Source organism: Panulirus ornatus, chromosome 25 (genome assembly GCF_036320965.1).
Source record: "Panulirus ornatus isolate Po-2019 chromosome 25, ASM3632096v1, whole genome shotgun sequence".
Classification (NCBI taxonomy): Eukaryota; Metazoa; Arthropoda; class Malacostraca; order Decapoda; family Palinuridae; genus Panulirus; species Panulirus ornatus.
In genome coordinates this window covers 25,037,917-25,182,095 of record NC_092248.1, presented here as the reverse complement: position 1 = coordinate 25,182,095, position 144,179 = coordinate 25,037,917, and the positions used below count along the sequence as shown (strand labels likewise).

Here is a 144,179-nt window from a genome sequence, read left to right as displayed (position 1 = left end):
GGTTGACGTGTTGTCGGTGGATTGAATCAGGGCATGTGAAGCGTCTGGGGTAAACCATGGAAAGCTGAGTAGGTATGTATATTTGCGTGTGTGGACGTATGTATATACATGTGTATGGAGTGGGTTGGGCCATTCCTTTCGTCTGTTTCCTTGCGGTACCTCGCAAACGCGGGAGACAGCGGCAAAAAAAAAAAAAAAAAAAAAAAAAAAATATATATATATATATATATATATATATATATATATATATTATTATTATTATTATTATTATACTTTGTCGCTGTCTTATGGATCTGGAGAAGGCATATGATAGAGTTGATAGAGATGCTCTGTAGAAGGTATTAAGAATATATGGTGTGGGAGGAAAGTTGTTAGAAGCAGTGAAAAGTTTTTATCGAGGATGTAAGGCATGTGTACGTGTAGGAAGAGAGGAAAGTGATTGGTTCCCAGCGAATGTAGGTTTGCGGCAGGGGTGTGTGATGTCTCCATGGTTGTTTAATTTGTTTATGGATGGGGTTGTTAGGGAGGTAAATGCAAGAGTTTTGGAAAGAGGGGCAAGTATGAAGTCTGTTGGTGATGAGAGAGCTTGGGAAGTGAGTCAATTGTTGTTCGCTGATGATACAGCGCTGGTGGCTGATTCATGTGAGAATATATATATATATATATATATATATATATATATATATATATATATATATATATATATATATATATATATATATATATATATATATATATATATATATATATATATATATATATATATATATATATATATATATTTATATATATATATATATATATATATATATATATATATATATATATATATATATATATATATATATATATATATATATATATATATATATATATATATATATATATATATATATATATATATATATATATATAGATAACAGACGAAAGAATGGCCCAACCCACCCACATACACATGCAAATATACATACCTATACATCTCTATATACACATATATATACACACACAGACATATACATATATACACATGTACATAATTCATACTGTCTGCCTTTATTTACTCCCATCGCCACCTCGCCACACATGGAATAACAACCCCCTCCCCCCTCATGTGTGCGAGGTAGCGCTAGGAAAAGACAACAAAGGCCCCATTCGTTCACACTGTCTCTCCCTCTTTCTCTCTCTCTCTCTCTCTCTCTCTCTCTCTCTCTCTCTCTCTCTCTCTCTCTCTCTCTCTCTATATATATATATATATATATATATATAGGTATATATATATATATATACATATATATATATATATATATATATATATATATATATATATATATATATATATATATATATATATATATATATATATATATATATATATATATATATATATATATATATATATATTTATATATATATATATATATATATATATATATATATATATATATATATATATATATATATATATATATATATATATATATATATATATATATATATATATATATATATATATATATATATATATATATATATATATATATATATATATATATATATATATATATATATATATATATACAGAGCATCAGATTGGGGAAGAGCAGTGTGGTTTCAGAAGTGGTAGAGGATGTGTGGATCAGGTGTTTGCTTTCAAGAATGTATGTGAGAAATACTTAGAAAAGCAAATGGATTTGTATGTAGCATTTATGGATCTGGAGAAGGCATATGATAGAGTTGATAGAGATGCTCTGTGGAAGGTATTAAGAATATATGGTGTGGGAGGAAAGTTGTTAGAAGCAGTGAAAAGTTTTTATCGAGGATGCAAGGCATGTGTACGTGTAGGAAGAGAGGAAAGTGATTGGTTCTCAGTGAATGTAGGTTTGCGGCAGGGGTGTGTGATGTCTCCATGGTTGTTTAATTTGTTTATGGATGGGGTTGTTAGGGAGGTAAATGCAAGAGTCTTGGAAAGAGGGGCAAGTATGAAGTCTGTTGGGGATGAGAGAGCTTGGGAAGTGAGTCAGTTGTTGTTTGCTGATGATACAGCGCTGGTGGCGGATTCATGTGAGAAACTGCAGAAGCTGGTGACGGAGTTTGGTAAAGTGTGTGGAAGAAGAAAGTTAAGAGTAAATGTGAATAAGAGCAAGGTTATTAGGTACAGTAGGGTTGAGGGTCAAGTCAATTGGGAGGTGAGTTTGAATGGAGAAAAACTGGAGGAAGTGAAGTGTTTTAGATATCTGGGAGTGGATCTGTCAGCGGATGGAACCATGGAAGCGGAAGTGGATCATAGGGTGGGGGAGGGGGCGAAAATTTTGGGAGCCTTGAAAAATGTGTGGAAGTCGAGAACATTATCCCGGAAAGCAAGAATGGGTATGTTTGAAGGAATAGTAGTTCCAACAATGTTGTATGGTTGCGAGGCGTGGGATATGGATAGAGTTGTGCGCAGGAGGATGGATGTGCTGGAAATGAGATGTTTGAGGACAATGTGTGGTGTGAGGTGGTTTGATCGAGTAAGTAACGTAAGGGTAAGAGAGATGTGTGGAAATAAAAAGAGCGTGGTTGAGAGAGCAGAAGAGGGTGTTTTGAAATGGTTTGGGCACATGGAGAGAATGAGTGAGGAAAGATTGACCAAGAGGATATATGTGTCGGAGGTGGAGGGAACGAGGAGAAGAGGGAGACCAAATTGGAGGTGGAAAGATGGAGTGAAAAGGATTTTGTGTGATCGGGGCCTGAACATGCAGGAGGGTGAAAGGAGGGCAAGGAATAGAGTGAATTGGAGCGATGTGGTATACAGGGGTTGACGTGCTGTCAGTGGATTGAATCAAGGCATGTGAAGCGTCCGGGGTAAACCATGGAAAGCTGTGTAGGTATGTATATTTGCGTGTGTGGACGTGTGTATGTACATGTGTATGGGGGGGGGGTTGGGCCATTTCTTTCGTCTGTTTCCTTGCGCTACCTCGCAAACGCGGGAGACAGCGACAAAGTATAAAAAAAAAAAAAAAAAAAATATATATATATATATATATATATATATATATATATATATATATATATATATATATATATATATTCTTTCTTTTCTTTCAAACTAATCGCCATTTCCCGCATTAGCGAGGTAGCATTAAGAACAGAGGACTGGGCCTTTGAGGGAATACCCTCACCTGGCCCAGTTCTCTGTTCCTTCTTTTGGAAAAATAAAAAAAAAAAAAAAAAAAAACCGAGAGGGGAGGATTTCCAGCCCCCCGCTCCCTCCTCTTTTAGTCGCCTTCTACGACACGCAGGGAATACGTGGGAAGTATTCTTAATCCCCTATCCCCAGGGATAATATATATATATATATATATATATATATATATATATATATATATATATATATATATATATATATATATATATGTATATATATATATATATATATATATATATATATATATATATATATATATATATATATATATATATACATATATATATATATATATATATATATATATATATATATATATATATATCTTTTTATTTTTTTTTTTTTTTTTGCCGCTGTCTCCCGCGTTTGCGAGGTACCGCAAGGAAACAGACGAAAGAAATGGCCCCCCCCCCCCATACACATGTATATACATACGTCCACACACGCAAATATACATACCTACACAGCTTTCCATGGTTTACCCCAGACGCTTCACATGCCTTGATTCAATCCACTGACATCACGTCAACCCCGGTATACCACATCGCTCCAATTCACTCTATTCCTTGCCCTCCTTTCACCCTCCTGCATGTTCAGGCCCCGATCACACAAAATCTTTTTCACTCCATCTTTCCACCTCCAATTTGGTCTCCCTCTTCTCCTCGTTCCCTCCACCTCCGACACATATATCCTCTTGGTCAATCTTTCCTCACTCATTCTCTCCATGTGCCCAAACCACTTCAAAACACCCTCTTCTGCTCTCTCAACCACGCTCTTTTTATTTCCACACATCTCTCTTACCCTTACGTTACTCACTCGATCAAACCACCTCACACCACACATTGTCCTCAAACATCTCATTTCCAGCACATCCATCCATCCTCCTGCGCACAACTCTATCCATAGCCCACGCCTCGCAACCATACAACATTGTTGGAACCACTATTCCTTCAAACATACCCATTTTTGCTTTCCGAGATAATGTTCTCGACTTCCACACATTCTTCAAGGCCCCCAGAATTTTCGCCCCCTCCCCCACCCTATGATCCACTTCCGCTTCCATGGATCCCTCTGCTGCCAGATCCACTCCCAGATATCTAAAACACTTCACTTCCTCCAGTTTTTCTCCATTCAAACTCACCTCCCAATTGACTTGACCCTCAACCATACTGTACGTAATAACCTTGCTCTTATTCACATTTACTCTTAACTTTCTTCTTCCACACACTTTACCAAACTCAGTCACCAGCTTCTGCAGTTTCTCACATGAATTAGCCACCAGCGCTGTATCAACAGCGAACAACAACTGACTCACTTCCCAAGCTCTCTCATCCCCAACAGACTTCATACTTGCCCCTCTTTCCAAAACTCTTGCATTTACCTCCCTAACAACCCCATCCATAAACAAATTAAACAACCATGTAGACATCACACACCCCTGCCGCAAACCTACATTCACTGAGAACCAATCACTTTCCTCTCTTCCTACACGTACACATGCCTTACATCCTCGATAAAAACTTTTCACTGCTTCTAACAACTTTCCTCCCACACCATATATTCTTAATACCTTCCACAGAGCATCTCTATCAACTCTATCATATGCCTTCTCCAGATCCATAAATGCTACATACAAATCCATTTGCTTTTCTAAGTATTTCTCACATACATTCTTCAAAGCAAACACCTGATCCACACATCCTCTACCACTTCTGAAACCGTGCTCTGTACATGCCTTCACCTTCTCAATCAATACCCTCCCATATAATTTTATTATACTTTGTCGCTATATCCCGCGTTAGAGAGGTAACGCAATGAAACAGACGAAAGAACGGCCCAACACGCCCACATACACATTATATACATACACGTTCAAACACGCACATATACATACCTATACATCTCAACGTATACATATATATATATAAACACACAGACATATACATACATACAGAGGTACATAATTCATTCTGTCTCCCCTTTTTCATTTTCGTCGGCACCCCGCCACACATGAAATGGCAACCTCATCCACCGACAAGTGCGCGAAGTATCGCAGGGAAAAGACAAAGATTGCCACATTCGTTCACACTCAGTCTCTAGCTGTCATGTATAATGCACCGAAACCACAGCTCCCTTTCCACATCCAGTCCCGACAAAACTTTCCAAGGTTTTTCCTAGACGCTTCACATGCCCTGGCTAGATCCACTGACAGCATGTCAACCCCGATATACCACATCGTTCCAATTCACTCTATTCCTTGCACGCTTTTCACCCTCCTGCATCTTTAGGCCCCGATCACTCAAAATCTTTTTCAGTCAATCTTTCCATCTCCAATTTGGTCTCCCAGTTCTCCTCATTCCCTCCATCTCTGACATATATATCCTCTTTGTCAATATTTCCTCACGCATTCTCTCCATGTGATCAAACCATTTCAAAACGCCCTCTTCTGCTCTCTCAACCACAGTGTCTTTACCACCACGCATCTCTCTTACTCTTTCATTACTTACTCGATCAAACCACCTCACACCATATGTCGTCCTCAAACATCTCATTTCCAGCATATCCACCCTCATCCACACAACTCTATCTACAGCCTATGCCTCACAACTATATAACATTGTTGGAATTACTATTCCTTCAAACATACCCATTTTTGCTTTCCAAGATAACGTTCTCGACTTCCAAACATTTTTCAACGAACCCAGAACTTTCGCCCCCTCCCCCTCCCTATGATTCACTTCCGTGTCCATGGTTCCATACGCTGCCAACTCCAATCTCATATATCTAAAACTCATCACTTCCTCCAGTTTTCCTCCACTGAAACTTACCCCCCAGTTGACTTGTCCCTCAACCCTACTGTACCCAATAACCTTGCTCTTATTCACATTTACTCTCAGCTTTCTTCTTTCACACACTTTACCAAAATCAGTCACCAGCTTCTGCAGCTTCTCACTTGAAACAACCACCAGCTATGTATTATCAGCTAACAGCAACTGACTCACCTCAAAACCTCTCTCATCAACAACAGACTGCATACTTGCCCTTCTTTCCTAAACTCTTGCATTCACCTCCCTAACAACCCCATCCATAAACAAATAGAATAACCATGGAGACATCACGCACCCCGGCCGCCAACCAGCATTTACTGAGAACCAATCGCTTTCCTCTCTTCCTACACGTACACATGCTTTACATCCTCGAAAAAACTTTTCACTGCTTCTAACAACTTCCCTCCCACACCATACATTCTTAATACCTTACACAGAGCATCTCTATCAACTCTATCATATACCTTCTACAGATCCATAAATGCTACATACAAATCCATTTGATTTTCTAAGTATTTCTCAGGTACATTCTTTAAAGGAAACACCTGATCCACACATCCTCTACCACTTATGAAACCACACTGCTCTTCCCCAATCTGATGCTCTGTACATGCCTTCACCCTCTCAGTCAATACCCTCCAATACAATTTCCCAGGAATACTCATCAGAATTATATCTCTATAATTTCAGCACTCACTTTTATCCCCTTTGCCTTTGTACAATGGCACTATGCAAGCATTCCACCAATCCTCATGCACCTCACCATGAGTCATACATACATTAAATATCCTTACCAACCAGTCAATAATACAGTCACTCGCTTTCTTTAATAAATGCTGCCTTGCCGGCTATCCATTTCCGCAAAGATCTTACAACCTCTTCTCGGTTTACCAAATCATTCTCCCTAACCCTTTCACTTTCCACACCACCTCTACAAAATCACCCTATATCTGCCATTCCATTACCAAACACATTCAACAAATCTTCAAGATAATCAATCTATCTCTTTGTCACATCACCATTACTTGTTATAACCTCCCCATTAGCATCCTTCACTGATGTTCCCATTTGTGCCCTAATATTATGCACTATATATATCTCTTTCCAAATCATCTTTTATTCTTCCTAAAATTCAATTATACTCTCTCACCCCAACTCTCATTTGCCCTCTTTATTACCTGTTGGACCTATCTCTTGACCCCCTGCCTCTTTTTTTTTATACATCTCCCATTCATTTGCATTATTTCCCTAGAAAAATTGCCCAAATGCCACTCTCTTTTCTTTCACTACTAATCTTACTTCTTCATCCTCCCACCCATTACCCTTTCTAATGTGCCCACCTCCCACGCTTCTTATGCCACAAGATTCTTATGCGCAAGCCGTCACTGCATCCTTAAATACATCCTATTCCTCCCCCACTCCCCTTACGTTCTTTGTTCTCACTGAAAGTTGATGGAGAGAGATGGGTGATTATTGGTACATATGCACCTGATCATGAAAAGAAAGATCATGAGAGGGAAGTATTTTGGGAGCAGCTGAGTGAGTGTGTTTGTAGTTTTGGTGCACGAGACCGGGTTATAGTCATGGGTGATTTGAATGCAAAGGTGAGTAATATGGCAGCTGAGGGAATAATTGGTGTTAATGGGGTGTTGAGTGTTGTAAATAGAAATAGTGAAGAGCTTGTAATTTTTGTGCTGAAAAAGGACTGGTGATTGGGAATACCTGGTTTAGAAAGAGAGATATATATAAGTATACGTATGTAAGTAGGAGAGATAGCCTGAGAGAGTTATTGGATTACGTGTTAATTGATAGGCGCGGGAAAGAGACACTTTTCGATGTTAAGAGCTGAGAGGTGCAACTGGAGGGATGTCTGATCATTATCTTGTGGAGGTGAAGGTGTACATTTGAAGAGGTTTTTTATAAAAAAAGAGAGAATGTTGGTGTAAAAACGATGGTGAGAGTAAGTGAGCTTGGGAAGGAGACTTATGTGAGGAAGTACCAGGAGAGACTGAGTACAGATGGAAAAAGGTGAGAACAAAGGAGGTAAGGGGAGTGGAGGAGGAATGGGATGTATTTAGGGTAAGAGTGATGGTTTGCGCAAAAGATGTTTGTGGCATGAGAAGACTTGGAGGTGGGCAGATTAGAAAGGGTAGTGAGTGGTGGGATGAAGAATTAAGATTATTAGTGAAAAAGAAGAGAGAGGCATTTGGAAGATTTTTGCAGAGAAATAATGCAAATGACTGGGAGATATGTAAAAGAAACAGGTAGGAGGTCAAGAGAAAGGTGCCAGAGGTGAAAAAGAGGGCAAATGAGAGTTGGGGTGAGAGAGTATCATTAAATTTTAGGGAGAATGAAAAGATGTTTAGGAAGGAAGTAAATAAAGTGCGTAAACCAAGCGAACAAATGTGAACTTCAGTGAAGGGGGCTAATGGGAAAGTGATAATAAGTAGTGGTGATCTGAGAAGGAGATGGAGTTAGTATTTTGAAGCTTTGCTGAATGTGTTTGACAATAGAGTGGCAGATATAGGGTATTTTGGTCGAGGTGGTGTGCAAAGTGAGAGGGTTAGGAAAAATGATTTGGTAAACATAGAAGAGGTAGCAAAGGCTTTGCGGAAGATAGAAGCCGGTAAGGCAGCCGGTTTGGATGGTATTGCAGTAGAATTTATTAAAAAAAGGGATGACTGTATTGTAGACTGGTTGGTAGGCTTATTTAATGTATGTATGACTCATGGTGAGTTGTCTGAGGATTGGCGGAATGCGTGCATAGTGTCATTGTACAAAGGCAAAGGGGATAAAAGTGAGTGCTCAAATTACAGAGATATAAGTTTGTTAAGTGTTTTTGGTAAATTATATGGGAGGGTATTGATTGAGAAAGTGAAGACTTGTACAGAGCTTCAGATTGGGGAAGAGCAGTGTGGTTTCAGAAGCGGTAGAGGATGTGTCAATCAGGTGTTTGCTTTGAAGAATGTATGTGAGAAATACCTAGAAAAGCAAATGGATCTGTATGTAGCATTTATGGATATGGAGAGGGTATATGATGGAGTTGATAGAGATGCCCAGTGTAAGGTATTAAGAATATATGGTGTGGGAGGCAAGTTGTTAGAAGCAGTGAAAAGTTTTTATCTAGGGTGTAAGGCATTTGTACGTGTAGGAAGAGAGGAAAGTGATTCGTTCTCAGTGAATGTAGGTTTGCGGCAGAGATGTGTGATGTCTCCATGGTTGTTTAATTTGTTTATGGATGGGGCTGTTAGGGAGGTGAGTGCAAGAGTTTTGGAAAGAGGGGAAGTATGCCGTCTGGTGTGGATGAGAGAGCTTGGGAAGTGAGTCAGTTGTTGTTCGCTGATGATACAGCGCTGGTGGCTGATTCATGTGAAAAACTGCAGAATCTGGTGACTGATTTTGGTACTACCACTTCTGAAACCACACTGCTCTTCCCCAATCTGATGCTCTGTACATGCCTTCACCCTCTCAATCAATACCCTCCCATATAATTTACCAAGAATACTCAACAAACTTATACGTCTGTAATTTGAGCACTCACTCTTATCCCCTTTGCCTTTGTACAATGGCACTATGCAAGCATTCCACCAATCCTCAGGCACCTCACCATGCATCATACAAACATTAAATAACCTTACCTACCAGTTAACTATACAGTCACCCCCTTTTTTAATAAATTCCACTGCAATACCATCCAAACCTGCTGCCTTGACGGCTTTCATCTTCCGCAAAGCTTTTACTACCTCTTCTCTATTTACCAAATCATTTTCCCTAACCCTCTCACTTTGCACACCACCTCGACCAAAACACCATATATCTGCCACTCTATCATCAAACACATTCAACAGACCTTCAAAATACTCACTCCTTCTCCTGCTCACATCACCACTACTTGTTATCACCTCCCTATTAGCCCCCTTCACTGAAGTTCCCATTTCCTCCCTTGTCTTACGCACTTTATTTACCTAATTCCAAAACATCTTCTTATTCTCCCTGAAATTTAATGATATTCTCTCACCCCAACTCTCATTTGCCCTCTTCTTCACCTCTTGCACCTTTCTCTTGACCTCCTGCCTCTTTCTTTTATACCTCTCCCACTCATTTGCATTTTTTCCCTGCAAAAATCGTCCAAATGCCTCTCTCTTCTCGTTCACTAATAATCTTACCTCTTCATCCCACCACTCACTACCTTTTCTAATCAACCCACCTCCCACGCTTCTCATGCCACAAGCATCTTTTGCGCAAGCCATCACTGCTTCCCTAAATACATCCCTTTCCTCCCCCACTCCCCTTACCTCCTTTGTCCTCACCTTTTTCCATTCTGTACTCAGTCTCTAATGGTACTTCCTCACACAAGTCTCCTTCCCAAGCTCACTTACTCTCACCACTCTCTTCACCCCAACATTCTCTCTTCTTTTCTGAAAACCCCCACAAATCTTCACCTTCGCCTCCACAAGATAATGATCAGACATCCCTCCCTCAGACATGTGCACCTCTCAGCACATTAACATCCAAAAGTCTCTCTTTCATGCGTCTATCAATTAACACGTAATCCAATAACGCTCTCTGGCCATCTCTCCTACTTACATACGTATACTTATGTATATCTCGCTTTTTAAACTAGGTATTCCCAATCACCAGTCCTTTTTCAGCATATAAATCTACAAGCTCTTCACCATTTCCATTTACAACACTGAACACCCCATGTATACCAATTATTCCCTCAACTACCACATTACTCACCTTTGTATTCAAATCACCCATCACTATAACCCGGTCTTTTGCATGAAAACCACTAACACACTCATTCAGCTGCTCCCAAAACTCTTGCCTCTCATGATCTTTCTTCTCATGCCCAGGTGCATATGCACCAATAATCACCCATCTCTCTCCATCAACTTTCAGTTTTACCCATATCACTCTAGAATTTACTTTCTTACACTCTATCACATACTCCCACAACTCCTAATTGAGGAGTGGCGCTACTCCTTGCCTTGCTCTTGTCCTCTCACTAACACCTGACTTTACTCCCAAGACATTCCAAAACCACTCTTCCCCTTTACCCTTGAGCTTCGTTTCACTCAGAGCCAAAACATCAAGGCTCCTTTCCTCAAACATACTACCTATCTCTCCTTTTTTCTCATCTTGTTTAAATCCACACACATTTAGACACCGCAATCTGAGCCTTCCAGGAGGATGAGCACTCCTGGCGTGACTCCTTCTTCTGTTTCCCCTTTTAAAAAGTTAAAATACAAGGAGGGGAGGGTTTCTGGCCCCCCGCTCCCGTCCCCTTTAGTCGCCTTTTACGACACGTGAGGAATGCGTGGGAATTATTCTTTCTTCTCTATCCCCAGGGATAAATATATATATTTATATATATATATATATATATATATATATATATATATATATATATATATATATATATATATATATATATATATATATATATATATATATGTGAATAAATGTGAATAAGAGCAAGGTTATTAGGTACAGTATGGTTGAGGGTGAAGTCAACTGGGAGGTAAGTTTGAATGGAGAAAAATTGGAGGAAGTAAAGTGTTTTAGATATCTGGGAGTGGATCTGGCAGCGGATGGAACCATGGAAGCGGAAGTGAATCATAGGGTGGGGGAGGGGGCGAAAATCCTGGGAGCCTTGAAGAATGTTTGGAAGTCGAGAACATTATCTCGGAAAGCAAAAATGGGTATGTTTGAAGGAATAGTGGTTCCAACAATGTTGTATGGTTGCGAGGCGTGGGCTATGGATAGAGTTGTACGCAGGAGGATGGATGTGCTTGAAATGAGATGTTTGAGGACAATGTGTGGTGTGAGGTGGTTTGATCGAGTAAGTAACGTAAGGGTAAGAGAGATGTGTGGAAATAAAAAGAGCGTGGTTGAGAGAGCAGAAGAGGGTGTTTTGAAATGGTTTGGGCACATGGAGAGATTGAGTGAGGAAAGATTGACCAAGAGAATATATGTGTCATAGGTGGAGGTAACGAGGAGAAGTGGGAGACCAAATTGGAGTTGGAAAGATGGAGTGAAAAATATTTTGTGTGATCATGGCCTGAACATGCAGGAGGGTGAAAGGAGGGCAAGGAATAGAGTGAATTGGATCGATGTGGTATACCGGGGTTGACGTGCTGTCAGTGGATTGAATCAGGGCATGTGAAGCGTCTGGGGTAAACCATGGAAAGCTGTGTAGGTATGTATATTTGCGGGTGTGGACGTATTTATATACATGTGTATGGGGGTGGGTTGGGCCATTTCTTTCGTCTGTTTCCTTGCGCTACCTCGTAAACGCGGGAGACAGCGACAAAGCAAAAAAAGAAAAATATATATATATATATATATCTATATTTAATTATTTATTTATTTATTTTGCTTTGTCGCTGTCTCCCGCGTTTGCAAGGTAGCGCAAGGAAACAGACGAAAGAAATGGCCCAACCCACCCCCATACACATGTATATACATACACGTCCACACACGCAAATATACATACCTACACAGCTTCCCAGGTTTTACCACAGACGCTTCACATGCCCTGATTCAATCCACTGACAGCACGTCAACCTCGGTATACCACATAGATCCAGTTCACTCTATTCTTTGCCCTCCTTTCACCCTCCTGCATGTTCAGGCCCCGATCACTCAAAATCTTTTTCACTCCATCTTTCCAACTCCAATTTGGTCTCCCACTTCTCCTCGTTCCCTCCACCTCCGACACATATATCCTCTTGGTCAATCTTTCCTCACTCATTCTCTCTATGTGCCCAAACCATTTCAAAACACCCTCTTCTGCTCTCTCAACCACGCTCTTTTTATTTCCACACATCTCTCTTACCCTTACGTTACTTACTCGATCAAACCACCTCACACCACACATTGTCCTCAAACATCTCATTTCCAGCACATCCATCCTACTGCGAACAACTCTATCCATAGCCCACGCCTCGCAACCATACAACATTGTTGGAACCACTATACCTTCAAACATACCCATTTTTGCTTTCCGAGATAATGTTCTCGACTTCCACACATTCTTTAAGGCTCCCAGGATTTTCGCCCCCTCCCCCACCCTATGATCCACTTCCGTTTCCATGGTTCCATCCGCTGCCAGATCCACTCCCAGATATCTAAAACACTTTACTTCCTCCAATTTTTCTCCATTCATACTTAACTCCCAATTGACTTGACCCTCAACCCTACTGTACCTAATTACCTTGCTCTTATTCACATTTACTCTTTACTTTATTCTTTCAAACACTACCAAACTCAGTCACCAGCCTCTGCAGTTTCTTACAGGAATCAGCCACCAGCGCTGTATCATCAGCGAACAACAACTGACTCACTTCCCAAGCTCTCTCATCCCCAACAGCCTTCATACTTGTCCCTCTTTCCAAACCTCTTGCATTTACTTCCCTAACAACCCCATCCATAAACAAATTAAACAACCGTGGAGACATCACACACCCCTGCCGCAAGCCTACATTCACTGAGAACCAATCACTTTCCTCTCTTCCTACACGTACACATGCCTTACATCCTCGATAAAAACTTTTCACTGCTTCTAACAACTTGCCTCCCACACCATATATTCTTAATACCTTCCACAGAGCATCTCTATGAACTCTATCATATGCCTTCTCCAGATCCATAAATGCTACATACAAATCCATTTGCTTTTCTAAGTATTTCTCACATACATTCTTCAAAGCAAACACCTGATCCACACATCCTCTACCACTTCTGAAACCACACTGCTCTTCCCCAATCTGATGCTCTGTGCATGCCTTCACCCTCTCAATCAATACCCTCCCATATAATTTACCAGGACTACTCAACAAACTTATACCTCTGTAATTTGAGCACTCACTCTTATCCCCTTTGCCTTTGTACAATGGGACAATGCACGCATTCCGCCAATCCTCAGGCACCTCACCATGAGTCATACATACATTAAATAACCTTACCAACCAATCAATAATACAGTCACCCCCTTTTTTAATAAATTCCACTGCAATACCATCCAAACCTGCTACCTTGCCGGCTTTCATCTTCCGCAAAGCTTTTACTACCTCTTCTCTGTTTACCAAATCATTTTCCCTAACCCTCTCACTTTGCACACCACCTCGACCAAAACACCCTATATATACCACTCTATCAAACACACACACACACACACACATATATATATATATATATATATATATATATATATATATATATATATATATATATATATATATATATATATATATATATATATATATATATATATATATATATATATATATATATATGTGTGTGTGTGTGTGTGTGTGTGTGTGTGTGTGTGTGTGCGTCTATAGATTTAGATTTTAGGGCTACAGTTGCCCACGCTGTCTCAATTGACATGAAAAAGGAAAAACGTGACTTCACGACCGTTCTAGAGGCGAGTACTGGCTTTGGGTTAACCAGGACTGCTTTTGTTGAGGCTCATACAGACGAAGGTTACGATACCTTAGGGGGAAGGTCTTGAGGTACTCTTTTTTGGAGAAAGTTTTAGACGGGAGTTTTCTATTTCCCTATCTGATGATTATACACTTTTCCCAAAGGCATATTTCATTTTTAGGTAGGAGAAGATGACAGGCCCTCATGCCTTAATAGTGAAGATATATATTTAAACGTGTAATGTATGTGGTCATGAATCTTGGGCCCGAGACAGCGAAATGGACAGATCAAGGCAACGCTACCCATGGGAACCGGGAATGAAACGCTTCTCTCCTGAGGGATATTCTATGGAATATTATGAGTGAAATTAGTCCATATCGTTTAATATCTAAGTTATTTATATAATGATACATTCTATGAAGAGAAAAAGAACGAAAATATAATATTATCCCTATTGACAGAACAATCGTCATGGACAGACGAGCTACTCATAATAGGACGATGAAAGTGGACCGTTTGAGGATCATATGGATGTGGCTGGCAGGAATGTCCGCGCGCAGAATATCCAGTGAGACTGGAACTAGTCTTTGTACGGTGTACCGGTGGATCCGGAGGTGGCAGGAAGATGGCAATGTGGACACAAAACCATACCGTGGAAGGCCTCGAACACCATCATGGAAGGAAGACATAGTAACTGCTACCGGAGATGGATCCAAGTGTAGAACTATTGTAGATGGCAGTGGTTACCTCTCGTGCACTGTACCACTCTATTGTTACCTCCACCAGTACCTCAAAGCAACTGCAGCTTATAAATGAAGTGCATTCTAGCTATAATGTCATACGTATCTATACGAAACAAACAGGAGCAACAACCTCCTTAATGTTTATACCAAAGCCATATTGCATATCAAATTACAAGATTTCTTGAATACACAATGAATTCACGTTTCCTGAGAATTATGCAAAAAACAGTGACAATCTTATAATAATAGTGCTCATCCTTTTTGAAGGCTAAGATTTCTGTACCCGAATGTTTGTAGATGTAACCAAGGTGAGAAGAAAGTAGAGATATGTAGGGTGTTTGAGGGAAGAAACCTGGATGTTCTGGCTCTTGGTAAATGAAGCTCAAGGTTTAAGGGGAAGAATGGTTAGAAAATGTCTTAGGAGTAAAGTCAGGGATTGGTGAGAGGACAAGAACTAAGGAAGGAGTAGTACCACTCATGAAACATGAGTCGTTGGGGTATGTGATAGAGTGTAAGAGACTAAATTCTAGATTAATGTGGCTAAAATTAAAAGTAGATGGAGAGAGATGGGTGATTATTGGTGCCCATGCACCTGGTCATGAGAGGAAAGATCATGAGAGGCAAGTGTTTTGGAAGCAGTTGAGTGAGTGTCCTAGTAGTTTTCATGCACGAGACCAAGTTACAGTGATGGGTGATTTGAATGCAAAGGAGTGTAATGTGGCAGTTGAGGGAATAATTGGTGTACATGGGGTGTTCAGTGTTGCAAATGGAAATGGCTAAGAGATTGTAGATTTGTGTGCTGAAAAGGATTGCTGATTGGGAATACCTGGTTTAAAAAGAGAGACATACATAAATATGCATATGTAAGTAGGAGAGATGTCCAGAGAGCGTTATTGGATAACGTGTTAATTGATAGGCGCGTAAAAGAGATACTTTGGATGTTAGTGTTCTAAATGATGCAGCTGGAGGGATGTCTGATCATTATCTTGTGTAGGAGAAGATGAAGATTTGTAGAGGTTTTCAGAAAAGAAGCAAAACTTGCTGGAGTGAAGAGAGTGGAGAGACTATGTGAGCTTAGAAAGAAGACTTTTGAGAGAAATTACCAGGAGAAATTGAGTGCAGAATCGCAAAAGGTGAGAGCAAATGAAGGAAGATAAGTAGGGGAGGCATGGACTGTATTTAGGGAAACAGTGATGGCTTGCGCAAAAGATCCTTGTGGCATGAGAAAAGTGGGAGGTGGGCAGATTAGAAACGGTACTGAGTGGTGGGATGAGGAAGCATGGTTGTTAGTGAAAGAAAAGAGAGAGGAGTTTGGACGATTCATGGCGGGAATTAGATCAAATGACTGGGATAAGTATAAAAGAAAGCGGTAAGAGGTCAAGAGAAAGGTGCAAGAGGTGAAAAACAGGGCAAATAAGAATTGGGTGAAAGAGTATCATAAAATTTTAAAGAGAATTAAAAGATGTTTTGGAAGGAGGTAATAAAATGCGTAAGACAAGAGAACAAATGGGAACATCGGTGAAGGGGAATAATGGGGAGGTAATAACAAGTAGTGGTGATGTGAGAAGATGGACTGAGTATTTTGAAGGTTTGTTGAATGTGTTTGTTGATAGAGTAGCAGATATAGGGTGTTTTGGTCGAGGTGGTGTGCAAAGTGAGAGGGGCCAGGGAGAATGGTTAGGTAAAGAGAGAAAAGGTAGTAAAAGCATTGCGGAAGATGAAAGCCGGCAAGGCGGCGGGTTTGGATAGCATTGCAGTGGAATTTGTTAAAAAAGAGGGTGACTGTGTTGTTGATTCTTTGTATAGATATATATGTCAGACATCCCTTATCCCTAGGGACAGGGGAGAAAGAATACTTCCCACGTATTCCCTGCGTGTCGTAGGAGGCGACTAAAAGGGGAGGGAGCGGGGGACTGGAAATCCTCCCCTCTCGTTTATAGTTTTCCAAAAGAAGGAACAGAGAAAGGGGCCAAGTGAGGATATTCCCTCAAAGGCTCAGTCCTCTGCTCTTAACGCTACCTCACTAATGTGGGAAGGGTCGATTACTATGAAAAAAATAGAAAAATGATTATAATCTTTATAATTGTAATTATAGTTATAATAATTATAATATTAGCATTTGTGATACTCTATACAAATTAGATAACTTTATTGTCGATAGAATTTGTAAAATGGTAAGTTTATGAACGCTCGTTGTCTGCCTTGGACAATCGTATGTTTACCAAATGGCGTCCTAGCTTCATCTCTTCGATGTATATTAACTTACTGTTATATCTCTCTCTCTTGTGTCTCCCCTCATGATGTGATTATTACACGAAAGTGCACTTGGAAACTTATCGTGTTTCATTTTCCCCGTGGATTCACAGGAATTTATGTTCCTTAGGGCATTGCGTATTTGCAGTCCAGAGTTTATTGATGATGAGTTTGAGAAGATATATTCCTATTGGATCTAAGTTAAAGTACCTTAGATCTTTCATTGATATATCCCTTAGGTTAGCAAAGAAATCATTTTATAGAGTTAAGACCAAACCTCCCATTTTCACAAAGAATCTTTTAGTTCTCCCCTTAAATGATAATTCTACTTTACTTCCTATAGCTACAAATGGCACTAAATTGTAAGTTGGACCATCTTATTAAAAACAGCGACTGGACTAAGAACACAAACCCTTCTTTTGCGATAAACCTGTCTAATAAACAAGATAAGGATTCCTTGTGTGCATTAGGCTATGGATTAAGCTTTGTGTGCTCTAACGGGGAAGCCAGTAGTGTTGATGTCTCAAAGTCTTTTTGTAAATTAGAGAAATACAGTAATTTAACTAATGATGAAATTAATATCTGTACGGGTTTAGAGTATGCCAATGTGTCAAAACCAGTGGAACCTAATTGCCCTAAAAGATTTATGAAAGTTATTAATACCTTAAAAAAAAAAGGATATACATATTACTAAAGCAGATAAGGCTAACACAGTTGTGATTTTAGGCAAAAGTAACAATTTTTCTAAAATGAATGATCTTTTAAATAATGACACAACATATTCTAAACTCAGTAAAAATTCCTTAGAAGCAGTTAATTCCCATTTCAATAAAAAAATGAAGTTGTTGTTGAAAGGTAATAGTTCTCTTATCAAAAGTTTGTCATCTTTTTCCCGTTCATTGCCACATATGTATGGACTTATCAAAAGACATGAACACAATTTTCCAGCAAGACCTATAGTGAGTTCAGTAGGCTCCACCACATACAAATTGTCAAAATGGTTAGTTTCTTTATTAAGCCCTTTAGTGGGTAAGGTATGAAATTTCAGTATCATGAACAATGTAGATTTAGTCAACAAGCTAAACAATATCAATGTTAATTTTGATTTCAAACTAGTTAGCTTTGATGTTTCCTCACTTTTCACAAAAGTTCCAGTTGATGACCTTTTAGAATATTTATTTGATGTCTTGGATGATATTCATTTGCCAGTTTCAAAGTCTGCTTTCATTGAACTGATAAAATTGTGTATTTCTTTTCAAAGGAGATTTTTACACGAAAAAATCTGGTATGGCAATGGGTAACCCCTTTTCACCTGTACTAAGTAATCTTTATATGAAAGTTTTTTGTAACAAAATCTCCAAATGATATCTTACCTTCTAGTGCAATTTGGTTTAGATATGTAGATGATGTTCTTTGGGTCTGGTCAACAAATGAAAATTTTAGAATGTTTCTCCTCTTACTTAACAATTTAGTACCCTCCATCAAATTTACTGTAGAAAATAAAAATGGTAATGTATTACCATTTTAAGATTGCATGATCCATAGACAAAGAGTCAATTTTAAGTTAGCATATACAAAAAACCTACTGATGTAGGCTCATATATACGTTATTACTCATCTCAACATGACAGAGTTAAATCATCATCATTTCAATCTATGTTCGTTAGGTCATTATGTATTTGCAGTCCACAGGTTATTGATGATGAGTTTGAGAATATATTTTCTATCGGATCTAAGTTAAAGTACCCTAGAACCTTCATTGATAAATCCCTTAAGTTAGCAAAGAAATCATTTTATAGAGTTGAGCCGTAACCTCCCATTGACACCGAGAATCTTTTACTTCTCCCTTTCCATAATAATTTTACTTTACGTCCCATGTTGCTTAAATCCTTTAATATAAATGTTGCCTTCAGCATCAATAATACTATAAGGAATATCTTAATCTGGAATTCACCAGAAAATTCCCCTGGATGCATCTGTAATGTGCCATGTGGATATTGTGATAGATTTTATGTTGGGCAGACTGGTAAGGATCTTTCTGTTAGACTTAAGCAGCAAAAATATAGTATAGGAAGGGGACAAGAATCAAATGCTTTATTTAATCCCGTTAAAAACTATGATCATTTTATTGATTGGAGTAATGCATTCTCAGTTATTAACTCTAATTTTATTAACACGAGAAATATCATTGAATCTTCTATCATCAAATACACAAAGAATTATAATCTTAATATTAGTGATGGTCTATACAAATTAGATAATTTCATTGTTGATAAAATTTGTAAAATGCTAAGTTTATGAACGCTTGTTGTCTGTCTAGGACAATCGCATGTTTACCAAATGGCGTCCTAGCTTCGTCTCTTCGATGTATATCAACTGACTGTTTCTATTTCTCTCTTGTGTCTCTCCTGATGATGAGATTATTACAAAAAAGTGCACTTAGGAACATATCGTGTTTCATTTTCCCGTGGATAGGAATTATTTTGATCAAGTGCAAAATTGTGATCTTTTCCAACATGGATTCCACACGGTTCTTCTATTACTTCTCTACAAGCTGTCCTGGACTGTCTCCTTTCGTTACTGCTTTCTCCAAATCGTTAATCAAGGCCCACCAACTGAAGCTACGATTTGGATTCCTTAGGAAATGCCTTGATGAACAAGAGATGACAAGATCTGCCATACCTCAACGGTTGTTGCAGCTGTCTGGTCGATCATTTGACCAATTCCAAAACATCGTTTTAAAGAAGCACATTGAATTAAAGAAAGTTGTAATGGAGGAGGCTTTTCGCATTATAAGAGAGAAGAAACGTACCTTTCAAATGGCAAAAGCGACATACTGGAAGAACCGGATGTTGGACTATTGCTATGATTTATTATGGAATGAATGCAATAGGCTAAAAATGACACTGAATTGTAAGTTGGACCATTTTATCAAAAACAGCGACTGGGCTAAGAACACAAACCTTTTGCGATAAACCTGTCTAATAAACAACTAGATAAGGATTCCTTGTGTGCATTAGGCTATGGATTAAGCTTTGTATGATCTAACAGGGAAGCCAGCTGTGTTGATGTCTCAAAGTCTTTTTGTAATTTAGAGAAATACAGTAATCTAACTAAAGATGAAATTAATATCTGTAGAGGTTTAGTGTATGCCAGTATGTCAAAACCAGTGGAACTTTATTTCCCAGAAAGATTTATAAGAGCTATTAACACCTTAAAAAAAAAAAGGATATACATATTACTAAAGCAGATAAGGCTAACACAGTTGTGATTTTAGGCAAAAGTAACTATTTTTCTAAAATGAATGATCTTTTAAATAATGACACAACATATTCTAAACTCAGTAAAAATTCCTTAGAAGCAGTTAATTCCCATTTCAATAAAAAAATGAAGTTGTTGTTGAAAGGTAATAGTTCTCTTATCAAAAGTTTGTCATCTTTTTCCCCTTCATTGCCATATATGTATGGACTCATCAAAAGACATGAACACAATTTTCCAGCAAGACCTATAGCGAGTTCAGTAGGCTCCACCACATACAAATTGTCAAAATGGTTAGTTTCTTTATTAAGCCCTTTAGTGGGTAAGGTATGAAATTTCAGTATCATGAACAATGTAGATTTAGTCAACAAGCTAAACAATATCAATGTTAATTTTGATTTCAAACTAGTTAGCTTTGATGTTTCCTCACTTTTCACAAAAGTTCCAGTTGATGACCTTTTAGAATATTTATTTGATGTCTTGGATGATATTCATTTACCAGTTTCAAAGTCTGCTTTCATTGAACTGATAAAATTGTGTATAAAAGACTGTATTTCTTTTCAAAGGAGATTTTTACACTAAAAAATCTGGTATGGCAATGGGTAACCCCTTTTCACCTGTACTAAGTAATCTTTATATGAAAGTTTTTTGTAACAAAATTTCCAAATGATATCTTACCTTCTAGTGCAATTTGGTTTAGATATGTAGATGATGTTCTTTGGGTCTGGCCAACAAATGAAAATTTTAGAATGTTTCTCCTCTTACTTAACAATTTAGTACCCTCCATCAAATTTACTGTAGAAAATAAAAATGATGATGTATTACCATTTTAAGATTGCATGATCCGTAGACAAAGAGTCAAGTTTATGTTAGCATATACAGAAAACCTACTGATGTAGGCTCATATATCCGTTATTACTCATCTCAACATGACAGAGTTAAATCATCATCATTTCAATCTATGTTCGTTAGGTCATTATGTATTTGCAGTCCACAGGTTATTGATGATGAGTTTGAGAATATATTTTCTATCGGATCTAAGTTAAAGTACCCTAGAACCTTCATTGATAAATCCCTTAAGTTAGCAAAGAAATCATTTTATAGAGTTGAGCCGAAACCTACCATTGACACCGAGAATCTTTTACTTCTCCCTTTCCATAATAATTTTACTTTACGTTCCATGTTGCTTAAATCCTTTAATATAAATGTTGCCTTCAGCATCAATAATACTATAGGGAATATCTTAATCTGGAATTCACCAGAAAATTCCCCTGGATGCATCTGTAATGTGCCATGTGGATATTGTGATAGATTTTATGTTGGGCAGACTGGTAAGGATTTTTCTGTTAGACTTAAGCAGCAAAAATATAGTATAGGAAGGGGACAAGAATCAAATGCCTCAATTAATCCCGTTAAAAACTATGATCATTTTATTGACTGGAGTAATGCATTCTCAGTTATTAACTCTAATTTTATTAACACGAGAAATATCATTGAATCTTCTATCATCAAATACACAAAGAATTATAATCTTAATATTAGTGATAGTCTATACAAATTAGATAATTTCATTGTTGATAAAATTTGTAAAATGCTAAGTTTATGAACGCTTGTTGTCTGTCTGGGACAATCGCATGTTTGCCAAATGGCGTCCTGGCTTCGTCTCTTCGATGTATATCAACTGAGTGTTTTTATTTCTCTCTTGTGTCTCTCCTGATGATGTGATTATTACAAGAAAGTGCACTTAGGAACATATCGTGTTTCATTTTCCCCGTGGATAGGAATTATCTTGATCAAGCGCAAAATTGTGATCTTTTCCAACATGGATTCCACACGGTTCTTCTATTACTTCTCTACAAGCTGTCCTGGACTGTCTCCTTTCGTTACTGCTCTCTCCAAATTATTAATCAATGCCCACCAACTGAAGCTACAATTTGGATTCCTTAGGAAATGCCTTGATGAACAAGAGATGACAAGATCTGCCATACCTTAACGATTGTTGCAGCTGTCTGGTCGATCATTTTACCAATTCCAAAACATCATTTTAAAGAAGCACATTGAATTAAAGAAAGTTGAAATGGAGGAGGCTTTTCGCATTATAAGAGAGAAGAAACGTACCTTTCAAATGGCAAAAGCGACATACTGGAAGAACCGGATGTTGGACTATTGCTATGATTTATTATGGAATGAATGCAATAGGCTAAAAATGACACTAAATTGTAAGTTGGACCATTTTATCAAAAACAGCGACTGGGCTAAGAACACAAACCTTTTGTGATAAACCTGTCTAATAAACAACTAGATAAGGATTCCTTGTGTGCATTAGGCTATGGATTAAGCTTTGTATGATCTAACAGGGAAGCCAGCTGTGTTGATGTCTCAAAGTCTTTTTGTAATTTAGAGAAATACAGTAATCTACCTAAAGATGAAATTGATATCTGTAGAGGTTTAGTGTATGCCAGTATGTCAAAACCAGTAGAACTTTATTTCCCAGAAAGATTTATAAGAGCTATTAACACCTTAATAAAAGACAAGGATATACATATTACTAAAGCAGATAAGGCTAACACAGTTGTGATTTTAGGCAAAAGTAACTATTTATCTAAAATGAAGGATCTTTTAAATGATGACACAACATATTCTAAACTCAGTAAAAATCCCTTAGAAGCAGTTAATTCCCATTTCAATAAAAAAATGAAGTTATTGTTGAAAGTTTGTCATCTTTGTCCTCTTCATTGCCATATATGTATGGACTTATCAAAACACATAAACAGAAATTTTCAGCAAGACCTATGGTGAGTTCAGTAGGCTCCATCACATAAAAATTGTCAAAATGGTTAGTTTCTTTATTAAGCCCTTTAGTGGGTAAGGTATCAAATTTCAATGCCATGAACAATGTAGATTTAGTCAACAAGCTAAACAATATCAATGTTGATTTTGATTTCAAACTAGTTAGCTTTATTGTTTCCTCACTTTTCGCAAAAGTTCCAGTTGATGATAATTTAGAATATTTATTTGATGTCTTGGATGATATTCATTCACCTGTTTTAAACTCTGGTTTCAATGAACAGATAAAATTGTGTATAAAGACTGTGTATTTCAATTCAAAGGAGATTATTATGCTAAAAAATTTAGTATGGCAATGGATAACTCTCTTTAACCTGTACTAAGCAATCTTTATATGGAATTTTTTATAACAAAATTACTAAAGGATATCTTACCTTCTAATGCAATTTAGTTTAGGTATTTAGATGATATTTTTGAGTTTTGCCAACAAATGAAAATTTAGAAATATTTCCAACCTTACTCAACAATTTAGTACCTTCCATCAAATTTGCTGTAGAAAATAAAGATAATGGTATGTTACCATTATTAGATTCAATAATCCATATGCAAGGAAACAAGTTTAAGTTTAGCATACACAGAAAACCTACCAATGTATGCTCATATATTCTTTATCAATCATCTCAACTTGGCAGAGTTAAATTATCATCATTTCTATCTATGTTCCTTATGACATTACGTATTTACAGTCCAGAGTTTATTGATGATGAGTTTCGAAAGATATATTGTATTAGATCTAAGTTAGAGTACCCTAGATCTTTTATTGATAATACCCTTAAGTTACCAAAGAAATCATTTCATAGAGTTGAGCCCAAACCTCCCAATGACACCAAGAATATTTTACTTCTCCCTTTTAATAATGATTTTACTTTACGTCCAATGTTGCTTAAATCCTTTAATGTAAATGGTGCTTTCAGCAAACAATAATACTATAAGGAATTCACAATAAAATTCCCCTGGATGCATCTGAAAGTAACATGTGGAAATTGTGATAAGATTTATATTGGGCAGACTAGTAAGGATCTTTTTTTAGACTTAGGCAGCATAAATTTACCATAAGAACGGGACAAGAAAGAAATGCCTTGTATAATCACGTTAAAAACTATGATCATAGTATTGATTAGATTAATGACATCTTAGTTATTAACTCTATTACCACGAAAAATATCAATGAATCTTCTATTATTGGATACACAAAGAATTATAATCCTAATATTAGTGAGAGTCTATACAAATTAGATAGCTTTATTATTGATAAAATTTTTAACATCATAATTCTATGAACGTTCGTTGTCCGTCTTGGACAATCGCAAGTTTACCAAATGGCGTCCTGGCTTCGTCTCACTGATGTATATCAACTGACTGTTATATTTCTATCTTGTGTCTCCCTTAATGATAATATATATATATATATATATATATATATATATATATATATATATATATATATATATATATATATATATATATATATATATATATATATATATATATATATATATATATATATATATATATATATATATATATATATATATATATATATATATATATATATATATATATATATATAGTGCCATTGTACAAAGGCAAAGGAGATAAAAGAGAGTGCTCAAATTACAAAGGTATAAGTTTGTTGGGTATTCCTGGTAAATTATATGGGAGGGTATTGATTGAGAGGGTGAAGGCATGTGCAGAGCATCAGATTGGGTAAGAGCAGTGTGGTTTCAGAAGTGATAGAGGTTGTGTGGATCAGGTGTTTGCTTTGAACAATGTTTGTGAGAAATACTTAGAAAAGCAAATTGATTTGTATGTAGCATTTATGGATATGGGGAAGGCATATGATAGATTTGATAGTGATGCCCTGTGGAAGGTATTAAGAGTATATGGTGTGGGAAGCAAGTTGTTAGAAGCAGTTTTCATCAAGGATGTAAGGCATGTGTCAGTGTAGGAAGAGAAGAAAGTGATAGGTTCTCAGGGTATTTTGGTTTGCGGCAGGTGCGTGTGATGTCTCGATGATTGTTTGATTTGTTTATGGATGGGGTTGTTTGGGAGGTAAATACAAGAGTTTTGGAAAGAGGAGCAAGTATGCAGTCAGTTGTGGATGAGAGAGCTTGAGAAGTGAGTCAGTTGTTGTTCGCTGATGATACATCGCTGTTGGCTGATTCGAGTGAGAAACTGAAGAAGTTGGTGACTGAGTTTGGTAAGGATTGTGAAAGAAGAAAGCTAAGAGTAAATGTGACTAAGAGCAAGGTTATTACATACAGTATGGTTGAGGGACATGTCAATTGGGAGGTATGTTTGAATAGAGAAAAACTGGGGGAAGTGAAATGTTTTAGATTCTGGGAGTGGATTTGGCAGCGGATGAAACCATGGAAGCGGAAGTGAATGATAGGGTGGGGGAGGGGGCGAAAGTTCTGGGAGCGTTGAAGAATGTGTGGAACTCGAGAGCATCATCTTGGAAAGCAGAAATGAGTATGTTTGAATGAATAGTGGTTCCAACAATGTTATATGGTTGCGAGACATGGGCTACGGATAGAGTTGTGCGGATGAGAGTGGATGTGCTGGAAATGATATGTTTGAGGACAAAATGTGTGAGGTGGATTGATCGAGTAAGGAATAATAGGGTAAGAGAGATGTGTGGTAATAAAAAGAGTGTGGTTGAGAGAACAGAAGACGGGATTTGAAATGGTTTGGTCACATCGAGAGACTGAGTGAGGAAATATTGACCAAGAGGATATATGTGTCAGATGTGGAGGGAACGTGGAGAAGTGGGAGACCAAATTATAAGTGGAGAGATGAAGTGAAAAAGATTTTGAGTGGTTGGGGCCTGAACATGCAGGAGGGTAAAAGACGTGCAAGGAATAGAGTGAATTGGAACGATGTGGTTTACCGTGGTCGACGTGCTGGCAATGGATTGAACGAAGACATGTGAAGCATCTAGTGTAAACCATGGAAAGTTCTGAGGGGCCTAGATTTAGAAAGGGAGCTGTGGTTTCTTTGCATTATTACATGACAGCTAGAGACTGAGTGTAAACGAATGTGGCTTTTGTTGTCTTTTCCTACCGCTACCTCACACACATACCGGGGGATGGGGTTATAATTTCCTGTGTTGCGAGATGGCGATGGAAATGAATAAAGGCAGACAGTATGAATTATGTACAGGTGTATATATATTCATGTCTTTGTGTGTATATATATGTATAACATTGAGATGTATAGGTATATATATTTGCGTGTGTGGGCGTGTATGTATATACATGTGTTTGTGGGAGGTTTGGGCCATTCTTTCGTCTGTTTCCTTGCGCTATCATTCTCTCCATGTGACCAAACCATTTCAAAACACACTCTTCTGCTCTCTCAAGCACACTCTTTTTATTACCACACATCTCTCTTACCCTATTATTATTTATTCGATCAAACCAACTCACACCACATATTGTCCTCAAAGATCTCATTTCCAGTACATCCACCCTCCTCGGCTAAACTCTTTCTATAGCCCGTGCCTCGAATCCATATAACATTGTTGGAACCACTAATCCTTCAAGCATACCCATTTTTGCTTTCGAAGATAATGTTTTCGACTTCAACACATTTTTCAACACTCCCAGAACTTTCGCCCCTTCCCCCATCCTATGATTCACTTCCGCTTCCATGGTTCCATCCGCTGCCAAATCCACCTCCCAGATATCTGAAACTCTTCGCTTCCTCCAGTTTTTCCCCATTCAAACTTACCTCCCAATTGACTTATTCCTCAACACTACAGTATCTAATAACATTTCTCTTATTCACATTTATTCTCAACTTTCTAATTTCACACACTTTACCAAACTCAGTCACTAGCTTCTGCAGTTTCTCACACGAATCAGCCACCAGCGCTGTATCATCAGCGAACAACAACTGACTCACTTCCCAAGCTCTCTCATCCACAACAGACTGCGTATTTGTCCTCTTTCCAAATTTCTTGCATTCACCTCCCTAACAACCCCATCCATCAACAAATTAAACAACCATGGAGACATTAGATACCCCTCCTTCAAACCAATATTTACTGAGAACCAATCACTTTCCTCTCTTCCTACACGTACACATGCCTTACATCCTAGATAAAAACTTTTCATTGCTTCTAACAACTTGCCGCCCATTTCATATATTCTAAATACCTTTCCAGAGAGCATCTCTACCACCTCTATCATATACCTTCTCCACATCCATATATGCTAAATACAAACACATTCACTTTTCTTAGTATTTCTCATATACAGTCCTCAAAGCAAACACCTGATCCACACATCCGCTCCCACTTTTAAAACCACACTGCTCTTCCCCAATCTGATGCACTGTACATGCCTTCACCCTGTCAATCAATACCCTCTCATATGATTTCCCAGGAATACTCAACAAACTTGTAACTGTGATTTGAACACCCAATGTACACCAATTATTCCCTCAACTGCGACATCACTCACATTTGCATTCAAATCACCCATCACTATAACCCAGTCTCGTGCATTAAAACTGCTAACACACTCACTCAGCTGCTCCCAAAACACTTTCCTCTCATGATCTTTCTTCTCATGCCCAGGTTCATATGCACAAATAATTACCCATCTCTCTCTTTCCACTTTCTGTTTTAGCCATATCAATCTAGTGTTTACTTTCTTACACTGTATCACATACTCCGACCACTCCAGTTTCAGGAGTAGTGCTACTCCTTCCTTGCTCTTGTCCTCTCATTAACCCTGACTTAACTCTTAAAACATTCCCAAACCACTCTTCCCCTTTGCTCTAGAGCTTCGTTTCACTCAGAGCCAAAATATCCATGTTCCTTTCCCCAAACATATTAACTATCTCTCCTATTTTTTCTCATCTTGGTTACATCCAGACACATTTAGACACCCCAATCTGAGCCTTCGAGGAGGATGAGTACTCCCCGCGTGACTCCTACTTCTGTTTCATCTTTTAGAATGTTGAAATACAGGGAGGGGAGGGTTTCCAGCCCCCCGCTCCCGTCCCATTTAGTCGCCTTATACGACACGCGAGAAATGCGTGGGACGTATTCTTTCTCCCTTATCCCCAGGAATAATACATATATATAAGTGGAGTGGTAAGTGGCGTGGGGGAAGAATGGGATGTATTTAGGGAAGCAGTGATGGCTTGCGCAAAAGATGCTTGTGGCATGAGAAGCGTGGGAGGTGGGCAGATTACAAAGCGTAGTGAGTGGTGGAATGAAGAAGTAAGATTATTAGTGAAAGAGAAGTGAGAGTCATTTGGACGAGTTTTGCAGGGAAATAACGCAAATGAGTGGGAGATGTATAAAAGAAAAAGGCAGTCATTCAAGGGAAAAATGCAAGAGGTGAAAAAGAGGGCAAATGTGAATTGGGGTGAGAGAGTATCATTAAATTTTAGGGAGAATAAAAAGGTATTTTGGAAGGAGGAAGATAAACTGCGTAAGGCAATAGAACAAATGGGAACATCAGTGAAGGGGGCTAATGGGGAGGTGCTAACAAGCAGTGGTGATGTGAAAAGGAGATGGAGTGAGTATTTTGAAAGTTTGTTGAATGTGTTTGATGATAGAGTGGCAGATATAGGGTGTTTTGGTCGAGGTGGTGTGCGAAGTGAGAGGGTTAGGAAAAATGATTTGGTAAACAGAGAAAAGGTAGTAATAGCTTTGCCGAAGATGAAAGCGGGTAAGGCAGCGGGTTTGGATAGTATTGCAGTGGAATTTATTAAAAAAGGGTGTGACTGTATTGTTGACTGGTTGGTAAGTTTATTTACTGTATGTATGATTCATAGAGAGGTGCCTGAGTATTGGCGGAATGCTTGCATAGTGCCATTGTACAAAGGCAAAGGGGACAAAGGTGAGTCCTCAAATTACAGAGGTATAAGTTTGTTGAGTATTCCTGGGAAATTATATGAAATGGTATTGATTGAGAGGGTGAAGGCATGTACAGAGCATCAGATTGGGGAAGAGCAGTGTGGTTTCAGAAGTGGTAGAGGATGTGTGGATCAGGTGTTTGCTTTAAAAGAATGTATGTGAAAAATACTTAGAAAAGCAAATTTATTCGTATATAGCATTTATGGATCTGGAGACGGCATATGATAGAGTTCATAGAGATGCTCTGTGGAATTTGCTAAGAATATATGGCGTGGGAGGCAAGTTGTTAGAAGCAGTGAAAAGGTTTTATCAAGGTTGTAAGGCATATGTACGTGTAGGAAGAGAGAAAAGTGATTGGTTCTCAGTGAATGTAGGTTTGCGGCAGGGGTGTGTGATGTCTCCATGGTTGTTTAATTTGTTTATGGATGGGGTTGTTAGGGAGGTGAATGCAAGGGTTTTGGAAAGAGGGGCAAGTATGCAGTCTGTTGTGGATGAGAGACCTTGGGAAGTGAATCAGATGTTCGCTGATAAAACAGCGCTGGTGATTGATTGATTTGAGAAACTGCAGAAGCTGGTGACTGAGTTTGGTAAAGTGTATGAAAGAAGAAAGCTGAGAGTAAATGTGAATAAGAGCAAGGTTATTAGGGTTGAGGGTCAAGTCAATTGGGAGGTAAGTTTGAATGGAGAAAACTGGAGGAAGTGAAGTGTTTTAGATATCTGCGGGTGGATTTGGCAGCGGATGGAACCTTGGAAGCGGAAGTGAATCGTAGGTTGGAGGAGGGGTCGAAAATTCTGCCAGCCTTGAAGAATGTCTGGAAGTCGAGAACATTATCTCGGAAAGCATAAATGGGTATTTTTGAAGGAATAGTGGTTCCAATAATGTTAAATGGTTGCGAGATGTGGGCTATGGATAGAGATGTGCGGAGGAGGCTGTATGTGCTGGAAATGAGATGTTTGAGGACAATGTGTGGTGTGAGGTGGTTTGATCGAGTAAGTAACGTAAGGGTAAGAGAGATGTGTGGAAATAAAAAGTGCGTGGTTGAGAGAGCAGAAGAGGGTGTTTTGAAATGGTTTGGGCACATGGAGAGAATGAGTGAGGAAAGATTGACCAAGAGGATATATGTGTCGGAGGTGGAGGGAACGAGGAGAAGAGGGAGACCAAATTGGAGGTGGAAAGATGGAGTGAAAAAGATTTTGTGTGATCGGGGCCTGAACATGCAGGAGGGTGAAAGGAGGGCAAGGAATAGAGTGAATTGGAGCGATGTGGTATACAGGGGTTGACGTGCTGTCAGTGGAGTGAATCAAGGCATGTGAGGCGTCTGGGGTGGACCATGGAAAGCTGTGTAGGTATGTATACACGTGTGTGGACATGTGTATGTACATGTGTATGGGGGGGGGGGGTTGGGCCATTTCTTTCGTCTGTTTCCTTGCGCTACCTCTCAGACGCGGGAGACAGCGACAAAGTATAAAAAAAAAAAAAAAAAAAAATATATATATATATATATATATATATATATATATACATATATATATATATATGCATATATATATATATATATATATATATATATATATATATATATATATATATATATATATATATATATATATATATATATATATATTTATATTAGTTAAGAGTAAATGTGAATAAGAGCAAGGTTATTAGGTACAGTAGGGTTGAGGGTCAAGTCAATTGGGAGGTAAGTTTGAATGGAGAAAAACTGGAGGAAGTAAAGTGTTTTAGATATCTGGGAGTGGATCTGGCAGCGGATGGAACCATGGAAACGGAAGTGGATCATAGGGTGGGGGAGGGGGCGAAAATCCTGGAAGCCTTGAAGAATGTGTGGAAGTCGAGAACATTATCTCGGAAAGCTAAAATGGGTATGTTTGAAGGAATAGTGGTTCCAACAATGTTGTATGGTTGCGAGGCGTGGGCTAGGATAGAGTTGTGCGCAGGAGGATGGATGTGCTGGAAATGAGATGTTTGAGGACAATGTGTGGTGTGAGGTGATTTGATCGAGTAAGTAACGTAAGGGTAAGAGAGATGTGTGGAAATAAAAAGAGCGTGGTTGAGAGAGCAGAAGAGGGTGTTTTGAAATGGTTTGGGCACATGGAGAGAATGAGTGAGGAAAGATTGACCAAGAGGATATATGTGTCGGAGGTGGAGGGAACGAGGAGAAGTGGGAGACCAAATTGGAGGTGGAAAGATTGAGTGAAAAAGATTTTGTGTGATCGGGGCCTGAACATGCAGGAGGGTGAAAGGAGGGCAAGGAATAGAGTGAATTGGATCGATGTGGTATACCGGGGTCGACGTGCTGTCAGTGGATTGAATCAGGGCATGTGAAGCGTCTGGGGTAAACCCTGGGAAGCTGTGTAGGTATGTATATTTGCGTGTGTGGACGTATGTATTTACATGTGTATGGGGGTGGGTTGGGCCATTTCTTTCGTCTGTTTCCTTGCGCTACCTCGCAAACGCGGGAGACAGCGACAAAGTATAATAAAAAAATAAAATAATAATATATATATATATATATATATATATATATATATATATATTTATATATATATATATATATATATATATATATATATATATATATATATATATATATATATATATATATACATATATATATTTTTTTTTTTTTTTTATACTTTGTCGCTGTCTCCCGCGTTTGCGAGGTAGCGCAAGGAAACAGACGAAAGAAATGGCCCAACCCCCCCCCCCATACACATGTACATACACATATATGTATATATATATATATATATATATATCTTGATCACGCGCAAAACTTGTGATCCTTTCCAATATATATATATATTTCGTCTGTTTCCTTGCGCTGCCTCGCTGGTGCGGGGGACGGCGACGGGGCAAAGTGAATAAATAGATAAATATATATAGGGGAGAAAGAATACTTCCCACGTATTCCCTGCATGTCGTAGAAGGCGACTAAAAGGGAAGGGAGCGGGGGGCTGGAAATCCTCCCCTCTCATTTTTTTTTTAAATTTTCCAAAAGAAGGAACAGAGAAGGGGGCCATATGAGGATATTCCCTCAAAGGCCCAGTCCTCTGTTCTTAACGCTACCTCGCTAATGCGGGAAATGGCGAATAGTATGAAAAAAAAAAAAAAAAAAAAAAAAAAAAAATATATATATATATATATATATATATATATATACATATATATATATATGTATATATATATATATATATATATATATATATATATATATATATATATATATATATATATATATATATATATATATAAATATATATATATATATATATATATATATATATATTATTATTTTATTTTTTTATTATACTTTGTCGCTGTCTCCCGCGTTTGCGAGGTAGCGCAAGTTGAAAAATATAATGCAGTAGACTACTTTTATTATCCACTTCCTTGATCATACATATATCACTGGAGAAGCCCCGGTCTATAGCAGCACTGTGGTGTTTGTGTGAGTTTGACTCGGGAATGACTGAAATCGGTGGTGTTTCCTGTGGGTTTAGTGGTGTTGGAGGCAGGTCAAACGGTTCCATTGACTAACACAGTAATTAAGAGTAGACGGCCATGTGCTACGTTGATGGCTCATGTTAAACAAAATAATAATAAACGGACATAGTTATATTTCAGCAAATGTGTATTTGTGTGTGTGTGTGTGTGTGTGTGTGTGTGTGTGTGTGTGTGTGTGTGTGTTTGTGTGTGTGTGTGTGTGTGTGTTTGACGTGTTGGATTCCATAGAATTGATCTGTATAAGTATATGTTTCAAGTATGTGGGTACTACTGTACGAACACATATATTCTTAGGTCTCTATCAATGTTATTTGCCATTTCTGTTATTATTGCCCGTCACTTTAAGTATCACAGAACAAATGTGTATTTAGGTTGAATTTATTTGTATCAGCATTTCTAATGGCCAACATTGTTTTCACAACATATATTTCACCCTTGATAAATGAGTTGTAACCACCTGTCAGCCTAAGCAACCTGAAGGTCAGCAGTTGTCTGTAGAGACGAACACGTCTGCAGTTTGCCTTCACCTTGGCTGTAACCACGTAATGGCTCCCTTTCTACCTCCTCAACTCCTCCCACACATCATAACCACACACACACCACTCCCAGGCATTCAATCTATATTCGATTATCAGGTACTGCAATTATCTAAGATTGATATTCTATGGAGGCCCAGTGTTACCTAGGACTAAAATCAATATTCTATGCAGACCCAGCGCTTGGGCATTATAAGGCTGTCACCTGCTGAACGCGTCTGTATCGTATGTTGCCACTTTGTATGTTTGTACTGGCTACCAGTACGTATTCCACCGAGTTCAATGCCATTTACATGAATTATTGGTCTTTGTAGAATTATGACAGTTTATATTACATATATAACACATTTGAACCGTATATATAACACACTTGAACCGTATGCCTTATTTGTTATGTTTTATGGCTTGGAGAGAGATCTGCTTCATGTCGAAAGAATAGATCATGAAATAAGCAAGATGACCCATCAAATATGATTAGATTATTTTCCTTACAGCTTATTCGAATTATATCTTCTTATGGTCGGTTGCTCGGCGAACGATACCTGCTGTATGCATAGTATGTCTGTTGTCTTAAAATGAAAAAGAAAACAAAAATACGGTGTAGTTGTATATTGTTATTCTATACATTATGTTGTATCAGGCAGTCACTACCGGAGGGTTGTAAGTGGCAGATAACAGCATCAGAGATGGATGCAGGTCAAAGGCATGAGACACACAGGGGAGCGGAGAACCGGTTATTTCAAATATCAGTATAGTTCAATGCAGGTGTCATACTCTCATTAGTAATGACATCTTATAGTTGATGCTTCACCTACATTTAAAATTGACATCAAACTTTGGGATAATTGTAACTCCAGTAAGGTTGATAATCGCTGTGTGAGTCTTCTATCCAAAGTAAAACAATTTCTGTGTAAAAACAGTGACTGTAGTTGATAATGTACTCAGATCCCATGAGATATGGGATGAACAACAGTATTACTGATGGATGATTGTAATTATTGATTACCGTATTTGTTAGACAAAGATGAAGGGAGGGTAGCGGTACATGATAATATGTGGGGACATGTCATGTGCAGTGGGTGAGGACTGTGGTGGAATATATCGTGGGTTTATGAGAATGATAATAGTGATGTTGAACAAACATGATGGAGGATGACGCTGACAGAGGGTAGGATTAGGAAGAAGAGGCGCATAAGATTGTTTGGTTAGTCAGGGTCGTTGTATTCTTCAAGCTGCGATTTTTCACTGACATGCAAAAATACTACCCTTTCTGGGTAGGTTAGAGCCCGTCAGGAACGGCCAGTCCCCCTATTCCATATAAAAGAAGCCATTCCTAGGTGACGTGACAGCTTCTGGCGACTTCGTAGATATTTTTCTATGTGTGCTGGATGAAAAGGTTTTCTCATCAGAGAACATAACCCGTCCCCAAAACTGCTTATTCTCAGGCACGTAACGCTGTGCGAAGCGTTGCCTCTCCATGTGGTGTCGCTCAGTTAGTTTTCCTTTCTTGGCGGGATTCCTATGATGCAGGCCAGCTTTGTGAAGTCGGTTTCGCACTGTACTACAGACTGAAACTTGGAGTCACAGGTTGTCCCGGCAGAGAGCTACAGCATTGGTCTTGGAATCCGCTGTTACTTCTGGAAGGATACGTGGATCTTCCCCAGCTGTAGTTTTCTTGGGTGCACCTGACCTCGGACGATCTCGTAAATTCCCCTCCTCGAGCCATCTCCTCCACCAATTGTAAACTGTGCACCGCCAGACACCAAGTCAACATGTCAGAGGCGGCCCATCCACCTTCCTTCGTGCGGATAACCCTACCTCTCTGAGTTAGTTCATCGTGAAGGCGGTTCATTTCCAATGATGACAAACTTGCTACTGCAGTCGAATGTAAGGACTAGTGCCAAACCACGGAGGTAAACCGCGCTGATACCTTGGTTTCCAAAGTTCGTATGAACAACACTGTTTCAACGATTATTTGAAGCCGAAACGTTGAATGATGATATGGGAGAGAGAGTAGGGATATTGACTGGTATGGTGATAATAGTCACCGTAGTTAAGCACATTACTATTTCTCAATCATTTCTGCTCTGCTCCCATCGTTAACTTTTCCTCACAACCCTTCAACTCTTATTTATTTCATAACATCATACTTCCCCTTCACCACCCATTCTTGTTTGTCCTTCCCCCCACAGAAAACACACACACACATACACACACGCACACACACAGACACACACACACACACACACACACACACACACACACACACACACACATCCTTTGGTCTCTCTCCCCACTTGCGCCTGCAAACAACATCAAAAGTAGTCTGGAAATCGTGTTATATTTACCCTTCATAATCAAGCGTTCAATAATGTCATACAGAAGTAAGAATGGCCTAACACATCCACATACACATGTATATACATACACGTCCACACACCCACATACACATACCTATACATCTCAACGAATACATATATACATACACACACAGACATATACATAAAAACACATGTATATAATTCATATTGTCTGCCCTTATTCATTCCCGTCACCAACCCGCCACTCATGAAATAACAACCCCCTCCCCCCGCATGTGCGCGAGGTAGCGCTCGGAAAAGACAACAAAGACCACATTCATTCACACTCAGTCTCTAGCTGTCATGTATAATGCACCGAAACCACAGCTCACTTTCCACATCCAGGCCCCACAGAACTTTCCATGGTTTACCCCAGACGCTTCACATGCCCTGGTTCAATCCATTGACAGCACGTCGACCCCGGTATACCACATCGTTCCAATTCACTCTATTCCTTGCACGCCTTTCACCCTCTGCATGATCAGGCCCCTATCACTCAAAATCTTTTTCACTCCATCTTTCCACCTCCAATTTGGTCTCCCACTTCACCTCGTTCGTCCACCTCTGACACACATATCCTCTTTGTCAATCTTTCCTCACTCATTCTCTCCATGTGACCAAACCATTTCAAAACACGATCTTCTGCTCTCTTAACCACACTCATTTTATTAACACATATCTCTCTTATCATTTCATTACTTACTCGATCAAACCACCTCACGACACATATTGTCCTCAAACATCTCATCTCCAGCATATCCACCCTCCTCCGCACAACTCTATCTATGGCCCACGCCTCGCAACCATATAACATTTTTGGAACCACTATTCCTTCAAACATACCCATTTTTGCTTTCCAAGATAACGTTCTCGACTTCCACACATTCTTCAACGCTTCCAGAACTTTCGCCCCCTCCCCCACCCTATGATTCACTTTCACTTCCATGGTTCCATCCGCTGCCAGATCCACTCCCAGATATCTAAAACACCTCACTTCCTCCAGTTTTTCTCCATTCAAACTTACCTCCCAATTGACTTGTCCCTCTACCCTGCTGTACCTAATAACCTTGCTCTTATTCACATTTACTCTTAACTTTCTTCTTCCACACACTTTACCAAACTCAGTCACCAGCCTCTGCAGTTTCTCACCCGAATCAACCCCAAGCGCTGTATCATCAGCGAACAACAACTGACTCACTTCCCAAGCTCTCTCATCCACAATAGACTGCATACTTGCCCCGCTTTCCAAAACTCTTGCATTCACCACCTTAACAGCCCCTTCCATAAACAAATTAAACTACCATGGAGACATCACGGACCTCTGCCGCAAACGAACATTCACTGAGAACTAATCACTTTCCTCTCTTCCTACACGTACGCATACCTTACATCCTCGATAAAAACTTTTCACTGCTTCTAACAACTTATCTCCCACACCATATATTCTTAATACCTTCCACAGAGCATCTCTATCAAGTCTATCATATACCTTCTCCAAATCCAAAAATGCTACATTCAAATCCATTTGCTTTTCTAAGTATTTCTCACATACATTATTCAAAGCAAATATCTGATCCACACATCCTCTACCACTTCTGCAACCACACTGCTCTTCCACAGATTGATGTTCTGTACATGCCTTCACCCTCTCAATCAATACCCTCCCATATAATTTCCCAGGAATACTCAACAAACTTATACCTTTGAAATTTAAGCACTTACCTTTATACCCTTTGCCTTTGTACAATGGCACTATGCAAGCATTCCGCCAATCCTCAGGCACCTCACCATGAGTCATACATACACTGAATGACCTTACCAACCAGTAAACAATACAGTCACCCCCTTTTTATAATAAATTCCTCTGCAATACCATTCCAACCCGCTGCCTTGCCGGCTTTCATCTTCCGCAAAGCTTTTACTTCCTCTTCTCTGTTTACCAAATCATTCTCCCTAACCCCTTTACTTGGCACACCACCTCGACCAAAACACCCTATATCTGCCACTCTATCATCAAACACATTCAACAAACCTTGAAAATACTCACTCCATCTCCTTCTCACATCACCACTACTTGTTATCACCTCCCCATTAACCCCCTTTACTTAAGTTACCATTTGCTCTCTTGTCTTACGCACTTTATATACCTCATTCCAAAACATCTTTTTATTTTCCCTAAAATTTAATGATACTCTCTCACCCCAACTATCATTTGCCCTCATTTTCAACTCTTGCACCTGTCTCTTGACCTCCTGCCTCTTTCTTTTATACATCTCCCAGTCATTTGCATTATTTCCCTGCAAAAATCCTCCAAGTGCCTCTCTCTTCTCTTTCACCAACAATCTTACTTCTTCATCCCACCACTCAATACCCTTTCTAATATGCCCAACTCCCACGCTTCTCATGCCACAAGGATCTTTTGCGCAAGCCATCACTGCTTCCTTAAATACATCCCTTTCCTCCCCTACTCCCCTTACGTCCTTTGTTCTCACCTTTTTCCATTCTGTACTCAGTCTCTCTTGGGACTTCCTCACACAAATGTAATTTCGAAGCGCACTTACTCTCACCACTGTCTTCCCCCAACATTCTCTCTTCTTTTCTGATATCATGTATAAATCTTCATATATGTATATATATATATATATATATATATATATATATATATATATATATATATATATATATATATATATATATATATATATATATATATATATATATATATATATATATTTCTTTCTTTTTTCTTTCAAACTATTCACCATTTCCAGCATTAGCGAGGTAGCGTTAAGAACAGAGGACTGGGCCTTTGAGGGAATACCCTCACCTGGCCCAATTCTCTGTTCCTTCTTTTGGAAAAAAAAAAAAAAAAGAGAGGGGAGGATTTCCAGCCCCCCGCTCCCTCCCATTTTAGTCGCCTTTTACGACACGCAGGGAATACGTGGGAAGTATTCTTTCTCCCCTATCCCCAGGGAAAATGTGTATATATATATATATATATATATATATATATATATATATATATATATATATATATATATATATATGTATATATATATATATATATATATATATATATATATATATATATATATATATATATATATATATATATATATATATATATATATATATATATATATATATATATATATATATATATATATATATAGATATATATATATATATATATATATATATATATATATATATATATATATATATATATATATATATATATATATATATATATGTATATTTTTTTTCTTGCTTTGTCGCTGTCTCCCGCGTTTGCGGGGTAGCGCAAGGAAACAGACGAAAGAAATGGCCCAACCCACCCCCATACACATGTATATACATACGTCCACACACGCAAATATACATACCTACACAGCTTTCCATGGTTTACATGCCCTGATTCAATCCACTGACAGCACGTCAACCCCGGTATACCACATCGATCCAATTCACTCTATTCCTTGCCCTCCTTTCACCCTCCTGCATGTTCAGGCCCCGATCACAAAATATCTTTTTCACTCCATCTTTCCACCTCCAATTTGGTCTCCCACTTCTCCTCGTTCCCTCCACCTCCGACACATATATCCTCTTGGTCAATCTTTCCTCACTCTTTCTCTCCATGTGCCCAAACCATTTCAAAACACCCTCTTCTGCTCTCTCAACCACGCTCTTTTTATTTCCACACATCTCTCTTACCCTTACGTTACTTACTCGATCAAACCACCTCACACCACACATTGTCCTCAAACATCTCATTTCCAGCACATCCATCCTCCTGCGCACAACTCTATCCATATCCCACGCCTCGCAACCATACAACATTGTTGGAACCACTATTCCTTCAAACATACCCATTTCTGCTTTCCGAGATAATGCTCTCGATTTCCACACATTCTTCAAGGCTCCCAGGATTTTCGCCCCCTCCCCCACCCTATGATCCACTTCTGCTTCCATGGTTCCATCCGCTGCCAGATCCACTCCCAGTTATATATATATATATATATATATATATATATATATATATATATATATATATATATATATATATATATGTATATTTTTTTTTCTTGCTTTGTCGCTGTCTCCCGCGTTTGCGAGGTAGCGCAAGGAAACAGACGAAAGAAATGGCCCAACGCCCCCCATACACATGTATATACATACGTCCACACACGCAAATATACATACCTACACAGCTTTCCATGGTTTACCCCAGACGCTTCACATGCCTTGATTCAATCCACTGACAGCACGTCAACCCCGGTATACCACATCGCTCCAATTCACTCTATTCCTTGCCCTCCTTTCACCCTCCTACATGTTCAGGCCCCGATCACACAAAATCTTTTTCACTCCATCTTTCCACCTCCAATTTGGTCTCCCTCTTCTCCTCGTTCCCTCCACCTCCGACACATATATCCTCTTGGTCAATCTTTCCTCACTCATTCTCTCCATGTGCCCAAACCACTTCAAAACACCCTCTTCTGCTCTCTCAACCACGCTCTTTTCATTTCCACACATCTCTCTTACCCTTACGTTACTCACTCGATCAAACCACCTCACACCACACATTGTCCTCAAACATCTCATTTCCAGCACATCCATCCTCCTGCGCACAACTCTATCCATAGCCCACGCCTCGCAACCATACAACATTGTTGGAACCACTATTCCTTCAAACATACCCATTTTTGCTTTCCGAGATAATGTTCTCGACTTCCACACATTCTTCAAGGCTCCCAGAATTTTCGCCCCCTCCCCCACACTATGATCCACTTCCGCTTCCATGGTTCCATCCGCTGCCAGATCCACTCCCAGATATCTAAAACACTTCACTTCCTCCAGTTTTTCTCCATTCAAAATCACCTCCCAATTGACTTGACTCTCAACCCTACTGTACCTAATAACCTTGCTCTTATTCACATTTACTCTTAACTTTCTTCTTCCACACACTTTACCAAACTCAGTCACCAGCTTCTGCAGTTTCTCACATGAATCAGCCACCAGCGCTGTATCATCAGCGAACAACAACTGACTCACTTCCCAAGCTCTCTCATCCCCAACAGACTTCATACTTGCCCCTCTTTCCAAAACTTTTGCATTTACCTCCCTAACAACCCCATCCATAAACAAATTAAACAACCATGGAGACATCACACACCCCTGCCGCAAACCTACATTCACTGAGAACCAATCACTTTCCTCTCTTCCTACACGTACACATGCCTTACATCCTCGATAAAAACTTTTCACTGCTTCTAACAACTTTCCTCCCACACCATATATTCTTAATACCTTCCACAGAGCATCTCTATCAACTCTATCATATGCCTATATATATATATATATATATATATATATATATATATATATATATATATATATATATATATATATATATATATATATATATATTTTTTTTTTTTTCTTTTTTATTTATTCATTTTGCTTTGTCGCTGTCTCCCGCGTTAGCGAGGTAGCGCAAGGAAACAGACGAAAGAATGGCCCAACCCACCCACATACACATGTATACACATACAGGTCCATACACGTAAATATACATACCTATACATCTCAATGTATACATATATATACACACACAGACATATACATATATACACATGTACATAATTCATACTGTCTGCCTTTATTCATTCCCATCGCCACCCCACCATACATGGAATAACAACCCCCTCCCCCTCATATGTGCGAGGTAGCGCTAGGAAACGACAACAAAGGCCCCACTCGCTCGCACCCAGACTGTAGCTGTCATGTAATATATACATATACATATATATATATATATATATATATATATATATATATATATATATATATATATATATATATATATATATATATATATATATATATATATATATATATATCCCTGGGGATAGGGGAGAAAGAATACTTCCCACGTATTCCCTGCGTGTCGTAGAAGGCGACTAAAAGGGAAGGGAGCGGGGGGCTGGAAATCCTCCCCTCTCGTTTTTTTTTTTTTTAATTTTCCAAAACAAGGAACAGAGAAGGGGGCCAGGTGAAGATATTCCCTCAAAGGCCCAGTCCTCTGTTCTTAACGCTACCTCGCTATCGCGGGAAATGGCAAATAGTATGAAAAAAAAAATATATATATATATATATATATATATATATATATATATATATATATATATATATATATATATATATTATCCCTGGGGATAGGGGAGAAAGAATACTTCCCACGTATTCCCTGCGTGTCGTAGAAGGCGACTAAAATGGGAGGGAGCGGGGGGCTGGAAATCCTCCCCTCTCAATTTTTTTTTTTAATTTTCCAAAAGAAGGAACAGAGAAGGGGGCCAGGTGAGGATATTCCCTCAGTGGCCCAGTTCTCAGTTCTTAACGCTACCTCGCTAACGCGGCAAATGGCGAATAGTTTGAAAAAAAAAAAAAAAAAAAATATATATATATATATATATATATATATATATATATATATATATATATATATATATATTGATTTCTCCAGTCACTGAACAAAGTCCACATTAAGGACGGCCTTAATTGAAATACAGAGAGCATTATGAAAGGGAAAAAGAAATGTGTATGCCTGTCTTTTTCAATGTACCCGATCACAGTTATTGGGTAAGACATGAGAAGGTAGTGAGTTCCAAGGTTTCGACCTTTAGGGAAAGAAGTAGTTACTGGAACTCGAAAGTGAAGGCGACGATTATATATATATGAGAGAGAGAGAGAGAGAGAGAGAGAGAGAGAGAGAGAGAGAGAGAGAGAGAGAGAGAGAGAGAGAGAGAGAGAGAGAGAGAGAGAGAGAGAGAGAGAGAACAAATGTGTATACTGCTAGGGGGGGTTGTGTTCAAGAGTGCATATCGTTGGTAGATTGTTTATGTTTTTCTGATCAGTTGATGTGTAAGTATAGAGCTATTTCACACGCGCTCAGCATTGATCGTCAGCTGTAGAGTGACTTGGATGGGATGCAGGAACTGAGTACTGAGCAGAATGAAGTAAGACTGTATGGGAAGTAACATTGTTGGATTGTGAAGGATATGAATGTTTGTGGTGTTACGTGTCTACATATTTTCAAATCATTTTGAAACATGATTCATATTTTCCAGGTCAGTATGGCTGCACTACATTGCATTATTACCCTATTAACTTCCACGGTGGCATATGGCGTGGTTATGTCGAGTCAGGAGGTGGTGGGGTCTGAGGATAATACGGTTCTGGGTGTGGAGATGTTGATGAATCAACTGCTGGAGCAGCAGTTGACTGGCTGTCAGACTGTACTCATCACCACATCAACAGAGTCACCAATTCCTTCAGTGATATACAGGTTGATGAATCACCTACTCCTTCCGTGATGGTATACAGGTCGATTACTTTGCCTTGATTACTGCTCATATGTGATATATCGCAAGGAGTAGATATCCTTCTTTTTTCACTCCTGTTCGCCGGTTCCTGCGTGAGCGAGGTAACGCCAGGAACAAATTGAGGAAATGCATAATCCGTTCATCTTCATTTTCTGTAGTGTGTAATGCACCAAAACCACAGCTCTCTATCCATAGCCAGGCCCCACAGACCTTTCCATGGTTTAATCCAGCTGATTCCTACGTCCTGTTAAGTCCACTGATAGCACGTCGCTCACCCCAACTCTTATTGCCTTCTTTTTCCTGCTGTTTTCCCTCGCGTATGTCCTAATCACCTGCACTCCCCTCCAGTAAGTACCATCTATGTTCCTGTCTTTTTCACAAGCAACTTCAAATCGTCATCCCATCGCTCACCACACTTTTTCTCCTGCCACCTTACACTGTCTACACTGTCATATGCTTCCCTAAATACCTACCATTCCCTCCCAATCCCGTAGCTTCGTTTACTCTCTTTTTGCAACCATACAGTCAATCTCTCCTAACATTCTTTAACAAAACCCCTTTTTCCAATCTTACTCCCTCTACTCAACCATATCATTTCTTCTTTTCCGAAGACTTTTCGAATCTTGACCGTTGTCCTCACCAAACACCCAAACCACCCATTCTTCTCAGCACAATCATATCCAAGAGTCTCTCTTTTGGACGCCCATCCGATAATACTATCCAACATTGCTCTCGTACGAGCCATCTTCCCCACTCGCTCACGTACACTTACTTGCGTACCTCCCTCTCTTTGAATAAGGTATTTCCAATCACCAGTTCTTTTTCAGCACTCAACTCCACAAGCTGTTCGTTGTTTCCATTCACCTTTGTACAGAAGATGATCTTTGGAACATCGACACATTTTAGGAGACGAATCTTTCTAAAGTAATTTTTTAATAGTGTAAAGTGTATATAAAGGTTCTGAATTCATGCTAAACTACGTTTGTTCTTCATTATATATATTGTTCATTAAATCAGAGAAACCTCAGTGACAAATAATCAGAAGAAAAAAACAGAAAATACATAATTTCAATCTGTAAATGTAATTTGTGAGTATAATTTGTGTCCGTAGTAAAAGAATAATGTAATCTGTTGGACCACAGAAGTATGAGTACACGCTTGGAGGGAGTCGTGGTGGTAGATGTGGGATCGATCCTCTCCCAGAACCAGCTGGCCCAGGACCACCTCCTCCAGGGTCTGTGGGGAGACACTAGGACCACCTGCCATACCCTCATCCTCGACCTCACCATCAACAACAACAACAACAACAACAACGACGACAACAACAACAACAACAACAACACCAACCTCGCCCTCAGGTAGAGTTTAGAGAGTAACTAATGACTCGCACTTTACAGTGAAGTAACCAACATCGAGAAATATGTCTCGGCCTCTCATGAGAACAGACCCGTCACCTGCAAAAAGAACTTACCACTAAGTTTCTCACCATCTCAGGACACCATACTCTCATATCATCAGTTCTAACGTACATTCAAAAAGACTCTTTATGTCCATCATTACAGCCCTTCAGTACAGGTTACAATGATAGATTTCCACCAGTACAGGGAGCATTAGCGTATACACGGAAAAGGGTAGGCAGCGGGCAGAGCAGAACAGGTCATACCTAAGTTCCCTTAGACAGACCCGTTACTGCTACTGCTGCACAAACACGTACCAGTGAGGAAAAATCCACAGTTATATACCAGAATATCTTACGTTAATTACACGGAGTGTACGTAACTAGGTCTTATAGCTAGACACAGACACTAATGCTTTGGAAAATAAATGATGATATGATTGTAATTCTGAATCTATGTTATATATCGAAAATATAGATGTTCATACCGACTATAAAACTCCTGGGTACATTCCCTTTAGCAGTGATGAGGAAAAGTGAAGTAGTCAGTGGTGTCTTGCTCCTCGCTAAGGCTCGTCTTGATGCTGTATTGAACAAATGTTGTATCTGTAGATAAGATCGACTACATCTTTGTGGTGGTTAAACATAAACTTCGTCAGAAAACAACAGTAAGATACATTTGTAGAAGAGAAGAAAGTGATTCGTTCTCAGTGAATGTAGGTTTGCGGCAGGGGTGTGTGATGTCTCCATGGTTGTTTAATTTGTTTATGGATGGGGTTGTTAGGGAGGTGAATGCAAGAGTTTTGGAAAGAGGGGCAAGTATACAGTCTGTTGTGGATGAGAGAGTTTGGGAAGTGAGTCAGTTGTTGTTCGCTGATGATACAGCGCTGGTGGCTGATTCATGTGAGAAATTGCAGAAGCTGGTGACTGAGTTGATTAAAGTGTTTGAAAGAAGAAAATTATGAGTAAATGTGATTAAGAGTAAGGTTATTAGGTACAATAGGGTTCAGGGTCAAGTCAATTTGGAGGTAAGTTTGAATGGAGAAAACTGGAGGAAGTAAAGTGTTTTAGATATCTTGGAGTGGATTTGACAGCGGATGGAACCATGGAAGCGGAAGTGGATCATAGGGTGGGGGAGGTGGCGAAAATTCTGGGAGCCTTGAAGAATGTGTGGAAGTCGAGAACATTATCTCGGAAAGCAAAAATGGGTATGTTTGAAGGAATAGTGGTTCCATCAATGTTGTATGGTTGCGAGGCGTGGGCTATGGATAGAGTTGTGCGCAGGAGGGTGGATGTGTTGGAAATGAGATGTTTGAGGACAATATGTTGGGTGAGGTGGTTTGATTAAGTAAGTAATGTAAGGGTAAGAGAGATGTGTGGAAATAAAAAGAGTGTGGTTGAAAGAGCAGAAGAGGGTGTTTTGAAATGGTTTGATCACATGGAGAAAATAATTGAGGAAAGATTGACTAAGAGGATATATGTGTCAGAGGTGGAGGAAATGAGAAGTGGGAGACCAAATTGGAGTGAAAGATGGAGTGAAAAAGATTTTGTGTGATCGGGGCCTGAACATGCAGGAGGGTGAAAGGCGTGAAGGAATAGAGTGAATTGGAACGATGTGGTATACCGGGGTCGACGTGCTGTCAATGCATTGAACCAGGGCATGTGAAGCGGCTGGGGTAAACAATGGAAAGTTGTGTGGGGCCTGGATGTGGAAAGGGAGTTGTGGTTTCGGTGCATTATTACATGACAGCTAGAGACTGAGTGTGAACGAATGTGGCATTTGTTGTCTTTTCCTAGCGCTACCTCGCACACATGAGGGGGAGGGGGTTGTTATTCCATGTGTGGCGAGGTGGCGATGGAAATAAATAAAGGTAGACTATGAATTATGTACATGTGTATATATGTATATGTCTGTGTGTGTATATATACATGTGTACATTGAAATGTATAGGTATGTATATTTTCGTGTGTGGACGTGTATGTATATACATATGTATGTCGGTGGGTTGGGCCATTCTTTCGCCTGTTTCCTTGCGCTACCTCGCTGACGCGGGAGACAGCGACATATGTTTAAAATATATATATATATATATATATATATATATATATATATATATATATATATATATATATATATATATATATATATATATATATATCTATCTATATATATATATATATATATATATATATATATATATATATATATATATATATATATATATATATATATATATCTATATCTATATATATATATATATATATATATATATATATATATATATATATATATATATATATATATATATATATATATATATATATATATATATATATATATATATATATATATATATATATATATATATATATATATATATATATATATAGATATATTCATTATACTCATATTCATTTATCATACTTTCTCGTTGTCTCCTGCGTTACCGAGGTAGCGGAAGGAAACAGACGAAAAATGGCCTATCCCACCTACATACATATGTATATACATACTCGTCCACATGTGAACATATGCATACCTATACATTTCAACGTGTATGTATACATACAAAGATATATACATATATACACGTACATAATTCATACTTACGTACTTTATTCATTCCCGTCGCCATCCTGCCACACATGATATGACAACCCCCTCCCCCGCATGAGCGCGAGGTAGCGCTAGGAAAAGACAACAAAGGCCACATTTGTTCACACTCAGTCTCTAGCTGTCATATATACTGCACCGAAACCATAGCTCCTTTTTCCACATCCAGGACCCAAAAAAGTTTCCATGGTTTATCCCACACGCTTCACATGCCCTCGTTCAATCCATTGACAGCACGTCGATTCTGGTATACTACATCGTTCCAATTCACTCAATACCTTGAACGCCTTTCAACTTCATGTTTAGGTATCACTCACTCAAATTCTTTTTCACTCTATCCTTCCACCTCCAATCTGGTCTCCCACTTTTTCTCTTTCCCTCAACCTCTGACACATATATCCTCTTTATCAATCTTTCCTCACTCATTCACTTAATGTGACCAAACCATTTCAAAACCTCCTCTGCTGCTCTCTCAACCTCACTATTTTTGTTACCATACATTCCTCTAGCCCTTTCATTACTTACTTGATCAAACCACATATTGTCCTCAAACATCTCATTTCCAACACATCCATCCCCCTCCACACAACTCTGTAGACTACGACTCACAACCAAATATCTTTATTGGAACCACTATTTCTTCAAACATACCCATTTCTGCTTTCCGAGATAATGTTCTCGACTTCCACATATTTTTCAACACTCCCAGAACCTTCGCCCCCTACCCCACCCTTTGACTCACTTCCGCTTCCATGGTTCCATCCACTGCTAAGTCCACTACCAGATATCTAAAACAATTCACTTCCTCTAGTTTTTCTCCAATCAAATTTACCTCCTAATTAGTTTGTCCCTTAACCCTACTGAACATAATAACCTTGCTCTTATTCACATTTACTTTCAGCTTTCTTCTCTTACACACTTTACCAAGCTCAGTCACCAACTTCTGCAGTTTCTCAGCCGAATCAGCCACAAGCGCTGTATCATCAGTGAACAAGAACTGACTCACTTCCCGAGCCCTCTCATTCACAACAGACTGCATACGTGCCCCTCTCTCGAAAACTCTTGCATTCTAATACCTAACAAACCCAACCCTAAACAAATTAAACAACCATAGAGACATCACGCACCCCTGCCGCAAACCAACATTCACTGCGAACCAATCAGTTTCTTCTCTTCCTACTCGTACACATGCCTTACATCTTCGATAAAAACTTTTCACTGCTTCTAGCAACTTACCTCCCGCATCATATACTCTTCATATCTTCCACAGAGCAATGCTATCAACTCTATCATATGCCAACTCCAGATCCATAAGTACTACATACAAATCCATTTGTTTTTCTAAGGATTTCTCACATACATTCTTCAAAGCAGACACCTGATCCACACTTCCTCTACCACTTCTGAAACTACACTGCTCTTCCCCAATCTGATCCTCTGTACATGCCTTTACCCTCCCATTCAATACCCTCCCATATGATTTCCCAGGAATACACAAGAACCTTATACCTCTGTAATTTGAGCACTAACCTTTATCCCCTTTGCCTTTGTACAATGGCACTATGCAAGCATTCCAGCAATCCTAAAGCACTTCACCATGAAGAATACATCCATTGAAAATCTTCACCAACCAGTCAACAACGCAGTCATCCCTGTTTTAATAAATTCCATTGCAATACCATCCAAACCCGCAGCCTTGCCGGCTTTCATCTTTTGCAAAGCTTTCACTACCTCTTCTCTTTTTACCAAACCATTTTCCCTGACCCTCTCACCTCGCACACCACCTCGACCATAACACCCTGTATCTGCCACTATATCATAAAACACATTCAATAAACTTTCAAAATGCTCACTCCATCTCCATCTCACTTCACCACCACTTGTTATTACCTCCCCATTAGCACCCTTCACCGATATTCCCATTTGTTATCTTGTCTTAATCACTTTATTTACCTCCTTCTAAAACATCTTTTTTTCTTCCCTGAAATTTACCGATACTCTCTCACACCAATTTTCATTTACCCTCTTTCTCACCTCTTGCACCTTTCTCTTGACCTCCTGCCTCTTTCTTTTATACATCTCCGAGTCATTTGCACTATTTTCCTGCAAAACTCGTCCAAATGCCTTTCCCCTCTCTTTCATCAACAATCTTGTTTCTTCATCCCACCCCTCACTACCCTTCTTAATCTGCTCATCTCCCGTCTTTCTCATGCCACAGACATCTTTTGCGCAAGCCATCAATGCTTCCATAAATACATCCCATTCCTCCTCAACTCCCCTTACGTCATTTGCTCTCACTTTTCTCCATTCTGCACTCTATCTCTCTCGGTACTTCCTCACACAAGTGTCCTTTCCAAGCGCACTTACTCTCACCACTCTCTTCTCCCCAACATTCTCTCTTTTTTTCTGAGAATCTCTACAAATCTTCACCTTCGCCTCCACAAGATAATGATCCCTCTGTTTGCCCCTCTTAGCACAGTAACATCCAAAAGTCTCTCTTTCACGCGCTTATCAATTAACATGTAATCTAATAACGCTCTCCCCCCATCTCTCCTACTTCCATACGTATACTTATGTGTATCTCTCTTCTTAAACTATGTATTCGCCATTTCAAGCGTTAGTGGGATAGTGTTAAGTACAGAGGACTAAGCTTCTGAGCTAATATCCTTACGTGACTCCCTTCTCTGTACATGTGGACTTGTATATGGTTAGGTCTGGTAATACTAATCTGTCGAATCTTTCACAGATTCTCGAGTTATCACAGTTGTGGCAGCGGCCAGAGACGGTCGTGGTGGTGGTGGGTGGGAGGACGGGAGTGAAGGACGTCCTCCTCCACCACAGTCTACGTAACACCGTCCGCGCCCTCTACCTGGCAGTCCCAGACCTGAGTATGAACACTTTAGATCATCATATTAAAACGCGCTTTCGGGAAATCATTGCTCATGATGGTTAGTGTGTTGCAAGTACAGATGTTGTTTCTCCAGTTTTGGGCCAAAATAATATGATTGAGACATCTTTGTGTTATATTTTGAGGGCGAAATTTGGTTTCCTTTTCCAGGAGTGATTTTAATCACAGTTATATCGAATCTTCCATTCGCAAGCAGGTAGTCCAACGACACCCACTCATATTCAGATTTTCAATCATCCATCTACACACACACACACACACACACACACACACACACTCACACACACACACACACACACACACACACACACGCACACACACGGGCTGTGAGTGAGCACGGAACAGTCCGAGGTCGGACAGCATGTTTGAATCCTTGGTATGGCAGTCGTCCCGCACCAAACCTAGGTGTTCATCCTTCCTCAATGCTGGTCGATAAGTATCTAATTGGTTAAGGGTGGGATATAATTGTGTGTGTGTGTGTGTGTGTGTGTGTGTGTGTGTGTGTGTGTGTGTGTGTGTGTGTGTGTGTATGTGTGTGTGTGTGTGTGTGTGTGATCTTCATGTGTTTGTATCTGATTTCTTTCATATGACTGATGTACGAGGGCAAGATACTAACTTTACCCGCCAGCAGGAGTGAGTAAAGGCGTACTGATTTACCAGCGGTGTCTCTACTGCAAGGACGGGGAGGCTGATGTGAGGCCCACCCACACACGGAACCTGGTGTCAGCCATTCAACATTCTGGCAATGTTCTCTACGGTACAGTCTCCACTCTCATGTTTAGCCTCGTAATGTTAGTTCATCTCATGATTTATCAAATATCTTGGAAAAAGAGCATTTTGTTTTCACCAGCGCTGACCTTGTGTTGTTAATATCTCATTTAATTTGTGGGACAAAATGGTATTATGAGGCGCTATATTTTTCGACTCATTGAGATGCATATATGCGGAAACGAGGGAAATTGATAGTGTTTTCTCATAATTTACTGAATCATCATTAAAGTTACGGAATTTCCATCCTACTTGTATCACTACTAAATTTCAGAAGATAATGTGTTAAGTATGATACACAGAACTAATAACGGATTATCAGTATTTGAGTAGAGAACTTTATGAGGCAAAGGCTTGTATTCTATTATAACGTCACGAAAGCGATTATGTAATTATCTTGATTATTGACACCAAAGCACTCACTTCGTTGTCATACTGAGGTGAAGGCATTTATCCTTCGTATCAAAGAATGATGGAAGCAATTAAATAATCTTATCAATTGGTGGTATTAAAAGCTCTCGTCTTGTTATATAGTCTTTGTATGATTATATCTTCCTTCTGTAAGTATAATTACACGTAAATCAATTACTAACAATGAAAATCAATTAAGTGGATAAAGTTTGTACATCAATTACATTCATCGATTTCTCCAGTTGTTTCATGTGCTTCTCACTTCTCACGTTCACATTTCGTTCACTAATGCTGAGTCCCCTGTCCACATCCACAAGGTATCTGTATTTGTGTTAAGATAATCATAGATACATTTTGATCAACATAGGAAATTACATAACTTTCCATTGTGTCTTGCGAATGGTGACGAAGAACTCGACATTATTCACTAGAAATTTTCAAGTCTACCATGCTATGAAACTAATGCCTTCTCCACCAGGAAAACACCATGGTTCATATCTGCACAAAACATAATCTGATGCTAAACTAACTCCATGGATGACGTGCGTCTCTAGTAACGTGTTAGCCTTGACATATACCACAGGTGATGTGGTAATGAATGGGACGCTGTGCCCTTGAAGGAAAATACAGACCGCAAAGTTGGGTCTCTTGTCCATTGTAAGAAACACAACTGCTTCTCTAACCACTGGAACATACGTCACGACACTTGGTCTAACCACTGAAACATTCGTCACGACACTTGGTCTAACCACTGGAACATTCGTCACGACACTTGGTCTAACCACTGAAACATTCGTCACGACACTTGGCAATCAAAAGTTATCAATTTTCGACTTACGGTAAAAGTTCGTCTAAAAGAGATGACTCTGCTGAGCCTTACGACACCAACTATCACTTTTGGTGAACGATGAAGGTGAGTGTGTAGATGTCTTGCTGCATAATGGCTCACTGAACAAACTGTGTTGCAAAGTTTCCAGATGTAAATGTCATGATCAAGTTTCCAGAGTCCAAAAGTGAGCATTATACCTTGCTCGGTAACATAGCAGGTTCTGCTTAAGTGACTTTCCTGTACTCACAGAAGTAACTCCAAGACAGAATTCTGGAGCTGGATGTTTATGGTTAGAGAAAACATATTGTCAGCGGAATTAGTTCAGTTGATATGTAGAAGTGAAAACCGAGTATTTGGGAAGAATCTCATGTACACATCTTAAATGAAAAACAAATTTTGTTTCTTCTGTTTTGTAGGAAACATTGAAAAACTCCGCCGCCAGATATTCAGTGGAAGATATTATGATTTGATCATTTTTCTTGTGTGAATTCACTTAACACTTCTCCCAGAACTGGTGATCTACATTGGATGTTATTCCGGGCTAGAAATTGTCAACACAAAGTATGAATTAATTTTGAAATTTCCGGCAAACGAATATAAGCCGGTTGCTGCTAAATGATCACTTCCGACCACATATGTGCAGACCTGTTGAGGGCAGACCTGCCTCTGTGTGACTCTCCTGTCTCAACTACGCAACGCATGAAACTAATATACAGATGAAGACTGAGGGAGGCCCATCAAGATGACTTTGTAAACTACCACCTCATAAATTCTGGGTTGGGATTTGTGGTAAATATCTATTGTGTTAGTTAAACATGGACGTGTTAGTCCACAGAGGTTGTAATGTACAGACGTTTTGATGTCTTAGAAAATATTTTGCTTCTTCCTGCTGACTTGGTGATTTACTTTATTTTTCTTATGTTTTACTTAACTGTTTCTAAAGTGAACTGAAAGTACGCAAGTAACTAAAAAAGATTTTGTTTTCTTGATAATTTGAAGTTTGGTACGTTTATAGATTTTGTATTCTGAATAAAGAAATATTTCAAATGTATCGATCTAAATATTGTTCAAGACTCAATCAAACTCGAATTCCACTCGAATTTAAACTCGAATTCCTTATATATTAACCTCGCCTTAGCTCACATCTCCGTGCAAACAATCACTTACACTCTGATTGTTACACTAATTTGAGAGTCAGATAAAGTGCTTTACTACGAACACGCACACACACACACACACACTGGCAGTAACCTATTAGATTACTGTTCTCAAAGACAAGCGAAATCTCTACTGAAATGTTGGATGTATATGAAAAATAGTCCAACAAAATGGTCAATAAATGCCTTCCTATTAATCCAAGATCTCAAACAGACATGAAATTCATGTGCACTGGCCCTCAATCAGAGCCATATGTCTACGTTGCCACCGATGATATAGTTGTACAGTGTGATATGATCAATCATTCTCAATATTAAGACTCGGAAAGTGGCAACAGGATGGGTTGGGAACATAGATCTTCACATAACTCTATGAGGCAGATTTTAATGATAATAAATCAATATCAGTTAACGTCAATCTTCCATCCCGCGCACTACAAAGCAGTTTCTAGAGATGTGATCACTACGTTAACATGAAGCAGATAAGACTCAACCTAGCGTGGTACACAGCATCATGTGTCACCACTGGCACACGTACGACCACCGTAGCAGCATTGAGAGCATCCTAAGAAAACTGGAAGTGTTATGACGTTTCGCACTTGCACACCTGATATCATCCCACTTAACTCTGGATGAACATAATTCTTAACTCTGGTGTTCATTATTACTTGTGTCTTCAGGATCAGTGGTTGCAGGGATCATAATATTCATTGTTGTCTATTACCAACATGTCGGAGTGGGTTTCAGCAAACAATTCCATTACATATAAGATATCTGTAATCGACTTTACTTGTTTCTTAGTATAAGAGTTAAGTCCTTACCATAAATCAAATTATAAAGAAATATCTTTCGAGTTAAACAGAGAGGGGAGGATTTCGAGCCCCCGCTCCCTTCCCTTTTAGTCGCCTTCTACGACACGCAGGGAATACGTGGAAAGTATCTTTTTAATTTACTTTTTCGCTGTCTCCCGCGTTTGCGAGGTACCGCAAGGAAACAGACGAAAGAAATGGCCCAATCCACCCCCATACATATGTATATACATGCACGTCCACACACGCAAATATACATACCTATACATCTCAATGTACACACATATATATACACACACAGACACATACATATATACCCATGCACACAATTCACACTGTCTGCCTTTATTCATTCCCATCGCCACCTCGCCACACATGGAATACCATCCCCCTCCCCCCTCATGTGTGCGAGGTAGCGCTAGGAAAAGTCAACAAAGGCCCATTCGTTCACACTCAGTCTCTAGCTGACATGCAATAATGCCCAAAACCATAGCTTTCCACATCCAGGCCCCACACAACTTTCCATGGTTTACCCCAGACGCTTCACATGCCCTGATTCAATCCACTGACAGCACGTCAACCCCGGTATACCACTCGATCCAATTCACTCTATTCCTTGCCCGCCTTTCACCCTCTTGCATGTTCAGGCCCCTATCACTCAAAATCTTTTTCACTCCATCTTTCCACCTCCAATTTGGTTTCCCACTTCTCCTCGTTCCCTCCACCTCCTACACATACATCCTCTTGGTCAATCTTTCCTTACTCATTCTCTCCATGTGCCCAAACCATTTCAAAACACCCTCTTCTGCTCTCTCAACCACGATCTTTTTATTTCCACACATTTCTCTTACCCTTACATTACTTACTCGATCAAACCACCTCACACCACACATTGTCCTCAAACATCTCATTTCCAGCACATCCAACCTCCTGCGCACAACTCTATCCATAGCCAACGCCTCGCAACCATACAACATTGTTGAAACCACTATTCCTTCAAACATACCCATTTTTGCTTTCGGAGATAATGTTCTCGACTTCCACACATTCTTCAAGGCCCCCAGGATTTTCGCCCCCTCCCCCACCCTATGATTCAGTTCCGCTTCCATGGTTCCATCCGCTGCCAGATCCACTCCCAGATATCTAAAACACTTTACTTCCTCCTGTTTTTCTCCATTCAAACTTACCTCCCAGTTGACTTGACCCTCAACCCTACTGTACCTAATAACCTTGCACTTATTCACATTTGCTCTTAACTTTCTTCTTTCACACACTTTACCAAACTCAGTCACCAGCTTCTGCAGTTTCTCACATGAATCAGCCCCAAGCGCTGTATCATCAGCGAACAACAACTGACTCACTTCCCAAGCTCTCTCATCCACAACAGACTTCATACTTGCCCCTCTTTCCAAAACTCTTGCATTCACCCCCCTAACAACCCCATCCATAAACAAATTAAAGAACCATGGAGACTTCAAACACCCCTGCCGCAAACCTACATTCACTGAGAACCAATCACTTTCCTCTCTTCCTACACGTACACTTGCCTTACATCCTTGATAAAAAGTTTTCGCTGCTTCGAACAACTTGCCTCCCACGACATATATATTCTTAGTACCTTCCACAGAGCATCTCTATCAACTCTATCATATGACTTCTCCAGACCCATAAATGCTACATACAAATCATTTGCTTTTCTAAGTATTTCTCACATACATTCTTCACAGCAAACACCTGATCCACACATCCTCTACCACTTCTGAAACCACACTGCTCTTCCACAATCTGATTCTCTGTACATGCCTTCACTCTCTCAATCAATACCCTCCCATATAATTTACCAGGAATACTCAGCAAACTTATACCTCTGTAATTTGAGCACTCACTTTTATCCCCTTTGTCTTTGTACAATGGCACTATGCACGCATTACGCCAATCCTCAGGCACCTCACCATGAGTCATACATACATTAAATAACCTTACCAACCAGTCAACAATACAGTCACCCCTTTTTTTAATAGATTCCACTGCAATACCATCCAAACCTGCTGCCTTGCCGGCTTTCATCTTCCGCAAAGCTTTTACTACCTCTTCTCTGTTTAGCAAATCATTTTCCAAAACATGTTTTGGACAATCACATGTTTACCAAATGGCGTTCTAGCTTCGTCTCTTCGCTGTATATCAACTGACTGTTATATTCCTCTATTTTGTCTCCCCAGATGATGTGATTATTACACGAAAGTGCAATTGGGAACTTTTCGTGTTTCATTTTCCCCGTGGACTCATAGGAATATCTTGATCACGCGCAAAAATGTGATCATTTCCAATATATATATATATATATATATATATATATATATATATATATATATATATATATATATATATATATATATATATGTATTTATTCATTTATTAGACTTTGTCGCTGTCTCCCGCGTTAGCGAGGTAGCTCAAGGAAACAGACGAAAGAGTGGCCCAACCCACTCACATAAACATGTATATACATACACGCCCACACACACATATATACACACCTATACATCTCAACGTATAGATATATATACACACAGAGACATACACATATATACTCAAGTACATAATTCATACAGTCTGCTCTTATTCATTTCGTTGCCACCCCGCCAAACATGAAATGACAACACCTTCCCCCCGCATATACGCGAGGTACCACTAGGAAAAGACAACAATGGCCACATTCGTTCACACTCAGTCTCTAGCTGTCGTGTATAATGCACCGAAACCACAGCTCCCTTTCACATCCAGGCCCACAAAACTTTACATGGTCTACCCCAGACGTTTCACATGCCCTTGTTCAATTCATTGACAACACGTCGACACAGGAATACCACATCGTTCCAATTCACTCTATTGCCTGCACGCCTTTCACCCTCCTGCATGTTCAGGAACCTATCACTGAAAATCTTTTTCACTCAATCCTCCCACCTCGAATTTGGTCTCCCACTTCTCGTTCCCTCCACCTCTGACACATAAATCATCTTGGTCGATCTCTCCTCACTCATTCTCTCCATGTGACAAAAGCATTTCAAAACAACCTCATCTGCTCTCTCAACCACACTTTTTATTACCACACATCTCTCTTACCTTTTCATTACTTACTCGATTAAACCACCTCATACCACATATCATCCTCAAACATCTCATATCCAGCAAATAAACCCTCTTTCGCACAAATCTATCTATAGCTCACGCCTCGCAAGCATATAACTTTGTTGGAATCACTTTTCCTTCAAACATACTCATTTTTGCTTTTCAAGATAACGTTGTCGACTTCCATACATTTTTCAACTCTCCCAGAACTTTCGCCACCTCCCCAACCTTATGCTTCACTTCCGCTTCCATAGTTCCATCCGCTGCCAAATCCACTCCCAAATATCTAAAACACTTCACTTCCTCCAGTTTTTCTCCAGTCAGATTTACTTCCCTATTGACTTGTCCCTCAACCCTACTGTATCAAATAACCTTGCTCTTATTCACATTTACTCTCAACTTTCTTCTTTCACGCACTTTACCAAACTCAGTTACCAGCTTCTGCAGTTTCTCACACGAATCAACCATCAGGGCAATATCATCAGCGAACAACAACTGACTCACTTCCCTAGCTCTCTCATCCACAACAGACTGCATACTTGTCCCCTCTTTCCAAAACTCCTGCATTCGCCTCCCTAGCAACCCCATCCATAAACAAATTAAACAACCATGGAGACATCACACATCCCTGCCGCAAACCAACATTCACTGAGAAACAGTCATTTTCCTCTCTTACACGAACTCATGATAAAAAACTTTTCACTGCTTCTAACAACTTGCCTTCCACACCATATATTGTTAATACCTTCAACAGACCAACTTTATCAACTCTATGATATGCCTTCTCCAGATCCATAAATGCTACATACAAATCCATTTGCTGTTCTAAGTATTTCTCACATACATTCTTCAAAGCAAACACCTGATCCACACATCCTCTACCACTTCTGAAACCACACAACTGTTCCCAGATCTAATGCTCTGTACATGCCTTCACCCTCTCAATCAATACCCTCCCATATAATTTCCCTGGAATTCCTAACCGACTTATAAATCTGTAATTAGAGCACTCACTTTTATTCCCTTTGTCTTTGTACAATGGCACTATGCACGCATTCCGCTAATCCTCAGGCACCACATAATACATACATCATACATACATCAATACATACATCAATACACAATACATACATCATACATCCATCAAATAACCTTACCAACCAGTCAACAGTACAGTCAATTCCTTTTTTAATAAATTACACTGCAATACCATCCAATCTCGTTGCCTTGCCGGCTTTCATCTTCCACAAAGCTTTTAATGCCTCTTTTCTATTTACCAAACCCTCTCCCTTTGCACACCACCTCGACCAAAACACCCTATATCTGCCACTCTATCATCAAACACATTCAACAAACCTTCAAAATAATCACTCCATCTCCTTCTCACATCACCACTACTTGTTATCACCTCCCTATTACCCCTCTTCACTGAAGTTCCCATTTGTTCCATTATCTTACGTACTTTATTTCCCTCTTTTCTAAACATCTTTTTATTCTCCCTAAAATTTAATGATACTCGCTCATCCAAACTCTCATTTGCCCTTCTTTTCACCCCTTGCACCTTTCTCTTGACCTCCTGCCTCATTCTTTCATACATCTCCCAGTCATTTGCATTATTTCCCTGCAAAAATCGTCCAAATGCCTCTCTCTTCTCTTTCACTAATAATCCTACTTCTTCATCCCACCGCTCACGACCCTTTCTAATCTGCCCACCTCTCATGCTTCTCATGCCACAAGCACTTTTTGTGCAAGCCATCACTACTTCCATAAATGCATCCCATTCCTCCATCACCCCCCTTACGTTCTTTGTTCTCACCTTTTTCCATTCTGTACGCAATCTCTCACGGTACTTCCTCACACAAGTCTCTTTCCTAAGCTCATTTAAACTCAACACTCTCTTTACACCAATATTCTCTCTTCTTTTCTGAAAACCTCAACAAATCTTCACCCTCACCTCCACAAGACAATCATCCAACATCTCTCCAGTTTCACTTCTCAGCACAAAAGGATCCAAAATTCTCTCGCGCGCCTATCAACTAACATGTAATCCAATAACGCTCTCTAGCCATCTCTCCTACTTACATACGTATACTTATGTATATCTCTATTTTTAAACGAGGCATTCCCAATCACCTGTCCTTTTTCAGCACATAAATCTACAAGCTCTTCACCATTTCCATTTACAGCACTGAACACCCAATGTACAACAATTATTCCCTCAACTACCATATTACTCACATTTGTATTCAAGTCAACCATTACTATATCCCGGTCTCTTGCATCAAAACTACTAACACACTCTCTCAGCTGCTACGAAAACAATTGCCTTTTATGATCTTTCTTCCCCATCTCCATCCACTTTCAGTTTTCACCATATCAATATAAAATTTATTTTCTTACACTCTATCATATACTCCTACCACTCCTGTTTCAGGAGTAGTGCTACTCCATCCCTTGCTCTCGTCCTCTCACTAAAACCTGACTTTACTCCCAAGACATTCTCAAACTAATTTTCCCCTTTACCCTTGTGGTTCGTTTCACTCATAGCCAAAACATCTAGGTTCCTTTCCTCAAACATACTACCTATCTCTCCTTTCTTCTCATCTTGGTTACATCCACACAGATATGGACAACCCAATGTCAGTCTTCGAGGAGGATGAGTACTCACCGTTTGAATCCTTTTTCGGCGTGCTCTTTTAGAAAGTTAGAATACAAGGAGTGTATGGTTTTCTATCTCCCCGCTCACAGCCCTTAAGTCGCCTTCTACGATACGTGATGAATGCGTGGGAAGTATTCTTTCTCCTCTATCCCTAGGGATATATACATATATATATGTATATATACATATATACGCAAATATACATACCTACACAGCTTTCCATGGTTTACCCCAGACGCTTCACATGCCTTGATTCAATCCACTGACAGCACGTCAACCCCGGTATACCACATCGCTCCAATTCACTCTATTCCTTGCCCTCCTTTCACCCTCCTGCATGTTCAGGCCCCGATCACACAAAATCTTTTTCACTCCATCTTTCCCCTCCAATTTGGTCTCCCTCTTCTCCTCGTTCCCTCCACCTCCAACACATATATCCTCTTGGTCAATCTTTCCTCACTCATTCTCTCCATGTGCCCAAACCACTTCAAAACACCCTCTTCTGCTCTCTCAACCACGCTCTTTTTATTTCCACACATCTCTCTTACCCTTACGTTACTCACTCGATCAAACCACCTCACACCACACATTGTCCTCAAACATCTCATTTCCAGCACATCAACCCTCCTGCGCACAACTCTATCCATAGCCCACCCTGCAAACCATACAACATTGTTGGAACCACTATTCCTTCAAACCATACCATTTTTGGCTTTCCGAGATAATGTTCTCGACTTCCACACATTCTTCAAGGCCCCCAGATTTTCCCCCCCTCCCACCCTATAAAAACCCACTTCCCTTCCATTTTCCACCCGCGGGCAATCCACTCCCAGATTCTAAAACATTCACTTCTCCAGTTTTTCCATTAAATTACCCAATTACTTGCCCTAACCCTACGTACAATAACCTTGGCCTTATTCACTTTTATTTTTAACTTTCTTCTTCCCCACACTTTACCAAACCCGTCCCAGTTTTCTGCATTTTCACATAACACCCGGCTGTATCATCAGCAACAACAACGACTCATTTCCCCAAGCTCTTCCCCCCAACGATTAAATTATTCCCCCTCTTAAAAAATTTGCATTTACATCCCTAACAACCCATCCTAAAAAATTAAAAAACCAGGGCCCACACCCCCCCCGCAAAATTACATTTATGAGAACAACCCCTTTCCTCCTTCCTACACGTCACAGCCTTAATCCTCTAAAAATTTTCACGCTTCTAAAAACTTTTTCCCCCCCACCCTTTAAAATTTTTAAAACCCCTTCCCCAGGATCTTAAAAATTTTCTATGCCCTTTTCCAGCCCTAAATGTAAATACAAATCCATTTGCCCTTTTTAAATATTTCCATTTTCCTCGCAAAAACCCGATCCCCACTCCCCCATTTTGAAACCACCCCCGCTTTCCCAATTTATGCTTGTACTGCCCTTTACCCCCCAATCAATACCCCCCCCAATAAATTTCCAGGAATATCAAAAAACTTATACCCCTGTAATTGAGCATCATTTACCTTTTCCTTTGTCAAGGCACTAGCCGCTTCGAAACCTCGGCACCCCCCCGGTCATAAAATTTAAAAAACCCCTTTCAACAGTAAAAAACAGTCACCCCCTTTTTTTAAAAAAATTCCACTGCAATCCCTCCAAAAAGCTGCCCTTTCGGGTTTCTCTTTCCCCAAAGTTTCACTCCTTTCTTGTTTACCAAATCATTTTCCCCCCTCCCCCTTTGCCAAACCTCGACCAAAAACCTATATTTGCCCTTATCTCAAAACCATTAAAAACTTCAAAATCTCACTCCCTCTCCTTTAAAACCCCCATAAAAGTTAACCCCCCCATTTGCGCCCTTCCTGAGTTTCCCCTTTGTCCCTTTTCTTTCGCACTTTTATTTACCCCCCTTCCGAAAATCTTTTATTCTCCCTAAAAAAAAATGAAAACCCTACCCCAAATTTATTTGCCCCTTTTTTTTTCCCTTGCACCTTTCTTGACCCCGTCCTTTTTTTTTATACATCTCCACTCAATTGATTTTTTTGCAAAATCGTCCCAATGCCCTCTCTTCTCTTACTAAAAATCTTTCTTCTTCATCCTCCATACTACCCTTTTAAAACAAAACCCCCCTCCCCCTCCTCATGCCACAAGCGTCTTTTGCCAGCCCTAGTTCCCTAAATCATCCCTTCTTCCCCCCTCCCCCTTATTTCCCTGTTCTCACTTTTTTTTTCTGTTACTCTCTCTCTGGGACTTCCTCACAAAGTTCCTTCCCCAAACCAATTCTCCCCTTTTAACCCAAAAATTCCCTTCTTTTCTAAAACCCCCACAAACTTTTACTTGCCTCCCCAAAGAAAAGATCGGAAACCTCCAGTTGCACCCCCCCTTTGCCCTTAACATCCCCAAAAGTCCTCTTCGGGCCCCTCAATTAACACGTAAACCTAACCCCTCTGGGCCCTCCTTCTTACATACGTAACTTTTGTATATCTCGCTTTTTTAAAACCCGGTATTCCCCTCCCATCCTTTTCATCACATAAATCTCAAAACCTTCACCTTTCCCTTTACACATGAAAACCCCCCTGTATACCCAATTAAAACCCCCAACTGCCCATTACCCCTTTGCATTCAAATCACCCTCCTATAACCGGTTGGCATCAAAACAAAACCCCCACCCTTCAGTGTCCCAAACACTTCCTCTCATGATCTTCTTTCATGCCCGGTGAAAAGCCAATAACCCCCACCTCCCCCATAAAACTTTGTTTTCCCTTTAATGGGAAAATTTCTTTCCTACTTTTATCAATCCCACAAACCCTGTTTAGGAAGTCTACTCCTTTCCTTGTTTTGCCCTCTCAAAAACCCCCCTGACTTTACCCCCAAAGACATTCCCAAACCACTCTTCCTTTTCCCCTTGAGCTTCTTTTCACTCAGGGGTTTAAAATTTTTCCGTTCTTTCCTCAAACTAATACATCTCCCTTTTTTGACATCTTGTTTACACCCAAAACGCATTTAGAACCCGTTGGTTCGAGGAGGATGAGCACTCCCGCGTGACTCCTTCTATTTCCCTTTTTAAAAAGTAAAAAAAAAAATACAAGGAGGGGAGGATTTCGGGCCCCCCCGTCCCGTCCCCTTTCCCCTTTTCCACGCACGGGGGGAAGGGTTTAAAATTTTTTATAAAAAATATTTTATATATATTTATATTATATATAAAAATTTATATTTTATTTTATATAAAATATTTTAATTAAATAAAAATTCCAAAAAATACGGTAGATTATATACCCCCCAAAGGAGAAAAAGAAGCTAAATTTGTTAAATGGTGAAAAAATTTCAAAACTTAGTCTTGCTTAATGTTTTTTTCATTTGAACAATCAATGCTTAAAGCAGCAGTTCCTCCACAAAAGTTTGGCAGGAGTTGGGGGTCACGGGCTGGGGTGGGGCCGGGGTGCCCTATTCCCCTTACATCGCAACGACCCGCCCCACCAGGGGGGGACCCCCATCACCTTAGGGCTCCGGGGAGCCAACACGTCACCTTCGTGCCAAGCTGAACTTCCTAATTTCCTGTGTCTCTAAAACGCCAATTCAGAGGCAACTTCTCTTTTTAAACGGCAAGGTCACCAGTGTTATTCTCTTAAAATCCAAAAAAAAAATTAATTCCGGGAAATAATTAAAAAAGTTGTAAAGGTTATTTTCCCCTCAGCCTTACTTGTCAATTAGGTTCAGAAGAAATCAAAAACGAAAAATATTTTTAAAAATCCCTTTTCCGCAATTTTGGAAAAAAATACGAAAAAATTTAGAAAATCAACAGGTAAAGAAAAACCTTTTAAAGTTATCTTGTATAAATACATTACTTTCCCCGAGGATGGTTAGGGCGATGTGTTTGCTTTCAATAAATCTTAACAGTTACGTTTTTGTGAGGCCCAAAAGATCATGGGGACCCTGAAAGCGGGTTTCAGCGGGGTGATGGGTCGTACAGCGGGGGAGGCGACTTTTTGCAGAATCTGGCCCAAATTCGCCCCCCTGGGACGCACTAGCCCGCGGGTACCCCCCTTGATGTATGACTGTGACGTCTTTAAAAATTCGGTTTTCCCACAAACCCCCTCATTTTTGCCTTTGAGGTAGGAAATAAGCTTGTCCAAAGAAATTTTTTAACCCCAAAAATTTAATTTCACAAACCCTTTTGATTTTATATATATATAAATAAATTTTAAATTTTATATATATATATAAAAAAAAAATATTATATATAATATATAAATATATATATAATATATATATATATTTTAAAAATATATAAGTAGTTTGCTCTTCAAAGTATTAAACTGACTTATTTTCTTCTGTTTTCCCCCCATGATGTATTTTTCAAAGAAAGGCAATGAGATCTTTCATGCTTCATTTTTCCTGGGCTCCTAGGAACATCTTTATTACGGAAAATTTTGAAAACGTGTAACAAAATAAACTCTAGATTGTATGGGTAAAACGAAGTTGATGGGGGAAGTGGGTGATTATGGTGATATGCACCGGGGCAGAGAAAAAAGATATAAGAGGCAAGTGTTTTGGGGGCGTGAGCCGTTGTTAGAGTTTTGTGCACGAAAAAGGGGTTATAGTGGGGGTGATTTGAATGCCAAAAGGGAGTAATGGGAGTTGAGGGAAAGCAAAGGTGAGTAATGTGGCAGTTAAAGGGGGGAAAATTGGGGTGTGGGGTTCGGGGTTTTTAAAAAGGGAATGTGAAGAGCTTGTAGATTATGTGTGAAAAAAGGACTGGTGATTGGGAAACCTTTTTTAAAAAGAGGATAAACTAAAGGATAGTATGTAAGTAGGGAGTGGCCCGGGGGTTTTTGGTTTGGGGTTTAATTTTGGCCGCGTGAAAAAAAGCTTTTGGATGTTTGGGAGAGGCAACGGAGGAATGTTGATCATTTTTTGGGAGGCAAAATGAATTTCCGGGTATTTAGAAAAGAAGAGGAAGTTGGGGTGAGGGGGTGGTAGGTATTTGGTTGGGGAAGGAGACTGGTAGGAAGTCATAAGATGAGTCAGAAAGAAAAAAGGGGGGAAAAAAGGACGAAAAGGGGGTGTGAGGAAGGTTATTTGGGGGGGCGGATGGGTTTTGCAAAAAATGTTGGGATGCAAGCGGGGTTGGGTTTGAAAGGGGGGAGTGGTGGGATAAGAATTAGATTATTATGAAAGAGAAGGGAGCCCTTTGGACGATTTTTGCAATGAAAATACAAATGAGGGGATGATAAAAAAAGGGCAGGAAAGAGAAAAAGGGAAAGAGGTGAAAAAGAGGGCAAATGGGGTTTGGGGTGAGAGGTATCTTTAAAAATTTTAGGGGAAAAAAAAGGTTTTGGAAGAGGTAAAAAAGTGCAAAGAAAAGGCAAAGGGGAACTCAGTGGGGGCTGTGGAGTGAAACAAGTAGTTGGGGGAGAAGGAATGGATAATATTTTGAAGGTTTTTGTTTAAATTTGAATAGAGTAGCAGAATAGGGTGTTTTGGTCGGGGTGGTGTGCAAAGTGTGAGGGTTGGGGGAAAATGTTTTGGTAAACACAAAAGAACAGAAAAAGCTTTGTGGAAGAGAAAGGCGGCAGGCAGGGGGTTCGGATGGAAGGGAGGGGAAATTTATTAAATAAGGGAGAATGTATTTTTGACTTTGGTAAGGTTTTTTATTGTAGTTGATAAGGGTGGGGTGCCTGGGTTGGCGGAATTTTGTATTCCCTTGTAAAAAAGGCAAGGGGAAAAAAAGTGAGTCCCAATTTTCCGGGGAAAAAAAATTTTGTTGAGTTTTCCCCTGGTTTTAATGGAAGGGTATTAAATGAGGGGGGCATTGAGGCTCGATGGAAAGCATGTGGTTTCAAAAGGGGGTAGAGGATGTGGGATTTAGGTTTTTTTTTGAAGATTTGGGTGGAAATAGGGAGAAAAAACTGTATTTTTTTTAGATTTATGGATCTCAAAAGGGTTTTAAATGTGGTTGTTGAGATCTTTGGGGAAGGTTTAAGTTTTAAATGGCGGGGAGGAATTGTTAGAAAAAGGTGAAAAATTTTTAAGGGGGGTTTAAGGCATGTGTCTTGTAGGAAGAAGGAAAGTGATTGTTCTCAGGAATGTTGGGCGGAGGGGGTGGGTGATGTCCCCCTGGTTGTTTAATTTTTTTTAGGGTGGGGTTTGTTAGGGGGTAATGCAAAAGGTTTTTAAAAAAGGAGCAGGTATGATCTGTTTTGGGTGAAAGGTTGGGAATGAGCCCGTTTTGATTAACACGCTGGTGGTGATTCGTGTGAGAAAGCAGAAATGGTGACTGGTTTTAAAAGGCCGTTTAAAAAAGAAGATGAGAGCAAATGTGAAAAGGAAAGGTTATTAGGTACCTGGGTTTGGGGGCAAATCAAATGGGAGGCTGTTTGAATGGAGAAAAAAGGGGAAAATGTTTTTTATATATGAGGGATTTGGGAGCGGATGCCACCAGGAAAACGAAAGTGAATCATAGGGTAGGGGGGGGGGCGAAAAATTTTGGGGGTTGAAGAAGTGGGATCGGAACTTTTCCGGAAAGAAAAAAAGGGACTTTGAAGGAATTGGTTCCACAAGTTAGGAGCGAGCGGGGCTATGGAAGGTTTTGCGGGAAAAGAGTGGAAGTGCTAGAAATGAGCGTTTGGGAAATAGTGGTGTAGGGTTTTACGAGAAGTAATGTAAAGGGGAAAAAGGGGATGTGTGTAGGTTAAAGTCAGAAATGGTGTTTTGAAAAGCTTTGGCTAAAAGGATGGTGGGTTGACAGGGTATGTAGTCAAAGGGAGGGAAGAGAAGTGGGAGAGAAATTTGGGGGGGAAAGAAGGGGGAAAAAGATTTGAGTCGGGCCCCCTTCAGAAAAGGGTGAAAAATGTGCAAGGAATAGAGTAAAAGAAACGAATCGTAATGGGAAAGGCGTCAAAATTGAACCCGGGCATGTGAAGCGTTGGGGGCACGATGGAAATTCGTGAGGCCTGGAAGTTTGGGAAAGGGGGGTTGGTTTCCGGGATTATTGCATGACAGAGGACTGAGTGTGAAGGGAAAGTGGATTTTTGGGGTTTTTCCCAGCCTACCTCGCGCTAGCGGGATAAGGGGGTTTTTTTTTATGTATGCGGGGGGGCGGAAGAATAAAGGGCGCGATAATATTCTGTGCATATATGTCATGTGGTGTGTGATATACTGTACGGATGTATGATGTGATTTTTTGGGGTTTTTGACGTGAAATATATAATTGTTTCTGTTTGGTTTGGCATTTTGTCTTTCCTTTAGTACCTCGTAATGCGGAAGACAGCGACGAAGTAAAATAAACAAATAAAATTTTAGTTTAATATCAAAATTTTATCCACTCCCAGATATCTAAAACACTTCACTTCCTCCAGTGTTTCTCCATTCAAACTCACCTCCCAATTGACTTGACCCTCAACCCTACTGTACCTAATAACCTTGCTCTTATTCACATTTACTCTTAACTTTCTTCTTCCACACACTTTACCAAACTCAGTCACCAGCTTCTGCAGTTTCTCACATGAATCAGCCACCAGCGCTGTATCATCAGCGAACAACAACTGACTCACTTCCCAAGCTCTCTCATCCCCAACAGACTTCATACTTGCCCCTCTTTCCAAAACTCTTGCATTTACATCCCTAACAACCCCATCCATAAACAAATTAAACAACCATGGAGACATCACACACCCCTGCCGCAAACTTACATTCACTGAGAACCAATCACTTTCCTCTCTTCCTACACGTACACATGCCTTACATCCTCGATAAAAACTTTTCACTGCTTCTAACAACTTTCCTCCCACACCATATATTCTTAACACCTTCCACAGAGCATCTCTATCAACTCTATCATATGCCTTCTCCAGATCCATAAATGCTACATACAAATCCATTTGCTTTTCTAAGTATTTCTCACATACATTCTTCAAAGCAAACACCTGATCCACACATCCTCTACCATTTCTGAAACCACACTGCTCTTCCCCAATCTGATGCTCTGTACATGCCTTCACCCTCTCAATCAATACCCTCCCATATAATTTACCAGGAATACTCAACAAACTTATACCTCTGTAATTTGAGCACTCACTCTTATCCCCTTTGCCTTTGTACAATGGCACTATGCACGCATTCCGCCAATCCTCAGGCACCTCACCATGAGTCATACATACATTAAACAACCTTACCAACCAGTCAACAATACAGTCACCCCCTTTTTTAATAAATTCCACTGCAATACCATCCAAACCTGCTGCCTTGCCGGCTTTCATCTTCCGCAAAGCTTTCACTACCTCTTCTCTGTTTACCAAATCATTTTCCCTAACCCTCCCACTTTGCACAACACCTCGACCAAAACACCCTATATCTGCCACTCTATCATCAAACACATTCAACAAACCTTCAAAATACTCACTCCATCTCCTTCTCACATCACCACTACTTGTTATCACCTCCCCATTTGCGCCCTTCACTGAAGTTCCCATTTGCTCCCTTGTCTTACGCACTTTATTTACCTCCTTCCAGAACATCTTTTTATTCTCCCTAAAATTTAATGATACTCGCTCATCCAAACTCTCATTTGCCCTTCTTTTCACCCCTTGCACCTTTCTCTTGACCTCCTGTCTCTTTCTTTTATACATCTCCCACTCAATTGCATTTTTTCCCTGCAAAAATCGTCCAAATGCCTCTCTCTTCTCTTTCACTAATAATCTTACTTCTTCATCCCTCCACTCACTACCCTTTCTAATCAACCCACCTCCCACTCTTCTCATGCCACAAGCGTCTTTTGCGCAAGCCATCACTGCTTCCCTAAATACATCCCATTCCTCCCCCACTCCCCTTACTTCCATTGTTCTCACCTTTTTCCATTCTGTACTCAGTCTCTCCTGGTACTTCCTCACACAAGTCTCCTTCCCAAGCTCACTTACTCTCACCATCCTCTTAACCCCAACATTCACTCTTCTTTTCTGAAAACCCATACAAATCTTCACCTTAGCCTCCACAAGATAATGATCAGACATCCCTCCAGTTGCACCTCTTAGCACATTAACATCCAAAAGTCTCTCTTTCGCGCGCCTGTCAATTAACACGTAATCCAATAACGCTCTCTGGCCATCTCTCCTACTTACATACGTATACTTATGTATATCTCGCTTTTTAAACCAGGTATTCCCAATCACCAGTCCTTTTTCATCACATAAATCTACAAGCTCTTCACCATTTCCATTTACAACACTGAACACCCCATGTATACCAATTATTCCCTCAACTGCCACATTACTCACCTTTGCATTCAAATCACCCATCACTATAACCCGGTCTCGTGCATCAAAACCAATAACACACTCATTCAGCTGCTCCCAAAACACTTGCCTCTCATGATCTTTCTTCTCATGCCCAGGTGCATATGCACCAATAATCACCCACCTCTCTCCATCAACTTTCAGTTTTACCCATATTAATCGAGAATTTACTTTCCTACATTCTATCACATACTCCCACAACTCCTGTTTCAGGAGTAGTGCTACTCCTTCCCTTGCTCTTGTCCTCTCAATAACCCCTGACTTTACTCCCAAGACATTCCCAAACCACTCTTCCTCTTTACCCTTGAGCTTCGTTTCACTCAGAGGTAAAACATCCAGGTTCGTTTCCTCAAACATACTACCTATCTCTCCTTTTTTCACATCTTGTTTACATCCACACGCATTTAGACACCCCAGTCTGAGCCTTCGAGGAGGATGAGCACTCCCCGCGTGACTCCTTCTATTTCCCATTTTAGAAAGTTAAAAAAAAAATACAAGGAGGGGAGGATTTCTGGCCCCCCCCCGCTCCCGTCCCCTCTAGTCGCCTTCCACGACACGCGAGGAATGCGTATATATATATATATATATATATATATATATATATATATATATATATATATATATATATATATATATATATATATATATATATTTATATATAAATAACAATTCCAGAACTACGGTAAGATTATGATACTCCCAAAGGTAGATAAATGAAGCTCATTTGTTAAATGCGTGAAAAAATTTCACAACATAGTCTTGCTTAATGATGTTTTCATCTTGAACAATCAAGTGTTGTGAAGCAGCAGTTCCTCCACAGAAGATGTGCAGGAGTTGATGGGTCACAGGCTGCGGGTGGTGGCCGTGTCCTACTTCCCTTACATCGACTACGAGCGACACCACCAGGTGGCCGGCACAACAGTCACCCTTAGGGACTCACTGGACGCCAGACTGATCGTCACCTTCGCTGCCAAGCTGAACTTCACGTAATATCTCCTGTGTCTCTCAAACGACCAATTCCAGAGAGCAACTTCTCTCTTTATCGGCAAGGTCATCCACGTGTTATTCTCTCTAAGATCCGAAAAATTACATTTCCAGGAATAATTAAAAGTTTGATAAAGATTATCTTTCCTACAGCCTTACTTGTCAACTTAGGTTCAGAAGAAATCTTGAACGTAAAGATACTTATTAAATGCCTTTTCACGCTATATGAGAAAATACGAAAAATATTTATGAAAACTATCAACAGGTAAAGAAGAACTTCTAAATGTTAGTCATTAGTATAAACTACATTACTTTCCACGAGGATGTGTTAGGGCTGACTGATGTTTGTCTTTCACTAAAATCTCTAACAGTTACGTGATTCGTGAGGAGCCTAAGCGATCATGGGGACTCCTGAAAGACGGTGTCTTCAGCGGGATGATGGGTCAGCTACAGCGGGAGGAGGCAGACTTCTGCACTGAATCTGCGCCCACATCTGAACGCCTGAGGGTACTGCACTATGCCCGCGGGTACCCCTCTGATGTCATGACTGTGACGTCATTGAAACCTTCGTTGCTACCACAACACCTCTCATTCATTAGACCATTTGCAGGTAGGAAATAACGCTTTGTCCAATAGAATTTTAGTAACAACAAAATATGAATTTCATCAAGCCTTATGATCTTTATATATATATATATATATATATATATATATATATATATATATATATATATATATATATATATATATATATATATATATATATATATATATATAAGCTAGCTTCGTCTCTTCAATGTATATAAACTGACTTATATTTCTCTCTTGTTTCTCCCCTGATGATGTGATTACAACACGAAAGTGCAATGAGATCTTATCATGCTTCATTTTCCCGTGGACTCATAGGAACATCTTGATCACGAGCAAAATTTTGATAGCGTGTAACAAAGTAAACTCTAGATTGATATGGGTAAAACTGAAAGTTGATGGAGAGAGATGGATGATTATTGGTGCATATGCACCGGGGCATGAGAAGAAAGATCATAAGAGGCAAGTGTTTTGGGAGCAGCTGAGTCAGTATGTTAGTAGTTTTGATGCACGAAACCGGGTTATAGTGATGGGTGATTTGAATGCAAAGGTGAGTAATGTGGCAGTTGAGGGAATGCAAAGGTGAGTAATGTGGCAGTTAAGGGAATAATTGGTGTGCATGGGGTGTTCAGTGTTGTAAATGGAAATGGTGAAGAGCTTGTAGATTTATGTGCTGAAAAAGGACTGGTGATTGGGAATACCTTTTTTAAAAAGAGAGATATACATAAGTATACGTATGTAAGTAGGAGAGATGGCCAGAGAGCGTTATTGGATTACTTGTTAATTGATAGGCGCGTGAAAAAAAAGACTTTTGGATGTTAATGTGCTGAGAGGTGCAACTGGAGGAATGTCTGATCATTATCTTGTGGAGGCGAAAGTGAAGATTTCCAGAGGTATTCAGAAAAGAAGAGAGAATGTTGGGATGAGGGGAGTGGTGAGAGTATGTGAGCTTGGGAAGGAGACTTGTGTGAGGAAGTACCAGTAGAGACTGAGTACAGAATAGAAAAAGGTGAGAACAAAGGACGTAAGGGGAGTGGTGTAGGAATTGGATGTATTTAGGGAAGCAGTGATGGCTTTTGCAAAAGATGCTTGTGGCATGACAAGCGTAGGAGGTTGGCATTTAGAAAGGGTAGTGAGTGGTGGGATGAAGAATTAAGATTATTAATGAAAGAGAAGAGAGAGGCATTTGGACGATTTTTGCAAGTGAATAATACAAATGACTGGGAGATGTATAAAGAAAGAGGCAGGAAGTCAAGAGAAAGGTGCAAGAGGTGAAAAAGAGGGCAAATGAGAGTTGGGGTGAGAGAGTATCATTAAATTTTAGGGAGAATAAAAAGATGTTTTGGAAGGAGGTAAATAAAGTGCATAAGACAAGGGAACAAATGGGAACTTCAGTGAAGGGGCTAATGTGGAGGTGATAACAAGTAGTGGTGATGTGAGAAGGAGATGGAGTAAGTATTTTGAAGGTTTGTTGATGTATTTGATGATAGAGTAGCAGATATAGGGTGTTTTGGTCGAGGTGGTGTGCAAAGTGTGAGGGTTAGGGAAAATGATTTGGTAAACACAGAAGAGACAGTAAAAGCTTTGTGGAAGATGAAAGGCGGCAAGGCAGCGGGTTCGGATGGTATTGGAGTGGAATTTATTAAATAATGGGATGAATGTATTGTTGACTAGTTGGTAAGGTTATTTATTGTATGTATGACTAATGGTGAGGTGCCTGAGGATTGGCGGAATGCTTGTATAGTGCCATTGTACAAAGGCAAAGGGGATAAAAGTGAGTACTCAAATTACAGAGGTATAAGTTTGTTGAGTATTCCTGGGAATTTATATGGAAGGGTATTGACTGAGAGGGTGAAGGCATGTGCAGAGCATCAGATTGGGAAGAGCAGTGTGGTTTCAGAAGGGGTAGAGGATGTGTGGATCAGGTGTTTGCTTTGAAGAATGTATGTGAGAAATACGTAGAAAAACAACTGTATTTGTATTTAGCATTTATGGATCTGCAGAAGGTATATGCTGGAGTTGTTAGAGATGCTCTGTGGAAGGTATTAAGAATATATGGCGTGGGAGGCAAGTTGTTAGAAACAGTGAAAAGTTTTTACCGAGGATGTAAGGCATGTGTACTTGTAGGAAGAGAGGAAAGTAATTGGTTCTCAGTGAATGTTGGTTTGCGGCAGGGGTGTGTGATGTCCCCATGGTTGTTTAATTTGTTTATGGATGGGGTTGTTAGGGAGGTGAATGCAAGAGTTTTCAAAAGAGGAGCAGGTATGCAGTCTGTTGTGGATGAGAGAGATTGGGAAGTGAGTCAGTTGTTCGTTGATGATACATCGCTGGTGGCTGATTCGTGTGAGAAACTGCAGAAGCTGGTGACTGAGTTTTAAAAGGCTGTGAAAGAAGAAAGATGAGAGCAAATGTGAATAAGAGAATGGTTATTAGGTACACTAGGGTTGAGGGACAAGTCAAATGGGAGGCATGTTTGAATGGAGAAAAACTGGGTGAAGTGTTTTATATATATGAGTGGATTTGGCAGCGGATGCCACCATGGAAGCGAAAGTGAATCATAGGGTGAGGGAGGGGGCGAAAGTTATGGGAGCGTTGAAGAATGTGTGGAAGTCGAGAACTTTATCTCGGAAAGCAAAAATGGGTATCTTTGAAGGAATAGTGGTTCCAACAATGTCATATGGGTGCGAGGCGTGGGCTATGGATAGAGTTGTGCGGAAGAGAGTGGATGTGCTAGAAATGAGACGTTTGAGGACAATATGTGGTGTGAGGTGTTTTGATCGAGTAAGTAATGTAAGGGTAAGAGAGATGTGTGGTAAGGTTGAGAGAGCAGAAGAGGGTGTTTTGAAATGCTTTGGTCATATAAAGAGAATGAGTGAGGAAAAATTGACAGAGGATATGTATGTCAAAGATGGAGGGAACGAGAAGTGGGAGAGCAAATTGGAGGTGGAAAGAAGGGGTGAAAAAGATTCTGAGTGATCGGGACCTTAACATGCAAAAGGGTGAAAGGTGTGCAAGGTATAGAGTGAATTGAAACGATATCGTATACGTGGGTCAAAGTGCTGTCAATGGATTGAACCAGGGCATGTGAAGCGTCTGGGGTACACGATGGAAAGTTCCGTGAGGCCTGGATGTGGAAAGGGGGCTGTGGTTTCAGGGCATTATTACATGACAGCTAGAGACTGAGTGTGAAGGAATGTGGCATTTGATGTGTTTTCCTAGCGCTACCTCGCGCATATGCGGGATAAGGGGGTTGTTATTTTATGTATGGCGGGGTGGCGATAGGAATGAATAAAGGCAGACAGTATGAATCATGTACATGTGCATATATGTACATGTGTGTGTGTGTATATACATGCATACGTTGAGATGTATAGGCATGTAGATTTGTGTGTGTGTGGACGTGTATCTATATACATGTGTTTCTGTTTGGGTTTGGCAATTCTTTCGTCTGCTTCCTTGAGCTACCTCGCTAATGCGGAAGATAGCGACGAAGTAAAATAAACAAATAAATGGATAGATAAATATATATATTATATATTTATTTTACTTTATCGATCCCACTCCCACAATCCACTCCCAGATATCTAAAACACTTCACTTCCTCCAGTTTCTCTCTATTCAAACTTACCTCTCAATTGACTTGTCCCTCAACACTACTGTACCTAATAACCTTGCTCTTCTTCACATTTACTCTCAGCTTTCTTCTTTCACACACATTACCAAATTCAGTCACAAAATTCTACAGTGTGTCACACGAATCAGCCACCAGCGCTGTATCATCAGCGAACAACAAGTGACTCACTTGCCAAGCTCTCTCATCCACAACAGACTGCATACTTGCCCCTCTTTCCAAAACTCTTGCATTCACCTCCCTAACAACCCCATCCATAAACAAATCAAACAACCATGGAAACATCACACACCCCTGCCGCAAACCTACATTTACTGAGAACCAATCACTTTCCTCTTTTCCTACACGTACACATGCCTTACATCCTCGATAAAAACTTTTCACTCCTTCTAACATCCCTCCAGTTGCACCTCTCAGCACATTTACACCCAAAAGTCTCTCTTTCGCGTGCCTATCAATTAACACGTAATCCAATAACGTTCTCTGGCAATCTCTCCTACTTACATACGTATACTTATGTATATCTCTCTTTTTAAACTAAGTATTCCCAATCACCAGTCGTTTTTCAACACATAAATCTACAAGCTCTTCACCATTTCCATTTGCAACACTGAACACCCCTTGTATACCAATTATTCCCTCAACTGCCACATTACGCACCTTTGCATTCAAATCACACATCACTATAACCCGGTCTTGTGCATCAAAACCAATAAGACACTCATTCAGCTGTTCCCAAAACACTTGCCTCTCATGATCTTTCTTCTCATGCCCAGGTGCATATGCACCAATAATCATCCATCTCTCTCCATCAACTTTTAGTTTTACCCATGTCAATCTAGAGTTTACTTTCTTACACTCTATTACATACTCCAACAACTCCTGTTTCAGGAGTAGTGCTACTCCTTCCCTTGTTCTTGTCCTCTCACTAACCCCTGACTTTGCTCCCAAGACATTCCCAAACCACTGTTCCCCTGTACCCTTGATCTCCGTTTCACTCAGAGCCAAAACATCCAGGTTCCTTTCCTCAAACATACTACCTATCTCTCCTTTTTCCTCATCTTGGTTACATCCACACACATTTAGACACCCCAATCTATATATATATATATATATATATATATATATATATATATATATATATATATATTACAATAAGGAAGGGGATATTTTGCTGCAGGTATATGGCATCTTCCAAGAAAAATATCTCTGTACATTTTTGTACAGGGGATCTTTGGCTGGCCCTGTTCATGAGTGTTGCGGTGTGGGCCGTTATCTTGTGGATGCTGCAGAGGGCTTGGCAACGGTTTGGAGGAGGACGTGGTGTCAGTTTTACGACTGCTTTCTTATATGGCTGGGGAGTGCTCCTCGATCAGCCTCTCTTCAGCACCTCTGTTAGCATTTCAGGACAGGTAAAAATCCTTTGTACCATTCATTCCTGTTAAGTGTAAATATGAATATATATAGAAATATATAGAAAGGGGAGTGAGTGGTAAGATGAAGAGGGATGATTGTTAGTGCAAGAGAAAAATAAGTCGGTTTGATGATTTTTCCAGGGAAGTAGTGCAAATGACTGGGACATGTATAAAGGGAAGAGGCAGGAGGTCAAGAAATAAGGTGCAACAGGTGAAAAAGAGGGCAAATGAGGGATGGGGTGAGAGAGTATCTTTAAATTTTAGAGAGAATAGAAAGATGTTTTCGAAGGAGGTATATAACGTGCATAAGACAAGAGAATAAATGGGAACATCGGTGAAGGGGGCTAATAGGGAGGTAATAAAAAGTAGTGGTGAATTGAGAAGGAGATAGAGTGAGTATTTGAAAGGTTTGTTGAATGTGTTTGATGATAGAGTGGCAGATATAGGGTATTTTGGTCGAGGTGGTGTGTGAAGTGAGAGGGTCAGGGTGAATGGTTTGGTAAAGAGAGAAGAGGGAGAAGAGGTAGTGAAAGTTTTGCAGAGGGTGAAAGCCGGCGAAGCGGTGGGTTTGGATGATATTGCAGTTGAATTTATGAAAAGGGGGTGATTGAGTTGTTCATTGGTTGGTAAGGATTTTCATCGTATGTATGGATCATGATGAAGTGCCTGGGGATCAACGAAATGCATGCATAGTCCCATTGTGCAAAGGCAAAGGAGAAAAAAGTAAATGTTGAAATCACAGAGTTATAAGTTTGTTGATTATTCGTGGGAAATTACATAGGAGGGTTTTGACTAAGTGGGTAAAAACATGTATAGATCATCAGATTGGGGAAGAGCAATGAGGTTTCAGAAGGGGTAGAGGAAGTGAGGATCAAGTGTTTGCTCTGAAGAAGTTACTTGAGAAATACTTAGAAAAAACAGATAGGTTTGTATGTGGGATTTATTGAACTGGAGAATGCAAATGATATAGTTAATAGGGATGCTCTGTGGAAGGTATTGAGAGTATATGGAGTGAGAAGTAAGTTACTAGAAGTGAAAAGTTTTTACCAAGGACGAAAGGCATGTGTTCGAGTAGGAAGAGAGGAAAGTGATTGGTTCTCAGTGAGTATCGGTTTGCGGCAGGGATGTGTGATGTCTCCATGGTTATTTAATTTGTTTATGGATGGGATAGTTACGGAGGTGAATTCAAGAGTTTTGGAGATAGGGGAAGTATGCAGTCTGATGTGGATGAGAGGGCTTGGGAAGTGTGTCAGCTCCTGATCGCTGCTGATACGGCTCTGGTGGCTGATTCGGGCTAGAAACCGCAGAAGTTGGTGGCTGAGTTTGGTGAAGTGTGTGAAAGAAGAGAGCTGAGAGTAAATGTGAATAAGAGCAAGGTTATTATGTTCAGTAGGGTTAAGGGACAAACTAATTCGGAGGTAAGTTTGAATGGAGAAAAACTAGAGGAAGTGAAGTGTTTTAGATATCTGAGAGTGGATTTAGCAGCGGATGGAAGCATGGAAGTGGGAGTGAGTCACAGGTTGGCGTAGGGGGTGAAGGTTCTAGGAGCGTTGAAGAATGTGTGGAGGCGAGAACGTTATCTCGGAGAGGAGAAATGAGTATGTTTGAAGGAATAGTGGTGCCAATAATAATATATGGTTGCGCGGTGTGGGCTATAGATAAGGTTTTGCGGAGGAAATGAAATGTTTGAGGACGATATGTTGTGTGAGGTGCTTGATCGAGTAAGTAATGAAAGGGTAAGAGAGATATGTGGTAATAGAGAGTGTGGTAGATAGAGCAAAAGAGGGAAATTTGAACACTCACCTTTATCACCTTTGCCTTTGTAAAATGGCACTATGGATGGATTCCGCCAACGCTCAGGCACTTCACCATGAACCATAAATACACTTGAATATTCTTACCAGCCAGACAACAACACAGTCACACCCTTTTTGAATAAATTCCACAATATCATCCAAACCCTCCACCTTGCCAGCTTTCGTTTTCCGCAAAGCTTTCACTACCTCTTCTCTGTTTACCAATGTCGATGGGAGTTTTGGGCTCAGCTCTATCAAATTTACAGTAGAAAATGAAAGTATTGGTATGCAAACATTTTTAGATAGCATGATCTATAGGCAAGGAAACAAGTTAGGTTTAGCAAACACAGAAAACCTACCAATGTATGCTCATATATCTATCATTACTCATCTCAACCAGACAGAGTTGAACTATCACTTCTTCCTATTTTCCTTAGGACATTACGTATTTGCAGTCCAGAGTATGTTGATGATGAGTTTGAGAATAGATATTCTATTGGATCTAAGTTAAAGTACCCAAGATCTTTCATTGGCAAATTCCTTAACTTAGCAAAGAAATCATTTTAAAGAGTTGAGCCAAAACCTCCCATTGACAAGAACAATCTTTTAGTTCTCCCTTTTAGTAATAATTTCACTTAACTTTCCATGCTGCTTAAATCCTTTAATGTAAATGTTCCCTTCAGCAACAATAATACTATGAAGAATATCTTAATAAGGAGCTCACCAGAAAATTCTCATGGATGCATCTATAAGGTCCAGAGTATGTTGATGATGAGGTTGAAAATATATACTCTATTGGATCTGCGTTAAAGTACCCAGGGTCTTTCATTGATATATCCTTTAAGTTAGCAAAGAAATCATTTTAAAGAGTTGAGCCTAAACCTCCCATTGACAACAAGAAGCTGATAGTTCTCCCTTTTATTAATAATTTTACTTTCAATCCACGTTGCTTAAATCCTTTGATGTAAATGTTGCCTTCAACAACAATTATACTATAAGAATATCTTAATGAAAAACTCGCCAGAAAATTCTCTTGGATGCATCTATGAAGTGCCACGTAGAAATTGTGATAAATTTTATGTTGGGCAGACTGGTAAGGATATTTCTGTTAAACTTAAGCAACAGAAATATAAGAACATGACATGAATCAAATGTCTTGTTTAATCAGGTTAAAAATCAGGATCATTGTATTGACTCTGGTAATGCCATCTCAGTTATAAACCCTAACTCCAGTACCACGAGAAATGTCATTGAATTTTCTATTAGACACAAAAAGAACTATAATCTGTGAAGGTTTATATAAATTGAATGACTTTATTGTTGGCGACTAAAAGGGGAGGGAGCGGGGGGGCTGGAAATCCCACCTCTCTTAATTTCTTAATTTTCCAAAAGAAGGAACAGAGGGGGCCAGGTGAGGATATTCCAAAAAAGGCCCAGTCCTCTGTTCTTAACGCTACCTCGCTAACGCGGGAAATGGCGAATAGTATAAAAGAAAAGAGAGAATATATATATATATATATATATATATATATATATATATATATATATATATATATATATATATATATATATATATATATATATATATATATATATATATATATATATAAAGAGTGAATTGGAGCGATGTGGTATACAGGGGTTGACGTGCTGTCAGTGGATTGAATCAAAGCATGTGAAGCGTCCGGGGTAAACCATGGAAAGCTGTGTAGGTATGTATATTTGCGTGTGTGGACGTGTGTATGTACATGTGTATGGGGAGGGTTGGGCCATTTCTTTCGTCTGTTTCCTTGCGCTACCTCGCAAACGCGGGAGACAGCGACAAAGTATAAAAAAAAAAAAAAAAAAAAAAAAAATATATATATATATATATATATATATATATATATATATATATATATATATATTTGAGGCAAGTTGTTAGAAGCAGTGAAAAGTTTTTATCGAGGATGTAAGGCATGTGTCCGTGTAGGAAGAGAGGAAAGTGATTGGTTCTCAGTGAATGTAGGTTTACGGCAGGGGTGTGTGATGTCTCCATGGTTGTTTAATTTGTTTATGGATGGGGTTGTTAGGGAGGTGAATGCAAGAGTTTTGGAAAGAGGGGCAAGTATGAAGTTTGTTGGGGATGAGAGAGCTTGGGAAGTGAGTCAGTTGTTGTTCGCTGATGATATAGCGCTGGTGGCTGATTCATGTGAGAAACTGCAGAAGCTGGTGACTGAGTTTGGTAAAGTGTGTGAAAGAAGAAAGTTAAGAGTAAATGTGAATAGAGCAAGGTTATTAGGTACAGTAGGGTTGAGGGTCAAGTCAATTGGGAGGTGAGTTTGAATGGAGAGAAACTGGAGGAAGTGAAGTGTTTTAGATATCTGGGAGTGGATCTGGCAGCGGATGGAACCATGGAAGCGGAAGTGGATCATAGGGTGGGGGAGGGGGCGAAAACTCTGGGAGCCTTGAAGAATGTGTGGAAGTCGAGAACATTATCTCCGAAAGCAAAAATGAGTATGTTTGAAAGAATAGTGGTTCCAACAATGTTGTATGGTTGCGAGGCGTGGGCTATGGATAGAGTTGTGCGCAGGAGGATGGATGTGCTGGAAATGAGATGTTTGAGGACAATGTGTGGTGTGAGGTGGTTTGATCGAGTAAGTAACGTAAGGGTAAGAGAGATGTGTGGAAATAAAAAGAGCGTGGTTGAGAGAGCAGAAGAGGGTGTTTTGAAATGGTTCGGGCACATGGAGAGAATGAGTGAGGAAAGATTGACCAAGAGAATATATGTCTCGGAGGTGGAGGGAACGAGGAGAAGAGGGAGACCAAATTGGAGGTGGAAAGATGGAGTGAAAAAGATTTTGTGTGATCGGGCCTGAACATGCAGGAGGGTGAAAGGAGGGCAAGGAATAGAGTGAATTGGAGCGATGTGGTATACCGGGGTTGACGTGCTGTCAGTGGATTGAATCAAGGCATGTGAAGCGTCTGGGGTAAACCATGGAAAGCTGTGTAGGTATGTATATTTGCGTGTGTGGACGTATGTATATACATGTGTATGGGGGTGGGTTGGGCCATTTCTTTCGTCTGTTTCCTTGCGCTACCTCGCAAACGCGGGAGACAGCGACAAAGCAAAAAAAAAAAAAAAAAAAATATATATATATATATATATATATATATATATATATATATATATATATATATATATATATATATATATATATATATATATATACGTACAGAGCAGTGTGTAAGTAGGAGAGATGGCCAGAAAGCGTTATTGGATTACCTTTTAATTGATAGGCGCGTGAAAGAGAGACTTTTGGATGTTAATGTGCTGAGAGGTGCATCTGGAGGGACGTCTGATCATTATGTTGTGGAGTCGAAGGTGAAGATTTGTAGAGGTTTTCAGAAAAGAAGAGAGAATGTTAAGGTGAAAAGAGTGGTGAGAATAAGTAAGCTTGGGAAGGACACTTGTAAAAGGAAGTACTAGGAGACACTGAGTAGAGAATGGAAAAAGGTGAGATCAAAGGAGGTAAGGGGAGTGGGGAGGAATGGGATGTATTTAGGGAAGCAGTGATGGCTTGCTAAAGAGATGCTTGTAAAATAAGAAGCGTGGGAGGTGGGCAGAGTAGAAAGGGTAGTGAGTGGTAGAATGAAGAAGTAAGATTATTAGTGAAAGAGAGAGGCATTTCGACGATTTTTGCAAAGAAATAATGCAAATGAGTGGGAAATGTACAAATGTAAGAGACAGGAGGTCAAGAGAAAGGTGCAAGAGGTGAAAAAGTGGGCAAATGAGAGTTGGGGTGAGAGAGTATCAATAAATTTTACGGATAATAAAAAGATTTTTGGAAGGAGGTGAATAATGTGCTAAGACGAGGGAACAAATGGGAACTTCAGTGATGCGGCTAACTGGGAGGTAATAACAAGTACTGGTGATGTGAGAAGCACATGGAGTGAGTATTTTGAAGGTTTGTTGAATGCGTTTGATGATAGAGTGGCAGATATAGGGTGCTTTGGTTGAGGTGGTGTGCAAAGTGAGAGGGTTTGGGAAAATGATTTGGTAAACAGAGAAGAGGTAGTAAAAGCTTTGCGGAAGATGAAAGCTGGAAAGGCAGCAGGTTTGAATGGTATTGCAGCGGACGTTATTAAAAAACGTAGTAACTGTATTGTTGACTGGTTGGTAAGGTTATTTAGTGTATGTGTGACTCACGATGAGGTGACTGAGGATTGGCGGAATGCTTGGATAGTGACATTCCAGAGAGAGAAAGGAGATAAAAGTGAATGTTCAAATTACAGAGGTATAACTTTGTTGAGAATTCCTGGTAAATTAAATGGGAAGGTATTGATTGAGAGGGTGAAAGCTTGTACAGAGCATCAGATTGGGGAAGAGCAGTGTGGTTTCAGAAATGGTAAAGAATGTTTGGATCAAGTGTTTGCTTTGAAGAGTGTATTTGAGAAATACTCAGAAAAGCAGATTGATTTGTATGTAGCATTTATGGATCTGGAGAAGGCATATGATAAAGTTGATAGAGATGCTCTGTGGAAGGTATCAAGAATATATGGTGTGGGAGGCAAGTTGTTAGAAGCAGTGAAAGGTTTTTATCGAGGATGTAAGGCATGTGTACGTGTAGGAAGAGAGAAAAGTGATTGGTTCTCAGTGAAAATAGGTTTGTGGCAGGGGTGTGTGAAGTCTCTATGGTTGTTTAATTTGTTTATAGATGGGGTTGTTAGGGAGGTGAATTTAAGAGTTATGGAAAGATGGGCAAGTATGCAGTCTGTTGTGGATGAGAGAGCTAGGGAAGTGAGTCAGCTGTTGTTCGCTGATGATACAGCCCTGGTGTCTAAAGAGCGTGGTTGAGAGAGCAGAAGAGGGTGTTTTGAAGTGGTTTGGGCACATGGAGAGGATGAGTGAGGAAAGATTGACCAAGAGGATATATGTGTCGGAGGTGGAGGGAGCAAGGAGAAGAGGGAGACCAAATTGGAGGTGGAATAATGGAGTGAAAAAGATTTTGTGTGATCGGGGCCTGAACATGCAGGAGGGTGAAAGGAGGGCAAGGAATAGAGTGAATTGGAGCGATGTGGTATACCGGGGTTGACGTGCTGTCAGTGGATTGAATCAAGGCATGTGAAGCGTCTGGGGTAAACCATGGAAAGCTGTGTAGGTATGTATATTTGCGTGTGTGGACGTATGTATATACATGTGTATGGGGGTGGGTTGGGCCATTTCTTTCGTCTGTTTCTTTGCGCTACCTCGCAAACGCGGGAGACAGCGACAAAGCAAAAAAAAAAAAAAAAATTATATATATATATATATATATATATATATATATATATATATATATATATATATATATATATATATATATATATATATATATATATATATATATATATATATTTTTTCTATACTTTGTCGCTGTCTCCCGCGTTTGTGAGGTAGCGCAAGGAAACAGACGAAAGAAATGGCCCAACCCCCCCCCATACACATGTATATACATACGTCCACACACGCAAATATACATACCTACACAGCTTTCCATGGTTTACCCCAGACGCTTCACATGCCTTGATTCAATCCACTGACAGCACGTCAACCCCGGTATACCACATCGCTCCAATTCACTCTATTCCTTGCCCTCCTTTCACCCTCCTGCATGTTCAGGCCCCGATCACACAAAATCTTTTTCACTCCATCTTTCCACCTCAAATTTGGTCTCCCTCTTCTCCTTGCTCCCTCCACCTCCGACACATATATCCTCTTGGTCAATCTTTCCTCACTCATCCTCTGCATGTGCCCAAACCACTTTAAAACACCCTCTTCTGCTCTCTCAACCACGCTCTTTTTATTTCCACACATCTCTCTTACCCTTACGTTACTCACTCGATCAAACCACCTCACACCACACATTGTCCTCAAACATCTCATTTCCAGCACATCCATCCTCCTGCGCACAACTCTATCCATAGCCCACGCCTCGCAACCATACAGCATTGTTGGAACCACTATTCCTTCAAACATACCCATTTTTGCTTTCCGAGATAATGTTCTCGACTTCCACACATTCTTCAAGGCCCCCAGAATTTTCGCCCCCTCCCCCACCCTATGATCCACTTCCGCTTCCATGGTTCCATCCGCTGGCAGATCCACTCCCAGATATCTAAAACACTTCACTTCCTCCAGTTTCTCTCCATTCAAACTCACCTCCCAATTGACTTGACCCTCAACCCTACTGTACCTAATAACCTTGCTCTTATTCACATTTACTCTTAACTTTCTTCTTCCACACACTTTACCAAACTCAGTCACCAGCTTCTGCAGTTTCTCACATGAATCAGCCACCAGCGCTGTATCATCAGCGAACAACAACTGACTCACTTCCCAAGCTCTCTCATCCCCAACAGACTTCATACTTGCCCCTCTTTCCAAAACTCTTGCATTCACCTCCCTAACAACCACATCCATAAACAAATTAAACAACCATGGAGACATCACACACCCCTGCCGTAAACCTACATTCACTGAGAACCAGTCACTTTCCTCTCTTCCTACACGTACACATGCCTTACATCCTCGATAAAAACTTTTCACTGCTTCTAACAACTTGCCTCCCACACCATATATTCTTAATACCTTCCACAGAGCATCTCTATCAACTCTATCATATGCCTTCTCCAGATCCATAAATGCTACATACAAATCCATTTGCTTTTCTAAGTATTTCTCACATACATTCTTCAAAGCAAACACCTGATCCACACATCCTCTACCACTTCTGAAACCACACTGCTCTTCCCCAATCTCATGCTCTGTACATGCCTTCACCCCCTCAATCAATACCCTCCCATATGATTTACTAGGAATACTCAACAAACTTATACCTCTGTAATTTGAGCACTCACTCTTATCCCCTTTGCCTTTGTACAATGGCACTATGCACGCATTCCGCCAATCCTCAGGCACCTCACCATGAGTCATACATACATTAAATAACCTTACCAACCAGTCAACAATACAGTCACCCCCTTTTTTAATAAATTCCACTGCAATACCATCCAAACCTGCTGCCTTGCCGGCTTTCATCTTCCGCAAAGCTTTCACTACCTCTTCTCTGTTTACCAAATCATTTTCCCTAACCCTCTCACTTTGCACACCACCTCGACCAAAACACCCTATATCTGCCACTCTATCATCAAACACATTCAACAAACCTTCAAAATACTCACTCCATCTCCTTCTCACATCACCACTACTTGTTATCACCTCCCCATTTGCGCCCTTCACTGAAGTTCCCATTTGCTCCCTTGTCTTACGCACTTTATTTACCTCCTTCCAGAACTTCTTTTTATTCTCCCTAAAATTTAATGATACTCTCTCACCCCAACTCTCATTTGCCCTTTTTTTCACCTCTTGCACCTTTTTCGTGACCTCTTGTCTCTTTCTTTTATACATCTCCCACTCAATTGCATTTTTTTCCTGCAAAAATCGTCCAAATGCCTCTCTCTTCTCTTTCACTAATACTCTTACTTCTTCATCCCACCACTCACTACCCTTTCTAATCAACCCACCTCCCACTCTTCTCATGCCACAAGCATCTTTTGCGCAATCCATCACTGATTCCCTAAATACATCCCATTCCTCCCCCACTCCCCTTGCTTCCATTGTTCTCACCTTTTTCCATTCTGTACTCAGTCTCTCCTGGTACTTCCTCACACAGGTCTCCTTCTCAAGCTCACTTACTCTCACCACCCTCTTCACCCCAACATTCACTCTTCTTTCCTGAAAACCCATACAAATCTTCACCTTAGCCTCCACAAGATGATGATCAGACATCAGATTAGATATACATATATATATATATATATATATATATATATATATATATATATATATATATATATATATATATATATATATATATATATATATATATATATATATATATATATGTATATTTGTGTACATTGAGATGTATAGGTATGTATATTATGAGTATATTGGTCGAGGTGGTGAGCAAAGTGACAGGGCTAGGGAAAATGATTTGATAAACAGAGAAGAGGCAGTGAAAGTTTCCGGAAAATGAAAGCCGGCAAGGCAGCGGGTTTGGTGGTATTGCAGTGAAATTTATTAAAAAAGGGGGTGACTGTATTGTCGACTGGTTGGTAAGGTTATTTAATGTAAGTGTGATTCATGGTGAGGTGCCTGAGGCTTGGCGGTATGCTTACATAGTGCCATTGTACAAATGCAAAGGGGTTAAGTGTGAGTGCTCAAATTACAGAGGTATAAATTGTTGAGTATTCCTGGTGAATTATATGGGAGGGTATTAATTGAGAGGGTGAACACATGTACAGAGCATCAGATTTGGGAAGAGCAGTGTGGTTTTAGAAGTGGTAGAGGATGTGTGGATCAGGTGTTTGCTTTGAAGAATTTATGTGAGAAATACTTAGAAAGGGAAATGGATTTGTATGTAGCATTTATGGATCTAGAGAAGGCATATGATAGAGTTGATAGAGATGTTCTGTGGAAGGCACTAAGAATATATGGTGTGGGAGGCAAGTTGTTAGAAGCAGTGAAAAGTTTTTATCGAGGATGCAGGGCATGTGTGCGTGTAGGAAAAGAGAAAAGTGATTCTCACTGAATGTAGGTTTGCGGCAGGGGTGTGTGATGTCTCCATGGTTGTTTAATTTGTAAATGGATGGGGTTGTTAGGGAGGTGAATGCAAGGGTTTTGGAAAGAGGGGCAATTATGTAGTCTGTTGTTGATGAGAGAGCTTTGGAAGTGAGTCAGTTGTTGCTCGCTGATGATACAGTGCTGGTGGCTGATTCATGTGTGAAACTGCAGAAGCTGGCGACTGAGTTTGGTAAAATGTGTGAAAGAAGAAATTTGAGAGTAAATGTGAATAAGAGCAAGGTTTTTAGGTACAGTAGGGTTGAGGGTCAAGTCAACTGGGAGGTAAGTTTGAAGGGAGAAAAACTGGAGGATGTAAAGTGTTTTAGATCTGGGAGTGGATCTGGCAGCGGATGGAACCATGGAAGCGGAAGTGAATCATAGGGTGGGGAGGCGACGAAAATTCTGGGAGCCTTGAAGAATGTTTTGAAGTCGAGAACATTATCTCAGAAACCAAAAATGGGTATGTTTGAAGGAATATTGGTTCCAATAATGTTGTATGGTTGCGAGGCGTGGGGTATGGATAGAGTTGTGCGCAGGAGGGTGGATGTGCTGGAAATGAGATATTTGAGGACAATATGTGGTGTGAGGTGGCTTGATCGAGTATGCAATGTAAGGGTAAGAGAGATGTGTGGAAATAAAAAGAGTATGGTTGAGGGAGCAGAAGAGGGTGTTTTGAAATGGTTTGGTCACATGAAGAGAATGAGTGAGGAAAGATTGACGAATAGGATGTATGTCTCAGAGGTGGAGGGAAGGAGGAGAAGTGGGAGACCAAATTGGAGGTGGAAAGATGGAGTGAAAAAGATTTTGAGTGATCGGGGCCTGAACATGTAGGAGGATGAAAGGCGTGCAAGGAATAGAGTGAATTGGAGCGATATGTTTTCCCGGGGTCGACGTGCAGTCAATAGATTGAACCAGGGCTTGTGAAGCGTCTGGGGTAAACCATATAAAGGTCTGTGGGGCCTGGATGTGGAGAGGGAGCTGTGGTTTAGATGTATTATTGCATGACAACTAGAGACTGCGTGTGAACGAATGGTGCCTTTGTTATCTTTTCCTAGCGCTAACTCGCACACATGACGGGGGAGGGGGCTGTTATTACATGTGTGACGAGGTGGCGATGGGAATGAATAAAGGCAGACAGTATGAATTGTGTACATGTGTATATATGTATATGTTCTGTGTGTGTATATATGTATGAATACATTGAGATGTATAGGTATGTACATTTGCGTGTTTGGACATGTATGAATATGCATGTGTATGTGGGTGGGTTAGGCCATTATTTCTTCTGTTTCCTTTTTTTTTCTTATTGTTGCCTTAATCCTCTATTTGGCATGCGAGTAAGTCTAACTCTTTACAGCATATGTTGTCTTGGTTGATGTTAAGATCGGGGCTGCATAACCCTGATCTGGTATGGAAGGGGTTGCAGAGATCCATCTCCTGAAGTGCGCCTTCTGTTGTGTTAAGTTTATGTTAAGTTTATGTTTACCTGATCATTACTTATTTCTTATGGACGTGTTTGTCAGTTGATGGTTGCCTGATTGTTGCTATTTCGTGAAGTCTGGTGAAAGTGAGATAGTCTTTACCAGTTTATCCCTTACACTATGTGTGCAGGGAAGTGTTGATGAGTTTGTCACCTCAACATCTCTTGTTATGCTTTACATGTAGGTGTTGGTGGGGTGGTGGCTGGTGTTCTGCCTGGTCATCACTACCGGGTTCAGGTCATCACTGATCGCTCACCTGACTGTCCAGGGAACGTCTCATCCCATAGACACCCTCCAAGATGTGCTGGAACAAGAAAGCTGGAACTGGGGTACGGAAGCCAAGCTGTATAAGGGCGCCGTTATAGAGTATTTCACGAAGCATGAAGACTCGTCTGTCAAGCAGATATTACAAAGGATGGAGGTTAGTTGTTGCCAACAACATCTGCTTGTGAACTACTTAATGATTTAGACTAGAAGTAAACACATGTGGACATTTAGTATCATGTTTCCTTCAGGTAATATAATCTAAATTGGATGCCGATTTATATCACACTTATCATCCTGCTCCCATAACAAAATGCCATATAACATTCAGCATCAGATTGATATTGACGTAATGGAGACAAGAGGTCGTCTCTTAATACATGATGTCGGACACAGACAAACAAACACAAAATCAAACAGAAGCGTTATGTACCAGCAACACAAGAACAATAACATTCACAGACACACACAAAAGGTGAGAAGCAACAGGACATACTCAAAGCATCAGACAAGGCACGACACGAGACTCTGCTTCTTACATTCTTTTTCTATGAAATTTCCGCTATTTTTTTTTCTCAACACAGTTTCTTTTACAGTCGCTTTACTAGTGTAATTCGGTACATCGAGGTTCTACCTTTTCTCGTAACAAATTTTCAAGTCTTAGACAAAGGTCTAAGTGGCCAGGCCTTAAGTGAGATTTGAAAGCCAAAAAATCTTGAGGGTGAAAACCCGCCTTCCAAGAAAAAGTCAGACAGTGGATGTCAAGAGAGACATGAACAGGTTGAGGGTCTCAAATCTCATCCGAGTTGGGATCACAGCGGACTTTCCTTGCGTAATGGCGAGGGTACACAAGTTGCCAGTTAGAGAACAGAATCCAGAGTAATAGATGCGGAAGAGGGAAAGAGAAGCAACGCTGCGTCATGTGACAGATGAGCGGAGGTTTGAGGCCAGACTGGGTTCTTCCGTACTTTTTCCTCTATTCATAAATGATCGTCCATCTATCTCTAGTCCTTGTTACCACTGTTGAGATCATCCATATAAACAATGGCCACTATGTCTCCTTCATTGTTAATGTGGCGATCTTATAGAATTCTCTTGCTTCCATCGTCTTTTCCTCATCCTACAGCTATGCCACTGTTAGAAATTGACACTAAAACCAACGGAGGGGCTCAAACTAAATCCTCCTTTCTTCTGTAAAGTTCATCCATCATCTCTTCTTCTCTGTACTTGTAGCTATAATTAAGACGTCGTTTAGTCTGTGCCAATTGGTCTGTAGCTATGAAAAGGATATATGCACAGACAAGACGAAGAAGTCCAGAAGGGAGAGGAGCTAGTCCTCCATTTCTATGTCAGTCTTCTCATGAAAATCTATATTAACCACTTTACTGATAACAATTCCTAATCACATAGATTCATAAATGAACATATACATTGCCCATCTAGCAAGTACCTGCAAACAGAAAGTATTACGCACAACAAAAGCATCAAGCTAATAACAAACAAACCCGACAATAGCAGGAAAGTAAAGGAAAAATTAATGAAATAGTTTGATTCTCATCCATACATAACAAGAAGCATGTTGTCCTCATCTGAACTTATGTACAATAAATTCTTCTTGACCAGTTGTTGGATTCGGAGAAAGCGCTGCAGAAGGTGATGGCTGGAAGCTACACGTTAATTGTGTTCAAAAACTACATCGACGTGATCATCGCCTCCCGCTACACTGACACCCGCGGCAATACACCTTTCTACATTAGCAATAAAGGATTTTCTGTGTTAGCTAACTTAGGATGGGGATTCAGGCGAGTATATGTTGTTTTGCACCAAGCTTTGCTGATTTACTGCCTCCATTTCAGAGAAAGATGTAATGAAATTCCCGTAATCATCAAGTTACAGTTAAGGTATTTTGCCTGATATTCTTCATATATCTTTCATCATCAAGCAATTGTCTTTAGTGGTATATAGTCCTGTAAATTGTTTCGTTATATAAAAGTTATGCAATGTTACATAACAGGAATATCTTAGCCTCTATGTCGATCATAAAGGAGAAAATGAACTTTACTCCATGATAGAACTGTTTCAGAAACTTGATATGTGTCATAATCATTTTCTTACCAGGTACATAGCCACAGATTCACTTATTCTTTTATTTGCTCTTAGTAAAATCCTGATCATTATCGCACATGAAAGTGGCGAGTTCTCTCATATATTCCCCAGAGAAGAGAAGTCTATACTATATTCCAGCTAGCAAGCAAGGATCAAGTATTTGATTTTCATTGACAATTTGAAATTTGATGAAATTATCAACTTCTCGAGTAATATACAGACACATGGAATGCTTCACAGGAAATGTAAACTTATCCAGACCAATACTGTCTTCAAACTAAATATTCCAATAACAAGAAGGTTTTCAGGAACACATTCTCAGGTGTAAAACATTCAAAGGCAAGGTCGGTAATCTCATCTTTACATTTCCCTTTGAAAAATATAGTATTTTCCATAAATTTTTCTAATTTGCTATTTTCTTATCTTGTTGTCATAATAACTTTCCACATATGTTTGTTCTGTTTGCTAGATGTACATTAGTCTTGCACTACTGTGGTTGTACGTAAGTCTTCCGGCGTGATAGGAGTCCGCTCCAGGATTTTGGAACACTGTTCACAACTCCCACTTCCCGTGCAGAGAAAGGAGTCAAGATATAGAACTAAGTCCTCAAACTAACGATAATTCAGGTGAGTGAATTTCTTTAAAACAGAACACTTTCATATCTTCCTCAGAAAGGGGGCGCCGTTTTACCGTCGTTTTAATCAGATGTTGATGCAAATGGAAGCTGCTGGTATTACAGCCTACTGGACTAAGGACGTCATCACAAAACGTGTGAAGGAGAACAGAGAAGGAATATCCATGGACGCCCAGGGAGGCTCTGCAGTCACATCGAAGGTAAACATTACTTGAAGTTGCTTTAGTGTATATGTTGTCTTCAACTATGACTACAATAATATTCCTGTAGTCCCCAGGACAATGGCCTCAGTACAATAATATTCCTGTAGACCCTAGGACAATGGCCTCAGTCACGACACCAGTCTCCTAACAATGTAGTAAACTGAAGTGAAGTAACATACGATATTTTCCTGCTTTACAGGACGAGAAGAAAGAGGTGGTGCTGGGGCTGGAGCACCTGCAGGGAGCCTTTTACCTGTTGCTACTGGGCTCCGGCCTCGCCTTCCTCACCCTGCTTGGGGAGAACCTCGCCCACTCACGCCTCAAGCACTAACTATCAGTAGAATTATGGTAAACATCAGCTCAACTGAGGACCTGAAAAGAACTAAAAGCTTTACTAATGGTATTATTACAAAGGATCCCGAATAAAGAAAATGTGTTTTTTAGACGGAATTATGGCTTTAAGGAACCAGGATGTCCCTGTCCACACGAGTGTGATGGCTGTCATATGGCAACACTTTTCAAGTGGGAGTTGTGGTTTCAATGCATTGCACATGACATCTCAGACTGAGTGTGAAAGAATGTGGCTTTTTGTGTTTGTTCATTACTTACTCGATGAAACCACCTCACAAAACAGAATGTCCTCAGGCATCTCATTTCTGACACATCCATCCTCCTCCGCACATCTCTATCCATTGCCCACGCTTCGCAATCATATAACATTATTGCAACCACTATTTCTTCAAACATTCCCATTTTTGCTTTCCGAAATAGTGTTCTTGCCTTCCACACACTGTTCAACGCTCCCAGAACTTTCGCCCCCTCCCCCACCTTTTGACTCACTTCCGCTTCCATGGTTCCATCCGCTACCAAATCCACTTCCAGATCTCTAAAACACTTCACTTCCTCCAGTTTTTCTCAATTCAAACTTACCTCCTAATTGACTTGTCCCTCAACCCTACTGTACCTAATAATCTTGCTTTTATTTACATTCACTCCCAGCTTCTTCTTTCACACACACTTTACCAAACTCAGTCACCAGCTTCTGCAGTTTCTCACCCGGCTCAGCCACCAGTGCTGTATCATCAGCGAACAACAACTGACTCACTTCCCAAGCTCTCTCATCCACAACAGACTGCATACTTGCCCCTCTCTCCAAAACTCTTGCATTTACCTCCCTAGAGACCCCATCCATAAACAAATTTAACAACCATGGAGACATTACGCACCCCTGCTACAAACCGACATTCACTAATAACTAGTCACATTCCTCTCTTCCTGCCGGTATACATGCCTTACATTCTCGATGAAAACTTTTCACTTCTTCTAAAAACTTGCCTCCCACACCATATATTCTTAATACCTTCCACAGACCATCTCTATCAACTCTATCATATGTCTTCTCCAGATCCATAAATGCTACAAACAAATCCATTTGGTTTTCCAAGTAATACTCACATACGTTCCTCAAAGCAAACACCTGATCCACACATGATCTACCACTTCTGAAACCACACTGCTCTTCCCTAAATCTGCTGCCCTATACATGCCTTCACCCTCTCAATCAATACTCTCCAATATGATTTCCCAGGAATACTAAACAAACTTATATCTTTGTAATTTCAGCACTCACCTTTATCCCCTTTGCCTTTGTACAAGAGCACTATGAATGTATTCCGCCAATCCTCAGGCACCTCACCAAGAGTCATACATACATTAAATTTCCTTACCAACCAGTCAACAGCAGTCACTCCCTTCTTTGATAGATTCCGCTGCATACCCGCTGCCTTGCCAGCTTACATCTTCCCCAAAGCTTTTACTACCTCTTCTATGTTTACCCAATCATTCTCCCTGACCCTCTCACTTCGCACACCACCTCGACCAAAACACCCTATATCTGGCACTCTATCATCTAACACATACAACAAACCTTCAAAATAATCACTCCATCTCCTTCTCACATCACCACTACATATTCTCACCTCCCCGTTAGCCCCCTTCACCGATGTTCCCATTATGTTCTCTTGTCTTACGCACTTCATGTAACTCCATCCAAAACATCTTTTAATTCATCCTAAAACTTAATGATTCTCTTTCACCCAACTCTCATTTGCCCTCTTTTTCACCACCAGAACCTTTCTCTTGACCTCCTAACTCTTTCTTTTATACACCTTCAGTCATTTGTACTATTTCCCTGGAAACTCGTCCAAATGCCTCTCTGTTCTCTTTCACTAATAATCTTACATCTTCATCACACTATTCACTACCCTTTCTAATCTACCCATCTCTCACGCTTCTTATGCCACAAGCATCTTTTACGCAAGCCTTCTCTAAATACATACCTAAATACATCTCATATATATTATTATTGTTATTATACTTTGTCGCTGTCTCCCGCGTTTGCGAGGTAGCGCAAGGAAACAGACGAAAGAAATGGCCCAACCCCCCCCTCCCATACACATGTATATACATACGTCCACACACGCAAATATACATACCTACACAGCTTTCCATGGCTTACCCCAGACGCTTCACATGCCTTGATTCAATCCACTGACAGCACGTCAACCCCGGTATACCACATCGCTCCAATTCACTCTATTCCTTGCCCTCCTTTCACCCTCCTGCATGTTCAGGCCCCGATCACACAAAATCTTTTTCACTCCATCTTTCCACCTCCAATTCGGTCTCCCTCTTCTCCTTGTTCCCTCCACCTCCGACACATATATCCTCTTGGTCAATCTTTCCTCACTCATCCTCTCCATGTGCCCAAACCACTTCAAAACACCCTCTTCTGCTCTCTCAACCACGCTCTTTTTATTTCCACACATCTCTCTTACCCTTACGTTACTCACTCGATCAAACCACCTCACACCACACATTGTCCTCAAACATCTCATTTCCAGCACATCCATCCTCCTGCGCACAACTCTATCCATAGCCCACGCCTCGCAACCATACAACATTGTTGGAACCACTATTCCTTCAAACATACCCATTTTTGCTTTCCGAGATAATGTTCTCGACTTCCACACATTCTTCAAGGCCCCCAGAATTTTCGCCCCCTCCCCCACCCTATGATCCACTTCCGCTTCCATGGTTCCATCCGCTGCCAGATCCACTCCCAGATATCTAAAACACTTCACTTCGTCCAGTTTTTCTCCATTCAAACTCACCTCCCAATTGACTTGACCCTCAACCCTACTGTACCTAATAACCTTGCTCTTATTCACATTTACTCTTAACTTTCTTCTTCCACACACTTTACCAAACTCAGTCACCAGCTTCTGCAGTTTCTCACATGAATCAGCCACCAGCGCTGTATCATCAGCGAACAACAACTGACTCACTTCCCAAGCTCTCTCATCCCCAACAGACTTCATACTTGCCCCTCTTTCCAAAACTCTTGCATTTACCTCCCTAACAACCCCATCCATAAACAAATTAAACAACCATGGAGACATCACACACCCCTGCCGCAAACCTACATTCACTGAGAACCAATCACTTTCCTCTCTTCCTACACGTACACATGCCTTACATCCTCGATAAAAACTTTTCACTGCTTCTAACAACTTTCCTCCCACACCATATATTCTTAATACCTTGCACAGAGCATCTCTATCAACTCTATCATATGCCTTCTCCAGATCCATAAATGCTACATACAAATCCATTTGCTTTTCTAAATATTTCTCACATACATTCTTCAAAGCAAACACCTGATCCACACATCCTCTACCAGTTCTGAAACCACACTGCTCTTCCCCAATCTGATGCTCTGTACATGCCTTCACCCTCTCAATCAACACCCTCCCATATAATTTACCAGGAATACTCAACAAACTTATACCTCTGTAATTTGAGCACTCACTCTTATCCCCTTTGCCTTTGTACAATGGCACTATGCACGCATTCCGCCAATCCTCAGGCACCTCACCATGAGTCATACATACATTAAATAACCTTACCAACCAGTCAACAATACAGTCACCCCCTTTTTTAATAAATTCCACTACAATACCATCCAAACCTGCTGCCTTGCCGGCTTTCATCTTCCGCAAAGCTTTTACTACCTCTTCTCTGTTTACCAAATCATTTTCCCTAACCCTCTCACTTTGCGCACCACCTCGACCAAAACACCCTATATCTGCCACTCTATCATCAAGCACATTCAACAAACCTTCAAAATACTCACTCCATCTCCTTCTCACATCACCACTACTTGTTATCACCTCCCCATTTGCGCCCTTCACTGAAGTTCCCATTTGCTCCCTTGTCTTCCGCACTTTATTTACCTCCTTCCAGAACATCTTTTTATTCTCCCTAAAATTTAATGATACTCTCTCATCCCAACTCTCATTTGCCCTTTTTTTCACCTCTTGCACCTTTCTCTTGACCTCCTGTCTCTTTCTTTTATACATCTCCCACTCAATTGCATTTTTTCCCTGCAAAAATCGTCCAAATGCCTCTCTCTTCTCTTTCACTAATACTCTTACTTCTTCATCCCACCACTCACTACCCTTTCTAATCAACCCACCTCCCACTCTTCTCATGCCACAAGCATATATATATATATATATATATATATATATATATATATATATATATATATATATATATATATATATATATATATATATATATTTTATTATTGTTATTTTGCTTTGTCGCTGTCTCCCGCGTTCGCGAGGTAGCGCAAGGAAACAGACGAAAGAAATGGCCCAACCCACCCCCATACACATGTATATACATACACGTCCACACACGCAAATATACATACCTATATATCTCAATGTACACATATATATATACACACACAGACATATACATATATACATATGTACATAATTCATACTGTCTGCCCTTATTCATTCCTTTCGCCACATCTCCACACATGGAATAACATCCCCCTCCCTATCATGTGTGCGAGGTAGCGTTAGGAAAAGACAACAAAGGCCCCATTCGTTCACATTCAGTCTCTACCTGTCATGTAATAATGCCCGAAACCACAGCTCCCTTTCCACATCCAGGCGCCACACAACTTTCCATGGTTTACCCCACACGCTTCACATGCCCTGATTCAATCCATTGACAGCACGTCGACCCCGGTATAACACATCGATCCAATTCACTCTATTCCTTGCCCGCCTTTCACGCTCCTGCATGTTCAGGCCCCGTTCACTCAAAATCTTTTTCATTCTATCTTTCCACCTCCAATTTGGTCTCCCACTTCTCGTTCACTCCACCTCCGACACATATATCCTCTTGGTCAATCTTTCCTCACTCATTCTCTCCATGTGACCAAACCATTTCAAAACACCCTCTTCTGCTCTCTCAACCACGTTCTTTTTATTTCCAGTCATCTCATTTACCATTCCATTACTTATTCGATCAAACCACCTCACACCACATATTGTCCTCAAACATCTCATTTCCAGCACATCCACCATCCTGCGCACAACTCTATCCATAGCCCACGCCTCGCAACCATGTAACATTGTTGGACCCACTATTCCTTCAAGCATACCCATTTCTGCTTTCCTAGATAATGTTCTCGACTTCCACACATTCTTCAAGGCTCCCAGAATTTTCGCCCCCTCCCCCACCCTATGATCCACTTCCGCTTCCATGGTTCCATCCGCTGCCAGATCCACTCCTAGATATCTAAAACACTTCACTTCCTCCAGTTTTTCTCCATTCTAACTCACCTCCAATTGACTTGACCCTCAACCCTACTGTACCTAATAACCTTGCTCTTATTCACATTTACTCTTAACTTTCTTCTTTCACACACTTTACCAAACTCAGTCACCAGCTTCTGCAGTTTCTCACATGACTCAGCCACCAGCGCTGTATCATCAGCGAACAACAACTGACTCACTTCCCAAGCTCTCTCATCCACAACAGACTTTATACTTGCCCCTCTTTCCAAAACTCTTGCATTCACCTCCCTAACAACCCCAACCATAAACAAATTAAACAACCATGGAGACATCACACACCCCTGCCGCAAACCTACATTCACTGAGAACCAATCACTTTCCTCTCTTCCTACACGTACACATGCCTTACATCCTTGATAAAAACTTTTCACTGCTTCTAATAACTTGCCTCCCTCACCATATATTCTGAATACCTTGCACAGAGCATCTCTATCAACTCTATCATATGCCTTCTCCAGATCCATAAATGCTACATACAAATCCATTTGCTTTTCTAAGTATTTCTTACATACATTCTTCAAAGGCAAACACCTGATCCACACATCCTCTTCCACTTCAGAAGCACACGTGCTCTTCCCTAATCTGATGCTCTGTACATGCCTTCACCCTCTCAATCAATACCCTCTCATATAATTTACCAGGAATACTCAACAAACTTATACCTCTGTAATTTGAGCACTCACTCTTATCCCCTTTGCCTTTGTACAATGGCACTATGCACGCATTCCGCCAATACTCAGGCACCTCACCATGAATCATACATACATTAAATAACCTTACCAACCAGTCAACAATACAGTCACCCCCTTTTTTAATAAAGTCCACTGCAATACCATCCAAACCTGCTGCCTTGCCGGTTTTCATCTTCCGCAAAGCTTTTACTACCTCTTGTCTGTTTACCAAATCATTTTCCCTAACCCTCTCACTTTGCACACCAACTCGACCAAAACACCCTATATCTGCCACTCTATCATCAAAGACATTCAACAAACCTTCAAAATACTCACTCCATCTCCTTCTCATATCACCACTACTTGTTATCACCTCCCCATTTGCGCCCTTCACTGAAGTTCCCATTTGCTCCCAAGTCTTACGCACTTTATTTACCTCCTTCCAGAACATCTTTTTATTCTCCCTAAGATTTAATGAGACTATCTCAGCCCAACTTTCATTTGCCCTCTTTTTCACCTCTTGCACCTTTCTCTTGACCTCCTATCTCTTTCTTTTATACATCTTCCACTCAATTGCATTTTTTCCCTGCAAAAATCGTCCAAATGCCTCTCTCTTCTCTTTCACTATTAATCTTACTTCTTTATCCTACCACTCACTACCCTTTCTAATCAACCCACCTCCCACTCTTCTCATACCACAAGCATCTTTTGCGCAATCCATCACTGATTCCCTAAATACATCCCATTCCTCCCACACTCCCCTTACTTCCATTATTCTCACCTTTTTCCATTCTGTACTCAGTCTCTCCTGGTACTTCCTCACACAAGTCTCCTTCCCATATATATATAAATATATATATATATATATATATATATATATATATATATATATATATATATTTTTTTTTTTTTTTTTTCCTTTGTCGCTCTCTCCCGCGTTTGCGAGGTAGCGCAAGGAAACAGACGAAAGAAATGGCCTTACCCACCCCCATACACATGCCTTGATTCAATCCACTGACAGCACGTTAACCCCGGTATACCACATCGCTCCAATTCACTCTATTCCTTGCCCTCCTTTCACCCTCCTGCATGTTCAGGCCCCGATCACACAAAATCTTGTTCACTCCATCTTTCCACCTCCAATTTGGTCTCCCTCTTCTCCTCGTTCCCTCCACCTCCGACACATATATCCTCTTGGTCAATCTTTCCTCACTCATTCTCTCCATGTGACCAAACCATTTCAAAACACCCTCTTCTGCTCTCTCAACCACGCCCTTTTTATTTCCACACATCTCTCTTACCTTTACGTTACTTACTCGATCAAACCACCTCACACCACACATTGTCCTAAAATATCTCATTTCCAGCACATCCATCCTCCTGCGCACAACTCTATCCATAGTATACGCCTCGCAAACATACAACATTGTTGGAACCACTATTCCTTCAAACATACCCATTTTTGCTTTCCGAGATAATGTTCTCGACTTCCACACATTATTCAATGCTCCCAGAATTTTCGCCCCCTCCCCCACCCAATGATCCACTTCCGCTTCCATGGTTCCATCCGCTGCCAGATCCACTCCCAGATATCTAAAACACTTCACTTCCTCCAGTTTTTCTTCATTCAAACTCACTTCCCAATTGAATTTACCCTCAACCCTACTGTACCTAATAACCTTGCTCTAATTCACATTTACTCTTAACTTTCTTCTTTCACACACTTTACCAAACTCAGTCACCAGCTTCTGCAGCTTCTCACATGAATCAGCCACCAGCGCTGTATCATCAGCGAACAACAACTGACTCACTTCCCAAGCTCTCTCTCTCTCTCTCTCTCTCTCTTTCTCTGTATATATATATAAATATATATATATATATATATATATATATATATATATATATATATAACAAGTAGTGGTGATGTGAGAAGGAGATGGAGTGAGTATTTTGAAGGTTTGTTGAATGTGTTTGATGATAGAGTGGCAGATATAGGGTGTTTTGGTCGAGGTGGTGTGCAAAGTGAGAGGGTTAGGGAAAATGATTTGGTAAACAGAGAAGAGGTAGTGAAAGCTTTGCGGAAGATGAAAGCCGGCAAGGCAGCAGGTTTGGATGGTATTGCAGTGGAATTTATTAAAAAAGGGGGTGACTGTATTGTTGACTGGTTGGTAAGGTTATTTAATGTATGTATGACTCATGGTGAGGTGCCTGAGGATTGGCGGAATGCGTGCATAGTGCCATTGTACAAAGGCAAAGGGGATAAGAGTGAGTGCTCAAATTACAGAGGTATAAGTTTGTTGAGTATTCCTGGTAAATTATATGGGAGGGTATTGATTGAGAGGGTGAAGGCATGTACAGAGCATCAGATTGGGGAAGAGCAGTGTGGTTTCAGAAGTGGTAGAGGATGTGTGGATCAGGTGTTTGCTTTGAAGAATGTATGTGAGAAATACTTAGAAAAGCAAATGGATTTGTAAGTAGCATTTATGGATCTGGAGAAGGCATATGATAGAGTTGATAGAGATGCTCTGTGGAAGGTATTAAGAATATATGGTGTGGGAGGCAAGTTGTTAGAAGCAGTGAAAAGTTTTTATCGAGGATGTAAGGCATATGTACGTGTAGGAAGAGAGGAAAGTGATTGGTTCTCAGTGAATGTAGGTTTGCGGCAGGGGTGTGTGATGTCTCCATGGTTGTTTAATTTGTTTTTGGATGGGGTTGTTAGGGAGGTAAATGCAAGAGTTTTGGAAAGAGGGGCAAGTATGAAGTCTGTTGGGGATGAGAGAGCTTGGGAAGTGAGTCAGTTGTTGTTCGCTGATGATACAGCGCTGGTGGCTGATTCATGTGAGAAACTGCAGAAGCTGGTGACTGAGTTTGGTAAAGTGTGTGGAAGAAGAAAGTTAAGAGTAAATGTGAATAAGAGCAAGGTTATTAGGTACAGTAGGGTTGAGGGTCAAGTCAATTGGGAGGTGAGTTTGAATGGAGAAAAACTGGAGGAAGTGAAGTGTTTTAGATATCTGGGAGTGGATCTGGCAGCGGATGGAACCATGGAAGCGGAAGTGGATCATAGTGTGGGGGAGGGGGCGAAAATTCTGGGGGCCTTGAAGAATGTGTGGAAGTCGAGAACATTATCTCGGAAAGCAAAAATGGGTATGTTTGAAGGAATAGTGGTTCCAACAATGTTGTATGGTTGCGAGGCGTGGGCTATGGATAGAGTTGTGCGCAGGAGGATGGATGTGCTGGAAATGAGATGTTTGAGGACAATGTGTGGTGTGAGGTGGTTTGATCGAGTGAGTAACGTAAGGTTAAGAGAGATTTGTGGAAATAAAAAGATCGTGGTTGAGAGAGCAGAAGAGGGTGTTTTGAAGTGGTTTGGGCACATGGAGAGAATGAGTGAGGAAAGATTGACCAAGAGGATATATGTGTCGGAGGTGGAGGGAACGAGGAGAAGAGGGAGACCAAATTGGAGGTGGAAAGATGGAGTGAAAAAGATTTTGTGTGATCGGGGCCTGAACATGCAGGAGGGTGAAAGGAGGGTAAGGAATAGAGTGAATTGGAGCGATGTGGTATACCGGGGTTGACGTGCTGTCAGTGGATTGAATCAAGGCATGTGAAGCGTCTGGGGAAAACCATGGAAAGCTGTGTAGGTATGTATATTTGCGTGTGTGGACGTATGTATATACATGTGTATGGGGGGGGGGTTGGGCCATTTCTTTCGTCTGTTTCCTTGCGCTACCTCGCAAACGCGGGAGACAGCGACAAAGTATAAAAAAAAAAAAAAAAATATATATATATATATATATATATATATATATATATATATATATATATATATATATATATATATATATATATATATATATATATATATTGCAAGAGGTCACAGTGGTGCACGTGATCTAGTGTGCGCAAGAAAAAGTATTTGAACAAGGTATAAGAAACACGATTGGTTCCCAAGTGCACTTTCTTGCAATGATCATATCATCAGGGAAAATGCAAGAATGAGATAGAAGACGTAGAACAGTAATTTGATATACAAGGAAAAGGTAGCGAAGACGCCCATGGTAAACAAGCATTACAGGATGGTGGTGCTCGTGTTTGTTTGTTCGTGTCTCGCATCAAGCATATCGTAAAATCTCATATTTTGTGGACAAGAAAGGGATCTGGTTAAAATTTCTGCCTTCAACAAAGTTATCCAATTTGGTATAGAATATTGAATTATATTTTTCGTGGTAAAGTTGTTATAGTTAACAACTGTATTGGTATTACTGCAGGCAATACAATGGTCGTAATTTTCAACATTATTAAGCAAAGCATTTGAATCTTGTACCATTTTCATACCAAGTCTTTATTGTTTAAGTCTCTCATATAGATCCTAACCAGTCTGTCCAGCATAAAGCATATTACAATTTTTGCATGGTATTTTGTAAACACAACCCGCAGGATTTTCTGGTGATTTTTTATTAAGATGTTCTTTACAGTATTGTTTTGCTGAAGGCTCCATTTACATCAAAGAATTTAAAAAACCTAGTAATTAATGTAAAATTATCACCAAAAGGGAGAACGAGAAGATCTTTGGTGTCAAGGGGAGGTTTTGGTTTAATTCTATAAAATTATTTCTAGGTTAACTTAACTTGGATCCAATACAATATATCTTCTCAAAGTCATCATCAAGATAATCCGGACTGCATGTACATAATGGTTTAAGGAACATCGATTGGAGAAATCGTATTTGAACTCTGTCATGTTGAGCTAAGTGATATTGAATATAAGAACAAACGTTGGTGGGTTCTCTGTAATGCTCACCCTAAACATATTTCTATCCCTATGAATCATGCAATTTAGCTTCATTGATATGTATATTGGTAAAACACTTAGCAATTCATTATGTCCATTAGTAAACCATCAACTGCACCCAGAGATGTAATATATTTTCGAGTCTTATTCACTTGGAAGGGAGGGCATACATTTTGTAAGCAACTGACTGTATCACTACGTGAGTCTTACCAACAATTTAACAGTAGTGTAGTTTTTAAAGCTGAAAATATAATCTAGTCATGTTTCGAGTTCATAGTTTTTAGGTCCCGCCCAGAGCAAGATGTGTGACGCCCTCAGATATATAACTCTCGTGATTACAAGCAATGATGTACCATTATGGGTGAAGAGGTGATCATTTGATGCTGCATTAATGTCTACTTTCCTATATAGATGTGAGTCGTGGCTGTGTGGTGACATCAAAGACGGGAATAAACTACATGTGGCGTGTCAAACAAATACTGGGTATCCGAGAGACGTCGAGCAATGATTTGTATCTGATGGAACTTGGATATCCTTTCCTACGTGTTTTAACTAAAGCAAAAAAATTGTAGATTTTTCTCTAGCATGTGGAGAAAGAGGAGGGATATGGAGGATGACCCACTGTCTTATACCATTCGTGTGACACTCATCAACCACTGTGACACATCACGTTGCATATACGATTTCATTGTTCATAAGGTAGATAACCTTGGGATTGCCTGGGACGATTTGAGAGGCAACTTTAGACATTCTGATTCATATGGGGGTCAGTTGTATCGGTCAATAGATCTGGAATTTGTTGTGCAAAAGATATACAATATTAAATCCGGAACCTATCGACACGGAGAGCACATCATTATCACTAGTGCCATGAAGCAGCCACTCCCTTGCTGTAGAGGAAGAGTGTTGGAACAGGCGCGGTAGAGGCCGCTTGCCAGTAGATGAACGACTGTGTACATGTGGTGAGAATCAGAGTAAAAGGCATGTCTCTGAAGATTGTACCATATCATTGCATTTGCGCCAACATCTCCACATTTCGTCACTGAAAGGGCTGACCATAAGGTTTCATGTAATGCCAGACATTCCATATTTGTATGTTTAAGTATAAATAAACTTATGTAATAGACTTTTTCATATGATTTTTACGGATTACAATTTCCTAGCTGTATATTATAGTTTTTAGTAATCTTTGCATTAACCTATTGTTAAAACTGGTGCACAGCTTTTATGGATGATTTGTGTTATTTTCATTTGCTTGCATTTGATTATCTGCATTCTAATTCATTGTTCCGGATTATAATCATGTACCATAATGTGTATTGTTTATATTCTTAAATGATATATATTTGTTGTAAATAAAACCTATATCTGTCCATCTATCTACCAGTTCAAGTGCAACAGCTGTGATACTTTGTATACTGGCAAGAGAAGGCGACATCACAAGACACACAGTCGTGAACACTATGGGCGGTCAGTAAGTACAAACTTCCTAATTACCAAACCAGCCTTGTCAACAGTACTAACCCATGCTCGCGAAAATAGCCACCCAGTGTCGGCAACTAGCTTCTGTGAGCAGGTGAGTCGCTCATCAAACACCCACCTATTAATACTGGAGTCCCTCCTGACCTGCAGGAATAAACCCGCTATAAGTAACAATGAGGAGTCAACACAGTCATTGTGTATTTAGATACGTTCTATAAGGAATCAACACAGTTATTGTCTGTTTACATACGTTCTATAAGGAATCAACACAGTTATTGTGTTCAGATACGTTCTATAAAAAATCAGCACAGTTATTGTGTGTCTAGATACGTTCTATATGGAATGAACACAGTTATTGTGTGTTTAGATACATTCTATAAAGAATTAACACAGTTATTCTTTGTTTACATACGTTCTATAAGGAATCAACAAAGTTATTATGTGTTTAGTTACGTTCTATAAGGAATCAACACAGCTATTGTGTGCTCATATACGTTCTATTCGGAATCAACACAGCTACTGTGTGTTCATATACCTTCTATAAGGAATCAACATAGTTATTGTGTGCTTAGATACGTTCTATATTGAATAAGCACAGTTATTGTATGTTTAGATACGTTCTATAAGGAATCAACACAGTTACTAAGTGTTTACATACGTTCTATAAGGAATCAACACACTTATTGTGTGTCTAGATACTTTCTATTAGGAATCAACACAGTTATTGTGTGTTTAGATACGTTCTATAAGAAATCAACACAGTTATTGTCTGTTTAGATACGTTCTAAAAGGAATCAACACAGTTATTGCATGTTTAGATACGTTCTATTAGGAATCAACACAGTTATTGTGTGTTTAGATCCGTTCTATATGGAATCAACACAGTTATTGTGTGTTTAGATATGTTCTATAAGGAATCAGCACAGTTATTGTGTCTAGATACGTTCTATTAGGAATCAGCGCAATTATTGTGTGTTTGAATACGTTCTATAAGGAATGAGCACAGTTATTATGTGTTTAGATATGTTCTATAAGGAATCAGCACAGTTATTGTGTCTAGATACGTTCTATAAGGAATGAACACAGTTACTGTGTGTTCACATACGTTCTATAAGGAATGAACACAGTGATTGTGTGTTTAGATACGTTCTATAAGGAATCAAAACATTTATTGTGGGTTTAGATACGTTCTATAGGGATTCAGCACAGTTATTGTGTCTAGATACGTTCTATAAGGAATCAACACAGTTATTGTGTCTTTAGATATGTTCTATAAGGAGTCAACACAGTTATTGTGTGTCTAGATACGTTCTATTAGGAATCAGCGCAATTATTGTGTGTTAGAATACGTTCTATAAGGAATCAACACAGTTATTGTGTCTTTAGATACGTTCTATAAGGAATCAACAGTTACTGTGTGTTTACATACGTTCTATAATGAATCAACACAGTTATTGTGTGTCTAGATGCATTCTATAAGGAATGAGCACAGTTATTGTGTGTTTAGATACGGTCTATAAGGAATCAACACAGTTATTGCGTGTTTAGATACGTTCTATAAGGAATTAACACAGTTATTGTGTATTTAGATACGTCTATAAGGATTCAACACAGATATTGTGTGTCTAGATACGTGCTATAAGAAATCGACTCAGTTACTGTGTGTTTAGATACGTTTTAAGGAATCAACACAGTTATTGTGTGTTTAGATACGTTCTATTAGAAAATGAACACAGTTATTGTGTGTTTAGATGCGTTCTATAAGGAATCAACAGTCATTGTTTGTTTAGATACGTTCTATAAGGAATCAAAATAGTTATTGTGTGTCTAGATACTTTCTATTAGGAGTTAGCACAGTTATTGTGTGTTTAGATATGTTCTATAAGGAATGAACACAGTTACTGTGTATTTAGATACGTTCTATAAGGAATCAACACAGTTATTGTGAGTTTAGATACCTTCTATAAGGGATCAACACAGTTATTGTGTGTCTAGATACGTTCTATTAGGAATCAGCACTGTTATTGTGCGTTTAGATACGTTTTATAAGGAATCAACACAGCTATTGTGTGTACTGATACGTTCTATAAGGAATCAGCAATTATTGTGTGTTTAGATACGTTCTATAAGGAATCAATACAGTTGTGTGTTTAGATACGTTCTGTAAGGAATCAACAGTTATAGTGTGTCTAGATACGTTCTACAAGGAATGAACACTCTTTATTGTGTATTTAGATACGTTCTATAAGGAATCAACACAGTTATTGTGTTTAGATACATTCTATTAGGGATGTCGAATATGTCTTCTGTTTTCAGGTATGCATCTAAACGTTTGGATACCTGCTGATCAACTGTGGAATCATAATCCCAATAAGAAAATAATTGCCTATGTTGAATTTAATATATGTCACGGTTTAATGTATTTCTAGATAATGTGCAATTCCTCATCATTATTGATTTCATTCTCTTTCGATTGCTCAGCCAATATTGGAACCTTTTGTGATGTACATTATTCAGGAAACATTTCAGATTCCATACATTTAACAAAAATTCCTAATGAAGATAATGCATGCATATTCACCTTTCTTTTTAAGTTTTGATAATGGTATACGTAATTAATAAAATGAAAGAAAATATACCCAAAGATATTCATCCAAGCCACGATGATTTTTATTCGTACACACACACACACACACGCACACACACACACACACACACACACACACACACACACACACACACACACACATACACACACACACACACACACACACACACACACACACACACACACACACACACACACACACACATACATAAACACATACACACACACACGTATTCCCCGCGTGTCGTGCAAGGCGTACAAGGGGGCGGGAGCGGGGGGCTGTAACCCCCACCATTACCACCACCTTCTATCTAAATTTCTAGAAAGTAAAACAGAAGAAGGAGTCACGAGGGGAATGCTCATCCTTCTCGAAGGCTCAGATTGGGGTGTCTAAATGTGTTTGGATGTAACGAAGATGAGAAAAAAGGAGAGATAGGTAGTATGTTTGAGGAAAGGAACCTGGATGTTTTGGCTCTGAGTGAAACGAAGCTCAAGGGTAGAGGCGAAGAGTGGTTTGGAAATGTCTTGGGAATAAAGTCAGGGGTTGGTGAGAGGACAAGTGTTTAAGGAGTGGCACTACTCCTGAAACAGGAGTTGTGGGAGTATGTGACAGAGTGCAAGAAAGTATACTCTAGATTGATATGGGTAAAATTGAAAGTGGATGGAGAAAGATGGGAGATTATTGGTTCCTATACACCTGGTCATGAGAAGAAAGATCACGAGAAGCAAGTGTTTTGGGAGCAGCTAAGTGAGTGTGTTAGCAGCTTTGATGCACAAGACCGGGTTATAGTGATAGGTGATTTAAATGCAAAGGTGAGTAATGTGGTAGTTGAGGTATAATTTGTGTACATGGGGTGTTCAGTATTGTAAATGAAAAAGGTGAAGAGCTTGTGGATTTGTGTGCTGAAAAAGGACATGTGATCTGGAATACATGGTTTGAAAAGAGAGATGTACTTAAGCATACGTATGTGAGTAGGAGAGATGGCCAGAGAGCGTTATTGGATTACATGTTGATTGACATGCGTGTTAAAGAGAGACTTTTGGATATTAATGAGCTGAGAGGTGCAGCTGGACGAATGTCTGATCACTATCTTGTGGAGCTGAAGGTGAAAATTTGTAGATGTTTTCAGAAAAGAAGAGATAATGTTGGGAAGAAGAGAGTGGTGAGAGTATGTGAGCTTGGAAAGGACACTTGTGTGAGGAAACATCAGGAGAGAATGAGTGCAGAATGGCAAAAGGTGAGAGGAAATGACGTTAGGGGAGTGGGTGAGAATTTGGATATATTTAGGGAAGCAGTGATGGCTTGTGCAAAAGATGCATGTGGTATGAGAAAGGTGGGAGGTGGGCAGTTCAGAAAGGATAGTGAGTGGTGGGATGAAGAAGTAAGATTATTAGTGAAAGAGAAAAAACAAGCGTTTGGACGATACTTTCAGAGAAGTAGTGCAAAAGACTGGAAGATATATAAAAGAAAACAGTAGAAGGTCTAAAGAAAGATGCCAGAGGTGAAAAAGATGGCAAATGAGTTGATGTGACAGAGTATAATAAAATTTTACGGAGGATAAGAAGATAAGAAGAGGCAAATAACGTGCGTAAGACAAGAGAACAAATGGGAACAGCGATGAAGGGAGGTACTGGGGAGGTAATAACTAGTAGAGGTAAAGTGAGAAGGAGATGGAGTGAGTATTTTGAAGGTTTGTTGAATGTGTTTGATGATCGAGCGGCAGATATAGGGTGTTTCGGCGAGGTGGTGTGCGAAATGAGGGGGTCAGGGAAAATGATTTGGTAAACAGAGAAGAGGTAGTAAAAGCTTTGCGGAAGATGAAAGCCGGCAAGGCTGCGGATTTGGATGGTATTGCAATGGAATTCATTAAAAAAGGGGGTTGCTGTGTTCTTGACTGGTTCGTGAAGATATCCAATGTATATATGGCTCATGGTGAAGTGCCTGAGGATTGGCGGAATGCATGCACAGTGCGAATGCACAAAGGCAAAGGGGATAAAGATGAGTGTTCAAATTACAGAGGTATAAGTTTGTTGAGTATTTCTGGGAAATTACATGGGAGGGTATTGATTAAGAGAGTGAGGGCATTTACAGAGGATCAGATTGGGGAAGAGCAGTGTGGTTTCAGAAGTGGTAAAGGATGTGTGGATCAGGTGTTTACTTTGAAGAACGTATGTGAGATGTACTCAGAAATATAGATGGATCTGTATTTGATATTTACGGGTCTGAAGAAGGCACATGATAAGGTTGATAGAGGTGCGTTGTGGAAGGTCTTGAGATTACACGGGATGGGATGTAAGCTGCTAAACGCAGTGAGAAGTTTCTATCGAAGGTGTAAGGTGTTTGTACGAGCAGGCAGAGTGGAGAATGATAGGTTCCCAGTGAAGGTCCATAGGTGGAAAGGGTGTGTAATGTCACAATGGTTGTTTAATTTGTTTATGGATGGGGTGGTTAGGGAGGAAAATGGAAGAGTTTTGGAGAGAGGGACGAGTGAGCAGTCAGTTGGGAATGAGAATGCTTCGAAAGTTAGTCAGTTGTTGTTCGCCGATGATACAGCAATAGTGGCTGAGTAAAGTGAGAAACTGCAGAAGTTTTTGACTGATTTTGGAAAAGTGTGTGAAAGGAGAAAGTTGAGAGTAAATGTAAATTAGAGCAATACTATTAGATTCGGGAGGGTTGAAAAACATGTTACTAGAAGGTAAGACGGAATGAAAAGAAATTGGGGAACTGAAGAATTTCAGATATACGAGACTGGACTTCGCAGCAAATGGACCCAGGGAAACGTAAGTGAGTCTCATGGTGGGGGATGGGACAAATATTCTGGGAGCGACGAAGAATGTGTGGAAAGAGAACTTTATATAGGAAGGGTGGGGTGAAAACGATTTTGAGCGATCGGGTCCTGAACGTACAGGAGGGTGAAAGACGTGCAAGAAATAGAGTGAATTGAAACGATGTGGTATACCGGGGTCGACGTGCTGTCAATGGACTGAATCAGGACATGTGAAGCGTCTAGGATGAAATATGGAAAGGTCTCTGGGGCCTGGATGTGAATAGGGAGCTATGGGTTCGGTGCATTACACGTGAAAGCTAGAGACAAAGTGTGAACAAATGTGACCTTTAATGTCCTTTTCTGGCGCTCTATCGCTGTAAAGGGGGAGGGGGGTGATCTTTCGTGTGTGGCAGGGAAGCGACAGGAAAGGATAAAGGCAAGCAATTATCAATATGTACCGTGTATATATGTATATTTTGATATATACATATATTTTTGTGTGATCGGGGCCTGAACATGCAGGAGGGTGAAAGGAGGGCAAAGAATAGAGTGAATTGGAGCGATGTGGTATACCGGGGTTGACGTGCTATCAGTGGATTGAATCAAGGCATGTGTATGGGGGTGGGTTGGGCCATTTCTTTCGTCTGTTTCCTTGCGCTACCTCGCAAACGCGGGAGACAGCGACAAAGCAAAAAAAAAAAAAGAGAGATGTGTGGAAATAAAAAGAGCGTGGTTGAGAGAGCAGAAGAGGGTGTTTTGAAATGGTTTGGGCACATGGAGAGAATGAGTGAGGAGAGATTGACCAAGAGGATATATGTGTCGGAGGTGGAGGGAACGAGGAGAAGAGGGAGACCAAATTGGAGGTGGAAAGATGGAGTGAAAAAGATTTTGTGTGATCGGGGCCTGAACATGCAGGAGGGTGAAAGGAGGGCAAGAAATAGAGTGAATTGGAGTCATGTGGTATACCGGGGTTGACGTGCTGTCAGTGGATTGAAGCAAGGCATGTGAAGCGTCTGGGGTAAACCATGGAAAGCTGTGTAGGTATGTATATTTGCGTGTGTGGACGTGTGTATGTACATGTGTATGGGGGGGGGGGTTGGGCCATTTCTTTCGTCTGTTTCCTTGCGCTACCTCGCAAACGCGGGAGACAGCGACAAAGTATATAAAAAAAAAAAAAAAAAAAAAAAAAAAAGAAAATATATATATATATATATATATATATATATATATATATATATATATATATATATATATATATATATATATATATATTAAGAATACTTCCCACGTATTCCCTGCGTGTCGTAGAAGGCGACTAAAAGGGGAGGGAGCGGGGGGCTGGAAATCCTCCCCTCTCGTTTTTTTTTTTTTTTTTTTTTGTCAAAAGAAGGAACAGAGAATTGGGCCAGGTGAGGGTATTCCCTCAAAGGCCCTGTCCTCTGTTCTTAACGCTACCTCGCTAATGCGGGAAATGGCGAATAGTTTGAAAGAAAGAAAAAGAAAAAAGATATATATATATATATATATATATATACATATATATATATATATATATATATATATATATATATATATATATATATATATATATATATATATATATATATATATATATATATATATATATATATATATATATCCCTGGGGATAGTGAGAAGGAATACTTCCCACGCATTCCTCACGTGTCGTAGAAGGCGACTAAAGGGGACGGGAGTGGGGGGCCAGAAACCCTCCCCTCCTTGTATTTTAACTTTCTAAAAGGGGAAACAGAAGAAGGAGTCACGCGGGGAGTGCTCATCCTCCTCGAAGGCTCAGATTGGGGTGTCTAAATGTGTATGGATGTAACCAAGATGAGAAAAAACGAGAGATAGGTAGTATGTTTGAGGAAAGGAACCTGGATGTTTTGTCTCTGAGTGAAACGAACCTCAAGGGTAAAGGGAAGAGTGGTTTGGGAATGTCTTGGGAGTAAAGTCAGGGGTTAGTGAGAGGACAAGAGCAAGGGAAGGAGTAGGACTACTCCTGAAACAGAAGTTGTGGGAGAATGTGATAGAGTGTAAAGAAAGTAAATTCTAGATTGATATGGGTAAAACTGAAAGCTGATGGAGAGAGATAGGTGATTATTGGTGCATATGCACCTTGGCGTGAGAAGAAAGATCATGAGAGGCAAGTGTTTTGGGAGCAACTGAATGAGTGTGTTAGTGGTTTTGAAGCACAAGACCGGGTTATAGTGATGGGTGATTTGAATGCAAAGGTGAGTATTGTGGCACTTGAGGGCATACTTAGTATACATGGGGTGTTCAGTGTTGTAAATGGAAATGGTGAAGAGCTTGTAGATGTATGCGCTGAAAAAAGACTGGTGATTGGGAATACCTGGTTTAAAAAGCGAGATATACATAAGTATACGTATGTAAGTAGGACAGATGGCCAGAGAGCGTTATTGGATTACATGTTAATTGATAGGCGCGCGAAAGAGAGACTTTTGGATGTTAATGTGTTGAGAGGTGCAACTGGAGGGATGTCTGATCATTATCTTGTGGAGGCGAAGGTGAAGATTTGTGGGGGTTTTCAAAAAAGAAGAGAGAATGTTGGGGTGAAGAGAGTGGTGAGAGTAAGTGAGCTTGGGAAGGAGACTTATGTGAGGAAGTACCAAGAGAGACTGAGTACAGAATTGAAAAAGGTGAGGACAAAGGAGTTAAGGGGAGTGGGGGAGGAATGGGATGTATTTAGGGAAGCAGTGATGGCTTGCGCAAAAGAGGCTTGTGGCATGGGAGGTGGGTTGATTAAAAAGGGTAGTGAGTGATGGGATGAAGAAGTAAGATTATTAGTGAAAGAGGCGAGAGAGGCATTTGGACGATTTTTGCAGGAAAAATGCAAATGAGTGAGAGATGTATAAAAGAAAGAGGCAGGAGGTCAAGAGAAAGGTGCAAGAGGTGAAAAAGAGGGCAAATGAGAGTTGGGGTGAGAGAGTATCATTAAATTTTATGGAGAATAAAAAGATGTTTTGGAAGGAGGTAAATAAAGTGAGTAAGACGAGGGAGCAAATGGGAACGTCAGTGAAGGGGGCTAATGGGGAGGTGATAACAAGAAGTGATGATTTGAGAAGGCGATGGAGTGAGTATTTTGAAGGTTTGTTGAATGTGTTTGATGACAGAGTGGCAGATATAGGGTGTTTTGCTCGAGGTGGTTTGCAAAGTGAGAGGGTTATGGATAATTATTTGGTAAACAGAGAAGAGGTAGTAAAAGCTTTGCGAAAGATGAAAGCCGGCAAGGCAGCGGGTTTGGATGATATTGCAGTGGAATGTATTAAAAGAGGGGGTGACTGTATTGTTGACTAGTTGGTAAGGTTATTTAATGTATGTATGATTCATGGTGAGGTGCCTTAGGATTGGCGTAATGCTTGCCTAGTGCCATTGTACAAAGGCAAAGTGGACAAAGGTGAGAGCTCAAATTACAGAGGTATAAGATTGTTGAATATTCCTGGGAAATTATATTGAAGGGTATTGATTGAGAGGGTGAAGGCATGTATAGAGCATCAGAATGGGGAAGAGCAGTGTGGCTTCTGAAGTGGTAGATGATGTGTGGATCAGGTCTTTGCTTTGAAGAATGTTTGTGAAAAATACTTAGAAAAGCAAATGGAATTGTATGTAGCATTTATGGATCTGGAGAAGGCATATGATAGAGTTGATAGAGATGCTCTGTGGAAGGTATCACGAATATATGGTGTTGGAGGCAAGTTGTTAGAAGCAGTGAAAAGTTTCAAACGAGGATGTAAGGCATGTGTGCGTGTAGGAAGAGAGGAAAGTGATTGGTTCTCAGTGAATGTAGGTTTGCGGCAGGGGTGTGTGATGTCACCATGGTTGTTTAATTTGTATATGGGTGGGGTTTTTAGGGAGGTGAATGCAAGAGTTTTGGAAAGGAGGGCAATTATGCAGTTCGTTGTGGATGAGTGAGCTTGGGAAGTGAGTCTGTTGTTGTTCGCTGATGATACAGCGCTGGTGGCTGCTTCATGTAAGAAACTGCAGAAGCTGGTGTCTGAGTTTGGTATAGTGTGTGAAAGAAGAAAGTTCGGAGTGAATGTGAATGAGAGCAAGGTTATTAGGTACAGTAGGGCTGAGAGTCAAGTCGATTAGGAGGTACGTTTGAGTGAAGAAAGGCTGGAGGAGGTGAAGTGTTTTAGATGTCTGGGAGTGGATTTATCGGCGGACTGGGCTATGGATGCGGAAGTGAGTCATAGGGTGTGGGAGGGGTCAGAAATTTTAGGAGTGTTGAAGTTTGTCATGTATAATGCACGGAAACCACAGCTCCCTTTCCACATCCAGGCCCTACAAAACTTTCCATGGTTTACCCCAGACGCTTGACATACCCTGGTTCGATCCATTAACAGCACGTCAACTCCGGTATATGAAATCGTTCCAATTCACTCTATCCCTTGCACGCCTTTCACCCTCCTGCATGTTCAGTCCCCGATCACTCAAAATCTTTTTCGCTCAATCTCTCCAACTCCAATTTGGTCTCCCACTTCTCCTCGTTCCCTCCACCTCTAACATATATATCCTCTTTGTCAATATTTCCTCACTCATTCTCTCTATGTGACCAAACCATTTTCAAAACACCCTCTTCTGATCTCTCAACCACACTCATTTGATTACCACACATCTCTCTTTACCCAATTATTACTTACTCGATCAAACCACCTAACACCACATTTTGTCCTCAAACATCTCATTTCCAGCATATCCACCTACCGCACAACTCAATCTTTAGGCCACGAGTCCCAACCATATAACATTTTTAGAACCACTATTCCCTCAAACATACCCTCAAACATATTCTCTTTCCAAGATAACGTTCTCGACTTCCACACATTTTTCAACGCTCCCAGTACTTTTGCCCCCTCCCCAAACCTATGATTCACTTCCGTTTCCATGATACCAATCGCTGCCAAATCCACTCCCAGATATCTAAAACACTTCACTTCCTCCAGTTTTTCTCCATTCAAACTTACCTCCCAATTGACTTGTCCCAGAATCTTATTCTACCCAATATCTTTCCTCTTATTCACATTTACTCTCAGCTTTCTTCTTTCACACACTTTACCAAACTCTGTCACCAGCTTATGCGGTTTCTCATCCGAATCAACCAGCAGAGCTGTATCATCAGCGAACAACAACTGACTCGCTTCCCAAGATTTTTCATCCACAACAGACTGCATACTTGCCCCTCTTTCCAAAATTTTGCATTCACCTCCCTAACAACCCAAACCATAAACAAATTATACAACCATTGAGACATCACGCACCCCTACTGCGAACTATCATTCACTGAAAACCAATCACTTCACTCTCTTCCTACACGTACACATATCTTAAATCCTTGATAAAAGCTTTTCACTACCTATAACAACTTCCCTCCCACACCAAATATTCTTAATACCTTCCACAGAGCATCTCTATCAACTCTATCATATGCCTTCTCCATATCCCTATATTCTACACACAAATCCATTTGCTTTTCTAAGTATTTCTCACATACATACTTCAAAGCAAACACTTGATCAACACATCCTCTACCACTTGTGAAGCTACAGTACTCTTCCCAAATTTGGTGCTCTGTAAATGCCTTCACCCTCCCAGTCAAAACCCTCCAATATAATTTCCCAGGAATAGTCAAGAAACTTATACCTCTGCAATTTGAGCACTCACTGTTATCCCCTTTCTCTTTGTAAAATGTCACTATGGATGCATTCCAATAATCCTCACGCACCTCACCATGAGTCATACATATATTAGATAATCTTATCAACCAGTCAACAATACAGTCACCCCCTTTTTTAATAAATTCCAATGCAATACCATCGAAACCCGCTGACTTGACGGCTTTCATCTTCCACAAAGCTTTTACTACCTCTTCTTTGTTTCGTAAGAAATCATTCTGCCTCACCCTGTCACTTTGCACACCACCTCGACCAAAACACCCTATATCTGCCACACTATTATCAAACACATTCACTAAATCTTCAAAATACTCACTCCATATCCTTCTCACATCACCACTACTTCATATCAACAACAACAACAACAACCCCCTCCCCCCGCCATTAGTCCCCTTCTCTGATGTTCCCATTTGTTCCTTTGTCTTTCGCACTTAATTTACCTTCTTCCAGAATATCTTTTTATTCTCCCTAGAATTTAATGATACTCTCTCACCCCAACTCTCATTTGCCCTTTTTTCAGCGCTTGCATTTTTCTTTTGACTTGCTTCCTCTTTCTTTTACACACCTCCCAGTCATTTGCATTATTTCCCTGCAAAAATCGGCCAAATTTCCCTCTCTTCTCTTTCATTAATAAACTTACTTCTTCATCCCACATGAATCATCTCACATGAATCATCAGCGAACAACAAATGACTCACTTCCCAAGCTATTTCATCCACAACAGACTGCATATTTGCACTTCTTTCCAAAACTCTTGCATTCACCTCCCTAACAACCCCATCCATAAACAAATTAAACAACCATGGAGACATCACACACCCCTGCCGCAAACCTACATTTACTGTATTTTAACTTTCTAGAAGGGGAAACAGAAGAAGGAGTCACGCGGGGAGTGCTCATCCTCCTCGAAGGCTCAGACTGAGGTGTCTAAATGTGTGTGGATGTAACCAAGATGAGAAAAAACGAGAGATAGGTAGTATGTTTGAGGAAAGGAACCTCGATGTTTTGGCTCTGAGTGAAACGATGCTCATTTGTAAAGGGGAAGAGTTGTTTGGGAATGTCTTTGGAGTAAAGGCAGTGGTTAATGAGAGGACAAGAGCAAGGGACGGAGTAGCACTACTTCTGAAACAGGAGTGGTGGGAGTATGTGATAGAGTGTAGGAAAGTAAATTCTAGATTGATATGCTTAAAATAAAAGTTGATGGAGAGAGATGGGTGATTATTGGTGCATATGCACCTGGGCATGAGAAGAAAGATCATGAGAGGCAAGTGTTTTGGGAGCAGCTGAATGAGTGTGTTAGTGGTTTTGATGCACGAGACCGGGTTATAGTGATAGGTGATTTGTGTGCAAAGATGAGTAATGTGGCAGTTGAGGGAACAATTGGTATACATGGGGTGTTGAATGTTGTAAATGGAAATGGTTAATAGCTTGTAGATTTATGTGATGAAAAAGGACTGGTGATTGGGAATACCTGGTATAAAAAGCGAGATATACATAAGTATACGTATGTAAGTAGGAGAGATGGCCAGAGAGAGTTATTGGATTACGTGTTAATTGATAGGTGCGCGATAGAGAGACTTCTGGATGTTAATGTGCTCAGAGGTGTAACTGGAGGGATGTTTGATCATTACCTTGTGGAGGCGAAAGTAAATATTTGTGGGGGTTTTCAGAAAAGAAGAGAGAATGTTGGGGTGAAGAGAGTGGTGAGAGTAAGTGAGCTTGGGAAGGAGACTTATGTGAGGAAATACCAGGAGAGACTGAGTACAGGATGGAAAAAGGTGAGAACAAAGGAGGTAAAGGGAGTGGGGGAGGAATGGGATGTATTTAGGGAATCAGTGATGGCTTGCGCAAAAGATGCTTGTGGCATGAGAAGCGTGGGAGGTGGGTTAATTAGAAAGAGTAGTGAGTGGTGGGATGAAGAAGTAAGATTATTAGTGAAAGAGAAGAGAGAGGCATTTGGACGATTTTTGCAGGGAAGAAATCCAAATGATTGCGAGATGTATAAAAGAAAGAGGCAGGAGGTCAAGAGAAAGGTGCAAGTGGTGAAAAAGAGGGCAAATGAGAGTTGGGGTTAGGGAGTATCATTAAATTTTAGGGAGAATAAAAAGATGTTTTGGAAGAAGGTAAATAAAGTGCGTAAGACAAGGGAGCAAATGGGAACGTCAGTGAAGGGGGCTAATGGGGAGGTGATAACAAGTAGTGGTGATGTGAGAAGGAGATGGAATGAGTATTTTGAAGGTTTGTTGAATGTGTTTGATGATAGAGTGGAAGATATAGGGTGTTTTGGTCGAGGTTGTTGGCAAAGTGAGAGGGTTAGGGAAAATGATTAGGTAAACAGAGAAGAGGTAGTAAAAGCTTTGCGGAAGATGAAAGTCGGCAAGGTAGCGAATTTGGATGGTATTACAGAGGAATTTATTAAAAAAGGGGGTGACTGTATTGTTGACTAGTTGGTAAGGTCATTTAATGTACGTATGATTCATGGTGAGGTGCCTGAGGATTGGCGGAGTGCTTGCATAGTGCCATTGTACAAAGGCAAATGGGATAAGAGTGAGTGCTCAAATTACAGAGGTATAAGTTTGTTGAGTATTCCTGGTAAATTATATGGGAGGGCATTGATTGACAGGTTGAAGGCATGTACACATCATTGGATTGGGGAAGTGCAGTGTGGTTTCAGAAGTGGTTGAGGATATAAGGATCAGGTGTTTGCTTTGAAGAATGTATGTGAGAAATACTTAGAAAAGGAAATGGATTTGTAGCATTTATAGATCTGGAGAAGGCATATGATAGAGTTGATAGAGATGCTATGTGGAAGGTATTAAGAATCCATGGTGTGGGAGGCAAGTTGTTAGAAGCAGTGAAAAGTTTTTTATCGAAGACGTTAGGCATGTGTACGTGTAGGAAGGGAGGAAAGTTATTGGTTTTCAGTGAATATGTATATATATATATATATATATATATATATACATATATATAGGTATATATATATATATATACATATATATAGGTAAATAGGGTGCGTAAGACAAGGGAGCAAATGGGAACTTCAGTGAAGGGCGTAAATGGGGAGGTGATAACAAGTAGTGGTGATGTGAGAAGGAGATGGAATGAGTATTTTGAAGGTTTGTTGAATGTGTCTGATGACAGAGTGGCAGATATAGGGTGTTTTGGTCGAGGTGGTGTGCAAAGTGAGAGGGTTAGGGAAAATGATTTGGTAAACCGAGAAGAGGTAGTAAAAGCTTTGCGGAAGATGAAAGCCGGCAAGGCAGCAGGTTTGGATGGTATTGCAGTGGAATTTATTAAAAAAGGGGGTGACTGTATTGTTGACTGGTTGGTAAGGTTATTTAATGTATGTATGACTCATGGTGAGGTGCCTGAGGATTGGCGGAATGCGTGCATAGTGCCATTGTACAGAGGCAAAGGGGATAAGAGTGAGTGCTCAAATTACAGAGGTATAAGTTTGTTGAGTATTCCTGGTAAATTATATGGGAGGGTATTGATTGAGAGGGTGAAGGCATGTACAGAGCATCAGATTGGGGAAGAGCAGTGCGGTTTCAGAAGTGGTAGAGGATGTGTGGATCAGGTGTTTGCTTTGAAGAATGTATGTGAGAAATACTTAGAAAAGCAAATGGATTTGTATGTAGCATTTATGGATCTGGAGAAGGCATATGATAGAGTTGATAGAGATGCTCTGTGGAAGGTATTAAGAATATATGGTGTGGGAGGCAAGTTGTTAGAAGCAGTGAAAAGTTTTTATCGAGGATGTAAGGCATGTGTACGTGTAGGAAGAGAGGAAAGTGATTGGTTCTCAGTGAATGTAGGTTTGCGGCAGGGGTGTGTGATGTCTCCATGGTTGTTTAATTTGTTTATGGATGGGGTTGTTAGGGAGGTAAATGCAAGAGTCCTGGAAAGAGGGGCAAGTATGAAGTCTGTTGGGGATGAGAGAGCTTGGGAAGTGAGTCAGTTGTTGTTCGCTGATGATACAGCGCTGGTGGCTGATTCATGTGAGAAACTGCAGAAGCTGGTGACTGAGTTTGGTAAAGTGTGTGGAAGAAGAAAGTTAAGAGTAAATGTGAATAAGAGCAAGGTTATTAGGTACAGTAGGGTTGAGGGTCAAGTCAATTGGGAGGTGAGTTTGAATGGAGAAAAACTGGAGGAAGTGAAGTGTTTTAGATATCTGGGAGTGGATCTGTCAGCGGATGGAACCATGGAAGCGGAAGTGGATCATAGGGTGGGGGAGGGGGCGAAAATTTTGGGAGCCTTGAAAAATGTGTGGAAGTCGAGAACATTATCTCGGAAAGCAAAAATGGGTATGTTTGAAGGAATAGTGGTTCCAACAATGTTGTATGGTTGCGAGGCGTGGGCTATGGATAGAGTTGTGCGCAGGAGGATGGATGTGCTGGAAATGAGATGTTTGAGGACAATGTGTGGTATGAGGTGGTTTGATCGAGTAAGTAACGTAAGGGTAAGAGAGATGTGTGGAAATAAAAAGAGCGTGGTTGAGAGAGCAGAAGAGGGTGTTTTGAAATGGTTTGGGCACATGGAGAGAATGAGTGAGGAAAGATTGACCAGGAGGATATATGTGTCGGAGGTGGAGGGAACGAGGAGAAGAGGGAGACCAAATTGGAGGTGGAAAGATGGAGTGAAAAAGATTTTGTGTGATCGGGGCCTGAACATGCAGGAGGGTGAAAGGAGGGCAAGGAATAGAGTGAATTGGAGCGATGTGGTATACAGGGTTTGACGTGCTGTCAGTGGATTGAATCAAGGCATGTGAAGCGTCTGGGGTAAACCATGGAAAGCTGTGTAGGTATGTATATTTGCGTGTGTGGACGTGTGTATGTACATGTGTATGGGGGGGGGGGGGGTTGGGCCATTTCTTTCGTCTGTTTCCTTGCGCTACCTCGCAAACGCGGGAGACAGCGACAAAGTATAAAAAAAGAAAAAAAAAAAAAAAAAAATATATATATATATATATATATATATATATATATATATATATATATATATATTTTTTTTTTTTTTTTTCTTTTAAACTATTTGCCATTTCCCGCGTTGGCGAGGTAGCGTTAAGAACAGAGGACTGGGCCTTTTTTGGAATATCCTCACCTGGCCCCCTCTGTTCCTTCTTTTGGAAAATTAAAAAAAAAAAAAAAAAAAAAAACGAGAGTTGAGGATTTCCAGCCCCCCGCTCCCTCCCCTTTTAGTCGCCTTCTACGACACGCAGAGAATACGTGGGAAGTATTCTTAATCCCCTATCCCCAGGGATAATATATATATATATATATATATATATATATATATATATATATATATATATATATATATATATATATATATATATATATATATATATATATATTTATTTATCTTGCCTTGTCGCTGTCTGCCGCGTTAGCGAAGTAGCGCAAGGAAATAGACGAAAGAATGGCCTAACCCACCCACATACACATGTATATACATACACGTCCACACACGCAAATATACATACCTATACATCTCAATGTACACATATGTATACACACTCAGACATATACATATATACACATGTACAAAATTCATACTGTCTGCCTTTATTTATTCCCATCGCCACCTCACCACACATGGAATAACAATCCCCTCCTCTCTCATGTGTGCGAGGTAGCGTTTGGAAAAGCCACCAAAGGCCCCATTCGTTCACACTCAATCTCTAGCTGTCATGTAATAATGCACCGAAACCGCAGCTCCTTTTCCACATCCAGGCCCCAAAGAACTTTTCATGGTTTACCCAGACGCTTCACATGCCCTGGTTGAATCCATTGACAGCACGTCGACCCCTGTATACCATATCGTTCCAATTCACTCTATTCCTTGCACGCCTTTCACCCTCCTGCATGTTCAGGCCCCAATCACTCAAAATCTTTTTCACTCGATCTTTCCACCTCCAATTTGGTCTCCCACTTCTCGTTCCCTCCACCTCTGACACATATATGACACATAATTGCCCGCCTTTCCAAAACTCTTGCATCCACCTCCCCAACAACCCCATCCATAAACAAATTAAACAACCATAGAGACATCACACACCCCTGCCGCAAACCTACATTCACTGAGAACCAATCACTTTCCTCTCTTCCTACACGTACACATGCCTTACATCCTCGATAAAAACTTTTCACTGCTTCTAGCAACTTGCCTCCCACACCATATATTCTTGATACCCTCCACAGAGCATCTCTATCAGTTCTATCATATGCCTTCTCCAGATCCATAAATGCTACATACAAATCCATTTGTTTTTTTAAGTATTTCTCACATACATTCTTCAAAGCAAACACCTGATCCACACATCGTCTACCACTTCTGAAACCACACTGCTCTTCCCCAATCTGGTGCTCTGTACATGTCTTCTTCCTCTTAATCAATACCCTCCCATATAATTTACCAGGAACACTCAACAAACTTATACCCCTGTAATTTGAGCACTCACTCTTATCCCCTTTGCCTTTGTACAATGGCACTATGCAAGCATTCCGACAATCCTCAGGCACCTCACAATGAATCATACATACATTAAATAACCTTAGCAACCAGTCAACAATACAGTCACCCCCTTTTTTGATAAATTCCACTGCAATAACATCCAAACCCACTGCTTTGCCGGCTTTCATCTTCCGCAAACCTTTACTACCTCTTCTCTGTTTACCAAATCATTTTCCCTAACCCTCTCACTCTGCACACCACCTCGACCAAAACACCCTATATCTGCCACTCTATCATCAAACACATTCAACAAACCTTCAAAATACTCACTCCATCTCCTTCTCACATTGCTACTACTTGTTATCACCTCCCCATTTGTCCCCTTCACTGAAGTTCCCATTTGCTCCCTCGTCTTACGCACTTTATTTATCTCCTTCCAAAACATCTTTTTGTTCCCTCTAAAATTTAATGATACTCTCTCACCCTAACCCTCATATATATATATATATATATATATATATATATATATATATATATATATATATATATATATATATATATATATATATATATATATATATATATATATATATATATATATATATATATATATATATATATATATATATATATATATATATATATATATATATATATATATATATATATATATATATATATATATATATATATATATATATATATATATATATATATATATATATATATATATATATATATATATATATATATATATATATATATATATATATATATATATATATATATATATACATGTATATATATATATATATATATATATATATATATATATATATATATATATATATGCGTGTGTGTGTGTGTGTGTGTACATTTCTGGTATGACATTCTTCGTCCGCTTCCTTACGCTTCCTCACTGACGGTGGAAACAGCGATTAAATATGATAGATAAAATGAAATATTATATATATATATATATATGTATATATATATATATCATGCAAACCTTCAACAGCCAGGATCGAACCCGTGACCCCTGTGCAAGAGGCCGGAATGCTAACCGCTAGGCTATGGGCCTGGCTAATGGGAAATAACTATTCCAGTAAAGTGTACTCGAAGACCCTTCTTCTAACGTTGGTGAGCATCGGGGTTCTACACCGGTCATTTCCCAACCGGCGCACATAGCCAGCATATAGCATTTTGCCGAATCTAACTGTACAACGCGGAGGTATATGAATACGTACATAGTGCATAGAAACGCGCATCTTCATAGAACATAAAAACCTCCAACGGCCAGGATCAAACCTGTGACCCCTGTGCAAGAGACGGGAATGCTAACCGCTAGGCTATGGGCCTGACTAATAGGAAATAACTATTCGAATACTTTGTACTCGAATACCCTTCGTCTCACGTTGGTGAGCAATGGGGTTTACACTGGTCATTTCTCAACAGGGGCATATAGCCAGCAGATAGCATTTTACCGAACTTAAGTGTATAACGCGGTGCGCGTTTCTATGCACCATGTTCGTATTCATATACCTCCGCGTTGTACGGTTAGGTTCGGTAAAATGCTATCTGCTGTCTATGTGCGCCTGTTGGGAAATCACCGGTGTAGACCCCGTTGCTCACCAACGTGAGACGAAGGGTATTCATGTACATAGTAATCGAATAGTCATTTCCTATTAGCCAGGCGGTTAGCATTCCGGCCTCTTGCACAAGGGTCCCGGGTTCGATCTTGGCTGTTGGAGGTTTGTATGTTCTATGAAGGTGCGTGTTTCTATGAACTATGTTCGTATTCATATACCACCGCGTTGTACAGTTTGGTTCGGTGCAATGTTATCTGCTGGCTATATGCGCCTGTTGGGAGATGATCGGTGTAGACCCCGTTGTTCACCAACGTGAGACGAAGGGTGTTCGAGTATATAGTGTTGGAATAGTTATTTCCTATTAGTCAAGCCCCTCCTTGTATTCTAACTTTCTAAAAGGGGAAACAGAAGAAGGAGTCACGCGGGGAGTGCTCATCCTCCTCGAAGGCTCAGATTGGTGTGTCTAAATGTGTGTGAATGTAACTAAGATGAGAAAAAAGGAGAGATAGGTAGTATGTTTGAGGAAACGAACCTGGATGTTTTGGCTCTGAGTGAAACGAAGCTCAAGGGTAAAAGGGGAGAGTGGTTTGGGAATGTCTTGGGATTAAAGTCAGGGGTTAGTGAGAGGACAAGAGCAAGGGAAGAAGTAGCACTACTCCTGAAACAGGAGTTGTAGGAGTATGTGATAGAGAGTAAGAAAGTAAATTCTAGATTGATATGGGTAAAACTGAAAGTTGATGGAGAGAGATAGGTGATTATTGGTGCGTATGCACCTGGGCAAGAGAAGAAAGATCATGAGAGGCAAGTGTTTTGGGAGCAGATGAATGAGTGTGTTAATGGTTTTGATGCACAAGACCGGGTTATAGTGATGGGTGATTTGAATGCAAAGGTGAGTAATGTGGCTGTTGAGGGAATGATTGGTATATATGGGGTATTCAGTGTTGTAAATGGAAATGGTGAAGAGCTTGTAGATTTATGTGCTCAAAAAAGACTGGTGATTGGAAATACCTGGTTTAAAAAGCGAGATATACATAATTATACGTACTTAAGTAGGAGAGATGGCCAGAGAGCGTTACTGAATTAAGTGTTAATTGATACGCGCGAGAAAGAGAGACTTTTGGATATTAATGTGCTGAGAGGTGCAACTGGAGGGATGTCTGATCATTATCTTGTGGAGGCGAAGGTGACGATTTGTAGAAGTTTTCAAAAAAGAAGAGAAAATGTTGGGCTGAAGAGAGTGGTGAGAGTAAGTGAGCTTGGGAAGGAGACTTGTGTGAGAAAGTACCTGGAGAGACTGAGTACAGAATGGAAAAAGGTGAGAACAAAGGAGTTAAGGTTAGTGGGGGAGGAATGGGATGTATTTAGCAAATCAGTGATGGCTTGCGCAAAAGATGCTTGTGGCATGAGAAGCGTGGGAGGTGGGTTGATTAGAAAAGGTAATGAGTTGTTGGATGAAGAAGTAAGACTATTAGTGAAAGAGATGAGAGAGGCATTTGGGCGATTTGTGCAGGGAAAAAATACAAATGAGTGGGAGATCTATAAGAGAAAGAGGCAGGAGATCAATAGAAATGTGCAAGAGGTGAAAAAGAGGGCAAATGAGAGTTGGGGTGAGAGAGTATCATTGAATTTTGGAAGGAGGTAAATAAAGAGCGTAAGACATGGGAGCAAATGGGAACTTCAGTGAAGGGGGCTAATTGGGAGGTGATAACACGTAGTGGAGATGTAAGGACGAGATGGAGTGAGTATTTTGAAGGTTTGTTGAATGTTTGATGATAGAGTGGCAGATATAGGGTGTTTTGGTCGAGGTGGTGTGCAAAGTGAGAGGGTTAGGGAAAATGATTTGGTAAACAGAGAAGAGGTTGTAAAAGCTTTGCGGAAGATGAAAGCCGGCAAGGCAGCAGGTATAGATGGTATTGCAGTGGAATTCATTAAAAAAGGGGGGTGACTGTATTGTTGACTGGTTGATAAGGTTATTTAATGTATGTATGCTTCATGGTGAGGTGCATGAGGATTGGCGGAATGCTTGCATAGTGCCATTGTACAAAGGCAAAGGGGATAAGAATGAGTGCTCAAATTACAGAGGTATAATTTTGTTGAGTATTCCTGGTAAATCATATGTGAGGGTGTTGATTAAGAGGGTGAAGGCATGTACAGAGCATCAGATTGGGGAAGAGCAGTGTTGGTTTCAGAAGTGGTTGAGGATTGTGGATCAGGTGTTTGCTTTGAAGAATGTTATGTGAGAAATACTTAGAAAAGCAAATGGATTTTATGTAGCACTTATGGATCTGGCGAAGGCATATTTTAGAGTTGAAGAGATGCTCTGTGGAAGGTATTAAGAATACATGGTGTGGGAGGCAAGTTGTTAGAAGCAGTGAAAAGTTCTTTTTCGAAGGGGTTAAGGCAAAAAATATATATATATATAATATATATAAAATATATATATATATATATATAATATATATTTTTTTTTTTTTTTTTTCTTTAAACTATTTGCCATTTCCCGCGTTGGCGAGGTAGCGTTAAGAACAGAGGACTGGGCCTTTTTTGGAATATCCTCACCTGGCCCCCTCTGTTCCTTCTTTTGGAAAATTAAAAAAAAAAAAAAAAAAAAAACGAGAGTTGAGGATTTCCAGCCCCCCCCCTCCCCCTTTTAGTCGCCTTCTACGACACGCAGAGAATACGTGGGAAGTATTCTTAATCCCCTATCCCCAGGGATAATATATATATATATATATATATATATATATATATATATATATATATATATATATATATATATATATATATATATATATATATATACATATATATTTATTTATCTTGCCTTGTCGCTGTCTGCCGCGTTAGCGAAGTAGCGCAAGGAAATAGACGAAAGAATGGCCTAACCCACCCACATACACATGTATATACATACACGTCCACACACGCAAATATACATACCTATACATCTCAATGTACACATATGTATACACACTCAGACATATACATATATACACATGTACAAAATTCATACTGTCTGCCTTTATTTATTCCCATCGCCACCTCACCACACATGGAATAACAATCCCCTCCTCTCTCATGTGTGCGAGGTAGCGTTTGGAAAAGCCACCAAAGGCCCCATTCGTTCACACTCAATCTCTAGCTGTCATGTAATAATGCACCGAAACCGCAGCTCCTTTTCCACATCCAGGCCCCAAAGAACTTTTCATGGTTTACCCAGACGCTTCACATGCCCTGGTTGAATCCATTGACAGCACGTCGACCCCTGTATACCATATCGTTCCAATTCACTCTATTCCTTGCACGCCTTTCACCCTCCTGCATGTTCAGGCCCCAATCACTCAAAATCTTTTTCACTCGATCTTTCCACCTCCAATTTGGTCTCCCACTTCTCGTTCCCTCCACCTCTGACACATATATGACACATAATTGCCCGCCTTTCCAAAACTCTTGCATCCACCTCCCCAACAACCCCATCCATAAACAAATTAAACAACCATAGAGACATCACACACCCCTGCCGCAAACCTACATTCACTGAGAACCAATCACTTTCCTCTCTTCCTACACGTACACATGCCTTACATCCTCGATAAAAACTTTTCACTGCTTCTAGCAACTTGCCTCCCACACCATATATTCTTGATACCCTCCACAGAGCATCTCTATCAGTTCTATCATATGCCTTCTCCAGATCCATAAATGCTACATACAAATCCATTTGTTTTTTTAAGTATTTCTCACATACATTCTTCAAAGCAAACACCTGATCCACACATCGTCTACCACTTCTGAAACCACACTGCTCTTCCCCAATCTGGTGCTCTGTACATGTCTTCTTCCTCTTAATCAATACCCTCCCATATAATTTACCAGGAACACTCAACAAACTTATACCCCTGTAATTTGAGCACTCACTCTTATCCCCTTTGCCTTTGTACAATGGCACTATGCAAGCATTCCGACAATCCTCAGGCACCTCACAATGAATCATACATACATTAAATAACCTTAGCAACCAGTCAACAATACAGTCACCCCCTTTTTTGATAAATTCCACTGCAATACCATCCAAACCCACTGCTTTGCCGGCTTTCATCTTCCGCAAACCTTTACTACCTCTTCTCTGTTTACCAAATCATTTTCCCTTCCCCTCTCACTCTGCACACCACCTCGACCAAAACACCCTATATCTGCCACTCTATCATCAAACACATTCAACAAACCTTCAAAATACTCACTCCATCTCCTTCTCACATTGCTACTACTTGTTATCACCTCCCCATTTGTCCCCTTCACTGAAGTTCCCATTTGCTCCCTCGTCTTACGCACTTTATTTATCTCCTTCCAAAACATCTTTTTGTTCCCTCTAAAATTTAATGATACTCTCTCACCCTAACCCTCATATATATATATATATATATATATATATATATATATATATATATATATATATATATATATATATATATATATATATATATATATATATATATATATATATATATATATATATATATATATATATATATATATATATATATATATATATATATATATATATATATATATATATATATATATATATATATATATATATATATATATATATTATATATATATATATATATATATATATATATATATATATATATATATATATATATATATATATATACATGTATATATATATATATATATATATATATATATATATATATATATATATATATGCGTGTGTGTGTGTGTGTGTGTGTACATTTCTGGTATGACATTCTTCGTCCGCTTCCTTACGCTTCCTCACTGACGGTGGAAACAGCGATTAAATATGATAGATAAAATGAAATATTATATATATATATATATATGTATATATATATATATCATGCAAACCTTCAACAGCCAGGATCGAACCCGTGACCCCTGTGCAAGAGGCCGGAATGCTAACCGCTAGGCTATGGGCCTGGCTAATGGGAAATAACTATTCCAGTAAAGTGTACTCGAAGACCCTTCTTCTAACGTTGGTGAGCATCGGGGTCTACACCGGTCATTTCCCAACCGGCGCACATAGCCAGCATATAGCATTTTGCCGAATCTAACTGTACAACGCGGAGGTATATGAATACGTACATAGTGCATAGAAACGCGCATCTTCATAGAACATAAAAACCTCCAACGGCCAGGATCAAACCTGTGACCCCTGTGCAAGAGACGGGAATGCTAACCGCTAGGCTATGGGCCTGACTAATAGGAAATAACTATTCGAATACTTTGTACTCGAATACCCTTCGTCTCACGTTGGTGAGCATTGGGGTTTACACTGGTCATTTCTCAACAGGGGCATATAGCCAGCAGATAGCATTTTACCGAACTTAAGTGTATAACGCGGTGCGCGTTTCTATGCACCATGTTCGTATTCATATACCTCCGCGTTGTACGGTTAGGTTCGGTAAAATGCTATCTGCTGTCTATGTGCGCCTGTTGGGAAATCACCGGTGTAGACCCCGTTGCTCACCAACGTGAGACGAAGGGTATTCATGTACATAGTAATCGAATAGTCATTTCCTATTAGCCAGGCGGTTAGCATTCCGGCCTCTTGCACAAGGGTCCCGGGTTCGATCTTGGCTGTTGGAGGTTTGTATGTTCTATGAAGGTGCGTGTTTCTATGAACTATGTTCGTATTCATATACCACCGCGTTGTACAGTTTGGTTCGGTGCAATGTTATCTGCTGGCTATATGCGCCTGTTGGGAGATGATCGGTGTAGACCCCGTTGTTCACCAACGTGAGACGAAGGGTGTTCGAGTATATAGTGTTGGAATAGTTATTTCCTATTAGCCAAGCCCCTCCTTGTATTCTAACTTTCTAAAAGGGGAAACAGAAGAAGGAGTCACGCGGGGAGTGCTCATCCTCCTCGAAGGCTCAGATTGGTGTGTCTAAATGTGTGTGAATGTAACTAAGATGAGAAAAAAGGAGAGATAGGTAGTATGTTTGAGGAAACGAACCTGGATGTTTTGGCTCTGAGTGAAACGAAGCTCAAGGGTAAAAGGGGAGAGTGGTTTGGGAATGTCTTGGGATTAAAGTCAGGGGTTAGTGAGAGGACAAGAGCAAGGGAAGAAGTAGCACTACTCCTGAAACAGGAGTTGTAGGAGTATGTGATAGAGAGTAAGAAAGTAAATTCTAGATTGATATGGGTAAAACTGAAAGTTGATGGAGAGAGATAGGTGATTATTGGTGCGTATGCACCTGGGCAAGAGAAGAAAGATCATGAGAGGCAAGTGTTTTGGGAGCAGATGAATGAGTGTGTTAATGGTTTTGATGCACAAGACCGGGTTATAGTGATGGGTGATTTGAATGCAAAGGTGAGTAATGTGGCTGTTGAGGGAATGATTGGTATATATGGGGTATTCAGTGTTGTAAATGGAAATGGTGAAGAGCTTGTAGATTTATGTGCTCAAAAAAGACTGGTGATTGGAAATACCTGGTTTAAAAAGCGAGATATACATAATTATACGTACTTAAGTAGGAGAGATGGCCAGAGAGCGTTACTGAATTAAGTGTTAATTGATACGCGCGAGAAAGAGAGACTTTTGGATATTAATGTGCTGAGAGGTGCAACTGGAGGGATGTCTGATCATTATCTTGTGGAGGCGAAGGTGACGATTTGTAGAAGTTTTCAAAAAAGAAGAGAAAATGTTGGGCTGAAGAGAGTGGTGAGAGTAAGTGAGCTTGGGAAGGAGACTTGTGTGAGAAAGTACCTGGAGAGACTGAGTACAGAATGGAAAAAGGTGAGAACAAAGGAGTTAAGGTTAGTGGGGGAGGAATGGGATGTATTTAGCAAATCAGTGATGGCTTGCGCAAAAGATGCTTGTGGCATGAGAAGCGTGGGAGGTGGGTTGATTAGAAAAGGTAATGAGTTGTTGGATGAAGAAGTAAGACTATTAGTGAAAGAGATGAGAGAGGCATTTGGGCGATTTGTGCAGGGAAAAAATACAAATGAGTGGGAGATCTATAAGAGAAAGAGGCAGGAGATCAATAGAAATGTGCAAGAGGTGAAAAAGAGGGCAAATGAGAGTTGGGGTGAGAGAGTATCATTGAATTTTGGAAGGAGGTAAATAAAGAGCGTAAGACATGGGAGCAAATGGGAACTTCAGTGAAGGGGGCTAATTGGGAGGTGATAACACGTAGTGGAGATGTAAGGACGAGATGGAGTGAGTATTTTGAAGGTTTGTTGAATGTTTGATGATAGAGTGGCAGATATAGGGTGTTTTGGTCGAGGTGGTGTGCAAAGTGAGAGGGTTAGGGAAAATGATTTGGTAAACAGAGAAGAGGTTGTAAAAGCTTTGCGGAAGATGAAAGCCGGCAAGGCAGCAGGTATAGATGGTATTGCAGTGGAATTCATTAAAAAAGGGGGGTGACTGTATTGTTGACTGGTTGATAAGGTTATTTAATGTATGTATGCTTCATGGTGAGGTGCATGAGGATTGGCGGAATGCTTGCATAGTGCCATTGTACAAAGGCAAAGGGGATAAGAATGAGTGCTCAAATTACAGAGGTATAATTTTGTTGAGTATTCCTGGTAAATCATATGTGAGGGTGTTGATTAAGAGGGTGAAGGCATGTACAGAGCATCAGATTGGGGAAGAGCAGTGTGGTTTCAGAAGTGGTAGAGGATGTGTGGATCAGGTGTTTGCTTTGAAGAATGTTTGTGAGAAATACTTAGAAAAGCAAATGGATTTGTATGTAGCACTTATGGATCTGGCGAAGGCATATTATAGAGTTGATAGAGATGCTCTGTGGAAGGTATTAAGAATACATGGTGTGGGAGGCAAGTTGTTAGAAGCAGTGAAAAGTTCTTTTCGAGGATGTAAGGCATGTGTACGTGTAGGAAGAGAGGAAAGTGATTGGTTCTCAGTGAATGTAGGTTTGCGGCAGGGGTGTGTGATGTCTCCATGGTTGTTTAATTTGTTTATGGATAGGAGAGCTTGGGAAGTGAGTCAGTTGTTGTTCGCTGATGATACAGCGCTGGTGGCTGATTTATGTGAGAAACTGGTGGATGAGTTTGGTAAAGTGTGTGAAAGAAGAAAGTTAAGGGTAAATGTGAATAAGAGCAAGGTTATTAAGTACAGTAGGGATGAGGGTCAAGTCAATTGGGAGGTAAGTTTGAATGGAGAAAAACTTTACCAAACTCAGTCACCAGCTTCTGCAGTTTCTCACATGAATCAGCCACCAGCGCTGTATCATCAGCGAACAACAACTGACTCACTTCCCAAACCCTCTCATCCTCAACAGGCTTCATACTTGTACCTCTTTCCAAAACTCTTGCATTCACCTCCCTAACAACCCTATCCATAAACAAATTAAACATATATATATATATATATATATATATATATATATATATATATATATATATATATATATATATATATATATATATATATATATATATATATATATATATATATATATATATATATATGACCAAGTATGTTCCTATGAGTCCACGGGGAAAATGAAACATGATAAGTTTCCAAGTGCACTTTCAGGTAATAATCACATCATCACTGGAGACACAAGAGAGAAATATAATAGTCAGTTGATATACAACAAAGAGACGTAGCTAGAACGCCATTTTTTAAACATGCAATTTTTCCAAGACAGACAATGAGCGTATCTCAAATTTATCATTTTACAAATCATATCGACCATAAAGTTATCTAATTTGCATAGACTATTGCTAATATCAAGGTTATAATTCTTTGTGTATTCAATGATAGAAGATTCTATGATATTTCTCTTGGTAATAGAGTTATAGTTAATAACTGAGATGGCATTACTATAGTCAATACAATGATCATAGTTTTTAACGTGATTAAACAAGGCATTTGATTCTTGTTCCGTTCTTATACTATATTTATTTTGCTTAAGTCTAACGGAAATATCCCTACCAGTCTGACCAACATAAAATTTATTACGGTTTCCACAGGGCTCTTTATAGATGCATTCAAGAGAATTTTTTGGTGAATTTCTGATTAAGATATTCTTTATAGTATCATTGTTGCTGAAGGCAACATTTACATTAAAGGATTTATGCAACCTGGGAAGCAAAGTGAAATTATTATTAAAAGGAAGAACTAAAAGATTCTTGGTGTCAATGGGATGTTTGGGCTTAACTCTATAAAGTGATATCTTTGCTAACTTAAGGGATTAATCGATGAAAGGTCTAGGGTACTTTAACTTAGACCCAATAGAATATATCTTCTCAAATTCATCATCAATAGGCTGTGGACTGCAAATGCTGAATTTTACCAAATTTTTGAGCATAATAATCTCCATTGAATTGCAATACACAGTCTTTTATACACAATTTTATCAGTTCAATAAAAACAGACTTTGAAACAGGTAAATGAATATCATGCAAGTCATCAAACAAATATTCTAAAAGGTTATCAACTGGAACTTTTGTAAAAAGTGAGGAAAACATCAAAACTAACTAGGTTGAAATCAAAATTAATATTGATAGTGAACTTGTTGACTAAATCTACATTGTTCATGATATTAGAATTTGATGTCATTCCAACTAGAGGGCTTAATAAAGAAACTAACCATTTTGACAATTTATGTGTGATGGAGCCTACTGAACTCACTAAAGGTCATGCTGGAAAAATTTGTTTATGTGTTTTGATAAGTCCATACATATATGGCAATGAAGTGGAGAAAGATGAGAAACTTTTGATAGGAGAACCATTACGTTTCAACAACAACTTCATTTCTTATTGAAATTGGAATCAACTGCTTCTATGGGATTTTTACTTTTAGAATAAGTTGTGTCATCATTTAAAAGATCATTCATTTTAGATAGATAGTTACTTTTGACTAAAATCACAACATTGTTAACCTTATCTGCTTTAGTAATATGTATATCCTTGTCCTATATTAAGGTGTTGATAGCTCTTATAAGTCTTTTAGGGCAATTAGGTTTCACTGGTTTTGACAAACTGGCATACACTAAACCCTTACAGATATTAATTTTATTAATATAAATATATATATATATATATATATATATATATATATATATATATATATATATATATATATATATATATATATATATATATATATATATATATATATATATATATATATATATATATATATATATCATAAAATGTACTTATGTATGTAATGTTACAAGTCTTGAGAGTGACTTTTACTGGCTACTGATTATCTGGTGACGCTTGCGCGTCCCTAACTCCTCCCGTATACATATATATATATATATATAGTTCCGGTCACTTACGCGATCACTCTAGGTGTGCATCTCACTCGATCAACAATAGAGTGTAAGTTGTATATCTCTGGCCCGTTTTAGAGTTGATTTTGTTGCTGCTGATAGATCTATCAATAATATCTTACTTCTACGAATATCATTATATGTATTCGCTGATAAGTGAAGAGATTACATAATGATATAATGCGCTAGGTAAAGAAAGTAATACAGTGTACAATGGGAAAACATATTCTCTCGTTGAATATGTCTGCAGGGACACAAGACATGAACAATTGTTTAAGCAGTTATAGTGGTTTCATGTAAATTGTTATTATGATGTATGGACTACGTGGGAATCATCCCCCACACCTCTCTCTCTCACTATATATATATATATATATATATACATATATATATATATATATATATATATATATATATATATATATATATATATATATATATATATATATATATATATATATATATATATATATATATATATATATATATATATATATATATATATATATATATATATATAGATGCTCTGTGGAAGGTATTAAGAATATATGGTGTGGGAGGAAAGTTGTTAGAAGCAGTGAAAAGTTTTTATCGAGGATGTAAGGCATGTGTACGTGTAGGAAGAGAGGAAAGTGATTGGTTCTCAGTGAATGTAGGTTTGCGGCAGGGGTGTGTGATGTCTCCATGGTTGTTTAATTTGTTTATGGATGGGGTTGTTAGGGAGGTGAATGCAAGAGTCTTGGAAAGAGGGGCAAGTATGAAGTCTGTTGGGGATGAGAGAGCTTGGGAAGTGAGTCAGTTGTTGTTCGCTGATGATACAGCGCTGGTGGCTGATTCATGTGAGAAACTGCAGAAGCTGGTGACTGAGTTTGGTAAAGTGTGTGAAAGAAGAAAGTTAAGAGTAAATGTGAATAAGAGCAAGGTTATTAGGTACAGTAGGGTTGAGGGTCAAGTCAATTGGGAGGTGAGTTTGAATGGAGAAAAACTGGAGGAAGTGAAGTGTTTTAGATATCTGGGAGTGGATCTGGCAGCGGATGGAACCATGGAAGCGGAAGTGGATCATAGGGTGGGGGAGGGGGCGAAAATTCTGGGGGCCTTGAAGAATGTGTGGAAGTCGAGAACATTATCTCGGAAAGCAAAAATGGGTATGTTTGAAGGAATAGTGGTTCCAACAATGTTGTATGATTGCGAGGCGTGGGCTATGGATAGAGTTGTGCGCAGGAGGATGGATGTGCTGGAAATGAGATGTTTGAGGACAATGTGTGGTGTGAGGTGGTTTGATCGAGTGAGTAACGTAAGGGTAAGAGAGATGTGTGGAAATAAAAAGAGCGTGGTTGAGAGAGCAGAAGAGGGTGTTTTGAAGTGGTTTGGGCACATGGAGAGGATGAGTGAGGAAAGATTGACCAAGAGGATATATGTGTCGGAGGTGGAGGGAGCAAGGAGAAGAGGGAGACCAAATTGGAGGTGGAAAGATGGAGTGAACAAAATTTTGTGTGATCGGGGCCTGAACATGCAGGAGGGTGAAAGGAGGGCAAGGAATAGAGTGAATTGGAGCGATGTGGTATACCGGGGTTGACGTGCTGTCAGTGGATTGAATCAAGGCATATGAAGCGTCTGGGGTAAACCATGGAAAGCTGTGTAGGTATGTATATTTGCGTGTGTGGACGTATGTATATACATGTGTATGGGGGGGGTTGGGCCATTTCTTTCGTCTGTTTCCTTGCGCTACCTCGCAAACGCGGGAGACAGCGACAAAGTATAAAAAAAAAAATATATATATATATATATACATATATATATATATATATATATATATATATATATATATATATATATATATATATATACATATATGTAAATATCAAGTAGGTATATCATCTGTATACTTCGTCTGATGGTACGTGCAGCAAGAGTTGTAAAGTCCAGGCTTCCCTGTCATATCCATGACCATCGTCCAGGCTTCCCTGTCATATCCATGACCATCGTCCAGGCTTCCCTGTCATATCCATGACCATCGTCCAGGCTTCCCTGTCATATCCATGACCATCGTCCAGGCTTCCCTGTCATATCCATGACCATCGTCCAGGCTTCCCTGTCATATCCATGACCATCGTCCAGGCTTCCCTGTCATATCCATGACCATCGTCCAGGCTTCCCTGTCATATCCATGACCATCGTCCAGGCTTCCCTGTCATATCCATGACCATCGTCCAGGCTTCCCTGTCATATCCATGACCATCGTCCAGGCTTCCCTGTCATATCCATGACCATCGTCCAGGCTTCCCTGTCATATCCATGACCATCGTCCAGGCTTCCCTATCAAGTATGAAATAAGATCTTTTCATGACATTCTTCAGCGTAGCCACTGTCCTGACAATGATTGTCACGTCGTGATATTCAGAACCAAGACCGCTTTAAAAAAGTTCTAACCTCCTCTGATGAAGATCACGAGCCTTAACACTAAGGACGGTAGAAATAACAAGTCGCATAACATGATTAACTTGAATTCGTCTGGCGCACAAGTTATAATGATGATTCATGCATATCAAACCAATGATCTTACAGATGCAACCATTTCTTCCGTCGTCTAGTTAGAACTGTCCCAGCTATGTTCAACTCAGCCATGGCTGTAGCTTCATCTGTTGTCATTACTGCCAGTTACTTTAAGCTTTAAATGTGTTTTCCAAGTGTTTCCATCACAACATTGAATACATCCTTTTTCCTAGCTCAGTGCAACAATTCTTGAGATACTTCATCATTTTTAATGTGACACGTACGAAAATGCCTATGTTGAGCAGTATCACAAACGTCTTTACAATCATCCTTACATCTAGAAGATGACATATATACATATTCATTGTGTCCATTTCTATTTCATATGTTATTTGCTACGTCATCTATCCTTCGAATAACTGTGAGAGACTAACATTAGAAATAATCTAATTTTCAGCACAAATCAATCTGCTACGGTTCCAAGACACTCTTCTACATCCCGCGCCTACCCCCTCCCGCCTCCGTACATGGCTTGAGTACTTAACATCAGTTCACTGAGACACTAACATAACCTTGTACTACCGTCAACATTCATAGTGATTTTGGTGAACCATTCTTCATTATTTTCCAGATAAATAGGATTGTGTTGAGGAGGGTGAATATGTTGGAAATGAAATGTTTTAGGACAATATGTTGTGTGAGGTATTTTGATCGATTAAATAATGAAAGGGTAAGAGAGATGTGTGGTAGTAAAAAGATTAAGGTGGAGAGAGCAGAAAAAGGTGTATTGAAACATGGGAAGTTCTGTAGGGCCTGGATATGGAAAGGGAGCTCGGGTTTTGGTGCATTATACATGTCAGTTAGAGACTGAGTGTGAACGAATGTGGCCTTTGTTGTCTTTTCCTAGCTCTACCTCGCGCGAGTGCCGGGGGAGGAGGTTGTCAGTTCATAAGCGGCGGAAACTAATATGAATTATATACATATGTATATATGTATATCTCTGTGTATGTATATATATATATGTGTTGAAATGTATAGAAATGGATTAGCGCAAGGAAGCAGACGAAAGAAATGGCCCAACCCCCCCCCCCCACCATACACATGTATATACATACGTCCACACACGCAAATGTACATACCTACACAGTTTTCCATGGTTTACCCCAGACGCTTCACATGCCCTGCTTCAATCCACTGACAGCACGTCAACCCCGGTATACCACATCGCTCCAATTCACTCTATTCCTTGCCCTCCTTTCACCCTCCTGCATGTTCAGGCCCCGATCACACAAAATCTTTTTCACTCCATCTTTCCACCTCCAATTTGGTCTCCCTCTTCTCCTCGTTCCCTCCACCTCCGACACATATACCCTCTTGGTCAATCTTTCCTCACTCATTCTCTCCATGTGCCCAAACCACTTCAAAACACCCTCTTCTGCTCTCTCAACCACGCTCTTTTTATTTCCACACATCTCTCTTACCCTTATGTTACTCAGTCGATCAAACCACCTCACACCACACATTGTCCTCAAACATCTCATTTCCAGCACATCCATCCTCCTGCGCACAACTCTATCCATAGCCCACGCCTCGCAACCATACAACATTGTTGGAACCACTATTCCTTCAAACATACCCATTTTTGCTTTCCGAGATAATGTTCTCGACTTCCACACATTCTTCAAGGCCCCCAGGATTTTGGCCCCCTCCCCCACCCTATGATCCACTTCCGCTTCCATGGTTCCCTCCGCTGCCAGATCCACTCCCAGATATCTAAAACACTTCACTTCCTCCAGTTTTTCTCCATTCAAACTCACCTCCCAATTGACTTGACCCTCAACCCTACTGTACCTAATAACCTTGCTCTTATTCACATTTACTCTTAACTTTCTTCTTCCACACACTTTTCCAAACTCAGTCACCAGCTTCTGCAGTTTCTTACATGAATCAGCCACCAGCGCTGTATCATCAGCGAACAACAACTGACTCACTTCCCAAGCTCTATCATCCCCAACAGACTTCATACTTGCCCCTCTTTCGAAAACTCTTGCATTTACCTCCCTAACAACCCCATCCATAAACAAATTAAACAACCATGGAGACATCACACACCCCTGCCGCAAACCTACATTCACTGAGAACCAATCACTTTCCTCTCTTCCTACACGTACACATGCCTTACATCCTCGATAAAAACTTTTCACTGCTTCTAACAACTTTCCTCCCACACCATATATTCTTAATACCTTCCACAGAGCATCTCTATCAACTCTATCATATGCCTTCTCCAGATCCATAAATGCTACATACAAATCCATTTGCTTTTCTAAGTATTTCTCACATACATTCTTCAAAGCAAACACCTGATCCACACATCCTCTACCATTTCTGAAACCACACTGCTCTTCCCCAATCTGATGCTCTGTACATGCCTTCACCCTCTCAATCAATACCCTCCCATATAATTTGCCAGGAATACTCGACAAACTTATACCTCTGTAATTTGAGCACTCACTCTTATCCCCTTTGCCTTTGTACAATGGCACTATGCACGCATTCCGCAAATCCTCAGGCACCTCACCATGAGTCATACATACATTAAATAACCTTACCAACCAGTCAACAATACAGTCACCCCCTTTTTTAATAAATTCCAATGCAATACCATCCAAACCTGCTGCCTTGCCGGCTTTCATCTTCCGCAAAGCTTTCACTACCTCTTCTCTGTTTACCAAATCATTTTCCCTAACCCTCTCACTTTGCACACCACCTCGACCAAAACACCCCATATCTGCCACTCTATCATCAAACACATTCAACAAACCTTCAAGATACTCACTCCATCTCCTTCTCACATCACCGCTACTTGTTATCACCTCCCCACTTACGCCCTTCACCGAAGTTCCCATTTGCTCCCTTGTCTTACGCACTTTATTTACCTCCTTCCAGAACATCTTTTTATTCTCCCTAAAATTTAATGATACTCTCTCACCCCAACTCTCATTTGCCCTTTTTTTCACCTCTTTCACCTTTCTCTTGACCTCCTGTCTTTTCTTTTATACATCTCCCACTCAATTGCATTTTTTCCCTGCAAAAATCGTCCAAATGCCTCTCTCTTCTCTTTCACTAATACTCTTACTTCTTCATCCCACCACTCACTACCCTTTCTAATCAACCCACCTCCCACTCTTCTCATGCTACAAGCATCTTTTGCGCAATCCATCACTGATTCCCTAAATACATCCCATTCCTCCCCCACTCCCCTTACTTCCATTGTTCTCACCTTTTTTCCATTCTGTACTCAGTCTCTCCTGGTACTTCCTCACACAGGTCTCCTTCCCAAGCTCACTTACTCTCACCACCTTCTTCACCCCAACATTCACTCCTCTTTTCTGAAAACCCATACTAATCTTCACCTTAGCCTCCACAAGATAATGATCAGACATCCCTCCAGTTGCACCTCTCAGCACATTAACATCCAAAAGTCTCTCTTTCGCACGCCTGTCAATTAACACGTAATCCAATAACGCTCTCTGGCCACCTCTCCTACTTACATAAGTATACTTATGTATATCTCGCTTTTTAAACCAGGTATTCCCAATGATCAGTCCTTTTTCAGCACATAAATCTACAAGCTCTTCACCATTTCCATTTACAACACCGAACACCCCATGTATACCAATTATTCCCTCAACTGCCACATTACTCACCTTTGCATTCAAATCACCCATCACTATGACCCGGTCTCGTGCATCAAAACCACTAACACACTCATTCAGCTGCTCCCAAAACATATATATATATATATATATATATATATATATATATATATATATATAAATATATATATATATATATATATATATATATATATATATATATATATATATATATATATATATATCTATATATATATATATATATATATATATATATATATATATATATATATATATATATATATATATATATATATATATATATATATATATATATATATATATATATATATATATATATATATATATATATATATATATATATATATATATATATATATATATATATATATATATATATATATATATATATATATACATATATATATATATATACATATATAAATTTACACATATATATATATACATATATATATATATATCTCTATCAACTCTATCATATGCCTTCTCCAGATCCATAAATGCTACATACAAATCCATTTGCTTTTCTAAGTATTTCTCACATACATTCTTCAAAGCAAACACCTGATCCACACATCCTCTACCAATTCTGAAACCGCACTGCTCTTCCCCAATCTGATGCTCTGTACATGCCTTCACCCTCTCAATCAATACCCTCCCATATAATTTACCAGGAATACTCAACAAACTTATACCTCTGTAATTTGAGCACTCACTCTTATCCCCTTTGCCTTTGTACAATGGCACTATGCACGCATTCCGCCAATCCTCAGGCACCTCACCATGAGTCATACATACATTAAATAACCCTACCAACCAGTCAACAATACAGTCACCCCCTTTCTTAATAAATTCCACTGCAATACCATCCAAACCTGCTGCCTTGCCGGCTTTCATCTTCCGCAAAGCTTTTACTACCTCTTCTCTGTTTACCAAATCATTTTCCCTAACCCTCTCACTTTGCACACCACCTCGACCAAAACACCCTATATCTGCCACTCTGTCATCAGACACATTCAACAAACCTTCAAAATACTCATTCCATCTCCTTCTCACATCACCGCTACTTGTTATCACCTCCCCATTTACGCCCTTCACTGAAGTTCCCATTTGCTCCCTTGTCTTACGCACCCTATTTACCTCCTTCCAGAACATCTTTTTATTTTCCCTAAAATTTACTGATAGTCTCTCACCCCAACTCTCATTTGCCCTTTTTTTCACCTCTTGCACCTTTCTCTTGACCTCCTGTGGTGTGGGAGGCAAGTTGTTAGAAGCAGTGAAAAGTTTTTATCGAGGATGTAAGGCATGTGTACGTGTAGGAAGAGAGGAAAGTGATTGGTTCTCAGTGAATGTAGGTTTGCGGCAGGGGTGTGTGATGTCTCCATGGTTGTTTAATTTGTTTATGGATGGGGTTGTAAGGGAGGTAAATGCAAGAGTCCTGGAAAGAGGGGCAAGTATGAAGTCTGTTGGGGATGAGAGAGCTTGGGAAGTGAGTCAGTTGTTGTTCGCTGATGATACAGCGCTGGTGGCTGATTCATGTGAGAAACTGCAGAAGCTGGTGACTGAGTTTGGTAAAGTGTGTGGAAGAAGAAAGTTGAGAGTAAATGTGAATAAGAGCAAGGTTATTAGGTACAGTAGGGGTGAGGTTCAAGTCAATTGGGAGGTGAGTTTGAATGGAGGAAAACTGGAGGAAGTGAAGTGTTTTAGATATCTGGGAGTGGATCTGTCAGCGGATGGAACCATGGAAGCGGAAGTGGATCATAGGGTGGGGGAGGGGGCGAAAATTTTGGGAGCCTTGAAAAATGTGTGGAAGTCGAGAACACTATCTCGGAAAGCAAAAATGGGTATGTTTGAGGGAATAGTGGTTCCAACAATGTTGTATGGTTGCGAGGCGTGGGCTATGGATAGAGATGTGCGCAGGAGGATGGATGTGCTGGAAATGAGATGTTTGAGGACAATGTGTGGTGTGAGGTGGTTTGATCGAGTAAGTAACGTAAGGGTAAGAGAGATGTGTGGAAATAAAAAGAGCGTGGTTGAGAGAGCAGAAGAGGGTGTTTTGAAATGGTTTGGGCACATGGAGAGAATGAGTGAGGAGAGATTGACCAAGAGGATATATGTGTCGGAGGTGGAGGGAACGAGGAGAAGAGGGAGACCAAATTGGAGGTGGAAAGATGGAGTGAAAAAGATTTTGTGTGATCGGGGCCTGAACATGCAGGAGGGTGAAAGGAGGGCAAGAAATAGAGTGAATTGGAGTCATGTGGTATACAGGGGTTGACGTGCTGTCAGTGGATTGAAGCAAGGCATGTGAAGCGTCTGGGGTAAACCATGGAAAGCTGTGTAGGTATGTATATTTGCGTGTGTGGACGTGTGTATGTACATGTGTATGGGGGGGGGGGGGTTGGGCCATTTCTTTCGTCTGTTTCCTTGCGCTACCTCGCAAACGCGGGAGACAGCGACAAAGTATAAAAAAAAAAAAAAAAATATATATATATATATATATATATATATATATATATATATATATATATATATATATATATATATATATATATATATATTATATATATATATATATATATATATATATATATATATATATATATATATATATATATATATATATATATATTTATATATATGTATATCTTTCAAACTTTCTTTCAAACTATTCGTCATTTCCCGCATTAGCAAGGCAGCGTTAAGATCAGAGGACTGGGCCTCTGAGGGAATATCCTCACCTGGCCCCCTTCTCTGTTCCTTCTTTTGGAAAAAAAAAAAAAAAAAAGAGGGGAGGATTTCCAGCCCCCCGCTTATTCCCCTTTTAGTCTCCTTCTACGACACGCAGGGACTACGTGGGAAGTATTCTTTCTCCCCTATCCCAATGGATATATATATATATATATATATATATATATATATATATATATATATATATATATATATATATATATATATATATATATATATATATATATATATATATATATATATATATATATATATATATATATATATATATATATATATATATATATATATATATATATATATATATATATATATATTCATATATATATATATATATATATATATATATATATATATATATATATATATATATATATATATATATATGTATATATATATATATATATGTATATATGTATATATATATATATATATATATATATATATATATATATATATATATATATATATATATATATATATATATATATATATATATATATAAATATATATATATATATATATATATATATATATTTTTTTTTTTTTTTTTTTTTATACTTTGTCGCTGTCTCCCGCGTTTGCGAGGTAGCGCAAGGAAACAGACGAAAGAAATGGCCCAACCCCCCCCATACACATGTACATACGTCCACACACGCAAATATACATACCTACACAGCTTTCCATGGTTTACCCCAGAGGCTTCACATGCCTTGATTCAATCCACTGACAGCACGTCAACCCCTGTATACCACATCGCTCCAATTCACTCTATTCCTTGCCCTCCTTTCACCCTCCTGCATGTTCAGGCCCCGATCACACAAAATCTTTTTCACTCCATCTTTCCACCTCCAATTTGGTCTCCCTCTTCTCCTCGTTCCCTCCACCTCCGACACATATATCCTCTTGGTCAATCTTTCCTCACTCATTCTCTCCATGTGCCCAAACCATTTCAAAACACCCTCTTCTGCTCTCTCAACCACGCTCTTTTTATTTCCACACATCTCTCTTACCCTTACGTTACTTACTCGATCAAACCACCTCACACCACACATTGTCCTCAAACATCTCATTTCCAGCACATCCATCCTCCTGCACACAACTCTATCCATAGCCCACGCCTCGCAACCATACAACATTGTTGGAACCACTATTCCTTCAAACATACCCATTTTTGCTTTCCGAGATAATGTTCTCGACTTCCACACATTTTTCAAGGCTCCCAAAATTTTCGCCCCCTCCCCCACCCTATGATCCACTTCCGCTTCCATGGTTCCATCCGCTGACAGATCCACTCCCAGATATCTAAAACACTTCACTTCCTCCAGTTTTTCTCCATTCAAGCTCACCTCCCAATTGACTTGACCCTCACCCCTACTGTACCTAATAACCTTGCTCTTATTCACATTTACTCTTAACTTTCTTCTTCCACACACTTTACCAAACTCAGTCACCAGCTTCTGCAATTTCTCACATGAATCAGCCACCAGCGCTGTATCATCAGCGAACAACAACTGACTCACTTGCCAAGCTCTCTCATCCCCAACAGACTTCATACTTGCCCCTCTTTCCAGGACTCTTGCATTTACCTCCCTAACAACCCCATCCATAAACAAATTAAACAACCATGGAGACATCACACACCCCTGCCGCAAACCTACATTCACTGAGAACCAATCACTTTCCTCTCTTCCTACACGTACACATGCCTTACATCCTCGATAAAAACTTTTCACTGCTTCTAACAACTTGCCTCCCACACCATATATTCTTAATACCTTCCACAGAGCATCTCTATCAACTCTATCATATGCCTTCTCCAGATCCATAAATGCTACATACAAATCCATTTGCTTTTCTAAGTATTTCTCACATACATTCTTCAAAGCAAACACCTGATCCACACATCCTCTACCACTTCTGAAACCGCACTGCTCTTCCCCAATCTGATGCTCTGTACATGCCTTCACCCTCTCAATCAATACCCTCCCATATAATTTACCAGGAATACTCAACAAACTTATACCTCTGTAATTTGAGCACTCACTCTTATCCCCTTTGCCTTTGTACAATGGCACTATGCACGCATTCCGCCAATCCTCAGGCACCTCACCATGAGTCATACATACATTAAATAACCTTACCAACCAGTCAACAATACAGTCACCCCCCTTTTTAATATATATATATATATATATATAATATA

The 144,179-nt window shown here is 39.8% G+C and overlaps 1 protein-coding gene across 1 annotated transcript; it reads left to right on the top strand.

Moving 5' to 3' along the window:
• The first annotated feature begins 43,042 nt into the window (after positions 1-43,042).
• Positions 43,043-91,653, top strand: LOC139757346 (glutamate receptor-like). The gene is made up of 10 exons (XM_071677769.1): positions 43,043-43,183; positions 49,988-50,189; positions 50,781-50,906; positions 70,003-70,168; positions 70,538-70,776; positions 75,613-75,797; positions 87,909-88,145; positions 89,612-89,794; positions 90,770-90,928; positions 91,131-91,653. The coding sequence occupies exons 1-10, from the start codon at positions 43,043-43,045 to the stop codon at positions 91,260-91,262; spliced, it is 1,770 nt and encodes a 589-aa protein (XP_071533870.1). The 3' UTR covers positions 91,263-91,653.
• The last annotated feature ends 52,526 nt before the right edge of the window (positions 91,654-144,179 follow it).

Excerpts from the sequence above, each read along its gene's own strand:
- LOC139757346 (XM_071677769.1), top strand. The coding sequence starts at position 43,043 with ATGTCGAGTCAGGAGGTGGTGGGGTCTGAGGATAATACGGTTCTGGGT. Across the intron at positions 50,907-70,002 it reads TTCTGGCAATGTTCTCTACG|AAGATGTGCAGGAGTTGATG; the intron begins GTACAGTCTCCA and ends GTTCCTCCACAG. Across the intron at positions 75,798-87,908 it reads CTGTTAGCATTTCAGGACAG|GTGTTGGTGGGGTGGTGGCT; the intron begins GTAAAAATCCTT and ends CTTTACATGTAG.